Source organism: Brassica napus, chromosome A8, assembly GCF_020379485.1.
Source record: "Brassica napus cultivar Da-Ae chromosome A8, Da-Ae, whole genome shotgun sequence".
NCBI lineage: Eukaryota > Viridiplantae > Streptophyta > Magnoliopsida > Brassicales > Brassicaceae > Brassica > Brassica napus.
In genome coordinates this window covers 752,867-890,329 of record NC_063441.1, presented here as the reverse complement: position 1 = coordinate 890,329, position 137,463 = coordinate 752,867, and the positions used below count along the sequence as shown (strand labels likewise).

General features: G+C 34.5%; 19 protein-coding genes, 3 long non-coding RNA genes, 2 other non-coding genes and 3 pseudogenes across 31 annotated transcripts; 15 read left to right on the top strand and 12 right to left on the bottom strand.

Annotated features, from left to right (window-relative positions):
* Nucleotides 1-2,677: 2,677 nt before the first annotated feature.
* LOC106359904 lies at nt 2,678-4,875 on the bottom strand (annotated as a pseudogene).
* A 12,237-nt stretch (nt 4,876-17,112) lies between these two features.
* Nucleotides 17,113-18,161, bottom strand: LOC106443219 (17.4 kDa class III heat shock protein). Its single transcript, XM_013884799.3, has 2 exons — nt 17,797-18,161; nt 17,113-17,523 (listed from the first exon to the last, which is right to left on the bottom strand). The coding sequence occupies exons 1-2, from the start codon at nt 17,992-17,994 to the stop codon at nt 17,257-17,259; spliced, it is 465 nt and encodes a 154-aa protein (XP_013740253.2). The 5' UTR covers nt 17,995-18,161; the 3' UTR covers nt 17,113-17,256.
* A 2,655-nt stretch (nt 18,162-20,816) lies between these two features.
* On the top strand, nt 20,817-22,122 carry LOC106443242 (trihelix transcription factor ASIL1). Its single transcript, XM_013884817.3, has one exon. It carries the CDS (start codon nt 20,974-20,976, stop codon nt 21,901-21,903), a length of 930 nt encoding a protein of 309 aa, XP_013740271.2. The 5' UTR covers nt 20,817-20,973; the 3' UTR covers nt 21,904-22,122.
* A 429-nt stretch (nt 22,123-22,551) lies between these two features.
* Nucleotides 22,552-25,518, bottom strand: LOC106443230 (oligouridylate-binding protein 1A-like). The gene is made up of 11 exons (XM_048738428.1): nt 25,213-25,518; nt 24,856-24,917; nt 24,676-24,778; nt 24,509-24,585; nt 24,354-24,415; nt 24,180-24,267; nt 24,018-24,093; nt 23,897-23,927; nt 23,492-23,700; nt 23,215-23,391; nt 22,552-23,137 (listed from the first exon to the last, which is right to left on the bottom strand). Exons 1-11 carry the CDS (start codon nt 25,333-25,335, stop codon nt 22,883-22,885), a joined length of 1,263 nt encoding a protein of 420 aa, XP_048594385.1. The 5' UTR covers nt 25,336-25,518; the 3' UTR covers nt 22,552-22,882.
* Nucleotides 25,519-26,426: 908 nt separating this feature from the next.
* On the top strand, nt 26,427-28,940 carry LOC106443277 (exocyst complex component EXO70A1). The gene has a single exon (XM_013884866.3). It carries the CDS (start codon nt 26,867-26,869, stop codon nt 28,766-28,768), a length of 1,902 nt encoding a protein of 633 aa, XP_013740320.2. The 5' UTR covers nt 26,427-26,866; the 3' UTR covers nt 28,769-28,940.
* Nucleotides 28,941-30,846: 1,906 nt separating this feature from the next.
* Nucleotides 30,847-32,822, bottom strand: LOC106446695. 3 transcript variants are annotated; one of them, XR_001288825.3, is made up of 5 exons: nt 32,563-32,822; nt 32,364-32,461; nt 32,050-32,290; nt 31,699-31,930; nt 30,847-31,426 (listed from the first exon to the last, which is right to left on the bottom strand). It is a non-coding gene; the product is annotated as an uncharacterized LOC106446695 (long non-coding RNA). The 3 variants fall into 3 exon arrangements; XR_001288823.3 differs by having other exon boundaries at nt 32,364-32,815; XR_007315588.1 differs by having other exon boundaries at nt 31,742-31,930; nt 32,364-32,815.
* Nucleotides 32,823-33,215: 393 nt separating this feature from the next.
* LOC106443300 (aldehyde dehydrogenase family 7 member A1) lies at nt 33,216-36,604 on the bottom strand. Of its 2 annotated transcripts, XM_013884876.3 has the most exons (15): nt 36,414-36,604; nt 36,160-36,299; nt 35,993-36,079; nt 35,782-35,913; nt 35,634-35,706; nt 35,481-35,503; nt 35,339-35,402; nt 35,053-35,098; nt 34,627-34,807; nt 34,366-34,542; nt 34,118-34,282; nt 33,904-34,044; nt 33,732-33,829; nt 33,512-33,661; nt 33,216-33,422 (listed from the first exon to the last, which is right to left on the bottom strand). In XM_013884876.3, the coding sequence occupies exons 2-15, from the start codon at nt 36,295-36,297 to the stop codon at nt 33,368-33,370; spliced, it is 1,530 nt and encodes a 509-aa protein (XP_013740330.2). In that variant the 5' UTR covers nt 36,298-36,299; nt 36,414-36,604; the 3' UTR covers nt 33,216-33,367. The 2 variants fall into 2 exon arrangements, with proteins under 2 accessions (XP_013740330.2, XP_048594384.1); XM_048738427.1 differs by lacking the exon at nt 36,414-36,604 and having other exon boundaries at nt 36,160-36,322.
* A 765-nt stretch (nt 36,605-37,369) lies between these two features.
* Nucleotides 37,370-39,670, top strand: LOC106359956 (cation/calcium exchanger 4). The gene has a single exon (XM_048738426.1). The coding sequence runs from the start codon at nt 37,608-37,610 to the stop codon at nt 39,429-39,431; it is 1,824 nt and encodes a 607-aa protein (XP_048594383.1). The 5' UTR covers nt 37,370-37,607; the 3' UTR covers nt 39,432-39,670.
* Nucleotides 39,671-46,073: 6,403 nt separating this feature from the next.
* LOC106434652 lies at nt 46,074-51,463 on the top strand. Its single transcript, XM_013875514.3, has 2 exons — nt 46,074-46,657; nt 50,851-51,463. Exons 1-2 carry the CDS (start codon nt 46,299-46,301, stop codon nt 51,098-51,100), a joined length of 609 nt encoding a protein of 202 aa, XP_013730968.1. The 5' UTR covers nt 46,074-46,298; the 3' UTR covers nt 51,101-51,463.
* A 954-nt stretch (nt 51,464-52,417) lies between these two features.
* On the bottom strand, nt 52,418-53,772 carry LOC106434659 (transcription initiation factor TFIID subunit 9). Its single transcript, XM_013875521.3, has 3 exons — nt 53,561-53,772; nt 53,146-53,420; nt 52,418-52,821 (listed from the first exon to the last, which is right to left on the bottom strand). Exons 2-3 carry the CDS (start codon nt 53,404-53,406, stop codon nt 52,543-52,545), a joined length of 540 nt encoding a protein of 179 aa, XP_013730975.2. The 5' UTR covers nt 53,407-53,420; nt 53,561-53,772; the 3' UTR covers nt 52,418-52,542.
* A 2,140-nt stretch (nt 53,773-55,912) lies between these two features.
* On the top strand, nt 55,913-58,024 carry LOC106434648 (E3 ubiquitin-protein ligase SPL2-like). Its single transcript, XM_013875505.3, has 6 exons — nt 55,913-56,318; nt 56,775-56,876; nt 56,949-57,119; nt 57,195-57,316; nt 57,395-57,514; nt 57,596-58,024. The coding sequence occupies exons 1-6, from the start codon at nt 55,965-55,967 to the stop codon at nt 57,867-57,869; spliced, it is 1,143 nt and encodes a 380-aa protein (XP_013730959.2). The 5' UTR covers nt 55,913-55,964; the 3' UTR covers nt 57,870-58,024.
* LOC106434649 (nuclear transcription factor Y subunit A-5-like) lies at nt 57,918-61,652 on the bottom strand. 3 transcript variants are annotated; one of them, XM_013875509.3, is made up of 5 exons: nt 59,434-61,652; nt 58,811-59,063; nt 58,610-58,686; nt 58,353-58,529; nt 57,918-58,283 (listed from the first exon to the last, which is right to left on the bottom strand). In XM_013875509.3, the coding sequence occupies exons 2-5, from the start codon at nt 59,046-59,048 to the stop codon at nt 58,053-58,055; spliced, it is 723 nt and encodes a 240-aa protein (XP_013730963.2). In that variant the 5' UTR covers nt 59,049-59,063; nt 59,434-61,652; the 3' UTR covers nt 57,918-58,052. The 3 variants fall into 3 exon arrangements, with proteins under 3 accessions (XP_013730963.2, XP_013730962.2, XP_013730961.2); XM_013875508.3 differs by having other exon boundaries at nt 58,610-58,719; nt 59,375-61,636; XM_013875507.3 differs by having other exon boundaries at nt 58,610-58,719; nt 59,434-60,512.
* A 17,264-nt stretch (nt 61,653-78,916) lies between these two features.
* LOC106375348 (protein BIG GRAIN 1-like B) lies at nt 78,917-80,449 on the top strand. Its single transcript, XM_013815230.3, has one exon. It carries the CDS (start codon nt 79,403-79,405, stop codon nt 80,315-80,317), a length of 915 nt encoding a protein of 304 aa, XP_013670684.2. The 5' UTR covers nt 78,917-79,402; the 3' UTR covers nt 80,318-80,449.
* A 2,619-nt stretch (nt 80,450-83,068) lies between these two features.
* LOC125577423 lies at nt 83,069-83,476 on the bottom strand. The gene has a single exon (XM_048738933.1). It carries the CDS (start codon nt 83,474-83,476, stop codon nt 83,069-83,071), a length of 408 nt encoding a protein of 135 aa, XP_048594890.1.
* A 6,267-nt stretch (nt 83,477-89,743) lies between these two features.
* On the bottom strand, nt 89,744-91,805 carry LOC125577238 (B3 domain-containing protein REM9-like). Its single transcript, XM_048738425.1, has 4 exons — nt 91,478-91,805; nt 90,716-91,120; nt 90,351-90,645; nt 89,744-90,259 (listed from the first exon to the last, which is right to left on the bottom strand). The coding sequence occupies exons 2-4, from the start codon at nt 91,118-91,120 to the stop codon at nt 90,231-90,233; spliced, it is 729 nt and encodes a 242-aa protein (XP_048594382.1). The 5' UTR covers nt 91,478-91,805; the 3' UTR covers nt 89,744-90,230.
* Nucleotides 91,806-97,277: 5,472 nt separating this feature from the next.
* On the top strand, nt 97,278-98,357 carry LOC125577237. The gene is made up of 2 exons (XR_007315587.1): nt 97,278-97,568; nt 97,917-98,357. It is a non-coding gene; the product is annotated as an uncharacterized LOC125577237 (long non-coding RNA).
* Nucleotides 98,358-100,061: 1,704 nt separating this feature from the next.
* Nucleotides 100,062-113,382, top strand: LOC106443388 (proteasome adapter and scaffold protein ECM29-like). Of its 2 annotated transcripts, XM_013884955.3 has the most exons (35): nt 100,062-100,323; nt 100,417-100,584; nt 100,682-100,771; nt 101,370-101,506; nt 101,586-101,676; nt 101,779-101,861; nt 102,009-102,115; nt 102,438-102,590; nt 103,005-103,069; nt 103,338-103,422; nt 103,500-103,578; nt 103,654-103,762; nt 103,910-103,969; nt 104,086-104,204; nt 104,697-105,075; nt 105,177-105,364; nt 105,465-105,537; nt 106,277-106,427; nt 106,498-106,670; nt 106,766-107,110; nt 107,404-107,571; nt 107,652-107,945; nt 108,415-108,591; nt 108,844-109,107; nt 109,504-109,602; nt 109,684-109,868; nt 110,165-110,500; nt 110,852-111,005; nt 111,089-111,199; nt 111,412-111,579; nt 111,698-111,824; nt 112,105-112,263; nt 112,343-112,455; nt 112,526-112,585; nt 113,021-113,382. In XM_013884955.3, the coding sequence occupies exons 1-35, from the start codon at nt 100,141-100,143 to the stop codon at nt 113,201-113,203; spliced, it is 5,436 nt and encodes a 1,811-aa protein (XP_013740409.1). In that variant the 5' UTR covers nt 100,062-100,140; the 3' UTR covers nt 113,204-113,382. The 2 variants fall into 2 exon arrangements, with proteins under 2 accessions (XP_013740409.1, XP_048594381.1); XM_048738424.1 differs by lacking the exons at nt 100,062-100,323; nt 100,417-100,584; nt 100,682-100,771 and having other exon boundaries at nt 102,014-102,115.
* A 483-nt stretch (nt 113,383-113,865) lies between these two features.
* On the top strand, nt 113,866-115,020 carry LOC106443411 (leucine-rich repeat extensin-like protein 3). Its single transcript, XM_013884982.3, has one exon. It carries the CDS (start codon nt 114,299-114,301, stop codon nt 114,812-114,814), a length of 516 nt encoding a protein of 171 aa, XP_013740436.1. The 5' UTR covers nt 113,866-114,298; the 3' UTR covers nt 114,815-115,020.
* Nucleotides 115,021-115,043: 23 nt separating this feature from the next.
* LOC106443422 (60S ribosomal protein L18a-like protein) lies at nt 115,044-116,382 on the bottom strand. 2 transcript variants are annotated; one of them, XM_013884996.3, is made up of 5 exons: nt 116,221-116,382; nt 115,850-115,913; nt 115,654-115,771; nt 115,446-115,563; nt 115,044-115,356 (listed from the first exon to the last, which is right to left on the bottom strand). In XM_013884996.3, exons 2-5 carry the CDS (start codon nt 115,857-115,859, stop codon nt 115,294-115,296), a joined length of 309 nt encoding a protein of 102 aa, XP_013740450.1. In that variant the 5' UTR covers nt 115,860-115,913; nt 116,221-116,382; the 3' UTR covers nt 115,044-115,293. The 2 variants fall into 2 exon arrangements, with proteins under 2 accessions (XP_013740450.1, XP_048594380.1); XM_048738423.1 differs by having other exon boundaries at nt 115,850-116,032; nt 116,221-116,360.
* Nucleotides 116,383-120,113: 3,731 nt separating this feature from the next.
* On the top strand, nt 120,114-123,059 carry LOC106443439 (eukaryotic initiation factor 4A-1-like). Its single transcript, XM_013885005.3, has 4 exons — nt 120,114-120,309; nt 121,447-121,516; nt 121,601-121,704; nt 121,805-123,059. The coding sequence occupies exons 2-4, from the start codon at nt 121,449-121,451 to the stop codon at nt 122,869-122,871; spliced, it is 1,239 nt and encodes a 412-aa protein (XP_013740459.1). The 5' UTR covers nt 120,114-120,309; nt 121,447-121,448; the 3' UTR covers nt 122,872-123,059.
* On the top strand, nt 120,617-120,690 carry LOC125577481 (annotated as a pseudogene).
* On the top strand, nt 120,843-120,949 carry LOC125577479 (annotated as a pseudogene).
* On the top strand, nt 121,050-121,164 carry LOC125577480. The gene has a single exon (XR_007315893.1). It is a non-coding gene; the product is annotated as a small nucleolar RNA snoR98 (small nucleolar RNA).
* On the top strand, nt 121,242-121,352 carry LOC125577478. The gene has a single exon (XR_007315892.1). It is a non-coding gene; the product is annotated as a small nucleolar RNA snoR98 (small nucleolar RNA).
* Nucleotides 123,060-128,171: 5,112 nt separating the features above from the next.
* LOC125577236 lies at nt 128,172-129,567 on the bottom strand. The gene is made up of 2 exons (XR_007315586.1): nt 128,988-129,567; nt 128,172-128,392 (listed from the first exon to the last, which is right to left on the bottom strand). It is a non-coding gene; the product is annotated as an uncharacterized LOC125577236 (long non-coding RNA).
* Nucleotides 129,568-131,741: 2,174 nt separating this feature from the next.
* LOC125577234 (phospholipid-transporting ATPase 6-like) lies at nt 131,742-134,058 on the bottom strand. The gene is made up of 8 exons (XM_048738421.1): nt 133,991-134,058; nt 133,809-133,897; nt 133,605-133,692; nt 133,300-133,509; nt 133,093-133,218; nt 132,903-133,001; nt 132,627-132,818; nt 131,742-132,547 (listed from the first exon to the last, which is right to left on the bottom strand). Exons 1-8 carry the CDS (start codon nt 134,051-134,053, stop codon nt 131,849-131,851), a joined length of 1,566 nt encoding a protein of 521 aa, XP_048594378.1. The 5' UTR covers nt 134,054-134,058; the 3' UTR covers nt 131,742-131,848.
* Nucleotides 134,059-134,065: 7 nt separating this feature from the next.
* Nucleotides 134,066-134,676, top strand: LOC125577235 (eukaryotic initiation factor 4A-6-like). Its single transcript, XM_048738422.1, has one exon. The coding sequence runs from the start codon at nt 134,141-134,143 to the stop codon at nt 134,486-134,488; it is 348 nt and encodes a 115-aa protein (XP_048594379.1). The 5' UTR covers nt 134,066-134,140; the 3' UTR covers nt 134,489-134,676.
* Nucleotides 134,677-137,463: the final 2,787 nt, after the last annotated feature.

The following is a 137,463-nucleotide window of genomic DNA, read 5'->3' as shown; positions in this document are numbered from 1 at the left end:
TGACTTAAGTTTTAATTTTCATCTACAACCTTAAATACTACCAATCATGTTTTATCTTAGTTTTTAAAATTACAACAAAAAAACTGAAGTTACAGCAAAAACATACAAAAAATAGTTGTAAAAATCTTATTTTCTAAAGTCTCATCTTTTTAACTGTAGGAAATTTTAAAACTACATCCCTTAAAGCTAAATCAAAAATTCTACAGACTAAATTCTAAAGTAAATTTTCTACACTTACAGCCCAACCAATCACCTCCAAGATTCATTTGTGTGTAGGTATTAACTGTTAGAGGTTGGTTTGCTTTTTTTATGGTGACAAAATGTGTGTTCCCATAAAAACATTTCTTACTCAATTATTAATTAAATATTATAAAGGAAATTTAAAATACGAGAGATGAATGAAAAAGTATCCCAAATGAGATATGTTCACGAGAAAATTTCATAACAAATATCATTCTTTAAGTAATTTAACTTTCGAAAATATTGAAATTTACTTAAATATTTAAATTATATTCAATTCTAATATAAATTAGTCTACAATCTCAATTCAGAAAAAGCACCTACATCAGAAACATCTTAACATAAATTTATGATCAACTATAATAATATTTAATTGGAAGTTTTTAACAAAATAATTATGGGAAATTTTATCAATTTCTTGAGAGACTATCTAACTAAATATTAATATACTTGGTGAAAAATTCATGGTGAAATACTATCAATACGGATTGGTTGCTCTAATACATTTAACAAAAAATTAAGAATGCACTTAATTAAAAACAGAGGAAAACATTTTATTTAAAGTCTCAACAACAGTCATAACGCTCAGAAAAAAAAAAAAATAACGCTCAGTTCGCGCCTGATCATAAAGAGTACAGACTACAGTACATATTAAGCTCGAAACTAGACGAGCTACATAGATCCACTCACCTTGACATCAATGCCATCATCTAACAATAAAATATCCCCCACTGGTTCTTTCCAGAACTCAGACATATCCTAATGTTGTAGGCACAGGGGGGTAATCCACGAATTGATAGAGGTTGGATCCAAGCTACAACCTGAGAACAATGAGAACCGATTTTTATGAGTTTTTAGAGTTTGATAATGCAAACAGAAACAAATATGAATATGAATCAAAATGATAATATGAATAAAACAAATAGAAAAGGGATAGATTGATGGAGATGGGATCTTTGTTGCTGGATGTGTATCACTCTCAACAAGGATCAATGGATGGGAGATGAATGAAGATTAAACCGGTCTTGCTGGATGTGTATCACTCTCAAGATCGATTAATGGATGGAGATGGGATGATGGACGCCACAAAGCTCTGTGAAAGGAGGCTTTGATAAGTCAAGTTGCTCCAGAGTTGTTTCTCACACACTCAAAAGACTTAGAACAATAGTTTTGACAAAACTAGAAAAACTGAATAATTCATAATACTTTCAAAGATGGGTTTGAGAAGTTGGATGTTGATTGATCCTTGAAGGATCTGGTGGCTTGGGCTCGACATATACAGCCTCTGGTGCATCTCCAAATCTCCTTTCTCCTTGCTGTGGACGTTGGACTCGTGCCTTGTTTCTTTTCCTCAACTGAGCAATCCGATCATTGATCTCTTGCAAAGCTGTCAACTGTTGGTTCTGTTTGGCCATCTGACTTTGGCCGTGTGTTTTTCCTACCATGGCTTCCTGAAAACACTCTCAAAGATCAAGTGAAGGTATGGAAAAATCCTGGTCGAATCAAAATAAGAACCAAAAATGCAAGCTAATTAAAATTAAACCGGAAAATTGCAATTATGAACCGAAATGAAATAAACTATGCTAAAATAATTTTTCTTTTGGTTTTCTCAATGCAAAAACGAAATGAATCAATATGGAATGACAATTAACACAAGTGAAAAGAAAATATGGAAAGAAAACTAACACTTATTTTTTTTTGAATTTTCTTATGCAAGAAACAAATATGGAAAGGCAGATTTGTTTTTTTTAAATGAATGCACAAAATCTAAATATGGCAAGTGGAGCTGGGGGGAATGAATGCAAACAACTAGACAAGTATTTCAAAAGAATTTCGTGGATCAAACTAGACAACTCCTTCTTCTTTAGTTTTCTTTTCTTAAGAACAACAATAACAATGCACAAACTGTTTTTTTTTTTTATATGAAAACAAATGCAAACAAATATGAATGATGCAAGGATAGAGTGACCTGATTCAGGAGCTTCAGCTCTGATACCAAAATGTTGTAGGCACAGGGGGGGTAACCCACGAATTGGTTGAATGGTGGAACCAAGGTTTAAACCTGAAAACAAAGAGAACCGATTTTTATGAGTTTAGAGTTTTTATGATGCAAACAGAAACAAATATGAAAACAAATGAGATGATGATGATAATGATAATAAAACAAGATAAATAAACAAAGGATAGAATGGAATCAAGCTGCTGGATGTGTATCACTCTCAGCTTGATTAAAGGATGAACTGAAGTGGATTTGCGGAGGAAGGTTTGATTGAATCTCTCAATCTGATGGAATGATGGATCGAAGTGATTGACTCTCTCAATCTGTGTACTGAGCTTGTTTGATTTGCACAAACAAACTAGACTCACGAAATCAATAAGACAACAAAGAATCTCTCTTTGAATCCTAAAGACCGATATTTTATACAAAGAACAACTTTGATAAAACTGAATAAACTTTTTATTAACTTGGTGATTAAGGGTGCTCTTTACAATGGACGTCTAGGAGCTTATATAAGGCTCAGAGACAAAGGTCCTAACGTTCTAAAACAAATAGAAAAGAAAACAAATCAAGCAAAGTAACAAAATCGGAAACTAGCCGTTGGAGCCTTTTATGGGATTTTGGCTCCAAGTGAGAAACTTGATTCTTCTTGAACCTGGACGGTTTTAATGGATAAGAGAGCTTCCTTGGAACCTTCCTGGGTGCTTGATAGGTTCTGATCTCGTGCCTGATCTGAAAAGAAAAGAGCTGTTGGACATTAATGTCGGTTTGCTCCAAATAAGGCAGGTTTGAGTAAATGAGGATCCTCCTGATCCAATGGTTGCTGGTGCATGGTATGAACTTGCAGAACTCCTCCTGGACTCCTAGAGTATCTCCTGATTGGTTGAAATGATCTCCTGGTCGCCAATGTCTGGTTTGAAGCTGATTGAACCGGTTAGCTTCCAATTGAGGCAAGTGTAGAACTGGTTTGACCGGTTTTGGAGATTGGATCATAACTTCATAATTCCGTGGCCATTTCTCATGATCTTGGGCTTTCTGGAAAGATGATAAACTACTCTTGACTCCTATGATGGGCTTTGCTTCAGGCCGCTCCTTCCTTGGGCTGGAATCTCCTTCTAAAATCGGGTACTCGCAGATGGACGGGCTGGAAAACCTCTGACTTGTAAAATTCATAACTTCTTTCTCCGCGAATATTTTGGCTTGATTCCAATTGGACTGGACTCCTTCTTGAGTGTAGAATCCAATAAAATTGGTTTCATATTGAAAGTCATTCTGGTTGTGGGGATATACGCCTTGGACTGAACTTCGGTCGCTGGTACCTCCTAGATGGCCGGTTTGGACGGTTTGGTGAGACTCTGGTTGAACCATGGATTTCGTGACCACAACACCTAACAGGATAGGTAATTAGCTCACGAATGTTAATGGGTTGGACAACGTTTGGGTCGGCTCCAAAAAGAAGATGTGCGAATGATTCTTGTGCCTTCTCTGTGTTGTGACGTGCGTCGAAGTAAAGATAAGATCTTTGATACTCGCATAGCTTCGAGTGCACGTTAGGAAAACCGCACCATACACGTTGTGCGACCCAATACCGCAACACGATATATTCGTAAAGGAGTACCCTAATTAATCACAAGAAAAAAATATCACACACATACTTATGGTAATTCATGTTTAATAAGTAGTTGTCTATATTTTTAACGCTTAATTATAAATACTCCTTTCGTTTCTAAAAAAATAAATTTTTACAATTTTCACACATATTAAAAATATAAGAAATATTTATAATTAAAATTATTATTATTTCATTATATATTTTTCAATAAATATGAAATATTAACATTTAATCAATCAAATATTCTAAATTCATATTTTTTTAAAAATATATAGCTTATTAAATTAATTAAGGAAAGTACCTTAAAAATCTTTTAAAAAATATTTTGTAGAACAATAAAAATGTTTAAAGTAGTACTTACGGTAATTCATGTTTCATTGTGTCCTGCGAAGAATGACATTGTAAAAATCAAATAAGGTGAACTGAAAACCCGGTTTGGCTTTGGCTAATTCGTTCAGCATCGGTCCGAGCCTAGCGTTGTGTTGTTTGGCTAAATCGTTAAATTTCTCGTAACACTCGTTACCAGTATTAAACTCTTGTCTCACGATAGGTAAGGAACCTAACGGCGCTACATTATGTACGACAAACTTACTAGCTCCTGATGAATACAACATCTGCGATTAATATTAATTATTTTTAGTAACAAATATCATCTATACTCACTAATTAATATAGTAATAAGGTTGAAAGGACTTACCTCGATATTGTATTTTAGTCGGTTAATGACTGAAATGACGAAAGCTTGTTGAGCAGATGCATCGGCTTCAGGAGTGGTTTTGGTGAAGTTGTATTAATCTTCCATACCAATGGATATCATAAACAATGATTTGGCAATGTAATCTTCTTTCCAATTTGATATCATCTGACTGAATTTCCTCACTTGTTGATTTAGAGTCAGCTACAAAAAATGTGGGAAATTTACTTATATTTAATTAACATAATAATGATAATGCTATTATATATGTAAGTGATTAAGTAAGCTTACAGAATCTTTAGGAGTCCCATTTCCAAGTATAGAAGCGTAGTCTACAATCGAGTATTATATGCTATCATACTCGAGTCGTGATATACTCCCCCCCCTTGCAATCGGATCATGGAAAATTGTAAATGCTTGACAAGGACATATTCAGGACTATCTTTGTAAGAGAAAAATGTTTCTAGATCCAAAATACGCTCTCGCCTCTCTCCTCCTTATCTCTTCGTTGAAAAGCTTGCGACTGTCTTGCCTCCGGCTCGGACGGTGACGGCACGTACCGGCATCCGGAGGGCTCTCCTCCTAGATTAGTCTCTTTTGCTTTGCTGTCGCCGCGTCACCGGTCTTCCTCCCCTCCGATATGCACGGTGTCGTGGGCTAGGGTTTGATGCCGGAGAGAGCTCTGCTGCAGAGGCGTTTCTTCTCCGGTGGTCTCTCCGTTTCTCTGTGACTTTGGCGAGGAGGGCGAGAGGCTGGTGGAGGTCGCAGTCGGATTTTTGGGTGTGGATCGAGTTCGATTTTCATCTTTAGATCTCGTCCGGTTCCCTTCATCTTCGAACGGGAGGTACGACATGGCTTCTCTGGACGTCGGAGGTTCTCTGCTTCTCGTCCATGGGGTCACTTGGCTCGGGATGGAGATTCACGGCTCATGGTTCGTCGAGCTCGGGTTCTCTTCCTCCTTGGCATGGTGTGTGCTGGTGGATCTTTTTACCACAGCGGTGGGTTGTGAGTTCGAGTACGCAGTCGGGTTGGTGCTCGAACTCTGTGGCTGGCTCGCGTAAGGTCTTGCTTGCGGTTGAAAGGGTGGTCGTCTATGCCGCCTCAGTGGCCGCGTGCTTTGCTTCCTCACCTTCGGACCTCCTTTCGCGGTTCTGATTCTGTGTTCCTGTTTGTTTCTCCCTGAAGTCGACGGCTATCGTTGGTTGTCGTAGTAAGGGGGTTTCGGTCTGGGACTTCGCCCTTGTTCTTCATTTCGTCCTTGCGGTGGCAAGTGATAGTCTAGCAGCACCAGTTTCTGTCTGTCGGTTCTCGGCGGCAACGGACGTGTGGTGGTTCTCTTGTCTTTGACCGCTACTCTTAGCGTTCGGTCTTCGCTCACATCCCAGCGCTACTTGGGTTTGCTTGAGCCTATTGTGGCGGTGTGCGTGGCAATTGTGTGCAGGTTGTGAAGAACCCTAAGATAGGGAGGATCACTTTAGCTGGGTGTTGGATATGAACCGAGAAGGCAATTGGCACTTCTGGAACTGAAATGGATTGAAAGGATCGTCAAGAGATGCGGAATGGCTCTTGATATACCCACGATCTAAGGCTAACCACCAAAGAAATAATGAATGTGTTGGCTAACCACCAAACAACACACAAAGATGAATTGGCTGACCACCAAATCAACAAGCCGGTTCAAACCGATGAACTAACTAAGAACTCTCTCTCTCTCACTCAGAGAAGAAACGAAATAAACAACCAAAACTGAACTGCTTTTATTCATCAAAGGGACTACATATTTATAGTGTTTTGTAGTCAAAGACAATAAAAGAAAATGTGGGAAAACAATGCATAGGAAATATAAATTTGACTAGATCTAGTCAAGGCACGGAAAATGGAGAAGACTAGATCTGGTCAAGGCACGGAAAATAGAGAAGACTAAATCTGGTCAAGGCACGGAAAACGGAGAAGACCAGTCAAGATGTCTAGATTCATCCGAACCAGATGGATGCACGGGGTAAAGATGAGGACGCTTGCGGGACTGTCCGGATGGTCCGCCGGATGAGAATGCATGTCCGTCTTTGGTTTCTTCACCATCCAAGCTAAGTTTGGCTCGACCCAAGTCAAGTATGGTACGGTGAAAAACATGAACCTCGGTTGAAATGTTCAGAACGTCCTGAACTCCATGCTGAGCTGGTTCCATGTAATGATCCGTGGTCTGCGGCACATCATTCCCTTCCTCTTCAAAAAGATTTGTCCTCAAATCTGAAATATTAAAAGGAAAAGGATTATAAGCAAAAGAACCATAATCAGAACGTTGCTCACCTTGAGTTAGGTCCGGTTTGTGAATGGAACAAAATCCTTCTCTATAACCACAATTTTGCTCTCCACCTGGCCCTTCCTTCGGTTCATGTGCATAGTCATCGAAAATTGGTAAAAGGTCTTCTTTTTCTGGCTCGGTTTCAACTTTCTCCAAAGTCACCAACGTTTTCTGTTTTTGACACTTGTTGGCATAATGACCGACCTTATGACATTTGAAACACCTGGTAGAAAGAACCTTGCTTGTGGTTTTCACAGCCTTGCTTTTATCAGAAGACAACACATTAGTTTTCAAATCAGAATTTGAAATAGAAGAAGAATTACTTTGTTGTTTTGGTGCAGAAGAAGTGTTGTTGTTTCCCTTCTTTTTGAGTTGCCGGACAACATGAATCGCCTTATGCAACATCTTTTCCAAGCTGGCATAAGTCTGAAGCTCGTTCTGATCAGGCACAACACGGTTGCTTCTCTTGGCTTTGGTGAAGGGGTGATCACCACTTCTGACCCACTTCTCATCATCGCACATGTCTTGTCTCTTCTTTTGTTTCTGCACAAAGTCAAACCCATTAGAAGCAAACTGTTTCTTATCAAAAATCAATTGCTCTTTTTCAAAAACAGTTTTAAAAGGAAAGTAGACGTCTTGTTGTGGTTTTGATTTTTTGAGAAGTCCAAACATCCTGAAAACACTTAACAAAAGAGTTTGCAAATAAAAATCCTCACGCTCTCAAAGTGTTTAGCTCACGATTTTTAGGTGATCACTCAGCGTTCTTTCCACTGGTTCAAAGGATGGTAGGCAGTCAAAATTCAGCAATCAAAACCCAAAACAAACTTTTGTGGGAAAAAGAAAAGAGAAAGAAAGATGAAGAGAATTTGATATGGATCCGCCTTAACTGTCCTAAGGCTGGGTTTCTCTTCAGCCAGCAGGGTTTCTCTTCCACCACTCCCCCTGGATTTCTCTTCAGAAGTGATTCAAGCCAAAACTTTCACTCTTTTTTTTTTTGATCGATTTTTTTTATTTCTCTTTTTTTTTCTTTTTTTTTTAATAACTGGCGATCACAAGGGAGTAAAGGAACAGCCCGGATCCAAAAAGAAATAAGAAAAGAAAATCGTGGAGAGATGAGAAGATGAAAGATGAAAGAAAACAAACCAGCCAAAGTGGCTCTGATACCAACTGAAAGAACCCTAAGATAGGGAGGATCACTTTAGCTGGGTGTTGGATATGAACCGAGAAGGCAATTGGCACTTCTGGAACTGAAATGGATTGAAAGGATCGTCAAGAGATGCGGAATGGCTCTTGATATACCCACGATCTAAGGCTAACCACCAAAGAAAGAATGAATGTGTTGGCTAACCACCAAACAACACACAAAGATGAATTGGCTGACCACCAAATCAACAAGCCGGTTCAAACCGATGAACTAGCTAAGAACTCTCTCTCTCTCACTCAGAGAAGAAACGAAATAAACAACCAAAACTGAACTGCTTTTATTCATCAAAGGGACTACATATTTATAGTGTTTTGTAGTCAAAGACAATAAAAGAAAATGTGGGAAAACAATGCATAGGAAATATAAATTTGACTAGATCTAGTCAAGGCACGGAAAATAGAGAAGACTAGATCTGGTCAAGGCACGGAAAATAGAGAAGACTAAATCTGGTCAAGGCACGGAAAACGGAGAAGACCAGTCAAGATGTCTAGATTCATCCAAACCAGATGGATGCACGGGGTAAAGATGAGGACGCTTGTGGGACTGTCCGGATGGTCCGCCGGATGAGAATGCATGTCCGTCTTTGGTTTCTTCACCATCCAAGCTAAGTCTGGCTCGACCCAAGTCAAGTATGGTACGGTGAAAAATATGAACCTCGGTTGAAATGTTCAGAACGTCCTGAACTCCATGCTGAGCTGGTTCCATGTAATGATCCGTGGTCTGCGGCACATCATTTTGATAGAACCAAAATAAGGATCACTCTTTCGGTAAGGTTGATATGAACTCAGATCCAAGAGGATTGAGAACTGATGGTATGAACGGTGACACTAAGGGTTGCGGAATAGCCCAAAGATACTACCAGACTTCGATCGTTGCCGGATGTGACGCACCGGTCCAACAAAAGAAGGATCGAAACTTGGAGATAACCTCACCAAGAAACTAAGAAATGTTCTAACAAAGAACAAAGAGAGTAAAAACTCAAAAGAATGAAAGCAAAACGAAATTATCTTATTCAGATCTGATGGTTACATTATATAGAAGTTCTAGTCAAAAGACTTAAAGAAAAATGTGGGAAATCTAAACATAGAAAATGATAAAATTGACCAGATCTGGTCAAGGCACGAAATCACACTTTGACTAGCGAAAACCCCTTCAAATTCCGTCAAGGTTCATTGCTTCCTGAAGCATGTCCTGCGGACTGGGCCAGTACACAAGCAGGACAGTCCAAAGTAGCCAGTTTTGAAGTGTCACGGCCTATCTTGAGTTCCACTCGTCCGAATCCAAATCTGTCTCGACCATTGCTCTTAAAATGCCAATCAGTACGGGAAATACGAGCTCCAGTTCGGTGAATTCGATCGTCTGGACATGGGTATTGATGAAGCCTCAAACTGGACATCCGGGCGGTACATGTGGTACTGTCCAGAAATGTATAGCAATGACCTAACTCAGGATCCGTGCGTCCGAATGCGATTCCGTCTCGACTGTTCTTCATCAAATGGAAAACAGGACGGTGAAGACAAAGTCTAGTACAGTGAAATCGATCATCTGGCCATGGTTCCAGCCAAAGCTCCCATCCGGATGCATTTGGGACAGTCCGGTCAGTCTGGCCAGTATGGTGAAAATCATGAACCTCGGTTGAAAACTTCAGAACGTTCTGAACTTCATGCTGGTTCGGCTCCATGTACTGATCCGTGGACCGCGGTCTATCATTCCCTCTTTCTTCAAAAGGATTTGTCCTCAAATCCAATGTACCTATATCAAAAAGAGATAAATCAGATACAAAGGAATTAAAATTCAAGGGAAATTCAGTAAATGAATAGAATGGACAGAAACTTCCTTGGAGTTTTGAAGTCATTTTTATCAAGGAATTCCAAGTACTTTGGCGTCCATTGGTGCTTGCTCTCCTTAGAAACTGATCATGCTTATCCTGTTTATTCAACGCAACTAGAGAAACCACATCAAATCTTCCAAAGAAATAATCAAAGGGTTTTTCTATCCTTAAGACATCAAAATCAGGATCCAAGCCCTTAGGATAATCATCAAGGACGTGGGCAAGCATTAAGCAAGTAAGCTGGTTGCCAAAAATTGATTTATCAATCTCAAAATCAGGCGAAGGTGAGAAACTGTTATGGAAAGAAAGAGACAATGCCAAATTTGAAAAATTATTATCATGAACGAAATCAAAAGAATTCTTTGGCCTAAGCAATTTTAGTTCATGCTTTTTCCTACACCAAATCTCTTTCCAAGCACAGCTCAATGAAATCAATTCATGAAAAGGTTTGAGCAAAACGTTTTTCAACCAAGTAAGAATATGTTTTCTTTTTGAAATTCTCGGTTTCAAAACATTTTCATGAAGAGTAGAGGCAATTAACTCATGATCCTTACAGTGCTTTTGGTTTAGACAGGAGAATGACCGAGGAAACAGCTTTGGTTCATGGAGGATCGGTTTTGGCTCAGGTCGATTCTTTCTGGGGCATGCATCTCCTTTAGAAATCTGGTACTCGCGGATAGATGGACTGAAGAACCTCCGGTTTGGAAAATTCATAACTTCTTCATCCGTGAAGATTTTCATGCGTTTCCAAGCCTCAGTGAATCCTTGATGAGTTGGCTTTCTTATAAAATTGGATTCAAGACAAAAGACCTTCGGACTGTTGAGATATCCTTCTTGGGCTGAACCTCTGTCGCTGGCACCAAGGTAGCCGGTTTGAACAACAAAGCTTCTCCAAATATGAGGTTGTTGGGCACGGCCAATGCTTCCATTCAGAGGCTGAACCTGTCTTTCCTGGATAATCAAAACAAACACTAAAAGACCAGGATCAAATGTGCAAGATAAATATTTGTTCAAATCACAAATCAAGATATCTTTTCCAAGAACAAATTGCACATTTTTCAGCCTTTCAAGGTGCTCATCAAAGTAAATATTACAGACAAGAATTTTATCAAGATATGCAACAACAGTATTCATTTTCAAAATGGGCATATCCTTCCCAACATCTGAACACACAAGCTTAAGTTCAGTTTGAGAATTATTTATCAAAAGTTCAAGACATTTCTCAAAGAATGTGTTGAAAACCAAAATATCATCAGAACACAAGACAACACCATTATCAAGAAATGATCTCAGAAAATGCCAAGTATTATCAGTTTCAAAACTCAAGAGATCAGGCTGCAAAACAGAACCACAAAATTCAAGATCACGAAAATCATTTTCAGTTTCAAGTGATTTCTGTTCCAGCAACTTCTGAATCAAAATTTCGTCCAAGGCATAAGAGGATGCAAACAATTCATCAGTGATCAGTACATGTCTAGAAGAACTCAGATCAAAGCTATTTCCTTTGCAAACTAACGAATCAAGAGATTTTTCAGCACAAAAATCAGTTTGTTGCAAATCAAGATCAAATGGCCTTCCAAGAAGATGAAAACCTTTGTTATGTTCCAAGAACTGATCAGAGCTCAAAATAATTCCAGAAGTAATGCCATTGACATTTTGAAAACGTGATTGATCAAGACATTTATCAGGTTCAAAGATTTTTAAAGAATTAATCATGTTATCAAAAACAGATTTTGAAACACAAAAATCTTTCATCTTGTCAAGACCAAAACGAATGACATCATCAGTACTGACTTTCACAACCATGTCAGGCAGAGAATTAAGAGAAGAAGGTTCCTCACAGTGCTCTTGAAGATCATGAAGCAAAGGGGCAGGAGTTGTGCCGGGATCAAAGCATAGATAGTTCTCCATAGCAATGGATGTGATGCTTGTTGCTTCTTCATCAAAGACTGGACCAGGTTCGTCCTCTTCATCAAAGATAGGACCTAGATCATCATCCAAACATATCCTAGTGTCAAGACATGGGCACTGATGTGGAAAATCCAGTGGCTCTTCCTCAAAAACCTGTGGAGACAAAACAAGACTACTCGGAAGCTCCGGTTGCAAAACAGTTAGTTCTACAATAGCTTGTTCATTATCAAGATTAAAATCAGTTTCAAGAGAAGGAAGATCACAATCTTTTTCACAAAACATCAAGCTTTCAATTAGCTCTTCATCAGATTCATCAAAAATGGGTAGAGAATCTGAAAAATCTTTAAGTTCTTCAAAATGGTTTTCAGATTCACCTTGGGCTTTCTTACTGATGAACAAGGATGGCTCAGCTACTGGGGCACGTGTGGATGTGCTCTTCTTTTGGCTCTTGCTGACGTCCTTGAGGGCTTTGTCCACACCCTTCACAAAGTTATCACAAAATTGTTGGACATCAAACTGAAAATGTTGCCTTTTTGGATCAGCCACATCTTTGGAGGTATTGACATGCTCTTTGCTCCACCAAATTGGTTTTTCCTGCACATCAACAAACTCATCAAAATTATTCAAAACATATTTAAAGGAGGTTTGAGAGACAGAAAGTCGTGGGTGCTTCTCCTTGTTACTTTTCCTTTGGAGACCAAACATCGTAAACCTGAAAAATCTCAACACAAAAGTTAGTAGATAAAAACCTCACACTCTCAAGTGTTTGATCCTCACCCACACAAGTGTTTCTCTCAGATTTAGGTGATCACACACAAGTTTCTACTCAATGTTCTGAGAGAACAAATCAAAGAATCCCAATGGGCAAATCCAAGCTAACAAGGGAATTTTTTCAAGATAGATAGATAAGAGATTTTTGATTTTTTTGAAATCAGTTTTAACCACCTCAAAGGCTGGATTTCTCCTCAGCCAGCAGGCTTTCTCTTCCACCACCAATCCCAAATGAAACTTTCGATTTCTATTTTTTTTTTATGTAGATCTTTCTTTTTTTTTTTTGATTAGATCTTTTTTTTTTTTGATATGGTGGATGGTAATGAGGGGCCCGGATTTAAGAAAGGTAGAAGAAGAAATGTTTGAAGAAGATGGAAGATGAGAAATATGAATGAAATAGACAATACCGGAAGAGTGGCTCTGATACCACTTGATAGAACCAAAATAAGGATCACTCTTTCGGTAAGGTTGATATGAACTCAGATCCGAGAGGATTGAGAACTGATGGTATGAACGGTGACACTAAGGGTTGCGGAATAGCCCAAAGATACTACCAGACTTCGATCGTTGCCGGATGTGACGCACCGGTCCAACAAAAGAAGGATCGAAACTTGGAGATAACCTCACCAAGAAACTAAAAATGTTCTAACAAAGAACAAAGAGAGTAAAAACTCAAAAGAATGAAAGCAAAACGAAATTATCTTATTCAGATCTGATGGTTACATTATATAGAAGTTCTAGTCAAAAGACTTAAAGAAAAATGTGGGAAATCTAAACATAGAAAATGATAAAATTGACCAGATCTGGTCAAGGCACGAAATCACACTTTGACTAGCGAAAACCCCTTCAAATTCCGTCAAGGTTCATTGCTTCCTGAAGCATGTCCTGCGGACTGGGCCAGTACACAAGCAGGACAGTCCAAAGTAGCCAGTTTTGAAGTGTCACGGCCTATCTTGAGTTCCACTCGTCCGAATCCAAATCTGTCTCGACCATTGCTCTTAAAATGCCAATCAGTACGGGAAATACGAGCTCCAGTTCGGTGAATTCGATCGTCTGGACATGGGTATTGATGAAGCCTCAAACTGGACATCCGGGCGGTACATGTGGTACTGTCCAGAAATGTATAGCAATGACCTAACTCAGGATCCGTGCGTCCGAATGCGATTCCGTCTCGACTGTTCTTCATCAAATGGAAAACAGGACGGTGAAGACAAAGTCCAGTACAGTGAAATCGATCATCTGGCCATGGTTCCAGCCAAAGCTCCCATCCGGATGCATTTGGGACAGTCCGGTCAGTCTGGCCAGTATGGTGAAAATCATGAACCTCGGTTGAAAACTTCAGAACGTTCTGAACTTCATGCTGGTTCGGCTCCATGTACTGATCCGTGGACCGCGGTCTATCAGGTTGGGTTCAGATTAAGGAGTACGAAGGTTACAGCCCGTTTTTGCTCGGTTCGACATCCTGTTCAGGTCGATCCAGGCCAAATAATTGCTCGGTTGGTTGTTGAAGGTGTGGTAGGTCGATGCTATTGCTGTGTGTTTGTGTGGGCAGGTGCTTGATGTTCTCGGTGAGCTGTTCTCAGGTGGACCATTATCTTTAATAGCGGATTCATCGGGAAGGCCAAAATTACCGGATTCCGACTCTCGGTTGAACTTGGTTCATCTTTTTGCGGCAACTGTTGTTACGGATTTAGTCGAGTCCCGGGACTGCGGTTGTGGTTGTATCTGTCTTGCTTTCGTAACTTGATTGAGTGTGTGTTTAGGTTTTTTCTGTTTCTCTGCGTCGTGTTTTCCTCTGTCATTCTGTCAAAAACGAAAAAGCTTGGTAATAATATCTTAACATTTTTACCAAAAAAATAAAAAATAAAAAAAATGTTTCTCAAAAATATTTTTGAATAAAAAAATTCAAAAATTAGATGAAATTTGGAAAAAATATTTGAAAAAGGTAGATTTTATTATTTTAAATATTTATTTATTTATCTATATATATTAATAAATAATTAAGTAAAATTACAAATAGATATATAATTGCTATTTATCATTTAATGAAGTTTTATGTGGTCACTTTGACCTTTAAAAATATTTAGAGAACAACAAAAAATTTAAAAAATATTTATAAGATTTGTCAGAGTTTTTCAAAAACACTATTTTGTAAAAACAAAAACAAAACTATAGCAGTGATGACTTGATCCACAAGAGCTTGCTTCTGATCATCTGAAGGATCTGACACAAGAAGGGAACCTTCAGGTTCGGCATTTGATGTGGGGATAAAATTCGGCAGTGGTTGGATCGAACAATCTTAGAGAGCTTCTTTTCCTTCCTTTGAACACTACAGTGATGTTAGCTGACATACAAGAAGCTATGGCTGCCATGAGCCCGAAGCAGATCAAAAGAGAGTCTCTTTATGATATCAAGATGATGGAATCGGAGGTGGAGAATCAGTGGCTTTGTCGAGTTGGTAAAACTGTCTACCTTCTGATCTAAGATTTGTGTTGCGTTATGTGATCAACGCCAGGAGCTACTGTAATAACAAACTAGACAAGAAACTGAAAAATCTTCGTTTGGTCTTGACAATAAATCAATCAAGCTTCGAGGCTAGGAAAGTTCATATTGTGTTACACTATGTGATCAAAGCTTAAAAAGGAGCTATTGTACTAAGAATAAACAAGACAAGAAAACTGAGACATCTGTTTTGGTTTTGCAATAAATTACATGGATGTTCGGACGTATATTTCGGTTCTGTTTGAGTTTATTCAGATTTAGAGTTTTTGGGAGTTCTTTGAGCTCTGTATTTATACATAATAATTAAATTTTATTTAGATATTTGTGAGCCCAGCTCAGGTCAAATATAGTATATTATCTATAATATTATTAGTTCTTAACTTATAGATAAATTATAAATCATATATATATATATATGAAAACATAATTCAATTCCATAATTATACACAAAACTAAAAGGGGTATATTCACTTTATATTTTATAGTCATTTGATTGTTAGTGAATTACTAATTTAAAATGATATTAGTTAACCCACCTGTAAAATTCATCTAAAATTATGATATTTTATTTTTCAACTAAAAACACCACCCAAAACTTTTTAATTAATAATTTTAGTAATTAAACTCCTCAACTAAAGATGAATCATAAAAAAAAACCATCAACTAAAAATTATGTGAAATAAATCTTCAACTTTAATTCCATTAACATATGTTACCATCCATCTAAAAAACTGTGACGAGGGTGATATACATTAACGGTTTATAAGTTGAGGGATTATAATTTTGAAAACTTAATTGAAGGACTTTTTTTACGATTCAAAAATAGTTGAGAGTTTTATCACTAAAAGTCATCAAATGTTTTAGAATATTTATTATCATTTATACATTGTATTATATTGATATAAGCCTTTAAACCTAATTTATAAATTTTAATACAATTAATCTATTATAAAATTAATTTATAAGTCTTAAATCAATAATTTTCAATGCTACTTACAACTTAATATAACTTCAAAATATTAAATTATTTGATATTTGGCAATAGTAATATAAGAAAATTTGTAAGTTATATTAAGTCTTAAGTAGTGTCGATCATAATTCATCAATGAAGTCAATTTTTCTATCTAGAGTATAACATACTTTTTTATATTTTTATGATTTTCGTCCTCCTGCTCATACTTTTCCCATATCCCCCAAATGTAATGCATAATTATTTTTATTTTCATTGATTTTTAAACAAATACGTTATATTTTTTTTCTTGATCAATAAAATAATATATTTGATATATTTTTTTGATTTATTGTATTATGTTATGTTTTAGTAATATCACGAATAATATTAGATTATTCATCCTAACAAGTAGCATAAATTATAATAACTTATAATAAAACTGTATTAATTATATGTAAAAGTATTAAAATATTTGTGAAGCTTTATAAATCGGTTATAAAATAATGTATTAAAATTTATAAATTATTTTTAAAAGCTTATATCAATCTAAAACAATGTATAAATGATAATAACGATTTTAAAACATTTAATGACTATAAAATCTCTCAAGATTCATAAAACAAACTTTTAATTAAGTTTTCAACATTATAAACCCTTAACGTATGAACCTCTCTCATAAACTACCTCTCTTACATCACGATTTTTTAGACAAATGATAACATGTATTAACAATTTTTTTTATTCATCTTTGATAGGTTTAATTACTAAAAACTCTTAATTAACAATTTCAAAATAGTTCTTTTATCAAATTTAATAATACTGAATTGAAAAAAAAACTCATATTCAAATAACAGCTAGCTTTAGTTTTAATTTACTCGCAGATTAGACTAGACTTGGAATGTTTTTGTTTTCCCTGTTTGAATTTTTAAATACAGATACATTTGGATTGTTCCCACCCCTAAATAGAACAGTACCCTCCAGTCTAAGGAAGCCCAATATGACTTATTGATCAATCATCCTCCTTACCATCGTTATCACATTAGCCCATTCATGAAATCATCTTTTAGATACTTCAAACCCATAAGTCACTATTATGGCGCTCGAATCTTTTTTTTTAATTACCCTTCCATCTTAATTTAATACAGCACGACCGTGAAATCCATTAGGCTTTTACCACACAAAAACAGTTTTACAAACTACAAAACACGTACACAAACCGGTCTGCTTTCTAAACCGGTTCAAGAAACCGCGATCTGAACCGTCTTAGACTTCGGTGGCTGCGGCGGTACTTTCCCAACGGTAACAGTCAAAACTCCATCTTGATACTTAGCGGCCACAGCCTCCACGTCAGCATCTTCAGGCAACCGAAACTTCTTCACGAGATTCTGAGGAAGTCTCCTCTCGAGCCTTATGTACTTGCATCCTTCTTCGCTCTCGTCATGATCCTCTCTCTTCCTCTTCCCGTTACTCTTTATCACCAGCGTCCTCTCTTCCTCTACAGTCACCTATTCAAAAAAAATCATAGGAGTTGTAACAAACTAATAAACCAATAACAGAATTTCGAACCGGTCGGTTCAACATACTAAACCGACTAATCTATTCTACACCCTCTATTTTACAATACCTTAATTTCTGATTAAAATAAACGGTTACAATGATCACTCTTCTTAAACTTATACTGAAGAAAAGAGTGGTAACAAACTAACAAACCAATAACAGAATATTAAACCGGTCGGTTTAGCATATTAAACCGACTAATCTATTCTGTTTTACAATACCTGGATGTCTGATTTGGAGATTCCGGGGATGTCGACGTAGAAGATGTACTCTTTGGGAGATTCAAGAATGTCGATTGGGATGTTGTTGTTGCCTCCTCCTCGAGTCTCGTTACCTTCACCGGAGCGGGAAGTCGGGAAGATCAGCTTCTCGATGGTCTCCGGCAAACCGAACAAGTGGTTGATCGCGACAGCACTCATTTCTCAGACTGCGGATTGAATCTTCTTGTGATTGTTGGCTTCTGCTTCGTTTCGAATGAGAGTGATGCTTAGCTCCAAACTTATAAAGAGAGATGAACCAGTAAGCTGGAAAGTTCCAGATGGATAAATCTAGAATGTGCGAGTGGTTACGCGTGTCAATAATGGTAGACACTGACCTGACACTATAAGATGCTTCAACCTCATCAGTCCCGTTTTCTTGGGCTGTAAAGGTTATGACTTATGAGGCTATATAGCTCATTGGATCTGAATTATTTCTTCTATCTGTTCATTTTTGGGCCAGCATTTTAGCTTTTTCTATACACAAATTAGTCAATTTCACCTCACTGTTATTTTAGTTGAGTCTTGAGAGAGACTTCAGACAACCTACCTAACTAAAGAATAGCTACATCATCACTTACGTATGAATCATATAAATAAACACTAAAGGATAGTTGATCAAGCCGTTTTAACGGTTAACTTTTCGTATATATGAAACTAGATTTTAACCCGCACGAACATTTCATTTATAAATATAAAATTTTATATTATTTTGTATATGATAATATATTACTGTCATTTTAAAAATAACTAAATAGTTGATATATAATTCTAAATATTAAAATTTAACATATGTTAACAATTTTATTTTTTTTGTAAAAATTATTACATAATTTATGAATATTAATCATTTTAAACGGTAAATGATATTTTATTTATTTATCTTAATGAAAGTATTTTTTCAAAATATATTGGTTTACCAATTCAATATAATTTTAATATGTTTGCACAAAAAAATAATTTTAATATGTAATTTATTAATTACTTATATTTTAATATAATGTAGAATATACTTATAAAATTTATAAAATTATCAAATAATTTCATTATTTTATTTATATTAAAAAATGTAATTAAAATTAATTTATAATAACATTATACTATTAATTGCGAAATTAATCACTGCATTAATTAAAAGAATATTTAAAATTTTAAAAAGATTTTGTTAGATTTTGTCTCAACAGATTTTATTATTCCTAAAACTAAAATTTAAATTTATAGTTAAAATGAATTTGTTATTAATATTCTTATAATTAATTAGAAATGTTATACATTAAATAAACTAATGTAAACAATAAAAATGTTATTTGAATATATGGACTTAGATTTCTAGTATGACTATTTTTTAGTAGATAAAAATGGTACTTCTCTTTTAATAGAGAAGATGGTTTATTCAAAAAAAAAAAGTTTTAAATGGACAACATTTAAAAGTTAGAGATTAAATTGCTTAAATGAAAGTTATGTTTTTCCCATTTTGAAAGATCTAAATTTTAAACGAATTTCTCCATTTTAGACTGAAATTTTTTTATTATGTTTTACTTAGTTATCTTCAAGAAAACCACTAAATTTTAGGTCTGGGCATTTTAATCTAGATCCGAAAACCCAAATCGGAACCAACCTGAAAATACCTAATCCGAAACCGAATCAAAAATTTATAAGTATTTTTTGGTTTAAATTTGTTTTTATCCGAAAAAATAGAACTGATCCGAATAGATCCGGACCCGAAAAAAACCGACCCGAATAGATCCGATCTGATAAGAACTGATTTGTTCCTGACTTAAAAACATATATATCCAAAACTAAGATTTTTTTGTGTTCTATTTTATATATATTATTTTATAATTTAGTTGAAATATCTTTTGTTAACAATACTTGCTATTATTTTGTAACATTTTTTAAGTAATATGAAGCTTTAAATTATAAAATTTAGAGTTTAAAATAATTTATTTTAATTATTAATAGTTTTATTTAAGTAGTTTTGTAAAATTTTAGATATATATGACAAATAACGTCTGATGGAGTTCAGTATGTCATGTACTTTTCAGATCCTAAATATCCAAACTCGACTCGGATCCAATATGGACCAAAAAATTACATGTATTTTATAGGTATTTTAATTATAGATTCAAACCGATCCGGACCCGAAAAGAACAAATCCGAACTCGAACCGAAAATTGCTAAGTACCTATTGAATTCAAATGTTTAGGATCCGAAGAATACGGACCCGAAAGAAACCGGTCCGAACCCGACCAGATACATAAACTCCCAGGCCTACTAAATTTAGTTTAGTGCATTTTCTTTCTTTCGTTTTATGTTTATGCTTCGTTTTAAAATAAAATTAAGAAAACATTTATCATAACGATGAATAAAATTAAGAAACCGGTTTCATTTGTATTATATCTACGACTAATATGTTAGCTGCAAAACCAAAGGTAAAATCACTTCAAAATCTTCTTAATTTAAAGACTTCTACTGATATATGTATACTAACTGTAACAAGATCCGACAAGATGAATTTTTCTCGTACCAATTCAATAGTCTTGACTCGATATATCTATCTTTATTGTTTCGTCTCGATAACATGTGCATGGCTAATTAGATGACTATATTTAGCTATACTGATTACATAAATGGATATTTATTTTAATTATGTTTATGTATTTTTGGCTTAAAATGTTTATTTATTTTTACTAATTTATTGACAAAAAGTAATATCAATATTTTGAATAGATAGAAAACAAAATGCTAATTATAAAAAAGTACGAATTATTAGATCCAATCTGGCTATATAACCGATTTATGGTCAAATCCGGTTCAATCATTAGGTCGGTTCGATTTTAAAAACAATGGAAAACAGCATAAAATACATTTGTAGCAAAAAAAAAAAAAGTTAACTTACCATTTTTTTTTTGTCACATAGTTAACTTACCATTAACAATGCGAATATTCACGTCTCAATTATTTGTTTTCTTGTTGTTAATAAAGGAAAGAATAATGGGCCTTTTCGTCAATTAAGAAAAAAACAATCGGGTCAATAACGGAGAATAATCATCCGGTGACCTTATCTCTTCGCCGGTGAGAAAATCTCAGATCTACAAAACATTCCAATTTCACATCTTTCACCTTCTCCGATCTTAAGTTATGGAGGAAGAAGACGAGACTCAGTCATCTCCAGTAGATTCCTCGTCACCACCAGCTCCTTCCTCTCCCCCAGTTTTACCCGCAAGCAACGTCACGGTGGCTTCCGCGACGAAACCGCCTCCCTCCTCTCAGTCTCCGTCGAGGAACGCGTTGGCTTTATCTGTCCACACTCCCGCCGTCACCGTGAACAAAAACGGACGAAGCGGAGGAGGAGGAGGAGGAAGAGACGACTGTTGGAGCGAGGAAGCGACGAGAGTTCTAATCAACGCGTGGGGAGATCGGTTCGCTGAGCCGGGGAAAGGAACGTTGAAGCAGCAACAGTGGCACGAAGTGGCTGAGATCGTGAACGGGAGCGGTCAGTGCAAGTACACCAAGACAGATGTTCAGTGTAAGAACAGGATCGATACGGTTAAGAAGAAGTATAAGCAAGAGAAGGCCAAGAATGGGCCTAGCAAATGGGCCTTCTTCAAAAAGCTCGAGTCTTTGATCGGTGGAGGTGGTGGTGGGAAGGCTCCGGTGGTGGGAGCACGTAGCTCGGGTCCGATGCGGTGGCATTTTAGGAAACGGAGTGCTTCCGAGACTGAGTCTGAGTCTGAACCTGAGCACTCAGCTGAGAGTCTTCCTCCACCGTTACAACCTTTGCCGAAGCGGTTGAAGATGGGTGAGTCTGGAGTTGGAGAAGTGGCGAAGGCGATTCTTGGGTTTACTGAGGCGTATGAGAAGGCGGAGAGTGGGAAGATTAAGCTGATGTTGGAGTTGGAGAAGGAGAGGATGAAGTTTGTTAAAGAGATGGAGTTGCAGAGGATGCAGTTCTTGAGAACTCAGATGGAGATTACGCAGAAGAATCAAGAGGAAGAGAGGGGGAAGCTAAGGATCAATGATGATGATGATGATCGCAATGTCAAGAATAATGGCGATGTAAGTAGCTGACAACTTGAAACAAATTATGATATTGATATGATTAAAAGACGTCTCTAGATTGCTGGATTAGGATTTAACGTTATTGTTGTTGTTGTGCCTTGTGGGTTATGTAAATGTAGAAGCTTATGATGGGTTTAGAGAACTGTGATCATCATCTATCATGTTGTTGTTATGTTATCTTGTCTGAAACAAGGGCAAATTAAAGAATCGAACTTTTCTTAGTATAAACCTGAAATCTCCAGCTTGTGATAATAAGTTAAGACAGTAGGATATTCCCACATGGGTCATGTCTTAACAGTCAGAGATTAAAGTAACCTTAGGAATAAACTGTTGATTAGTCAGCATCTTTATCCATAATTAAAATCTCCTTAATTAAACTAAATCTAATAATTAACCTCACAATGCTTTTCTCTGTCCCTTACCTCTCTTTCCCTCGCAGAAGAAAAGGAAGACACGAGGCAATAAATGAGTTTTTAAAGGAAGATAGTTTTAGTATAATGCGATTATCTCTCTGTCAGACATGAATCACAAGCTTTGCAAGGACCTTCCTTAACTATTTACTATGCTGCATGATAAGAGTAACGGAATTAAAAATTCAATTTAACCAATTATAATTTTAAGTATATGCTTCAAACTAGAAAACCTTTCTAGCTACTGTAAGCGACAAAAATACTTTGATTAAGTATACTATTACAGAACCACAATACAATACTACTCTCTCAAACACCATGTCTAGACCCCAGCACATTTGGAACCCAAACAAACATCCTTTTTATTACATGTCATTTTTATTGCTTGGCTTGCAAACCACGTACACACATAGGTTACAAACTAAGCATACATATAGAATCAATGACTTCAAACGAGAGGAGACACACATACATAAGACTCTGACCAAGGTCTAGAAAAAAAAGCAAGAAAGTGATAAATTAAGTAGAAAAAAAAGAAGAAAAAAGCATCTCAAATCCAAGAGACCAGAGTGAGTTTATTACTGATAGTACATGAGCTGCTGATGCGCCGCAGCTACATTCTGAAACCCACCATCGTACATAGCTGCACTTGCTCCAGCTGCATTTACATGCCTTAGAGAATGCTGAGCCTGAGGATGCATCTTGGCTAGAGCCAGTTGCCTCTCATAGGCCAACAGGTCCATTGGGGATAAACCAGGGACTGGAACCGGCGCTGGTGGGGGAAGTGGGTTTGAGGGTGTTCCTGTTGGAGTTGGTTTGTTTCCCCATGAGCACTGCAAATTTTATCACAGAGTTGGGCTTAGGACCTAAGTAGGGTCAGTTCTAAGTAAATCATAACTGAAGTTAGTACCTTTATGGGTCTGCTAAAGAGGAAAGGCTGAGAGTTGCCCATTTGAATAGCAAGAGCAGCCTCGTCGTGAGTGTTATATCTCACAAAACCAAAGCCCTTGTCTCGCTGGACACGGACCTCCTCAATCACTCCAGCGCCAAGTGTATGGAACAGACGGTGTAGATCAAGCTGAGTTACCTGCAAGATTGACTAACTGTCACGACATGCCAAAAAGACCACCAAGAGCTGTCTCTCTGTGTTTGATATAGAGAAACTATGAAAGGGTTTGAGAACTTACTTCTGGAGCGAGGTTTCCTACATAGACAGTGGTATACTGAGGATTGTTTTCAGGAGCTTCTTCGTTTGAGATTGAGATCTCTCTACCGTCCTCTGAGCCGTTTGTAAGTTCAACGACACTTTTTCCATCAGAGCTATGTTTGTCCTCACCAAAAGTAGCACCTTTTGTCGCCCAGTTGCATCTGATTTGTCTGCTACTTATCCATTTACCTGAAACGAGGTGACAGAAACATAGATTACACTGCTGACATATCTTATATTAAGATAAAAATAACTCAATTCTAGACGCAGAACACCACAAAAGCTAAGCTTCTCTAGCCATGCTATCATTACACTTAAATGCATCCTTACAAAAGTGAACATTTAAAGCTCTAAACCCAAAAGCTGTTATCATAATCATTCTTACCATTCATCTCATTTATGGCAGTTTGAGCATCCTGCAGATTACATATAACAATTAAAAATCAATAAAATATCATGAATGGAGGTTAAACTAACTGTCACCCATGATTTGAAGATTATAAAACCTGCTGATTGCGGAAGGAAACAAACCCAAAGCCTCTCGAGCGTCCAGTTTTCTGATCCCACATCACTCTTGCATCGCTACATAAGAATTAACAGATCTTAGTTCCAAACAAACAAGCTTAAATCAATCAGTAACAGCAGCTGATATAAGGACCGGAACTTACGAGCAAGTGTTGAAGGCAGAAAAGCTCTCAAACAGTGCTGCATCAGTGACCTCTGGACTGAGATCTCCAACAAAAATGTTGAAATGGCCTGTGCATTTCATGAAAGCAAACTCATTCAGCAACACACAAAATGTGACTCTTTGTGTAATCAAATCTGTCCTAATAAGAACTTACTTGATGTATCTTCCCTTTGACCGGTGGCATACGCCCAATTAACTTTGATAGGCTGTCCAAACCTGTTAAAATCCATTATTATTATAATAAACCTAATAGAACGAATCAACAGATTAAACAAGAGGAAACATGAAGTATCAAAGCCAGATGCTTACAGATGCCTTCCGTTAAGAGACATGATAGCCAAACCAGCAGATCTCCGATCAAAGTAGTGAACAAATCCATATGAAGACTGTGAAGAGTGAAAAAAAAAACAACATTTAGAAGATAGCTCGAGATAGAAGTTTTAGAGCAAAATAGAAAGAAGAGTGACTCCTCCAACCTTATCCTTTCTGATGAGCTTACAGCTTTCAACAGGGCCGGTGCTAGCAAAAATCTCTTGAAGAAGAACCTCAGTGACCTGCGTATGGATGTTGCCTGCATACCTGCAAACCCCCACAAAACTCAGCATTTTGCAAATCATCTTGAAACTAAAAATGCTTTGTTCAAACAAAATACTCACACACTACGGCAAGTGCTGGGATCAAAACCAGGAGGAAGGTTTCCACTTGGCAAAGGCTCCATCTGAAGAAAGAAAAAAATGCAGAGAGCATAAACCAATAGTGTCTACGGTAATTGCAAAATCAAATCTTTTCTACGAGAAACTCTACATTACCAACTTAATCGAAGACCCAGAAGAATTAAATTAAAAAAACACACAAAGAAATTAAGAATCGCTAACACGAAACCCTAACCCACAATAGAAAGCTCTAAACTTTTCAAGGTAGAGAGAGAGAGAGAGAGAGAGAGATTCAAAGCTACCCACGAATCGGGACTTTGAGAACAAACCCTAATTTAGAATCAAAGCCGATTCACAAACCTGAGGAGGAGGAGGAGGAGGAGCCATAAGACTAGGATGATAGAGAGAGTGATGCTGCTGTTGCATCATCGCTTGCTGCATCATTGCTTGTTGTTGTTGCTGTTTCAGCCTCTGGTTCTGCATCTTTTTTTCCCCTCACTGTTTATCTGTTTTGTTTCCCGAGAAAAGACGTCTATTTTCCCTTTAGCTTAGGGTTCGAAATCAACTAAAAGAAATGGAAAAAAAAAAGAAAAAGGAAAAATAAGAGAGGAAAGAGAAAAACAAAATTGCACGCTCTGTGAAAGGGCCGTACGAAACTAGTGACCATATATAGAAGTAGGACGATTTCTCTGAGACAGAGAGAGTATATATTAGTCTCACGCAGCTGTTACTGTTCGATTCCGTCACTGACCAATCACTTAATGTTTCTTTCCGGCCCAGCCCAAGGCCCAGAGTGCGTACACAAGTGCAATATAGTTGCGCATAGACAATTAATTAACTGATGTCACAGAGCAGTAAATATTTGGTTTCCGTCGTGCCAGACCAATAACTAATAGTAGTGACGGTCCCGCCCAACTCCCAAACTTGCTAAATTTTGCATTAGACAAGCACAGTCGATTTAAATTCATGTATAATTTTGTTTTAGTACAAGATCGTTACTCGTTAGAAAGTTTATCTCAGACCAATTTTGAACTAAAAATTTTATATGTAAAAAAACTTGACAAGTATCACACCAGTCTGCACTTTATTTTATTTATTTTTTTACTTTTGGTTATGACTGAATTTAATTTTTTTTCTTTTCATAATGATTAAATTGCATGGATGATTACTTATTTATCTACGGATAATTCTTTTAAATAATCTTTTTAAGTTTTTGATATAATAATAGTCTTCAAAAAAAATTGACTAAAATAATCTTTTTTTTTATTTTGAAATTTTTAATAATTATTTTTATTTTTTAAAATTTGAAACTTTTTTTTCTATATTCCATCTTTTAGCTCTAAATTTTAGATTAACTAATCATTTTTTAAAAAAAAACTTATTTTTGTCATTTTCTTTATTAAAAAATATTTCGGTGACAAAAGATCATTACTTAAGTGTTTTATCTTCTTACACAACCATCAGTGTTCGTTTATCCTTTATGTTTGTTCCTTCCTTAATGTCGGCAGGGTTCTTTTAACGTTATTCTACAAAATCAATAAACAAATACAAATCACACAACCCACGAGCAGACCGTTGAAAATTCTGTTGACTATTTCCCTGCGAGAATACGATGTCGTTTAAAACGACTTTCCAATTATGCTCCTGATTCGTTTGTCCTACGATCGTTTTTTATTCATTTGACGAGAATACGAATTAGATACGGCACCGTTTAAATCATTTTACATGTTTACCCCTGAGTTTCATAACCTAGAACCTTCTCCCTCTTCGCGACCACGGTCATCTGGTCAGGCTCAGCTTTCCCCTTTCGTCTTCTTGAACCACCTCCGCTAGATCCGCTTGCGACCATCTTCTTCTCCAAAATCAAACTTACTGAATCGCCGACGGTTCCGTCTCTTCCTCCAGCTTCTCCGTGTTAATCGCCGGCACCGCCGTCGAATTCATCCACCGTCTGAGCGGCGACGGTCTTCAGATCGCGAAGCTCTTGGCTCTTTGACTTCGTTTTGATTGGATTATGGAATCACCGGATATTCGCGGCGGCGACGGTTCGGATTTCGCGACGCTCGAGACGGCGGAGAAGATAATACTCCGGTGGGACTCAACGACCTCCGAGGAAGCGAAAGAGAATCTCATCTTCCAAAGCGACCGCGAGGAAGTGGATCGCTACTTGCAAGCAGTCGACGAAGTCCAGCGCCTCGTCTCCTCCATCTCCATCTCCGATAGCCGCCACGAAGTCAAAGCTAGGTCAACGATACAAATCGCCATGGCGAGGCTCGAGGACGAGCTCAGAAACATCCTCCTCTCGCAGACCTCGACCTTCGAACCCGACTCTCTCCTCCTCGATTCCTCAGCTTCCTCCTTCGCTACACGCGCCGATCTCGAAGACACCGAAGCGGTTGCTGCTGATGAAGGTGAAGGTGAGGGAGAGGAGCAGGAGGAAATGAATCTGGTTCTACCGGACGGTTCAGATTCAAATTCCGGTTCAGACCCCGGTTCGAGCCGGTTATCGAGCCGAAGAAGCAGTTGCAAATCCACAAGCAGTATACGCGAGATCGATCTCGTCTCTTCCGAAGCCGTTTCCGATCTGAGATCGATCGTTCACCGCATGATCGGAGCTGGATACTCCCGCGAGTGCCTCCAGGTATACGGGAACGTTCGCAAATCCGCCATGGAGACGATCTTCAAGCAGCTGGGGATCGTGAAGCTAGGGATCGGCGACGTCCAGCGCCTTGACTGGGAGGTCGTCGAAGTGAAGATCAGGAGATGGATACGCGCGGCGAAGGCTTGCGTTAGGGTTGTGTTCGCGAGCGAGAAGCGTCTCTGCGAACAGATATTCGACGGCGGAGAGGTGGAGGAGACTTGCTTCATGGAGATAGTGAAATCCTCTGCTCTGCAGCTATTCACTTTCCCTGAAGCGATAAGTATAAGCAGAAGATCGCCCGAGAAGCTTTTCAAGATTCTTGATTTACACGATGCGTTGGCTGATTTGTTGCCGGATATGGAAGAGATCTTTAACTCGGAGTCCTCCGAGACGATTCTTGTTCAGGCAACTGAGATTCAATCTAGATTAGCGGAAGCGGCGAGAGGGACTCTTGTGGAGTTTGAGAACGCGATTTTTCGCGAGCCTTCGGTTGTTCCCGTCCCTGGTGGGACTATACATCCGTTGACGAGGTATGTGATGAACTATCTGAACTTGATTGCAGATTACAAGCAGACTCTGGTCGAGCTCATTATGTCGAAGCCCTGCGCGGGTTTGAAGTGTACTAATGATCCGGTAAAGCCAGATATGGATATAAGTCAGCTTGAAGGATGTTCACCATTAGCTCTGCATTGTATATGGACCATGGTGATGTTACAATTCAATCTAGAAGGGAAGTCTTTGCACTACAAAGACGAGGCGTTGTCGCATATCTTCATCATGAACAATGTGCATTACATAGTTCAGAAGGTTAAAAGCTCGACTGAGTTGAGAGAGATTATAGGAGACCTTTATTTGAGAAGGCTTACGGGGATATTTAGACACGCAGCGACTAAGTATCAGAGAGCCACATGGGTGAGAGTGTTGAATAGCTTGAGAGATGAAGGGTTGCATGTGAGTGGAAGCTTCTCTTCAGGTGTGTCGAAAAGTGCTTTGAGAGAGAGGTTTAAAGCTTTTAATACAATGTTTGAAGAGGTTCATAGGGTTCAGTCGACGTGGTCGGTTCCAGATGTTCAGCTTAGAGAAGAGTTAAGGATATCTTTGTCGGAGCATTTGATTCCGGCTTATAGATCGTTTCTTGGGAGATTCAGGGGACATATAGAGAGCGGAAGACATCCAGAGAACTACTTGAAGTACTCTGTTGAGAATCTTGAAACCGCAGTGTTGGATTTCTTTGAAGGATATACCACGGCGCCACATTTGAGACGGTCTCAGTGAAGTGAAGACGGTATCACACTCTTGTACTTTGTAATCATATTTGTTGAGTGTGTTGTTTGCTTGTTACCAAAATTTCAATACTCCATTTGTTGATAAATGTTTGCTTTTGTTGTATCTTTGTCACACGTGTGTGCTTACAAACATCTTAATGCATTTTTTTATTATGGCCAAATCAACTATAGCTTAAACCTTACTGAGGCAATCTGCAATCTACAGAGTCTGACAACAATTAATCGGCGGCTGGTTCGCCTGAACATATGCTGAGCTGGAATATTAAGGAACAAATCCAGTGTTGTTTCTTTTTTTTTGATCGTTTAAAATGTTATAGTTATGAAGAGTGTGGAAGAGTCTCTGAACAAATGTATCAGTAATAACTAGGGTCGGCCCGCCCTGCGGGCGGGGAGTTGGAAAAAAAACTATTTATATGAATTTACATTAATTTTATGAAGCATTTAAAAAAAAAAAATTGTAGATTGAAACAATATTGTAAACAAAAAAAATAAATAGAATTAAGAGATTATGTTATTATTTTTAATAAATATTCTTGGACTGAATTAAAATGACAATAACTTTCATTATTCTATGAAGGACAATCTAATATAATAGGATTAATGATGTCCTTCATGTGCATATAATTATGCAATGATCATGCGAGAAAAAATATGTTAAGGAAAAGCTTATATTATCTAAGTCAAAACAACATTTTGTTAGTGTATAAATAGCTTGGTCTATGTATATTTTAATTAAAATATGATAGTTTTCTCCTAATGAAAGTCATACTTCAACTTGACTGCCACTCAATTGAAAACAGTCTGTCGTTATTAAATAAGTTTAAAATTTATTAGATAGGTTTTACTATTAATATAGAAGTTATTAATACTATGGAAACTTGCGGTATGAATTAACAATATATTTAAACTAAATGATAATATTGCATGGATGTTTTTATAGAATCCATGATTGTATGTAATAAAGATCTTATGTTGCAATGCATGTAATTATCTTGCAAAATATATTTTTGCATTGGTGTATTAATACTTTGAAATAAAACCTTTTACCGTACAAAAGAAATCGTTCAAAATTTTCAAATATCAAAGTGTTCATTTATTCAAATAGCTAATTAGGAGTAATATATAATAATATGTCATGTGCGTTATTGTATGAAAAAAAAAAGTTAGGAGCACTATTTATCAAGAAATCATGGACCTTAAAAAATAAATCGATGTAAATGGGTAAAGAAAATAATGGTTCCAATGTTTTTTTTTTTTGCTAAAACATTATTCATATGTTAAATGCTCAGTATATGTATATCAAATTACTAAATTCAATTTTTCATTCACTATATAATATTATACTTTTATATGTATGTTCACTAATATAATATAAACCTATTGGTTCATCTAGTTTTTTTGGTTTTTACGGGCTATTTTACATATTAAAATAAATAAAAAATATTGTATTGTATTTTCGATACATATAAATGCAATTAAAATCATCGTACTCGGTTCTGGTGATTTATATTAATTTTTCATACCGGAATGATGGGAATGAATATCAACAATATCATAAGAACTGTTTTATGACGTATTCGTAAGACGAAGAACACAACAATATTTGTTTACTAAATATAAGCGTACAAATGTTTATATTTGAAACTCCTTCAAAAATATAATATTAATTATCTTAATTTTGGATTAATACTTTAAACTATTTCAAATAAAATAAAAACCTTGTAATAGTTTATGTTGTACATACTTTCGAGTGTATATTATTATTTCTAACAAAAGAATAACGTCGACAAAAATTATAAGCGTTACATTTTTGAATTTTGACTGGGCTCCTAATTTCTAACAAAAAATAATGATGAATATTAATGTTACTTTTAACTCAAACTAACCTATTATTTGAAATGTTAATCAAAATTTACAATATAATTTGTAAGTAAATAAAATCGTTTTCCGCTCTACACCATAACTTTTATTTAAGAATAACATTTTAGCTTTCAATTATTTGATGAAATTAAACATGTATTTTATACAAAGGTTTTTTTTTTAGTATTTATTCACCCGCCGTAAATATGTAGATGAGCAATCGATCATACTCAAAGTGGGTTTCCAAAGTTACAACATAATATTTTAAAAGATATTTACAGGTGAAAAGGAAATAAGCAAATAATTTGAAATGGCTAGTGGAAAGCTATACTACGTTGTTCATATGAGTACAAATGTACAATCACAAATCATCATCAACCAACCTTATCTCAAAGCCACCCTCCATAAGCTTTGTAAAACCCTGCATTTCTCACAAACAAACGTACGATGCTGATTCTGTAGAATCCCACCAGTGTTTCAGAGCATTTTAAACTAACTTTTTGTGAGAGAATCATTGATCACCAAAGTGCCTTGTAACCAGATAAACTGGTATTTTAAGAACACAGGCTTTTCCTTTTTTTTTGGTTCCAGCCTCTTGTTTTGCTCTCTCCCTCATGCCTTAGAACGAAATCATTTGTTGTTCCTGAAGCCGCAGGTGTTTACTGAGTGCATGACCAATTTGTTTCCGCTCTTCTGGAGACAATGCCGCTATACGCTCAGCTAGCTCTACGATCTTGCTCGAAGGCTGGGGCCTAGGACCATATGAATATTGCTGCAAGAAACACACCTGCACAGACCATTTTACTTGGGTTACATTGGCATAATGAACATTCATGAAAAGTGATACTTCATGACGTACAACTCTGCTACCATACAAAAGTCAACCCAAGATTATTTCAAGTGACACAAAAAGAATTCTACGATTCTAAAAATCTACAAATCTAAACAACTCTCCTATGTTACATAAAGAGGACAACTTTAGATTTGTGGATTACTAAATGTTGTTGTTGATCAATGCAAAGAGAGCTAAAATCACAGAATGAGAATGATTATGCTTACATGATGAACAATATATGGTGGAAGAGTAAGCCTTTCACCTAACTGATATGGCGGAGTGCACTCAACTTAGTAAGGTAAGTCGATTATCTCATCCAAAGTGGTTGAATCGTTGAAACGAATCAATAGAGGAGACTCGGGCAGTATAAAATTCTGATTGCGCCGAGTCACATAAGTGGTGAGACGGTGGACGTTGACGGTGGTTAGCATGAGCAGGCCTGAGCATGAGTGTTGCCTGAAAACAGAAAAAAAAACGAAACTATAATGAACATGAGTTAACCATAATACTGAGAAGAGGTTTCTCTTGTAAGATTAGTAAGAGGGGGAGTATGATGTTCAGGGATTGAGACTGACCTTTTTGGAGCAAAAGCGAACAACACATCATCAGAGTCTACGTGATCTAAGACTTTCCACTTTCTAACAGAGTTTTTAGAACCAGACATATAGTTCAAGAAGCCAGAGAAGCTAGGAACTTTTCAGGGGAGGTAGAACAATAGCGAAACCAAACTCATGATGCCTGTCTCAAGTCTATCTTTCAAACCATTGTCGTAGCTATATGCAACCGCTCGTTGGAACTCATCTAACTACATAGAAACTATACGATGAATCAATAAACGATTGTTGTTTTCATGGATTGAGAGGATGGTTTTCAAGGGAGGAAGGCTAACCTTTTATAGTTGCGGGTACACCGCCTTACAGAAGAGAAACTTGCATTCAATGTCAGATCTTGGTGGATGGAGTTAAGAAGGCCATAAAGGCAATGAATCTATAACTCGAAACGTTTTGGTCAATTAGAAAAGAAGATTAACCGAACAAAGCCCATGACACCATCGATTAAATGAAACAGTGAGTATAGAAGAGATGTACACGATTGAAACCCCAATGAACGGAATTGTCACGCTGACCTCTGTCTGCATCTCAGCCTCTCTAATGGCGGAGATCGAAGATTGTGATGAACCCTAAACTCCAGAACGGTGCGGATGAAGGGTCTTGCTTTTCACGATAGCGACATGGGTCCTCGAGGACATTATTGGGCCCAAACAACACACAGCGAAGCCCACATAAATCACGGAAGAAAGTTAATGAAACGCAGCGCGTAGTCTTAGTGGACACGCGTCGCCCCTATATTGAAAGACTTTCTGACGTGTCCTCAGCAGGAGAGACTCCAACATTTTTATATATAATTAGATTTGTTATCATTATTTGTTGAGATCAGTGTATGTGTTGAGTGGATTCTTACTATCCTGCATGTGCGAACGCCAAATGGATTATTGCTAAGATTATTCGTACAGACAGAACAAGATTAAGTGGGGACCTTTCTAATCTTGTCTTGATCTTCACTCTTCAGTAAACAAAGATTAATGTCGTATCACCATAACGAATAATGCTTCGTAATATGCGGTACAAATATTCAAAATGATTATAATTCTTGCACGTATTCTATGATTATAAAAAGGATCATAAGCATAACTTTGGTTCAAAGGTCGCCATACCAACATAGAGCCAAATACAGCTTTAGATCATTGTTTTAAAACTTTATTCAAATTAAACTTTAAAGTAACATTATATTGTTTATTATTACTAATTTTAGCGTTGTTATGTTTTACAAGTCCAACCCATAGAAACATACAGCCAAATACAACATTGAACCGGTACGTAAATCTCTGGAGGATTAACCGAAGTTGATTCCTTGCGCTAGAGGTAACTCGTTCCCGTAGTTAATCGTGCTGTCAAAAATATAAACCGGTTCAGAAAATCAAAAACTTAAAACCGGAAATTTATTTTTAAAAACAAGAGAGAAACTCAAGCAACTTACCAAGTGGAACGGCGCATATACTGCTTCCAAGAGTCACTACCAGCTTCACGACCACCACCAGTCGCTTTCTCACCTCCAAAAGCTCCTCCTATCTCAGCTCCATTCGTCGGTATGTTCACATTCACTATCCCACAGTCACTTCCCATTGGTCTGTAGAGTTTTCAAAACCCATCACAGTCAAACTCAGTTCCAGTCAAATAAACTTGTTAGTAGTACTTACCCTATCCACTTGAAGATGTTCTCGGGGCTACGAGTGAATATAGAGCTGCTTAGACCTTGAGGAACCGAGTTATTTATCGCAACAGCTTCTTCAAATGTCTGTCCAGAAGAAGTACATGGTTTATATACTTGTCTCAAAAAAAAAAAACTTGCTGGTTTTAGAGACTCTTCACCTTAAACTTGAGAGCATATAAAACCGGAGCAAAGAGCTCTTCTTTAACAACAGCAGCATCTGATGATATCTCTATTATCGTAGGCTCCACAAAGTTTCCTTCACCTTCAACTGCTTTACCTCCCGTTAGTACTTTGCCACCCTGCAAATGCAAAAGGTCTTTAAACGGTTCTTGATTACACAGTAAAAGCCATAGAAACTGAGGTACTACTTGCCTGTGATTTGATGACTTCAATCCCCTTCTCAAAGTTTTTCTTTGATTCAGGAGTATGTAGAGGTCCTAACAAAGTCCCTTTCTCAAGAGGATCACCGATCTTGACTTGTTTGTATGAAGTAAGGAGTTGCTCAAGTACTTTGTCATACACACTCTCATGCAAAAGCTTCACCAGAAAAAAAACAAAAAAAGCTTTAACCAAAAGGAACAGTATAAGAAGCATCAAAATGGGATTAGATTCTTCCGTACCAGCCTACGGCAAGTTGTGCAGCGTTGACCAGCTGTTCCAACCGCAGCAAACAGAACAGAACGTGCAGCTAACTGAATGTCAGCATCGTCCATGACTATGATCGCATTGTTTCCACTCAACTCAAGAAGAGTTTTGCCAGATCTCGCACTCACTGTTTGTTGCACCGCTAAGCCCACCTATGAATGAGAGCAAGTAAGTAAGCTCAGTGTGTTTGGTTTGGTTTGGATGAGTGGTGGATTATTAGTAGAGAGGACGTGTACCTTGGAGCTACCAGTAAAGGACACTAGAGGAATGCGCGTGTCCTTGGCTATTGCTTCGCCAATCTCAGCACCACCACACATGGCAGTGAAGATGGCACCGGGTAAATGATTCTTCTCTAGAACTTCAGCCACTAGTTTGGTCATTGCGATAGTTATCAATGGTGTAGTTGGAGCACCTTTCCTGTGGAACCACACGTATTAACGCCACAAGTTAGGCCAAGAGGAACGTTAATAAATGCCAGTGTACTTGTCATGGTCAAGACTAGTATGCAGTCTCTCAGCAATATATATTTTTCATCATTAGAACAACATATATACTTACTTAGAGAATCAACTAAATAGCAATTTTAGAGGTTAAATATTGTTAAGACAGCTTCTTAAAGTAAGGGATTCCTAAATTATCGTCGAGTCAGGTTCATTACTTACCAGACTACACAGTTTCCGCAGACGAGTGCAATGCAAGCATTCCAGCCTGCAATACCACAACATTGTCCTTAAATATGGTAAGGGAAAGCAGAAGCACAAACTTCCATATTATCAGTTCTTATACTTGTCAGTGATAGTTAGATTCATGGCACAAATCTAGTTGCCAAAATATGAGGAGCTTAATCTATCTATACTGTATCCACTCTCATGTGGGAATCAGAAAATGAGCCATCACATTAAAAGAGAAACTTTCCAAGATTTAGAATTGGACACAAGCAAGACTTACCAAGAACTGCACAAGGGAAGTTAAACGCTGTGATGACACCGACAATGCCAAGAGGATTCCACATCTGCGTTACAGTGTCCAATTAGAATGTTAACAAACATGTTGTAAGAAGAGTATTATGCTAAAGTTCAATGAAAGGAACCTCCAACATCATATGGTTTGGGCCTGCAACAAAGAGATGAAGATGAGTGTTAAGAGATGCATCTTTTTAAGTAAATATTCGAAAACAGGAAAACAAGCATCTCCAAATAATCAAGAGACTAAATGTGAATGTTATTCGAAAGACAGAACTCACGTTCTGAAGGTATGACTGAACCATTGAGTTGTCGGCTCAAACCAACAGCAAAATCACACATGTCAATCACTTCCTGCAAAAGTTGCACACAATGTGTTATCTAAGTTATACGAAGAATCAGACTCTTATATTATGTCACAGAGCTTACCTGAACTTCACCAATGCCTTCAGCAAGGATCTTTCCCATTTCAAGAGAAAGAAGACGGCCAAGATAGTCAAGTTTGGATCTTAGCGCATCTCCAATTTGTCTCACAATATCACCTCTCTTGGGAGCAGGAACCTGATCAAATCAAAGATACACCTTGTTAGCTATTTTTCTTTAGAAATATTCCAAAGCTTTACAATTTAGTCAATTTTACCTGCATCCATGTCTTAGCTGCTTCCTCACAAGCTTTGAGACCTATCTCGTAGTCTTCAAGAGAAGCTTCAACCACTTGAGCAATTGGCTGCATCCATAGTTAAAGCATTTCAACACAAAAGAAAGAGTGATTCTTTCCCTAATTTAAGATGCACATCAAACAAGAACCTGATTGTTAGCAGGGTTCAGAGTAGAAACAAGAGGTCCGTTTCCTAGCCATTTGCCACCAACGTAGTTTCCAAGGTTGTGAGAGCTGCTTAACCCAATCTCACTCAGAAACTCATACTCTTTGCTTGCTGAACCCATCTCTACAAAATGATTGAACAGAGTAAATGGATCAAAATTAAGGATTTCAAACAGTGATTAAAGAATTAAGCACAGCTCCAAAAGGCGAAAAGGAGCAGAGAAGGAGAAACAATCACCTCTCTTAGTATTATCGATGGTATCGAAGAATGGAGTTTTCCGATTAAACGTTTGATCAGAGAGTCTTTATAAGAGGAAGTGAGTGAGAGAGAGAGACGTGTACGACTTGTAAGTAAAGTTGTAACAGTGATTGGACCGAAAACGAAAGCTGAGCTGTTGTGTCGATCCCCCTTTTGGCTTGATTCACTCGAATCATTATGTTAACACTTATGAAGTTTTGTCACGTGTCCTACGTTTCTTTTTCCGGGTCGGGATATACCCCGATTAGGATCCGCGTTAAAAGCAGGCCTCATATGGCCAATTAGGCCCAAATTATATAAAATTTTAGCCGGTATTAAACTATGGGCAATTCTTTCGAATATACTATTTTAAAATTTTGTCACAAAAATAAACTCTAAAAACTAAAATGACCAAAATAATATTTTTTATTTTAAAATTTTAATTTATTTATTAATTTTAAAATTTGAAATCTTATCTCTAAAACCCCACTTCTCAACTCTAAACACTAAATTTTAAACCCTAAACTTCACCACTTGACTCTAAATCCTAATGTTTAGATTAACTAACTCTAGAAGTATAAGTGTATATTTACTTCTTTTGATAAAATATTTACATCTATTTTAGTCTTTTTTTATTTTTAAAATCTATATTTGCGACAAAAAAAATTATAAGTCTATCCTAAAGAATTTCTCTTAAACCATACCCAAAAACTTTGATTAATTTTTGGTTGAATATATCAACCGAATGCAAATCGAATTTTTATTTAGTTCAGTTCAGTTCATCACAATTTATGCCATCCAAAGACCAAACAACTCGAACAGAACTAACCATCATCCCCTTCCGGTTCTCCATAGGCTATGTTTCTTTAGCAGGCCTCATATTGCCCATTCTAGGCCTTCCGGCCCATTAAAGATAAGAAACAACATGGTGCTTGCTTACTAATACTGTCTGGTCAAACAAACCCGAACAAGATCCGAATGAAGCAAGTAAAGAATCCGACACAAGCCATAATCATCACCGATCTCTCCTTTCTCTTTTCCCTGTGAATTCCAGAGAAACAAAAAAAGCCTTCCTGATCACACAGATCACGTTGATTAAACTCCGGTAAGCACCTCCAATCTCCTCTGATCACAATCAGATTCGTTTAGGTGATCTATGGCGATTTATTAGAATATAACCCTCAGATTTCGAGAATGAGAGCTGTGAATTATCTCTATACCTCGAGCAATCCCAGATTCCGAGGGATCTTCAATGCCCTTTGTGCTCTAACCCTCTTCCTCTTCTTCTTTAACAAGAACCCTTTGCTAAAGAATCAATCTTTCGTTGATGGGTCTCCTCCTCCTCGTAGGAGGCACATGATTGAAACTTACTCTGGTGACACAACTGCGATATGCTCTGGTTTACACCAACACATAGGCTACACCGACCAATGCCAGTTCTTGAAATCGAACCCTCTTTGTTATCCGGACAGCTTCTTTGACTACCTCAGCTTCTTCTACTGCACGTGTCAAGACTTCAAGATCTTGGGTTATATTGCATTAGGTGTTTGGCTCGTTGCTTTGTTTTATCTACTAGGTAACACCGCTGCTGATTACTTTTGTCCTTCGCTAGAGAAGCTCTCCAAGCTTCTCAGGCTGCCTCCTACTGTCGCTGGCGTCACTCTGCTTCCCCTTGGTAACGGAGCGCCTGATGTGTTTGCTAGTATAGCTGCTTTCGTTGGTTCGGATAAAGGAGAGGTTGGTCTTAATAGTGTTCTAGGTGGTGCTGTGTTTGTTACTTGCGTTGTTGCTGGTGTTGTTTCGCTCTGTGTTGCGGATAAAGAGGTTAAGATCGATAAGAAGTGTTTTATCAGAGACTTGTGTTTCTTCCTTTTCACTCTGGTGGCTTTGTTGGTGATTTTGACTGTGGGGAGAGTGAGTGTAGGTATCGCCGCAGCGTTTGTTTCCATCTATGTTCTGTATGCTTCTCTTGTGGCGGCGAATGAGATTATCAGGAAGCATTCAAAGAGGTTGAAGCTGGACTCTTTCACACCTTTGCTTCCCATTCAAGGAAGTGTGTTCTCACCACCGAGTGGTGGCGAAGAGGATGTGTACAGCCCTTTGCTAGAGCTTGACACTGAGGAAGGTCCACCTAAGCTGCACGACTCTCTCCCGCAGTGGATGTGGGCTACTAATGTAGCCATCTACTCCGCGAAAGCTAATGTGCACGATGAAGAAAGACCTCCATGGGGATGGAGTGAAGACGGCGGAGAGGTCGAGACTTCGTTGTGTTATAAGATTACATACTTCTTGGAGACTCCCCTGACTGTTCCTAGACGGTTAACAATCCCGTTGATCGAGGAAGATAGCTGGTCAAAGACATATGCTGTAGCTAGCGTCTCGCTAGCTCCTCTCCTTCTTGCTTTCCTCTGGAGCAGTCTTCAAGCCTACTTTATCGGTATTGCAGTAGGATCTATCCTCGGCTTTCTTGCGTATAGAAACACAGAACACGACCGTCCACCTCAAAGATACTTAATCCCTTGGGTGCTCGGTGGATTCATCATGAGCATTGTATGGTTCTACATGATAGCAAACGAGCTCGTTGCTCTTCTTGTGACATTCGGTGGGATCTACGGAATCAACCCGTCGATACTTGGTCTAACCGTACTCGCTTGGGGGAACTCAATGGGTGACTTGGTCTCTAACATAGCCTTGTCGATGAACGGTGGAGATGGGGTGCAGATCGCGTTGTCTGGTTGCTACGCAGGTCCTATGTTCAACACACTTGTTGGGTTAGGTGTGTCGATGCTTCTTGGTGCTTGGTCCAAGCGTCCAGAGAGTTATATGATCCCTGAGGATAATAGCTTGTTCTACACGCTAGGGTTTCTGATATTAGGGTTGCTTTGGGCTCTTGTGATGCTCCCAAGGAATGAGATGCGACCGAACAAGGTGATGGGGATTGGTCTGATCGCACTGTATCTAATATTCGTCACTTTCAGACTTAGCTCTGCTATGGGGTTCATTCCTTGGGCTGCTTAAAAGACGCCATTGTAACGAGCTTCGAAATTTGTAAGGTATGATTGAAATTATAATCAGAGCTTATTGTATACAGATCATTTAGTTAGAGAAGCCACACTGGTTCTGAATAAAATCTTGTTTGTTGTATTATGTTGATGTAACTGATAATGAATCTGATATATTGGACTTGTCTTATTGGGTCGACTTTATGGACTCAATAACGTTGAACCACTTGTTTTGTTATCAGTCACTTTGTACTACTTTAGAGCATCTGCATCAGTTCACAAAGTATTTTTTTATTTTTATTTTTTCTGTTTGATTTTTGATTTTTGTTTTTAAAAAAAAATAATTAATTAATCGGACTAATCGCGGACCGTCATGTGTCGTGGGGCCTGCGTTATAGTGATGAATCTGGGTTCAGTGCAGTGAACTCCTAAGAGCATCTCCAATGTATTACTCCATTTTTTACTCCAAAATAGTACAACACCAAAATAAAGTAAGGTTTTACTCTAATGTATTACTCCATTTTCTACTCCAAAAATAATATTTCTTAAATGATTTCATTTTTATTTTATTAATAATTGTAAATAAAATCTTATACTTATAAAAATTTACCAATTAACCCCAACTATTTTATGTTTACGATAAATAATTAAAATATAAATTATTTGAATTAAATATTTATTATTAAAAAGTACAAGAAATCATTAAAAAAGACATAATATATGTGGGTTCAACAATGAGCATTACAATATTGTTTCCACAAATGATCAACTAATGCATTTCGTAATGAAAAATGAGTTTCTTTATCTTTGATATTCCTAAATCGAGCAAGAAAATTTTGAAATCGAACTTTTCATCTTCTGCAATTTCGATATCCGGAGGTGGAGCTTTATCTTTAATTATTTATGTTTTCTGTTATTTTATGCATTTATTTAAAATTATTAAATAATTCTTTGTGGAATATACTATTTTCATGTTATTGTATCATTTTAAATCTCTTATATACTAAAGCACAAGTCATATTGCCAATAAAATTTTGACACATGGTATTAATTTACAAAAACCAAAAAAATAATCGATAATTTTTTTTTCTTCATCTCCTATTTTTCTACAATTCAAACTGTCTATCCTAATTTTTCTCAGAATTTAATCCCACGTTTTAGTCCACTTATCTATTACCAAACTGCTTTTTGTCAAACTGCTTTCTTTTCTATATAACTTGAAATCATCGTCAAGTTATTATCAATAAATTTTTAATGCATTTCCTTTGTGTTCATTTTTTCAGAGTCTCACTTCACCGTACTTAGCCTACGTTGTATGAGAACCCAAATACCAATTATACTCTGGTGGTGTTCGAGACTATAAAAGAAATTATCAGCAAAGAAGGTAAACAAAGTATTTCTAAACTTCTTTTCTCTATAAATTGTTTTTCATAGTTGGTTTTATTTTTTGGTATGAGTTTTCATATATGTTCTTATGACTTATTTTTAGGAAATCTCTATTCCCTATTTGTTACAGATGGAGAAAACGTATTTGAAACAAGATATTGTAATCACTAATAAGAAACAAACACAGAAATGGAAAAAAAGGAATAAAAGAAGTAGCCACTAAAAATATATAAGGGTTTTTGGAGTTTAGAAGATGATGAACGTGTTTGAGAAAAAGGTAAAGAAAAATGGGAAAATTGTTTTTTTAGAGCAAAAAAATAGTAATTATGTCCATTTATACTAATCTATACTACTTTATGTCCCATTAGACTAATTTTTTTTCAAAATGGCAGTAATGCCTTTAAAATTATAATTTTTTATTCCTTTTTCGTTTTTTTTTGTTTTTTTGTTCCTTTTTCGTTTTTTTATTTTTTTTTTAAAAAATCAATTTTTTTTTTCAAAATATAAAAGTGAATATTCCCAAATATTTTGTTTCCATATTTTTAGGAACTGATTTCTTATCCGTAGAATACAACTAATATGTAGAAATCGGTTTCTACAGTTTTTTAAAACTATAGTAATGTTTAGATTTTGATTTCTACATGTTTTAGATTTATAGTAAATCTGTAGAAGTCGGTTTCTACGTGTTTTAGATTTATATTAATGTGTAGATTTTGATTTCTAAAGATTTTAGAACGATAGGTTAAGCGCGGAATGTGTATTCTAAATATTTTTAGAATACTCCTATTTACGTAGATCACGTATTCTAAACATTGTAGATTCAATGAAAAAAGTGGATTTCGTTTTCTACTTCGTAGAATGTCATTTCTACTTTATTTAGAACATAATATGAAATTTATAATTTTAACTTTTTTATAACTGGAAAAAATATCACCAAGTTCATATAGGTATTTTATCAAAAGTTCTTATTTTTCCAAATTTTTTTTGTTTGTAAAACTATTTATTAAATTTATTTTCAAAAATATTAAAGGGTGTTATAGGAAAATATGACACAAAATATAGATTAGTCTAAAGGGACATAGTTACCATTTTTTTGCTCTAAAAAAACAGTTTTCCCAAGAAAAATCTCAAATGTGTTTTTTTGTAACATCAGAATATGGATATTCTTTTTCATAATTGTTTCTTTCTGTTGGGTTTCTAATAACTCTCAAACTATCAACAAAGTAGGTATAAATTTTAGGGAAAATTGTTTTTTTAGAGCAAAAAAATAGTAATTATGTCCATTTATACTAATCTATACTACTTTATGTCCCATTAGACTAATTTTTTTCAAAATGGCAGTAATGCCCTTAAAATTATAATTTTTTATTCCTTTTTCGTTTTTTTTTGTTTTTTTGTTCCTTTTTCGTTTTTTTATTTTTTTTTTAAAAAATCAATTTTTTTTTTCAAAATATAAAAGTGAATATTCCCAAATATTTTGTTTCCATATTTTTAGGAACTGATTTCTTATCCGTAGAATACAACTAATATGTAGAAATCGGTTTCTACAGTTTTTTAAAACTATAGTAATGTTTAGATTTTGATTTCTACATGTTTTAGATTTATAGTAAATCTGTAGAAGTCGGTTTCTACGTGTTTTAGATTTATATTAATGTGTAGATTTTGATTTCTAAAGATTTTAGAACGATAGGTTAAGCGCGGAATGTGTATTCTAAATATTTTTAGAATACTCCTATTTACGTAGATCACGTATTCTAAACATTGTAGATTCAATGAAAAAAGTGGATTTCGTTTTCTACTTCGTAGAATGTCATTTCTACTTTATTTAGAACATAATATGAAATTTATAATTTTAACTTTTTTATAACTGGAAAAAATATCACCAAGTTCATATAGGTATTTTATCAAAAGTTCTTATTTTTCCAAATTTTTTTTGTTTGTAAAACTATTTATTAAATTTATTTTCAAAAATATTAAAGGGTGTTATAGAAAAATATGACACAAAATATAGATTAGTCTAAAGGGACATAGTTACCATTTTTTTGCTCTAAAAAAACAGTTTTCCCTAAATTTTAATAATGTTTTGTTATAGCTTATAATTATATCATTGTTCTATGATCAAAAATACAAATTTATGCTTTATATGGAAGATTTATCTACATGAAAAATACAAAGAATAACGAATGAATCACATAGAGTACTTTAAACTATAATTATATATGTTGGTATATATCTTAAATTTTTAACATAAAATGTTCGCTAGCTATATATATATATATATATATTTCTCAAAAATACAAGATATATTGTTTTACCGTTTCCAAAAAATTTTAGGGTGAATGCAACCACCTCACATGCCATTCATATCTATATTTATATAGTATTAAATTAAAATATACAATACTTTAATTTATTAATTATAAAATTACAAATTTATTATTTAATAATTTGAAGTATAATTATTTTGCTCCATGCGTAGCATGGGAATAACACTAGTATTATTTAAGTAAGAAATAAAAACATTAAAGATTCAAATGACCATTTTATAAATAAAAAAAGTTCAACTCCAAAATGGAGTAATGAGTAAGATTACTCCATAAATGGAGTAACCCTAACCATTACTCCATTTTGGAATTGAAAATGAAGTGGGGTTGGAGAAGATTTTACTCCATAATGATGTTTGGAGTTGAAAATAGAGTAGGGTTGGAGATGTCCTAAGAGACAGGTTTACTTCTTTTATTTATTTTAATATTTTTTTTTCGAAAATTGTGTGAATTTTCCATGGAATTCACTGATGCAGATGTTCTTAGATAGTGGTACCTTACATAATCTAGAGAAGATACTTTTTCTTGGAATAAAAAAGTACCATAGCATTCAAATAAATTATTGTTGTTTCATTGGTAAGTTTTAGATCGTGGATCAGTACATTCCTTGAAACTATATCCAAATCATGTAATTTCATTATATTTTGGAGAATAAGCGTCTCTCAACGTGATTTATGTATGTGACTTTCAAAATCTTTATTAGATTATTTAGGAGTTTGAACTTCTAAACCAACTCACTGTTACTAATTACAGTGTATTTTTCATTTGATGACGAAAAAGATCCCAAATCAAGATGTATATATACAGATATAGGCTAATCGTTAAGATATACCTAAAAGATTCAGACATTTTTATCAATTTTAGGCTGGACGAATTACGAAATATGTATCCACTTTTATAACAGAAAATAAAAAGAAGTTGATGATAAAAATAAAAGAAAAAGAAGTCAAATATATCATTTTCTTGGTGACTGACCACATATTATATTATATTGTCTCATATAGATAATGTGAAATATAGACATTAACTTTGTTTCCAAAGTACATATTGCATTAATTATCATGTAATATATCATATTCTCTCGCAAATAGCTAACAAAATGGGTCCATAGAGCTATCATGGAGACCAAGGCGTAAGGTTAGTCATGTCGTAAAACCCTTATCTAACTTTATATCTTTTGCAAATGAAGTAAACATATTGGGTCATAGGCTCATATCTTTTGTCACTAGTCCCTCTTACAAGTACTATAATATTTAAGAATTTTGATACCATATATCAATCACCATCTCGTAACATTTTATATATAGATAGATACTGTACAATTATATGAATATGCTCAACTCAGGACACGACATCCAAGAACATGTTATATCTTATTGATCTGTACTCGCAAAATGACAACTCTGACACTCATATGGTTGTGTTTAATTATTTTCTGATTTCATATATGCCTTTTTGTTGTTTTAAGTTTTAACTGATCAGGTTAATGTTTAGTTTATATATGTATGCATAATAATTATTTTTACGTGAAACAGATCCAAAAACATTCGTAGAATAAATATTTTTCTCTTTTGGTTTTAATTGTATTCAAATATAGTATTAGTATATCAATCGAAACTTTTAATCAACCGAGTTAAAAATGCGATTTTTATAAGCAATTGATAATGACATATAATACTACCATATAGAAAAAGTATCCGTCCCTGTATTATACTATCCAAGTTATGTGGACCGAAATAGAAGATGCGTATAATTAACTCAGGCCACTCTACAGTCAATCATTGAAACTTTTCTTTTATCATAACAATATTGTATAAAACATATGAATAACCCAGGTATATCTCTGAAGTGTTTAAAATAAGAAATATTGTTTGATTGATTCATAAAGAGACGACATAAAAACAACTTCATGCTCTCTACATGAGCTTTCTAAACTAAACCCTCCCTTCCTTTACTGTATTATTGGAAACAGGGAAGACATAAATGTCCTGGCCATTTCAAATGTAGATGATCATATACCTCAACTCTAACTCACTTTAACAAAACAAAAGGAAAACTCAGACAATTCCTTAAGAGGTTGATACCGACGAATAATCCAACCGTAATTTTCTAATCGAGATCTAAACCATAACCCATGTTGTATGACCAAGCAAATAACAACTTAGTTCCTGACAAAATCAAACCTATAATTATCAAATTTACGCTTTGCCCTGAGATTTTTTTTACAACAAGATTATCACCGTTTAGTTTTTTTTCCTATTTTTACAAATGACATTTTACATCATGTATATCATGCATATATAACTGTTTTCCTTTTGTTTTTTGTCATCATGTATATCATGCATATATAGCTGTTTGGACACGGTGTTTAAAGGCACGTTCGCCCATGTCAAACAGATGAACTTCCAAATGGAGTCCCTTCCGGGCACGTATCATACACATGTTGATATACATATAAGGTTGGTCCCAAAAATAGCTTTACGTATGTACTAACATTTCAATGAATGTCTATTTATATGTTTCAATTAAGGTTAGCTCATATTAATAAAACCCGAGGTTTCAAGTCAGACTAAACCGATGATGCATGCCTACGTAAACATAAAGTTGATTATACTGTTTGAGCAACGATGAATAAATGAAGGATTATTTTTTGAGAACAGTAGATAAAGAAGAATCAATCTTACGAAAAAATCACACGTCCGAGCAATCCAATCTTAAGAATAACATAATAACACAAGTTAATGCAAAGTATGGCCCAAAGCAGCTTCTGAGCTTTAATGTCTTTATTCAACATATATATATATATATATATATATATATATATATATATATATATATATAACTGATTAATTTTGGAATCTGAAACAAACAGTTTGATGTGTGGTCCAGTTGATATTAGTGTCGTGGTATATAGACCATACCCCTTGTACCAAAACTGCATATACAAACAAAAAGCATTGTAATTGGTATTGTATCATTCAGACCATGAAAATGTTATTTTACATAAAATTTCACATGTCACATGAAAGGTCACTGACCTCAAAACTAAAACATATGTACACACACAATATCTATATGTGTATAATATATATAAGTTTCTCAATGTGTCTCTCCAAACATTACTAATTATATCTCTCTTTCTTCTTCATCTCTCACGATTAATTATTAACCGTATGGATCCACGCGTCCCCGCAACCTCCGTGTTCCGGTGGTCTCGGAGTCGCCGGAAGATTCATATCCGCCGTCGTAAGACACAGGTGGTGCGTCTTGGTGGGAAGAACAATGTGGTGTCACGTGGTGGATTCTCGTTGAAGAAGATGGTGAGGAGGATGAAGCTGAAATGGTTGAGACTACACTACGTGAGACTTGTGAAGAAGATGAAAGGGTTTTATTGTAATCTGGTGAAAGAGTTCGTAGACGCAGGAGTTGAGCTCGAAGCGATTCAGACGCAAATGGCGGTTGAAGCTGCTGCGTTCGCGGTTCCGGGTTTAGGTCTCTCTTTCTCCTCTCTGTCAGCTCATGACCGAGCACGGTATTTTCTTGTATAGTCATATATTATCAAATTCCTTAAATAATTACTCTTCGTAACATTTATTACGTTTGTTGTTGTATCTTATAAAATATATATATATTTTTTTTTTGAAAAAAGGAGAAACTTATAAATATTTTATTTTGTTGTGATTTCGTTATTTTTGGGAATCATGAGACTGAGAAGTCAAGTTGGTAATAGATAAATATAGGGCTGGATAAAAAAATCCGGATCCGAAGAACCGAACCCAAAATCCGAAAAAGTAGTACCAAACCCGAACCGAAATTGATTAAATATCTGAATGGGTTCAAAATTTCGGTATCTAGAGAACCAAAACCGAATTCGATCCGAACCAAAGTATTTCGGGTACCTGAATGTATCTGAAATAGATTTATATACCTAAATATATTAATTTTTATAGGTTTAATGTATATTATAACATCCAAAATATATAAGATACTTTTAAGTTGTCCAAAATATTTGAAATATATACAAATAGTCAAAATAAATGTCTAAGATAGCTAAAATATACTCAAAACATCAAAAATACTTGAAATATCTATTGATTCTCTATCCAAATATTCAAACAAAACTAGTTTATATGTTAAGTTTAAGTATTTTGACATATGTTATTCAAATTTTTATGTAATATATTATTTTGTTTATAGATTTTGAGTTATTTAAAGTATATAATGAATTTAAAATTTTAAAAATAATTTAAATGGGTTATCCGAATCCGAACCGAACTGAACCCGAACCAAAATTTAGAAATACCCGAATGAAGCTGAAATCCTTGACCTCGAAAACCCGAAACCCGGATAGACCTGAACCCGAATGGGTATCCGAACGCTTACCCCTAGATAAATATAATATATATATAAGTTGTTGATTTGTATAAACAAAAAGTTGACAAAAAAAAGTATAAACAAAAATAAATAAGTATACTATACAGAAGTTCTCCAATTAATTTATCTTTCCCTATCTACTAGACTACTACAACGTATTTACTGTTCAGTGTGGTACAAATGAATTCGGTTTGTCACAAATTTGACACAAAGGTATTATAAAGATTACATACCGACATCCGATCCATAAATAAAATCTTTAATAATGAAACTATGAGATGTTACAACTTACAACCTTGTTCAAAAACGCGGGCCCCTTAAAGCTTTGTCTTGTTTAGTTGATTAGTTAGTGTTTAACTGTTTATATTAGAGTTCAATTTGTGTTGTTATCTGCTTGTTGGTGAGCTGCCTACGCATGTTATATTGTTTTCTCTTTTTGTAAACGTGATTGTTAGATGTTGGCGTCCATATATTAAAGTATTCAATATTATAAGGAAAATTGCCAAGTATGACTTAAAACTTCGGGACAGACCATTAACGCCTCCAAATCATCCATTACATTCTCAAGAAAGGCGCCGGCGTCGTTGAAAGAAAGCATGAAGAACTGTCTACAGATACAACGGAAAGGAGGATTAGAAAAGTACCTCGGGCTGCCCGGGCATTTTGGAAGAAGGAAAAGAGATATATTCTCATCTATTGTGGACAAGATTAAGGTCAAGGCTAGTGGCTGGTCTAATAGACACCTATCTTCGGCTGGGAAAATGGTGATGCTACAGAGTGTTTTAACACCGGTTCCGTCCTACGCGATGACGTGCTTCAAGTTACCAGTCTCACTTTGCAATCGGATTCAGTCAGCAGTGACAAGGTTCTGATGGGACAACAACACTGGCAGTAGGAAAATGGCATGGGTGTCTTGGACGAAAATGACTCAACCAAAAGGAGAGGGAGGGTTGGGTTTCCGCGACTTCCAAAGCTACAACGACGCCTTCCTGGCTAAGCTTGGCTGGAGAATAATCCACAACCCAAACTCTCTGATGAGTAGAGTCTTGACCGGGAAATACTGCACGAGTTCAAACTTCTTGAATGTACAACATCGAGCTGTGGAATCACATGGAATGGAGAAGCGTATTGATAGGAAGAGACCTCATCCTGAGTAATGCGGGATGGGCAGTGGGAAATGGTCAATCAATCAAGGCTTGGTCTGACCCCTGGCTCAGTCTTACGGAACAACAACGTCCAATGGGACCAGTCCCCGAGCACCAGACGGAACTTACAGTCGCAAGCTTACTCCTGGCCGATGGTTCCGACTGGAACAGAGAAGCGATTCAACAGTATTTCCCTCAGGAAGAAGAAAGGATTCTGATGATCAAACCTAGTAAAGTTGGAGCAGCGGACAAACTGATTTGGCTAGGCAATGAAACAGGAGAGTATACTACCAAATCAGGATATCAAATGGCCCTTAAGAACAGCACACCACCAGCAGCACCTCAGCAAGAACCCTTTGACTGGTATGGTGGAATCTGGAAGATGAACGTAGCACCAAAGATAAGAGTATTTTTATGGAAGATCTTTCAAAATGCCTTACCAGTGGGAGAGCGCCTAGCAACAAGAAATATCCCATCGGCCCTAGAATGTAAACGCTGCAATCAACCGGAATCTATTACTCATCTATTCCTCCACTGTGACTTCGCACAAAAGGTATGGGAGATCGCCCCTTTTAGTGAAAGCGTGGATAGTAGAGGAATGGTAGATTTGGCTTCTGCATAGCCTACCCTATATAGTTTGCGTTGTCTCCCACCTTCTGGAATTGGTGCAGGACCACTGGCCCCGTGGATCATTTGGTCTATATGGACGGCTAGGAACAAGCTGACCTTTGAAAATAAGGCAAGCACACCTGAGGATGTAATCTCCAATGCTGTTGCAACGGCACGAGAATGGTTAAACGAGAAGCTAAGGGACTCCTCTGCAAAAAAAGCTACAACGCCTAAGACTCTCCCAAACCCACCTAACACAGTGGTGATTAAAACGGATGCGGCATGGAGAGGCGACCTACGGATCGCGGGTCTGGCGTGGAGCATTGAAGGAAACGAGCAACAGAATACTAGAATGGCTCACTGCCATTATGTAGCTTCCCCGCTAGTAGCAGAGGGTCTCGCCCTTCGGGAAGCTCTGGTCTTCAGCGTCTCACAAGGCATACAACGAGTGCAAGTGTTCTCAGACTCCCTCCAACTGATTAACGCTCTGACAAAAGCAAAGCCAAATACAGAATTGCATGGAATCACCTCAGATATTTCCTCCCTATCTCTTAACTTCGAGTTTATTTCATTTTCGTGGATTCATCGTAGCCAAAACAAAAAGACTGATGCTTTAGCTAAGCAAGCTTTGTTTATGGCATCTGCTGTAATGAACAATGGGGTTTAATCCCCCTCTTAATGAAAGTTTGTGTTACAAAAAAAAAAATCATGAACATATATATTTCAAATTTAATCAGATGCAAAAGTAACTCAAAAGCCTAGTGAAATTATAACAACTACCTTATGAACAAACAAAAAATATGTATTGAGTTTTACCACTATCATTCCCGTAAGAAAACTTCTACGAGTCTTCTCGTACAACATATCTTAAAAATAAGTTATAAATTTTATAAAAAATATTTATTTGGAAGAAAATTTTAAATCATATAATTACAAACATTTATAAATGATGAAAATATAGATTTAATAAAACTGAATTGTTTTCAACATAGATGAGTGAATGTAGATTGAGTCATTATAACTTGGGTTTAGGGTTTGGTACATATGTTATAGTATTGTTTGTATTTCTAGGATTAGATTTGGGAATCATAACTTTAGAAAAAAAAACAAATTTAAACTACTTTTGTTTAGTTTTGTATATATTAAATACTTTATAAGTTGATTTTAAATTTAGTGAATTGTCTTTTTTTTTTGCTATTTAGTTAGTTATTTGATTAGGGGTTAGGGTTTGTAAGACTTCCAGAAGACTTCGGTCATATTTCCGTCTAAATTTTAATAGAATTTAAGTTTTCCACCTAAATTTCAGTAGAATTTAGGTTGCACGATTAAATCGAAATCTTTCGGCCATCTTCCAAACAAAATATTTTGAAAGAGAAAAAATCAAAATTATGTAATAATAAACATTTATAATGATGTAAATTTAGTTTAACTTAAAACTCGGTAAGACCGTACTCAGATCCAATCGCAGTTGATCACCTCATCTATATATATTCTCTAGAGTCCCGGCAGAATCTATAGCTAGGTTTCATTGCGTATCTAAATTATGGAGATCTATACTTCGGCACCGTCATGACTTCACTGAGTTGTTCATGGCTAGGTCTATAACTCGTCCACGGCTCTTGTTCACCTTCAAAGTAGAGGACAAGTTACTCATCTTCTCTTCAACTCAACCTCAAAACGTAGGCGGTGACAACTGTTCTCTTGTGGCTACACGGTATAAAGATTTTCCCAAACATTTTCCAACCGAAAACCGTGACGACTTGTCCAATGGATTGGCATGTCTGCATGGACCGGGAAGAGGAAGAAGGGTTCCGATAGTTGTAACCCCGTCACGGGAGAGTTCATAGACTTGGCCAAAGTGAAAGCTGCGGGTACTGAAAGGAGCTACATTGGTTACGATCCGATAAAAAAAAGTGTAAACTGTTGTTTCTAACCAGTTATGGAAGACACAGCCATGTTGTGACATTTGGGGCTAAAAAAACAGAGATCCACGATTGAATGCAAACGCCATACTGGTCAATATGGTGAAATATGCATCAATGCTGTTTTGTAATATGGAACTTATTTCAGAAAATCAAAATTTGACCGAAAAGAATATATAGCTTGCTATGATTTTAGGTTTGAAAAGTTCAGTTTTATTGAGAGAGATTCGGAAATGTATAGTCTCTTTATTCAACTACAAAGGTAAATTAGGTGCATATAAGTTTGACAACAACTGGGCTAAAAAAAAAACTTGTGTTGTGGGTTCTAGAAGATGCTGAAAAACATAAATGGTCCAAAAGTATATTTGTGTTGTCTCATTTATACAATGAGAAGATCGGCCACAAGTGTTATATTGTTGGAATCACTAGTGCAGGTGAGATTGTGTTTATGCCGGTTGGTCACGTAAACCCTAACTTTCACCTTTTCTTTTACAATATGGAGAGGGACACTTGTACAACAGTCAATATTAAGGGGTTTGAAGAGTTTAAGCATCATAGTTTGCATATTACTACCTATCTGGACTATGTAGAGAATATGATGCCTTTGTGAGTGTGTTCAATGCTTCATAACTTGGACTTTTATTTTTTTTGTTGACATTGGAGACTGGAAAATGATTTAATGCAAAAAAAAAACATTTTTCCTAAATCCGTTGGAAATTGGGGGTTTTTGTATCAAATCATATCTAGCTGGCGGCGATATATCTATAAAGACCTTGATAATATGCTTTGATGTTGGATATGATAAGTTTCATAAACATAGAGGAAGTATATGATATACCGTTCTAACCTTTTTATTGTATTTTTATCAACTACAAGTTAGACATAGTTCGAATGACTGGTAAAGGTGAATTTGTGTTGTCACCGTGCTTTGCATAAAAAGACGCATTCTACGTTATTTTACTACAATGTTGAGAGAAACATTTTCACAAGATCCGTCCTCTACTACGCCCTTTCTCTGTCTCAAGTATCCACCGTAGACCTTTTCTTATTTGAAACCTCGAATTTAGTAGTTGCTGCTAAATGGAATGGTCTTGAGTTTCTCGGCCTTATAACTTAAGATTAGTCAGTTCAACTTTTTTTCAGGATAAGGGATATATCTCAGCAGTAGAGTGTTACTTTGTGTGGTGGAAGTCATCCTAAATTCTGTTTGTATAAGAATCAAACTTTGTTAAGATTTTAAAAAAATTGTAGAAGATGCGCTTATATAAGTGTTGAAGGCTCCACAACTTGAGATAAATGACTCGTTAACATTCTCTACAATCTTGATACATAACAGTTTTTTTCAGTGTTCTCTCTCTCTCTTTAACTTATTTAGGTCGCCTAGAGAGAGGGAAAGACACCCTTTGAGGAGTTTGGCTCGGAAGCTCTGATGTTTGCTGTTCCTGAGATGATGATTGTGCAGGATCCGCCATTTCTTCGTCGTCCTCTGTTTCTTCAGGTTCTGTTGAAGCTGACTTCTTCGGAATGACGAGCTGGTAGTTTGGGCTAAGCAACGTGTCCTGTTCAGGCGGGAGCGGAATGCCTGGTCCTGCTATCGATTTCGGCAAAGGAATCTTGTTCCTGCTCGCAGCTAGCTCTAGCAGTACCTAAAAAACAAACATCAACAGAAGTTTCATAAACCGAATTGAATTTTCTTCATCTGCAACATTATGTTCGGACCAAAATAACCCAAATTCTCCAAACCGAACTAAACTAACAGTCTAAACCGAACCAGCAGGCCTAGTAACAAGGTCATTGTGACTTCACAAATCAAAATCAAGAGGGGCAATAACCATCTAACATAGTAAAAATGTCAAATCATTCACATTGCCATTACCAAACACTAGTCAGGTCTACTTTTCAGACAAGAATCTCAATATCTTGAAACACTACACCAACAAGGAATCATCAAGAGTGTATAGTTTAGTTACCTCTCTTGGAGGAGGCTGCGAGAAGCTGAAACTAACTTTGGACTGAATAGCGAGCTTCACATCGTCACAGTCAATGGTGGATTTGCTAGCATGCTCCGAGTAAACCTGAGCATCGGTCAACACTTCGACAACATAACGGTACCATAGTTCAAGAAACTGGTGGACCACGCGAGGCTCGTAGTCCTCCACGCCCATCGACTTAAGCAGAGACTTGACAATCTTGGCGTCTCTGGGCACATCTTCTTCACCCTCTCCAGCCATTGTTTTTATTTTCACTAACACAGAGAAACGATAACGATTTTTTGATTCGAGAATCTAAGAAAACGAAGACGGAGATTTAACCATAGTAGAGAAGATTCTATGCCATAGATCGAAGAAAATATCGAAATCAAGCCATAGCGAGGGCAGTAGATACCTAATACGAGTGGAGAGCGGCGACAGATGCACGACGGAGAACGGCCGGCGAGTTAATTTCTCTCTTCACTAGAAGTAGATCTTATTTTTGGTATAGTTTGTAAATACCTGTAACACTGAGGGTAAAACTACAATTTAGTAGAACGCGATACGCTCTCTCTTGCGTTTAGCGGTTAGAAACGATAGGCCAAAAGCTTAGCCATTCGATCTTCTGGGTCGGATTTAGATTTCTTGGGTACAGGAGTTTTATATATAAACACCAAAGGTTTGGTTATAGTAGATGGAATTTTTTTTTTTTTTACAAGTAGATGGAATTTTTTTTCTTTTTTTTTCTGAAACACCATCTATTAAATTATATTAGGTCGATTGCAACATAATTCAAGAGAGAACCACATTTATCAGCAGGTTCTCGTTAAGATTTCCACGTGCTTGAGCTCTTTTTGCAAGGCAATCCGCACATTTGGAATTGAAAAATAAACACTACAGAAATAACCTCAAATTAATTCCTAAAATTATGAAAATGCTGCATTTTGATCATCTACCATCTTCACAAGATCAGCACTTTCAAACTTCATATGTTACGGTCACTTATGCATGACATAGCCAACAACAACCCATCTACCACCGCGTGGAAGGCCGAAAGACTTCTCCTACAACCCATTTCACCATGCATCTTACCTCCAATATCATTCCAAAGGTACCACCCGAGCAGGACCGGTTTAACAATATAAAAAGTCTTTGGGCAAAAGAAAATTTGGGCCCCTATAATTTATTTCTTTATCAAACTATAAAAAAATATATAACAACTTATCTAAATTTATTCATTTGTTTGCATTTTGTAAATATAAAAAAATTATACAGTTAGATATTTTTTTATTATTGTGTAAATATGAAACTGAAAGTGCAAAATTTGAGTTTAGGCAGGCCCCGGGCGGGTGCGCTGCTTGCCCTACCACGTGAACCTGCACTGCACCCGAGACCATTATGTTGCTCACAATCGATCCACGAGGCATCAATCTGGCTTATAAAGACACAGTGCTCCATGGGGGGAGGAAGGTGGACCAGCACTTCTAGTTTGCAATCCTCCAGGCTCCAGCTTTCCGCTTTTAAAATCGTCAATCCTCCATGATGCAATTCTATTTGAGTTTGTTTTTTAGTAAAATTTTAAACGTTTTCAAATGTTTTTTAATTTTTACCTAAAATACGTAAAATTGTGCAAAACAAAAAAAAATAAAAACATAGGAATTAATATTTAAATTTAGTGATACTAAGATGTCTTAAAACGATAAGTTTACAATACAAATTTACTATAACTAAATCATAAATGAAAACAGAAAATAAAACACACCATGAATATTTGAATTTTCAAACCGAGTTTAGAGTGATTTTTGTCAAATTTAAGTTTTTTTTAAATTAGTTTTTTTATTGATTTCTGGAATAGAAAAGTTTTAAACATATAAAGTTGTAGACCGTTTTTTTTTTTTTTTTTTGTGGGGGAGTCAGTTTCAGTCTGAATATTTGGGATCCGGATGAAATGTAGGCATGTACTGTGAGGGATGGACGTTCGGGTACCCATTCGGGTTTGGTTCGGATCTAATCGGATTTTGGGTTTCGGGTTTAAAGATTCCAGCCCCATTCGGGTATTTCTAAATTTCGGTTCGGGTTCAGATAACCTATTTAAATTATTTTAAATTTTTTAATATTCATTATATGCTTAAATTTCTCAAAATCTATAAAACAAAATAATATATTACATATAAATTTGTATAATATATGTCAAAATACCTAAAATAACATATAAATTGGTTTGATTTGAATATTTGGATAGAAAATCAATAGATATTTCAAGCATTTTGGTGTTTTGAATATATTTTAGCTATTTTAGACATTTACTTTTGACTATTTATGTATATTTTCAAGTATTTTAGACAACTTAAAAATATCTTATATATTTTGTATGTTTGTAATATATATTAAATCTAAAAATAAGTAATATATTTAGGTATATAAATCTATTTCGGTTACATTCGGGTATCCGAGATACTTCGGTTTGGATCGGGTTCGGTTTTTTAGATACCAAAATTTTAAACCCGTTCGGATATTTAATCAATTTTGATTCGTGTTTGATACTACTTTTTCGGATCAGATTCGGTTTGGTTCTTCGGGTCCTGATTTTTTGCCCAGCCGTATGTGAGATATGTAATGTTCTGCTGTCGAATAACCGGGAGTAATTAACCTTTATTTCTTTCTTCAAAATTATCTAATTATGGGCCACTATACTCTTCTTCTATTGCCCATTAAAGGCCCAACTAGAATGACCGCCATATGTGCATCTTAATTGCCGATAATAGCCTCCTCACTTTCCTCCTGCCTTGTACAAGTTTACTTTCATAAAAATTACCGTAATGTCCTCGCCGGATCGTGCCGTCCTTTCCCTGTTGACCGACATCTTTCTATCCTTCGACGGAGCCATCCTCGGCGTAACCCTAGCTTTCGGCGCCGTTCGCGCTGCTTCCAAGTACGCCTCCACCTCCGCCGCCTTGAATAAGATCAAAGACTCCCCCGAAGTCTCCGTCTGCGACCTCCGATCACTGATTCCGCCGTCTGATGGCGAGAGTAGCCATGCTAATCAGCGTATCGTCGTGGTTCGCGGTACCGTCGAACCTAAAGTCACCGGCGATGGAAGTCACAAGAACAATAACGTGCTAATCTCTCAAGAGACTGGAGAGAAAGCTCTTATCATCCACAGAACTCAAACTGTACGTTTTACATATATAAAGGCTTAATCTTTGTTGCTGCTTAGAACAGAAACTGTAGAAAGAAATGTAGAGGAAGCATTCTAATGTCATTATGATCTCTTTACAGTATAGTGGATGGAAGAGTTCAAACTTTACTATACATAGAACATCACATTATCTAACTCTATAAAGGCTTAACCTTTGGTGCGGCTTAGAAGAAAGACTAACGAATTGTATATCTGATAGTGGAAGCATTGTAATGTGTATCTGTTTTTCAATTTGATCTCTTTACCGTATATGTATAGTGGATGGAAGAGCTCTAAATGTACATATAAATATAATATCCACATAGATATAACTTTGCATTATGTTACTCTATAAAGGCTTAACCTTTGGTGCTTGCTTAGAACAGAGAACGAAGTGTATCTCATAGAGTTAGCATTCTAAATTTCTAATGTCATTTTGATGTCTTTACAGTATATGTATAGTGGATGGAAGACTCTGTTTCATTTGTCAAGTGGTCACCGGTTTCTTTTGGAAAGATCTTTGCCCAAACAAGGAGCTGGCTTTATGAGAATGGTAAAGTCTTATGAGCTTTTGGCTCTATCTATGATCATCAAACTAGTTTTGACATCGTGAGCATGTGTGCAGGTCCCGTTTGTTATTGTGGATAAGAACCAACGGTCGCAGTCTAGTTTCCTCGTTGTTAACATGGATGGTGCAAGGCAGCCTCTTCCTCTCACCACTGTGTATAATCGTTTGCAGCCTATTAATTCATCTCCCTATTCCTTTCTTCAAGCATTATTCTTCCCTGAGTTTCCTGTGAGTAATGTATATTCGAAGAAGTTTCTGTTTCTTGAAGATTTTTCTCCCTAACTTTGTGTTCTTTCTTCCAAGGTTGGTATGCTTGATGTAGAGAAGATCTTACCACCTGGGAGAGACTTAACAGCTGTTGGTATCTGTAGTCTTAACAATGGAGTTCCTGAAATCAAGTCTTGCCAAGATCTTCCCTATTTCTTGTGAGATTACTACTTCTTTCTCAATCTGTTGAGCTCTCTTGCTGTTCATCTATTAATCTTTTTGAATGATCTTTGCAGATCAGATATGACTAAGGACAAGATGATAATGGACCTTACGGAGACTACCAGTGTATTATTCTGGGGAGGTGTTATCTTGGGATGTTTGTCTGTAGGCATCCTTGGCTTTGCTGCTGTCAGGTACTTGGCTAATGAGACACAGATAGTTTTTGGGTTTAGACAGTGTTTTGATTCTAAATCTGTTTACTGTCTTACCTTCAGGGCCTGGAATAGATGGAAACTAAGGAGAGAACTGCTACAGAGACGACCAGATCAACACATGGTCGATGATGAGACAGAAGAAGATGCAGATGAGATTCCAGATGGAGAATTGTGTGTGATCTGTGTGACGAGAAGGAGAATCCCTGCTTTCATTCCTTGTGGACATGTAGTATGTTGCAGATACTGCGCCTTAACAGTGGAACGTGGGCTGAACCCTAAGTGTCCTGTTTGTCTCCAGAGCATTAGAGGATCTATGCGCATATACTACTCTTGATGAATGCTGCTAATCTTTACCTCATTTGTGTATATGTAAATCTCAGAGAATCAGAAAATGTTGAAAATAACAAAATAGTTTGACAAAGTTCTTCAATTTAGAGTGAGATTGCAGATGATGTAAACAGAGTTTTGCAATAACAATTTTATAGCCAAGGATGACTTCCCTTCTTCTCAGATGTCTTCAAGTCCCTGACATGAGAGCTGAGACATGGTGTGTTGATGGATACCCTGAGAATCTGAACGGTGTGTTCTGGAACATGTTATGGTCTGAACTGGAGCTAGACCCGTTTATGTTTCCACCACCACAGAGTGAGTTTGATGGTTCTTGAAGCTTCTTTGTATTGAGGAAACGCCCACCTGAGCCTCGAGCTCTCTTCAATGCATGAAGATGGCGAGACTCATGAAGGTAAGGCTGCAAAAAGAAAATATTTTTGAAGATCTTTGGTGTTTTAAGCAAAGGGGAAAGTGTAAAGGTTCATACTTTACGGCTTTTGATGAGTTTGTTCTGAGCTTCAAGCTTAGCACGATGCTTCCTGTGGCGAAGAATGGCATGGTACTGTTTGGCATTGACGAATATTGGTTCATTCTCTTGAATGTTATGAGGCAATGGCACTCTTGAAGAAGCCAAACCCATCATTTCTAAATGCGACGACAGCGCCTGCAAGCAAAAAACTTTTCCAATATAAACCCAACCAACGCCACTACTTTGTCTAAGGACAAGGCTTTACAGTGAATTACCGTTGGTTGAGATGCATATTCAGGAGCCAAGAAACCATTGAAATGTGGTGTTTCAGGACATGGAGGAGGCCAAGATGCTAGATCAGAAGTAGGAAGAGGAAATACAGAATCTTGAGACAAAACAAGAATTGAACCCACAAAACAGTTTACAGGTTTTTTCCTTGTAATTGAATCTCTACAAATAAAGTTCATTTGTTTAACCTGGAAGATTGGTATTAACAATGCTGCTGCATCCATAACGGTTATGTTCTACAAAGCTTGCAGCTTCACCACCGCCACCTGATTCTCCAGAAGATTGCGTTGATGATGAATTTTGATCTTGCAGCTGCAAACCTGATTGTGTAGACATCATCATCATGTCCTTTGTCAAGCTGAAAGATAGAGATCCTTGAATGTTTGGGTTTTTTGGCATTGAATCTTTCCTTTGGAACACTTGCATTGTCTTCTTGATAAGCTAGTGTGTCCAAACCAAGCAAAAGTCTAGTCAAGAGTCATTTTTGTCATGTTCCACATAACTTAACAAATCTATACTAAAGTCCAGATTCCAATTGGTCAATGATATAAAAGATTCAAACTTTTTGAAACCCCAATTTTGGTTAAACAGAATGATTCACTAAAACTTACATAGAAAGCATAACATGCAAACCCCAAATCTCTGAGGGTGAATATATAAGAAGAGCTTTTTAAAGAGAGTGAACAGAGAAACTATATAGAAAGATTTTTAACTCAATCATATCTCTGAGTATAAAATATCTTTGAACTTACTGATCCAATCAAACAGAGACCAAAATGGGCATGGATATAGCAAAGGGAGAGAGAGAGACCTTTGGTGTTTGGATTTGGTAAGAGATGAAGAGATAGAGAAGTTAAGTAACAAGTTTCAGATGATGATGATGATGATGCATGTCTCCTTCCTCAAAACATGGCTGTTTCTTCTCTTTCTCTCTTCCTCTGTCTCTGCACATATGTGTTTTATTGGCTATGGCTTAAAAGACTAAACCTGACTCTTTTCACCTTTTTATGTGTCTATTCTTTTTTCTTTTTTAATCTCCCCCACATATACCATTTTATAGACAAAAGCTTAGATATATATTAATTTGTTGTTTCCAATTCAATTTTTTTGTAAAATTAACAACTTCATCTGTGGTAAACTTTGCTTATCTAATGTTCAGAAAAAATAAATTTGCTTCTCTTTTTATTTATTTATTTTGTCAATAATTTAAATTTTAGTGTTTTGAATTTAAACACATCATACATCACTATTTCATTTAATTAATTTGTGACAATTTTAATTTTAAAACTATATAGGATTATATTAATAATAGTAATAAAATATAACAGATGTCGATCTAATTATTTTTATGACTAGGAGATTTTATATAACTTTACGATGCATATATTTAGACAAAAAAAAATAAAATAACAGGTGATAATATAGCTAGTATAATGTCAAATGAAAAAAATAATTGAAAAGCATATATGAAACCATTTTACATTATTCACCATAATTTTATTCATTATTATATCTTAACTAATGTTTTTTACCAGCGGTTAGAAATATATCTTAGCTAAACATACTTGAAATTCAAGATTATAATGCCTAAATTATAGTTCAATATTTATTTATTTATTTTATATAAAAGTTCAATTTTAATGAAAACAATTTAAGCATGTCAGACAACATTTCTTACAATATATTAAGTTGACATGCATATATAGTTTTAGTTACAGAAATATATATAAAGATATATATGTAACAGAAAAAAAATCTAGTAAATGTAGATATAATTTAGTTATACAATGTATATATAATTATATATGACAAAAATTATATAAAAATTTATAGGTGATTATACAATGAAGATAATGTTAAGAAAAAATGATTTTCGGTTTTGGGTAAAAGGGTTCTAAGGTCCACAAAGGAAAATATGAGTTTTTATTCAAAGACTCTCTGGTGCGTACGTTAAGATTGTTCAACTGAGAGTTAAACATTCAAGAAGCAAATGGGATTGAGTGGGACAGACGACCCTGTATTCTATATATTGTTGAATGTTTAGTTACAGTAAATCAATTGGGTAACACATCAAAAGGAATGTAAATGTTGAATGTTTAGTTACGGTAAATCAGTTGGGTAACACAGCAAAAGGAATGTAGTTGTGACTCTCCTTTTTACCTTATCTAACTGAATAGATGAATTACATATCTTCCTCTCTTCGGCCAACCTCTTTTGGATTCTCTATTTTAAAAGAGTTTTTTCTTCTGTAGTCTTATTCCGGCAGTTTTCCGCACCTCACTGCAACGTTGGGATATCCATGTATCTTCAGAGACGGTTTTCAATTGTTCTCAAAATCCATCGGTTGGATTTTTCAACGTTGATTTCGACTTCTTTGTGTTCTTTCGAACACAGATTTTATGACTACAAGTGAAGATTTTCTACGTGTTTCCTTTTTTTCTTAGCCATTTCTGTCTTTCATTATGGTTTAGTTATGTTAACTTATCATTTTACCGTCGAGTATCTCTCGGGTTGTAACCGACTTAGTCTATTGGGCGTTTAATTTTAATATTTCTTCATGATTTTTTCATAAATTTAGCTTTCATGCTTAAGCTTTCCGAATTTTGTGATGGTTGTATTTTGGGAATTTTAGGATCTTTCTATGATAGTCTCACAGTACCTTCAACAATCAGGTTATAGGACATGTCTATCCATATCTAGTTGACTGTCATTTTCTTGTAAATTTGACAGCTCTTAATTGAAATCCGCTTTTGACCATACAAAATTAATCCTAACACTAGATCACGTAAATTATATACAAATTTTGTATGACAACTACCCCGTATTACTAGTCTACAGCATGTTGGTCTTATGTAATTTCTATGAGAAATATCCAGTTCAAAAAAAAAAATTCTATGAGAAATATTTCGTCCATTTCATTAAAGTAATGTTTTATATTTTATTCATGTTATGTTTTCTGCAATTTCTATGAGAAATGCTTCTTCCACTTCAATAAAGCAATATTTTACATTTTTCTTATGTTTCATATTCGTGCTGAAGTTACAAATATTAATTTCAGTATGGAAAATAATTTAAGTATTCTTAAACATAGTTCATAGTGAAATATAGGTAGTATTATTGTATGCATAACTTTTTTTTCTTTTCCTTATGTTTTCCTTCAGAAAACTTGTTTTATATTTATTCCACCACAACTCTAAATAGTAATTACAACATAAAAAAAAAACATAAAATATATCAAAAAGGAAATAAAATTTAATTTAGAAACATTTCTAATTGAGATGCTTCCCTAAACATTTCGTATTGTAATGTGACATTTAAAAAAATAAGTATTGTAATGTGACATATAAAACTTTTTGTTAAGTACCATTTTAGATGGTTTAAAAAATACTTTAGAGAAAAGTTTTTTTTTTTTTGAGAAAACTTTAGAGAAAGGTTAAGTGTAAGTGTGTAACATAACCATCATGCTTCCTAAAAAAGTGTAACAGGTGCTAACATAAATGTTATAATATCATCGTTGAGGGAATCTAGAAGTTCTTAAACTCAATTATTTGATTTTAACCTTATTTAATAACTTTAAAATAATACTGTTTTCAATAATAATAATAGTAATATTCTAAACACGACAGCTATTAATATGCCAACTCTCCTACCCTCGATCTGAAACTCATCACGAGAAGATTAAAAATTTATACAAAAATACAAAGCAGGCACGACAAAAGAAGAAAAGACTAAAACCACTGTTCTAAATCTAATAATTCCAAATTAACTATTACGTTTTCAAACCCAATCATAGACACTAGTTTATTACGTACTTTACGTATATGGATTGAACAACATCGTTGATTTGGAAAAGCCAATAAACATGTAGAAAAAGACATGTTTGCCTAACTAATTTTATATAAAAAGACTAAAAACTTAGAATGTCATACATCTGATGCTTAACGTTAAAGATTAAACATAGATACGAGTGAATAAAGAAGTGAGATCAGGACGAACCATCTAAACCAACTAAATCAACATCACATGTGTTAAAAATTTTAAAGTCATGGCTCTAATAGCAACAAACCTGTGGACCATTTGAAGAATAATATGTTTAATTTGGACCAAGCTGTGTTGTATTATTATACATCATTGGTTGTTATCCAGGAAATGCTGCTCCCATCTGCCAATGTCATATTTTATATGAATGAGAAACATGATAACAGATTCAGAGGTTGATCATAAGAGGAAATTGAAGAGTAAAGAGAGTTACTCCGTATCCAATGTGTATACCGGGCATCTGTGGAACTGGAGGGTAATAATCTGGAGACTGAGGACGTGAAGCTGTTGGAGATGGTTTGAAACTCTTTCCTATCAGTAGCTCTCCATTGTAGACAAGCCAGAACAGAGGTGGCTGCGTCTTCATTAGTATCTTGAGTGCACATTCAAAGAGTCAGTTGGAAGTCAAAGTTTAAAAGGTTGGGAGTAGATAGATATGATTAAGAAAAAGTGAAGTTGTACATACCTTCAAGACCAGACACTGATTCCACCCACGGACCGACGGACGGCTGCGTTAATACAGGCTGAAGGCAACAAAACATGTGGCCAATCCCCAGGGCCGTGCCTGAAAAATTTTGACCCACAAAGAAATTTTTTTTTTTGGCTCTTTATAATTAAAAAAACAAAGAAAATGGTTACAGCTGCAGATTAAAGAATTGAACTCAGCACCTCGACTATGCATCTTGAGGTCCTCACCAATAGAACTATGTAAACTTTTTGTTATAATTGGCCCCCTAAATATATAAATCTTGGCCCCAAAACACATATTTTATCTGCCTCCATTCGGACACGGTCCTGGCAATCCCTGATTGGTAAGGTTGTAACTTTAAATTTTTTACCATAGAACTAAAGTTGTAGTTTTTTTTTGTAGCTGTAGATTTTTTTTGCTGTAGAATTTTGACTGTAAAATTTGAGCTGTAGTTTTGTTTTTTAAAAACATGATTTGTATAAATCAGTTGTAAAATATTACACACATTCATTAAACAATATATTAATAAATGATAAATTAAATTTATTATAATTTTTATCAGGTTGAACTAAAAACATGTTTATAAATGTTTGAGAAGTTTCATATATTCAATTTATAATATTCTATAATAGAAAGATAAATATGAATAAGAATTTTATTTTTCTAAATTAAATAAAACTTTACGTCTCTCTAAGATAATGATGCCACATCTCGTTGTTTGTCACACTATTATTTGCACCATCATTTATTTTCTATTTCTTATAAATATTATAAAAATATATCTTAAATTTGAATAATATGAAACCATAATTAATAATAATGAATTCATATTAATTCATATTTCAAAAATAATGAATTCATATTCGAATTGTATATGATATTGCAATAAGATAGTTAACTATTAGGAAAGGGAATCCTATAGTTTAGGATTGCCTTTATATTTAACATAGTCGGTTGTTTAGATATGTTAAGATTCCTAATTCATCTAGGGTTGTTATAATGCGTTGCGTATATATACGTTTGTATCTTGTCACGATGAACACAAGTCAGAGTTTACAATCTACTCTCTAGTTTCCATGGTATCAGAGCCAGGTTATTTCTGTGACCTAAACATCTACTCTCTAGTTTACAATCTACTCTCTGCTTTCTTGTTTACATTAACCAAAATGTTATTGACTACTGAATTAGTTAATATCAATATATATATTCAGAACTAGCGTTTGGTAATTATTATATTCTTTAAATAAAAATTAAGTGGAATGTTTTTTTTTTGGAAAGCTTACAAAGATTTATAAAGCATTTGTCTCTACGTTTTTTAACCAAATTGCTGTGAGCAGAATTTTTTTCATAAAGCTTGATTGCTTTATAATCAGAACTGTAGACTCAAATAGTGCTGTCGACAGCACTCACATCAGCAACCATTCACCCTCGATATTACAAAGTCATGGAACGTGCGTATGATTTATCTATTGGGCCTTTTAATATAATCCGTTTATACATTTTTGGCTTATTGGGCCTGGCTTGTGGCTCCCAATTATATAATCCTTGGCAAACTTTTTTCCAACTAGCTAGCTTATACTTTTCTGTTAATGCAATTGTTACAATATCACCACAAATTTAATTTGTTCCATACACTTGTTAAGAAATATATGTTAAGATATAAATTAAAATTTTAGATATATACACATATATATATGTGCGAATAAGTTTAGCATTAAACAAAAATAAACTTTAGTTCTTTAGATGAACACTTTCAAAGTATAAATTATACTCTCTCTGTTTTAAATTATATAATATTTTACTTTAATGCACAAATACTTTTTAAAAATATATTTTTTTTTGAAAAAATATCATCAGGGGCATTCCTGCAGATATAGTGATATAAAAAATAGAGGACCTATGTAATTGTGGATCAATTTTATTTTTTTTATTTTTCTTTCTTTTTTTTGTTTCTTTTTTTGTCATTGACATATTAATAGTGGGCAGCTGGGGATGATTTTATTTTAAATACATTGTTATTCTATTTTTTATTTTATCTAAGAGTAAATATTAAAGTTAACTAAAAATTATATTAAATTTTTAAAATGGGAGCCTTTGAAGACTCTTGCTTCATTTAGCTCTGTCGAGGAATCCCTCTGAGTATCATTAAATATAATTTAAAATTAATTAATTTAATTATAAATAAAGTAGTAAAAAGATAATTAGCTACATAATTTTTGATAAAACTAAAATTACCTAAATATGTAAAAACATCTTATATTATAAAACAATAAAATTCATTTAAACATCATACATATTGAAATGGAAGGAGTATATAGATACCTCTTACATTTTTACATCAAATATAAAATTCAATTTTTATTAGTAAATTCTAAACATACACTCTTTTCCAACTTTAAACTTGTGATTTATCTTATCTATGGGTTGGGTGATATCATTGGGCTCGAGTTGCTTCATCTCCTTCTCTGGTTCAAGTAGGTGCCTATCAGCATCCACAGCTTGGTCATCTTAACTGGCCAGTATACTTATGAACAAAATCTAACGTGTTTATTTGTTAAATAAATCAAAGTAACAGTCCACGGAAAATATTTGTTAATTTTGTGAAACTTTGCTTATTTCTTTATTCAGTGCATAAAAGTCTCAGTTCTCACAGCTCTCTATGAATCGTTGTTTGCTTCTGTAACGCGTCCAGTCTCTACTTATACCATCAATGTGTGTTTGTTTTGGCTCAAGTCAAAATCATTTTGCAAAGGAGGAAGAGAATCATATATTGCCATGTGCGTGGTCGTTTTAGTGTTGTGCTTCTTTTGGAATACCTGTTCTTTTTCTCTTTTCTTGATGAGAGTGGTTTGGGGATTTGAAATGAGAGAGACTGTTGTTTTTGAGTGACGTTTCAAGGAAAAGATTGTGTTGTCATTGTTCTTCTTTGAGTTCTGTGTCATTCTTTTCTTTTCTTGGGATCCCCAAACATTTCTTTCATATACTCTCCCGGATTTTCATAAAGAACCATTGGTTCCTGAGCTTGACCCAGCTTTCGTCTACATCAAGAAAATGGACCGCTTTTTAGCTAAACATTAATACGTTCATAAGTTCGATTATCTTCTTGATTTCTTTGTTTATAGTTGTCTTTTTTTGTATAAAATTTTACACTAAAATCATTATGACGACATGCCAAGAAGAATCTAGTTGATGGTGTTATTGACATTATCGAAAATTTTGGAGTTAGTTTAAGAAGATGGTCTAGACTCTTAATCAAGTGCCTATTTGTTTCCTCTCTCACTTACCCTTTTGAGAAATGATTGCTCTCTGTGGAATTCTAAGTTCTAACTACTGCCCGTTAGTGATTTGGAGTAACTAATACTCTTTTTGTTTCATCTTTCACCACGTTCATCAATGGTTTCCTTGTCTTTAATGATACGTGTTAAGATCGTAGTAGTCTTATTACCATGTCTTAAAAGCAATGACTGGCTAGGGATTATATTAGAGAATCCTAAAGATTTGTTGAGTCTACCAATTATATTTTACTTAGAAATGTTTGAGATGGTTATAGACTAGGTGTTCATGTCAAGAATTAGATTAGTTGACAGTTGACGCCACCTTTTGAATAATTAAGTATTTATAGGGGAAAATGATAGGCAATTAGGCTCTTCTTGACCCCATCTTCATTAGAGAATTTTAAGCTTTGATGTAATGGAATATTAAGTCTAAGTCACTTCTATGTATTAAAAACAAGTTATTGAGGTAGAAAGTATCATGATTGATTTTTGGATTAAAAGACCCTAACTCCTACGTCCTTAAATCCTAAACCCTAGTTTGAACCTTTTTTTTAAACAAAAAAAAATGTTTAAACTTGTTGAAATTTTCTTATGATTTTTTTTTATAAACTATGTCTCTTGATGAGTTGATTAAATATTGGAATCTCCTTTAATTGCATGCACAAGCTCGTATGATTTTGGAGAAGGTGTCATTTTATAATAACTGCAGTCCACACATGCGTGCAATATCTGCAACAGAGTGATTATATATTTCCAATATAAGGATATTTTCTTGTAATTGGAGTATATTGTGATAGTAGATGGAAGATGTCGTTTTCTTTTGGTTTTATCAAAATGTTTGTAATTTTCAAAAAAAAAATATAGATAGTAAATGTGCTTAATATATTTCCTTTTGTATTGTGAATGGTATTTGAACTAGGAAAACGTATTCTTAACTGAAATTTAAAACCAAATTTATTTTACTGTATGTGTTTTATAAGCCTGTTTGTGTAATTGTACACGCTAAGCACATATGAGATATCTTATTATAATATGATACGAACAGAAAGGCCGGTTTTCAGAAGAAAAAAAATGATATGAACAGAATTAATATCGTTCTACAAAAAAAAAAAATTAATATAGTTCGACAGATTAAACTGTATAAGCAAAGCAAATACTGTTTTGTAGAAAATGGAAAAACAGTAGCAAAAGTGTAACGAGGATGGGTCCGGCTAGAAAGAGAATGTTATGAGTGTGAATGTTATCAAATCGATTCCTCCAAGACTCAACTCTATCACTCTCACTTTCACTCTCTTCTAATCGCTCGTTCGTGTGATGAAAGAAAGATAACAGAAAGTAAATGACACGATGATTTGGTTACCCAGTTCGGGATCCAATATGGATCCGGTACATCTGGGGCTTGACGGCACAAGCAACAATCTTCACTAATCACTCCAAGAAGAAATACAAGACCTATCGATCAAGAGACTTATACAACCATAAGCTCAAGAACTCTCTATCTCTTTCTCTCTCTGATTCTATGTAAAGTGTTAGCTCAAATGATAGCTTTCACGTAACAGACTTCTTCTTCTCTCATCAGCTATATAGATGAAACCGGTACGCTCTGATCAGAAGCCGACTCTGATAACCAACCCGGTTATCGTCTTCTTCTTTTCTTGTACCAAATGAGTTACTAAACCAACTCCGGTTTAGCTCACTCCTATTGTTAGATGACACAAACCATAACAGTCTCCACCTTGTCACTAACAATATAAGTCTACCTCCTTATGCCGTCAAGCGTAGCTAGCTCCTTAGCACTTAGCTACTCCAAGCTCAGCCAATGCTAGCTCAAACATGGAACTCGGAATTACCTTAGTCAACATATCCACCGGGTTTGTCGAGGTATGGACCTTCTGTACATCTACCTCCCCTGTTTCGATCATCTCCCTTACAAAGCTCATCTTCAATGCAACATGTTTAGATACTGCAACATGTTTGGTTCTATCATGAAATGCATTATTCTTAGCCAGACAAATCGCACTCTGAGAATCACATCCAATGTAGACTTCTGACTGCTTGTAACCTAACTCATATGTTAAACCTCTCAGCCACAACCCTTCTTTGATAGCTTCTACTAATGAGATGTACTCAGCCTCCGTCGTAGACAAGCCAACCACAGGTTGTAGCCCTGACTTCCAACTAACTGTATTTCCTCCAACCATAAACACGTAGCCTGTAGTCGATCTTCTTCTATCCAAGTCACCACCAAAGTCTGAATCTGAAAAACCTTTCACCACAAACTTTCCCGGACCTTTCTTGAATACCAATCCCACATCTTGAGTTGCAACCAAGTAGCGTAGTATCCATTGAACTGCTTGCCAATGCTCCTTACTTGGATTACTCATGAATCTACTGACCAACCCTACTGCAAATGCAAGATCAGGACGAGTGCTGATCATCGCATACATGATGCTGCCAACTGCATTTGAGTAAGGGACCTCATCATCAGAACCTGCGGAGCCTTGCTCTCCATCTTCTAATGACTTGAGTTTAAACTGAGCACCAATAGGTATTGAGACTGGTTTAGCCTCAATCATCCTGAAAATTTGAAGTACTTTCTTCAAGTAACCCGACTGTGACAGTTTCAGAACTCCACCTGTTCTGTTACGCTCAATATCCATTCCAAGGATTCTCTTTGCTGGTCCAAGATCCTTCATATCGAACTGTGTCTTAAGCATCTTCTTTACTTCATTGATATCTTCAATCTTCCTTGATACTAGCAGCATATCATCCACGTATAGTAATAAGTAAATATACTCATCGTCTTGTGTCTTCTTGAAGTAAACACACAGATCATATTCACTCTTCTCAAAGCCATTCTTGATCATGAATTGATCAAAACACTTGTTCCACTGCCGTGGAGCCTGCTTAAGACCGTACAGCGACTTCACCAGTTTGCATACTTTATCCTCTTGTCCCTTCACAACGTACCCTTCCGGTTGATCCATATAGATGTCTTCATCTATCTTTCTATGGAGAAAGGCTGTCTTCACGTCTAGTTGCTCTAACTCCAAGTCTTTATCTACTACAATAGATAGCATCAGTCTGATAGAAACGTGCTTGACCACCGGTGCAAAAATCTCTTGGTAGTCTACACCTTCACGTTGAGAATAACCTTTGGCTACCAGTCTCGCTTTATGTCTCAGATCTTCTACTCCTGGTATACCCGGTTTTAGTTTATATAACCACCTGCATCCAATTGCCTTTTGTCCTTCAGGCAAATCACACAGGTACCACGTCTTGTTCTTATCCAACGATCCCATCTCTTCATCCATACCACCATTCCACTTCTTCCAGTCTCTGCACTTCACAGCTTCACTGTAGCTTCTAGGTTCCTCGATCTCAAGTTCCTCAGCGACAGACAATGCGAAAGCTGTCGCAGAATCTTCCGAATATCTTGCAGGCTTGACAATCTCTCTTCTGATCCTGTCTCTAGCAAGCTGATAGTCTCTCAAGTCCATAGAGCTTTCTGTATCAGCATTATCAGATTCTGACCCTTGTTGACTGACTCCACCTGCTCCCTGAACCTCTGAGCTTTCTTGAGCCACTTCTTCAATTTCAACGGAACTCTTAGTCAGACCCTGAGTTGATGAACTTGCTCCACCTGCTTCTGAAGATTCATCCTTGAGATGCTCTTTATAGAGCAAATCTTCTCTGAACATTGCATTCCTGCTGATGATGCACTTCTGGTCTTGCAAAAGCCAAACCTTGTATCCTTTAACTCCAGTAGGATATCCAATGAACACTCCTTTAAGTGCTCGCGGCTTCAATTTTCCTTGATCTATGTGAACATAAACCAACGACCCAAATCTTCTGAGATGTCGGTAACCTGGGACCTTTCCCATCCACAATTCTTCAGGGATGTTAAGATCATTTGCAGATGATGGGGTGCGGTTGATGACATAAACTGCTGTTGCCACAGCTTCAGCCCAGAACTTCTCTTCCATACCTGACTCATCCAACAAACACCTCACCTTTTCTATGATGGTCCGATTCATGCGCTCCGCAACTCCGTTTTGCTGGGGCGTGTAAGCGCATGTCCTGTGTCTCACAATACCATTTTTCTTACAAAAAACGTTAAAAGCATTATTGCAAAATTCAAGACCATTGTCAGTTCTAAGACACCTAACTTTCTTATCCACTTGGTTCTCAACTAAGCATTTCCACTCACAGAACTTATCAAAAGCCTCATCCTTAGTTGCTAGAAAATAAACCCACACCTTCCTAGAATAGTCATCTATCAAGGACAGAAAATACTGCTTCCTAGAGATAGATAAGTGAACATGGGGAGAACCCCAAAGAACAGAATGGATATACCTGAGAACCTCTGAGCTATTGTGCTTACCGACATTAAAACTCAGGCGCTTGTTCTTACCCATAACACAACTTTCGCAGAACTCCAGGTTGCTTATACTCTTCTTGTCGAGGATTCCTTTTTCCACCAATACCTTTAGGTTCTTGATACTAGTGTGAGCTAGGCGACTATGCCAAAGAGCTGTATCGTCCTTTGATACTACTGCATTTGCACTTGGCTTCACCGTGTCACCATCCAGGAGATAGAGACTGCCACAGAGAGTACCCTGTAGTGCAAGCCTCCCATTTTTGTAGAAACTTGTCTTGCCATTTCCACCTTCTTGTTTGAATCCCTGCACATCAAGTGAACTCACAGAAATCAAGTTTCTCTTGAGATCAGGGACATACCTGACATTTGTTAGCTTCTTGACTGTTCCTCCTTTTGCGTTGATCAAGATGGAACCAGTCCCTTGTACAGTGACTGCCCGATCATCAGCAAGTAATACACGTCCTCCAGTTGCTTCTATGAACTCACAGAACCATTCTCTCCTTGAGGTCATATGATACGAACAGCCAGAATCTATGACCCAGTTTTCCCTTGGATCCTGGTCAGAGATAGTCAAAGCATCTATCTCCTGCATCTTATCAACCATCACAGCAGCCTCTCCATCATCTTCATTCTCCATTTTCCTTTTCCTAGCATAACAATCCTTCTTTACATGACCCTCCTTTTTGCAGTACCAACAGGTCACTTTCGACCTTGACCTTGACCTCGATCGAGATTTGTTCTGAGGTCCTCTTCCTCTCGAGTTTTTTCTACGTTCTGGTCTTCCACGGGTTACATAAGCTTCTCCTGACTTGTGTGTTGTACTTGATTCACGAACATCTTTCAGCTCAATCTCCTTTGATTTGGCTGCATTCGTGACATCCTCCAATGTAAGCGTGTCTCTGCCATACTTCAGTGTTTCCTTGAGTTGATTGTATTGCACCGGGAGTGAACTCAGAAGCAGAATAGCTTGAACTTCTTCTGAAACAGAAACATTCACACTGCTTAACCCAGAGACTAACTTCAAGAACTCATCAATATTTTCATCAATTGATTTTGACTCTATCATCTTAAATGTGTAAAACTTGTGTTGAAGATGAATCTTATTAGGAAGAGTTTTGGAATTATACAACCTTTCAAGCGCTGACCACATCGTTGCAGCCGTTGTATATTCCTCAAGCTTCCGCAACACATGATCTCCAAGGTTTCAGGATGATCATGTTCATCGCCTTCTCAGCTTTTTCAGATCTCTCCTCTTCAAGCTTCTTGACCCGCTCCTTGAAGTCTTCTTGATCCTCATCTTTCTTTATCTCGACCTCAGATCCAGAAGTTGCCGGAGCTTCGACTAACGCATCCTTGAGCCCAAGGATCGATAGGTGTGCCGTCATACGTTTCTTCCACATCGAGAAGTCTCCTTGACCGTCGAAGCACGCGATCTTGACCTTCGCCATCGATTCCGTCATTGCTGATCGCACTCAACCTGGCTCTGATACCACTTGTTATCAAATCGATTCCTCCAAGACTCAACTCTATCACTCTCACTTTCACTCTCTTCTAATCGCTCGTTCGTGTGATGAAAGAAAGATAACAGAAAGTAAATGACACGATGATTTGGTTACCCAGTTCGGGATCCAATATGGATCCGGTACATCTGGGGCTTGACGGCACAAGCAACAATCTTCACTAATCACTCCAAGAAGAAATACAAGATCTATCGATCAAGAGACTTATACAACCATAAGCTCAAGAACTCTCTATCTCTTTCTCTCTCTGATTCTATGTAAAGTGTTAGCTCAAATGATAGCTTTCACGTAACAGACTTCTTCTTCTCTCATCAGCTATATAGATGAAACCGGTACGCTTTGATCAGAAGCCGACTCTGATAACCAACCCGGTTATCGTCTTCTTCTTTTCTTGTACCAAATGAGTTACTAAACCAACTCCGGTTTAGCTCACTCCTATTGTTAGATGACACAAACCATAACAGTGAAGTTTCGTGGATTCGAAGGGACGATCATTTTTACACTTGTTTAAAAGTTTTGAACTAATTTTTTTTTTAACTGTCAAGTTTTGAACTAATTTATCTGACTGAGTTTTTGAATCTGTCAGGGAATTGTTCTTTTGTTTTGAACTTATTTGTTTTCTAATATGTATGTATAATACTTGGATGTGTGTCTAATCTCCGAGACCGGTTCTGGTTTTACCCTTTTGCCGGAAATCCTCATTGTAAATAGTCTATTTTAACGTGAATTGAACTCAAGTGATGGTAGTTACAGCCGCAGCCCTTTTACCATTAGACTAACTCAACGTTGGTAAACCACTTTAGAACTTTCATTTGGTATTTAAATTTTAGAAAATTACTATAAAAAATGTTAATATTACATTAAAATGTTTTTACTTCTGTTAATATATTTTATTTTCCAAAACTTTTCAATACATCTATTAGTGTCTTCTTTTGAATACCCTTTTTGATAAAATGTTAGTACATTTACTTTTCAATACATCTATTAGTGTCTTCTTTTTAATACCTTTTTTTTGATAAAATGTTAGTACATTTTCTTATAACACCATTAAATCATTCGAAGCTTTCTAGCTAGGTTGTCTACGTACAAGAGTGTAGAATTATTTGTGCATTGTTTTTAGTACGCACCGCCTAATATATTTTATTTTTTATGATTAATTTATCCTTGTTTCTCATTTTGTGTACTCACTGAAAAAAAATCCAATCTTAAAACTTAGCCCACGAGAGTAATCATTTAACAAATGATCATAATTAACTTTTTGAACATGCTTATATAATCTCATTAACCCTTAATTACTCTTATTTGAATTTTGGGAGAATTCCTTTAAAATACACGGACTAATTTTTATTTACTAATAAAATACATGAACTATTTTAGATCCCCATTTAATACACGAACTAATTTTTGTTATCTATTAAATACACAAATTTTTGAAATTCGCAGGTTTTACACATAGTTTTAGACGGCGTTAACTATATTTAATGGCAGTTAGTGTTTAATTAACACGTGTTTAAATTTTGAAAATATTTTTTTTTAAATATACAAACTATTTTTTATTTGCTAATAAAATATACTAACTATTTTTGGATCTCCGTTTAATACACAAACTAATTTTTGTTTTCTATTAAATACACACTTTAAAAATTTGCAGATTTTACATATCGATTTAGACGATGTCAACTATGTTTAGCAGAAGTGAAGACAATGTTTAAATTAAACAAATGGTTTAACTGTGAAAGCACGCTCTCTGTTCCAACCTCTTTTATTCTCCAAACTATGTTTATTTTCTTTTTCTTTACTTTGATTTCCCTTTTTATCGATTTAAAGTGAAGTCGATTTCCATGTCGTGAAAAAAGACGAATAAAACTACGTAATTTTTAACGAGTTTCTGATTTTAGAATTAGTTTAGTGTTATGCATTTCTAATTCTTGTTCTTCGCTTTGGTAGTAGTGATTATGATTCAAGGTTAATTAAGTTCTACATATATTCTTTATACTATGATAAAAAAAAATTGAAATTTCATCAAAAAAAATTACACTACGGAAGCGTAATGGAGAAAAAAGCTAACAATATAATCTATCGGAGGACATTTAAGAACTTTTTTCTTCACAGTTTAACCACATGCTCAATTAAACATTAACATTATCTTTATTTCTGCTAAACATAGTTGACATCGTCTAAATCGATGTGTAAAATCTGCAATTTCAAAAGTTTGTGTATTTAATAGAAAACAAAATTTAGTTTGTGTATTAAACGGGGATCTAAAAATAGTTAGTGTATTTTATTAGTAAATGAAAAAATAGTTTGTGTATTTAAAAAATATATTTTTAAAATTTACACGTTTTAGTTAAAAACTAACGCCGTTGTCGCTGCTGTTAAATATAGTTAATGTCGTCTAAAACGATATGTAAAACCTGCGAATTTCAAAAGTTTGTGTATTTAATAGATAACAAAAATTAGTTCGTGTATTAAACGAGATGTAAAATAATTAGTATATTTTATTAGCAAATAAAAATTAGTCTGTGTATTTTTAAAGAATTTTCTGTTAAATTTTCTACTTATTTTAATCAGAAAAGGTATCTCAACCACAACGCACAAATTTACGACTATATTATTATAACTGAATAGTACGAATACGCGTAACGCATGCAAGGTGTACCATTGGTGTTATTATGATTCCCCATTACAAATTGTTATCTAATAAGATTAAGCTAATTGTTAATAGGTCAGCAGGGTCAGGCACGCTAAATTTACAAAAATATTGCGGCTAAAAGTTATAAGAAATGTTTTTAATAGAGAAAGTTCCTGTTAACTAACTGTATTTTTAATACATGTAGGGAGAATCACATGCGGAAGACTGACTAGATTAAATACTTCTCTATCACAGATTCACAGCCTTATTAAAAATTTCCACATGATTTTTAACCGAACACATTACGTGTATTTAATTGTTTAGAAATGTTATATTTTTTTTGGTCAAAGAAATGTTAGATAGATGTACAAATATATGTGTATAAAATAAATTTATTAACATGTATAGTTGACTAGATTAAATACTTCTCTATCACAGCCTTATTAAAAATTTCTACATGATTTCTAGATTAAATACTTCTCTATCACAGCCTTACTCTTCTCGGAGAGTCATTAGGCTTCTCCATACATCAAGAAAGAGTTAGTGTTGTAAATTCAATTATTATAAATTAAGATGAGCCAAATAACAATTAATTTATTTAGCTTATGAAAAGGGAATAATGGAGGTGAAAGAAATTGGGGAACATAGAATGATTTCAAAAGCATGATCGTGTGGTGAGAATTAATAATTACTTTTGGGGAAATAAAAGGCAAGATATAGATTTTAATTAATCAAAGTAGGTAACTCATTTATATGTTGTACTTGAAAAGTTATGGGTCCGATTGGTAATGGCTGTAGCTTTAAATATTTTGCTGTAGAAAAAAATTTGTAGATTTTTTGCTGTGGCTTTAGATTTTATTGCTGTAGAATTTTATTGAAGCACTAAAAAATTGCTTTGGATATTTGGCTCTGCAGAGCACTTGTACAGCTGTAGGATATTTTAAGAGCTGTGGTTTCAAAAAAAAATTTAAAGCTTGATTGCTCTGAATTTGGTGCTGTGGAAATAAATAGGGCTGTGGACAGCACCTACAGCAACTACCAATCACCCTAATACTCAACCTTCAAATTTTCGATTGTTCATAGTTTTCTAATACTCGCATGAAATAATCTACTAAGTAGGGTTAAGTTGCATATGTCATATCTCATTTGACATATATTTAAATTGGACCTTCTTATATTGCAAATTTTAAACAAATCATGGTATTTATCATTTGATAAATGCCTATATGTCTTGTAATTCCATTCCGGTTTACGTACCAATTTTCCACCATTATTTTGTTGGCTCGCTGTTGTTTTGTCGTACTAGTTAACATTTATTGGTAAGTTAATGCCTTTTTGTCCAAAATATATACATGGAATTAAATACCCTATATATTAGGTTGGCAGAAAAAAATCATGAACATAACATATTATAAGGTTAAAATTTGTAATGTCATTTTCTATTTTAGTACTTTCTCTTTTTGATATGGCAAATGAGGATAGAATAACAACATGCAACATACATTATAACTGAATTATTAAACTCTTCAATAACCATTTCCACTTTTATTAAACGTAACCCTAAGTAAAAACTAAAAAGTGACAAATTTCACATCAGCTGAAACTACGTTTTTTTTTTTTGAAACTACGTATTTCGCCGCTGCACTATGGAGATATAAATTCAAGACAATTGTGAAACCTAAAAGAGTAATTAACAATTTCCTAATTTTATTGGTAAAGATACAAAATATTTTAAAATGTATACTAAACCAGCAGGGTTGACATAAAAAAATACTAAACCAAAAAACACTACGACATCCAGGTTGAGTATATAGCGAATCAGTTGGACTAACATCGTTTCTGAAAACATTCAATTATTCAAAATAAAATAAAGTAATTAGTGTATATGAATTAGTCCATGGTTGCCAAGTACGTGGTCACTGTAGGCGTTTAAAAGCATAACTAAGAATCACTCAGCATTTATCGAACTCATAATCTGAATTTCGATGCTAAACAAAGTATATCACATGGAATAAACGGTGTATCTAGGTAGTGGCTTGCAACATAATTTCTTTTTAGAAGTGTCCGAGTGTTGGTGTTGGGTTAAAATATGTACGATCGAGCATCCCAGCCGCATTGCTTGACTATTCATGCTCTAAAGTCTTTCTTTTAGCCATTTTGATTCACATCACACCATTTCTTGCTTCTTTTCATCCCCCCACCCAAAAGCAAAATCCTATATATGTTACTTTGTATTCCTATTTCCTAGGTTTTCTAAATATTCTTCAATACTTTTTTTGTATCTTTGCTCTAGCTATCTTTTTCTTCAAAGTTTGACAAATTGTGCTTCCGTTTTGAATCTAGGAGGGTTACACTGACTACTTTATCAATTCTGAGACGGCCTTGCATTTATACGCTTCTTTTTTCTTCTAAGAATGTAAATATCATTAAACAAAATGAAGGTTGAGGTTACAAAATGGGAAACTTCTATCATATATGCATACAAATTATGATCATATAGATTATTGCAGCTTCAAGTCTTCGACTACACTAGTTTACACAAAAAAAAAGTCTTCGACTAAACTAAGCCATAAACAAAATAAAAATTACGGGAAAATGTTGGAGAACTAAATGTGTTTTTAAGAAAAAAACTTTATGAATGTGTTTTGCTATAGAAACCTAAGCTTCTTAAAGAATGTAAAGAAATTGGCTAAACTACGTCATTTCCGATACCATTTTTATGTTTACTTACTTTCAGTTTTAAAGAAACATTTATAATCTTAAAGTTAATTAACTCAGACTTAGAGTTTAGATTTGATAGTGAAGTTTTGGAAAGTGGATTTTAGGATTTTAATAAATACATATATAAATACTTAAAAATTTTAAAATAATTTTAAAAATAATTTTTGAATTACAAAAAAAAATTAAAAAAATAAATGCGAAGAAATTAAACAAAAAGAAAATTAATAATAAAAATTTGAATTTGAAAATGTATAATTAGAAAACTATATAAAAACTTTTTATTATTTATTATTTATTATTATTTATATTATATATCTATAAAGCAAGAGTATAAGTGTATTTTTCTTATTTAATGAAAAGGATATTTGTAGAAATGTCTATTTAATAAAAATAAACATGAATTATGGTACAAAAAAAAAGATAAAAGTGAAATTTCTCTGAGAATATAAATGACAACTTTTATGTCTGAGAGATTAAAAAGATATATATATATATATATATATATATATATATATATATATATATTATGTATATATGTATCTCTTTTTCAGAATACTAAAATGAACCGTAATTGTCAATTCCAGTTAAAATAGTTTAGTGTGTAGTATTTAATATAGCTAACAGTACTCACGAATATATAAACGTAAGAAAAGGAAAAGCTGTAATGGACCCAAGGATCAATACTGGATTTGCTGTAATGATTCAAGTGAGTTTTTTTATATGTAATGAAATTACAAGTACAACTTTGATTTACAAAGAAAATTAAGAAAAACGTGTCATTGGTTTATAAACACAAAAATAAAAATAAAGAAGCAAGCAAGTATGTGGTTAATTTATTAAAGCCAGCAGTGAGCAACTAAACTTCAACTACGGCTAAGTAATGTAACAATTCGAGTTATTTTTTTCCATTTAGAATTCATAAAACATAAGGAGAAGTTTGTGTGAATTTTATATGATTTAAACAAAAATAAGTAATGAGGATCTGACTAATACTTCCTCCGTTTTTTAATATAAATCGTTTTAAAGAAACTTTTTTATTCTAAATTATATGTTTTTCTATGTAAAATTTATTAATAATTAATGATGTCTAACCAATGATAATATATCTTGTATTTTTCTATTGGTTGAATTGTGGTTAGGTAAATAATTAATGATGTTTTTCTTTAAAAAATATAAAAAATTAATGATTTTCTTAATCTATGTGCATAGCTGTAAAACGACTTATATTAAAAAATAGAGGGAATATAATTAAAATTAGCAACTAGCAAATAGGAAAAAAACAAAATAAAATACGAAATGATAATTAAAAATAGCTTTCCACTTAAGTCCACATCTAAAAACTGGTTACAAATTCTATCTTTGTTTTATTTTAGTGCTTTGATACTCTCACTCATTTTCCACCAAACCCTATTGAAAAAAAAACCTACAATAAAAACTGGTGAAAGTAAAATTAATTAATTAATCATTTACAAAAGATTTAAATATACATTGCTCCCAACAACTATTTTCCAGTCTGGCACCCATTTCCACCTAAGTAAATACAAAATATTTTTTATAAGAAAAACAAATAAGACACGTGGCATTAATACCATTTGGCTGATAAAGACCCTTCACTTCTTCTTCCTCATATTACATACACACTCACACTGCTCTCAACTCTCAAGCAAACAGAAGAAGAAACAAAGCGTGCCCCTCTCTCTCTTAATCATTCTCCTCCTCCTCTATAAAAAAAAAATCAATACTCATGGATCCTTGGGATAAAACTAACTCATTAGACCACCACCACCACCGTCGCCAAGATCATCGCCATCCTTCCTTCTCCTCCACTCTCCTCGACCAAATCTACAACTCCATCGACTCCTCCTCCGCCGTTAACCGCCGCGCAGTCGCCGGAGATTCCGTTAGATCAAGGAATCTCAAGACCGCTGAGCCAGTTTTCTTCAAGCATTGGAGCTCCTCCAGCTCCTCAGACTCAAGCGGATTCTCCTCTTCCGAGTCCGACTCCTTCTACAGGCGATCTCGTTCTTCGCGTTCTCCGCCGGAGATTTGTCATCCCAAGCCGATTCGAACCACCGTCGAGAGACTCGAACGACCTAATAATAATAATAATAATAATAAAGTGAAATCGAAGGCGTTGAAGATGTATAGCGATTTGAAGAGAGTGAAACAGCCGATTTCTCCAGGCGGACGTCTCGCCACTTTCATAAACTCTATCTTCACCGGAAACACTAAGAAACCGAATAAAACCGCCACGTCATCATCCACCACTTGCTCATCCGCGTCTTCCTTCTCCAAATCTTGCTTGAGTAAAACGCCGTCGTCTAGTGAAAAATCGAAACGGTCTGTGCGTTTCTGTGAGTCCACGCGCCAACGTCAAAACTTTGATACTCTTGAGAGCCGAGTGATGGAGGAGAATCGTCGCGTGATTGAAGCAGCCAAGGAACTTATCAGAACTTACCAGAAGAATAAAGACGTCGTTAACATCATCGGCAAAGAAGAAGAAGATGATGAAGAGGACGATGACGATGGTGCGAGCTGCGCGAGCTCCGATCTGTTCGAATTGGATCATCTATCGGTGATTGGAATCGATAGTTATCGAGAAGAGCTTCCCGTCTACGAGACGACTCGTTTTCACACGAACCGTATAATCTCCAGATGAATAATTAATTATTCTCGAATTACGTATAACTAATTGCTTAGTTTCCTAATGTAGTAACTACTTACTGGTTTACGGGTGGATTAATTGGTTTTGGATTATGCAGTTTTCTGAGTGATGTTACCTATTTGCATGCCGTGTTGTTTGATCGCGTTAAATTGCCAAGCCGAACATTCTACTTAAGTTAACACCGTTAACACTGAAAAAGTTTCTATGGATTTAAAACGGAAACAACCATAAAAACCTTAAACTTTCTAATGAAAAGCAAAAAACCTTGAACTCATGTTTAAACTAAAAAATACTCAGAACTTTCAAATATTGGTCATTTTAACTCTTATTTTTTTGTGATCAGGCCATTTTAAAAACTTAAAAAGTCAATTCTTAAACCCGTGAACATCTCTTAAATTGCTAAACGACATCGTTTTAAAAACTAATCAAATATTAATAAAATAATATCGTTTTACATCTTTAAACATTTAAATTATCTCCTCTTTTGCGAAACCTAAATTTTCTAATTTTCTAATCTCTCGATCTTCTAATCTTCAAAACCGAGAACCACTAATAATGCAAAGGATGACTAGGACAATAGAGTCATTTCGGGTTCGTCGTAGTGAGAGATCTTAATTGAAATTAATTCTTAAAGAATCTACGATTGAACAACAAATCAAGTCGGTGAAGAAGGTGATAGTGAAAATAATAGTGAAACTATTGGGAATAATAATGAGGCTAAGAATAATGGTATTGGTGTCAAAGAAATTTTTTTAAATAGTATTTAAAACGATGTCGTTTAGTAAGCTAACAGACATTTATGGTTTAATAGTTGATTTTCGAATGGCCAATCAACAAAAATTGAGAGTTAAAATGGCTAACATTTAAAAGTTGGAAATATTTTTTAGCTCAAACACAAATTGGAGTTTGTTTGCTTTAATTTGAAATTTCATGGTTTTATTTGTAGTTTTCTCGATGTAAAACTAAAATTTACTTGTAAGTTATGTATTACTAATACTTTAGCTTTATTAGGCCAAGTGCAACCTGACGCTATAACATTAAAATAGTGTACGATTTTATGTTTTCACTTTCCAACCGAACGGTAAAAACAATTGTATTATAGTGTGATGCACTGTAGCGATGACAAATCTTTTTTTTTTCAAAACTGTTTTTTTGTCAAATCAAAACTGTTTATTTAAATATTATTTACCTAAAAATTATATTTGATTTATATTATTATTTTATAAGTAGATCAGATAATCTAAATAAAACTATATAATGAAGTTTAGTTTACACACTGAAAATTAAATTATAAAACAAAACTATTTATTATAACTGTTAATATAAAAAAAATTATATTTGAAATAGAAATATATTTTTATTATAGTTTTAATGTTAGTTAATAGCTTTTAGTCATAAAATAATTAGTATTTATGAAAACAAAAAAAAAATCTTAATTAATAATATTATAATAAATAATATTCATTTTAGTGTAATATTTAGTGTTGTGGTTGGAGAGTCAAAAAAATTTAATGTTAAAATTACACTAAAATGGTGTGATTTTGACATTAAAATAATGTCAAGGACTGGAGATATCCTTAGCTCCTAATTGTTATTTGGATGTGTTAATGACAATTAAACAAACTTCGAAATTAAGAGGCGCATGCGACGAAGAACGTAGAATTTTTAAGTTGAGTTGAAAAAAAAGATGCAAAAGACGGTTTTTCTACTATTTGACATTTGTCATTAATTTAGATAGCAAAAGGAGGTTGAAATTTTTTTCTTACTGACACCTGATGGGATCCACTCATAAAATAAAATAAATATTATGGCTTTTAATGGGTTTTTTTTTGAACACTGCTTTTAATGGTTTCTATTTTCAATATTTGGTACAAATAATTAACTACACCATTTATACATAGTTTTAGTGAATTAGCAACCAATCAATAATGATGTCTTGTTATATAGATTTTGAATTGTGACATGTCTTCACCTATCTCACTAGCAAAACTTCTAAGTTCTAAATAATACTAATGTATGTCAAAATAATATTATTAATTTTTCAAATTTAAACCATATCATTTAAACTTCACAAAACCTGTAGCACATGGGTTTTGTTCATTTCTCCAACTGCAAGCGATGAAGTATTATCCGTTTTGTCATCTCGCGATCTTAATTGTGATTTGTGACTAACTATTGTTCATTAACTTACGACCCTTGCGACCAGCGACCAACGACCAACGATACATAAACGATCATGGCCTTCCTCAATCTAGACTCCCTCCCACCTAATGTAATTCACTTACCAATGTTTCTGTTGTTTTACTTTCATTGGAACTACTTTAAATTTAAAAATAGGTAAAAATATTTGACTTGATGATACTAAATACTAGTAATCATGATAAATAAGCCAAGACAAGAGTGAAAGAGACATGGTCTCAGCTGTCAAATGTCATAGACAAGAGTATCCAATAATTTACTCTCTTTTACTGTTTTCTATTTATTTGATTTTAATTGACTTGATTTAGTCCGAAGTGCGACTTTAAGCTTAAAATTGGATTATACCATATAATATAAGAAAGTCATTTATACACATACTAACTCTTGTATATATATATTTTTTTTTCTTTGATAAAATGTGAATATTATACCAAAAAGGAACAAGAGTAGATTTACAAAGGCTTTAAAGCAAGAAGTTACATATGGTTCAAAAAAAATAAAAAACCAAGATGGAACTAGAGCAACCTAAAAATTAGTCAACATGATCTAGGCGAACCTAAACCACTGAGATAAGAGTCCTTGACAACGCTTATGGGGTAAGCGAGCAAGGAGGGTGTCCCTCAAAGTCCTGTCGATCCTACTAAACAAAACAGATGTGGATGCAGAAGAACCATTGTGGAGTCTGCTGTTCCTTTCTCCCCACAGGAGGAAAACTAACGCCTGAACAAGAAGCTTCTTTACCGTTGCTGAGAGGCCTGGCGTGTCAGTGAGCATCCAAGCGATAAGAGAATCCCAGTTATGGAGAGTGAGGTTCTGTTGGCCAAGGCGAGGGAGAATGGCTGCCCATATCTGAGCAGCAACGCTACAATGCAGGAACACATGGTCACGAGATTCCAGCCCAGATCCACACAGACAGCCAACTCTCGTATATATAGAAAAACCGTTTGATGTCATAAGAAAAAAACTGTTTTATATATAGAAGTTACAGTCGTTTTCCATATAAAACTGTATTTGAAGACTAACCTACCATGATCCAAGAATGTTAAAATTCAACAAATGATTTTTGTACTATGCATCTTAAATAATTCTAACTCACGTAAGTTGAACTCCAAATATGTTTTTTTTTGTCAGCAGTTGAACTCGAAATATGAATTCATCGTATATGCATATAAATAAAGAAGGTTTAATATTAGCCTAATCATAGCCTTATGATACGATACACTAGTAAAGCAAACTAAAACATTTTTAATTTGTTAAGTACAGTTTTGTTAAGGTACAAAGAAAAAAAGGATGATAATCTGTAGCACAGCCAGATCTTAGTTAACATAACTAATCAGTTGTAAAAAAAAAAAAAAAAAAAAAAAACAGTTGTAGTTTTCACAATACAAAATAGTTTTCTTTAAATCATGCATCCTTATAGTTGGACCGACACCACTCAACATACCAAACTAGTTAAATATTTTAGACCAAAAAAAACTAGTTAAATATTCAATAACTCAAGCGTATTTAGTTTTGATTGATAGAATCCACATACTTCTACATCAAATTCATGTTTATTAAGAGTGGCATCCATACATAAAAACTGCTAATGCTAAACATGTCGAACAGTATTTGTGATCTCTCATATCAAGAAATTTTAGAGAACTAACCCTAAACAATGAAATATATTATAGGGGTTTTTGGCAAAACTAACCCACAACTTGATTTTAATCCCAAACCTATACCCAAACTTGAATCAAATGCAAAACTAACCTAAAAACCTAGTGAAATTACAGCTCAGCCCCTTGTGACCAAACAAAAAAACAGAAGCCATTTTTACGAATATAGCCCCAGTAAATCGTCAGAGTCGTCTGAGATGTTGGAAGTTGTCTGGACGACTGAAGTGTAAGTCGTCTGGTACCAGTTTATTTTAAAAATAATTTATAAATCTTGTAAAAAAATATTTTGATGCGTGAAAAATAAAAATCAAGTAATTATAAACAATTTTAAGTGATATAAATTAAGATATGATAAAATTGATTTGTTTTGAAGATAGATGAGTGGAAGTAGTGAATCATGAAATACTTTGGTTTAGGAGTTTGGCAAACATATGTTGTAGTATTGTATGTATTGTTAGGGTTAGATTTTGGAAAACTAAAATGTTTTTTTCAAAAATTATTTTTCACCTATATGTATTTATTTCTGTGTATAGTAAACACTTTTCAAGTTTGATTTAGTTTTATGAAGTGTTTAATTAGATAATTAAGTTTAGGGGTTATGTTTAGGGTGTGGACGACTTATATTTCAGTCGTCTGTTGAATAATTTACCCGGACGACGTATATTTTAGTCGTCAACATCGTACCAAACCTTTAATTTTACCAATGTACGTTTTAACCTAACCGGATCATTTTACTCGGACGACTTACATTTCAGTCGTCTGGTGAAGAAATTAAAACAGACGACTTACATGTAAGTCGTCCAAATATTCCCGCCTAAAAGTTTTTTAAAAAATTATTTTCCCGCTTAAATAATTTAAACCAGACGATTTACTTGTAAGTCGTCTGGAAAGTTTTCTATTTTAGTTTCCCGCTAAAAATATTTAATTTCCCGCTAAAAATATTAAACTCTTCTGGACGACTTACATGTAAGTCGTCTGTTTTAATTCCTTCACCAGACGACTGAAATGTAAGTCGTCCAGGAAGTCGTCTGAGTCAAAAATAATTAACCTAATTGGATTTTTTGTCTCCCTATATAAAGAAAAATTTACACATTCTCTCTCCTCCACTCAAATGGCTGCAACAAAAATGTAATGTTCATCATTCTAAAACTCTCCAACCTCTCTCTAATCTCTTTGACTTGAAAACACCAAACTTTATATGAATTTTTCAGTTTTGTCTCATGTATTTCTTACTAATCTATCTCTTTTGCAGGTTTTTAATCAAATGGTACTCATCTTCCACTAATTTAAAGGTAGATCTATTAATTTTAGATATCTATTTTTGTGTGTTCTATAAATGTAGATTTATCTAATCTTCCACTCATTTTCTCTATTTTTAAGTCATTTGAACGTTTTTGGATATGCAGATTTTTCAGATCTGGATTTGATATGCAGGTTTTTCAGATCTGGAAGACTTCTGGGACGACTTACCTGTTAGTCGTCTGGAAGTCGTCTGGACTTCTTGGAAGTCTTCTGACAAAGTCGTCTGGACTTCCAGGAAGTCGTCTGGACTTCCAGGAAGTCGTCTGGACTTCCAGGAAGTCGTCTGGACTTCCAGGAAGTCGTCTGGATTTTTCTGAGCGTTTTGGTAAGTTCTTATGTCTCATTTTTCTTCATTTGATAATTTCTTGTTGTATAAAGTTCTTACTTTTTTCCCAAACTAAAACTCTCCAAACCCACTCTAATCTCTTTGACTTGAAAACACCAAACTTTATATGAATTTTTCAATTTTGTCTCATGTCTTTCTTACTAATCTATCTTTTTTGCAGGTTTTTAATTAGATGGTACTCATCTTCCACTAATTTAAAGATAGATCTATTATTTTTAGATATGCATTTTTGTGTATTCTGTAAAGGTAGATTTATCTAATCTTCCACTTATTTTTTCTGTTTTAAAGCCATTTGAACGTTTTTGAATATGCAGGTTTTTCAGATCTGGATTTAATATGCAGGTTTTTCAGATCTGGAAGACTTCTGGGACGACTTACCTGTTAGTCGTCTGGACTTCCTGTAAAGTCGTCTGGAAGTCGTCTGAACTTCTTAAAAGTCTTCTGACAAAGTCGTCTGAATTTCCTGGAAGTCGTCTGGACTTCTTAGAAGTCGTCTGGACTTCTTAAAAGTCATCTGGTCTTGTCTACTCAAGTGGAATCCAAGCTTGTCTTTGTAGAGGAATGATCTATAATAGTTTTGTTTGTGGTCTGTTTTGTGAATTGCATGTCTACTCTTTTAGTTGTAAATTTTTTGTAAAATCAATAATAATATTTTCCAAGATGTATTAAATGTGCTAACAATGTGTTTACACAATTACAAATCAATGAAATAATAGACTTCAGTAGCCTTTTTCTTATCTTTGGATCTCTCATATGCAATAATAAACTCCAATGGCCTTTTTCTCATCTTAATAAACAAGAATGTTGGTAGCTTCATATTGATACAACATTTTAAGAAGCATTTAACCCTTCTTCCAACTCATAACAATAGTCATCATTATTGTCTATAACAATATTACTTAAGAGATGGAAACAAACAATAGTAACTAGTCAAAGCATATCATATTTTTTATAAGTTTGCGTTGAAAAACTTAGTCAAATTTAGTAAAACTAAGGGAGAGAACATATTTTGTAAATATGAGTTTTACATATCTTGAAGTTACTTATCACTCTTAAAAATACAAGTTATTCAAAAACTAACGTAGAAGACTTAAAAACTAGCGGAGAAGACGCAGACGACTTAAATCAAAGTTGTCCAGACGACTAAACTATACGTCGTCTGGTCAACGCAGAAGTTATTTTTGCAATTGACATTGAAATCTATTATTTCGGACGACTGAAAAATAAGTCGTCTACTATTGTTTGGTTAAAAAAAACTCAAAAAAAGCTAGACGACTTACATTTCAGTCGTCATAGGTTAGTTTTGCATTTGACTGGATTATTTCAGAAGTTTGACTTTTCTGGACGACTTACATTTCAGTCGTCTAGTGAAAATTAAAATAATAATTTTTTAAAAAAGTAGACGACTTACAGTTAAGTCGTCATAGGTTAGTTTTGCAATTGAAAAGAAAAACTTCAAGATTTAATTATATACAGACGACTTATAATTCAGTCGTCCACGAGACGACTGAAATGTAAGTCGTCCAGGATTTACCAGGTTTGACCAGAATCTCGGAAAAAAATCTTGGACGACTTATAATTAAGTTGTCTGGTGGACGACTGAATTATAAGTCGTCTGTGTATAATTAAATCTTGAAGTTTTTTTTTTCAATTGCAAAACTAACCTATGACTACTTAATTGTAAGTCGTTTACTTTAAAAAAAATATTATTATTTTAATTTTCGCCAGACGACTGAAATGTAAGTCGTCTGGGGAAGTCAAACTTCTGAAATTATCCAGTCAAATGCAAAACTAACCTATGACGACTGAAATGTAAGTCGTCTAGGTTCTTTGGAAATATTTTTGAAACCAAACAATAGTAGACGACTTAACTTTCAGTCGTCTCAGGTTACAGATTTCAAAGTCAATTACAAAAATAACCTCTGCGTTGACCAGACGACTTCCCAAGTAAGTCGTCTGACGAACAGATCTGGAAAAAAACTCGATGTCATACCTTAAATTGGTGAGATAAGTTCCTTAGTATACATAAGGCTTCTCTAAGCACACAGAATCACAAACGAAAGTCACCCACCCAGAATCGTTAGCTTCTATGACTCTATGAACCATAAAAATTTTATAATCAAAATCTTGGGTTTTTTTAGCTCATTGTGGAGAGAAAGTGAGAGATATGTTGTGTTTAGTTCACAAGAATGGAAAAAGAAGAAGGGTAAATCGATTTTGGGAGCATTAAGAGCTTCAAATTGGTTGTTCATGGTGGTTGTGGTATTGATATCAATGGCAATCTTGTAATTACTTGAAGATGATGAGGGTGACAGAGTAAAGATGTCATTTTCGAAAAAAAAAAAAAAATTTGATGGTATTTTCGTAAATTATATGAATTTGTGGGGTGAATAGGGCAAAACCAATTTTCAAAAAAAAAGGAAGTTAGTTTTGTGTTTGACTTTAAGTTGTAGGTCAATTTTGCAAAAAGCCCTATATTATATAAATTAAATGAAAGTTGTTCGGTCTTTCTACATATAGCAGGTGGACGACAATAACGTAATAGGCAATAAGTTGGTGAACATATCAATCATTAAAAGCAACTGGACAAATTACACGTACGCATCATAGTTTTATATTTACGTGTATCTAATAATAGAGTCAAGGGGCAAACCATGTCCCATAACAACCATGCATGAGCATGACTCGTCATTCTCGCGCTCTCACTGTGCCTTCATCATTCAGAACGCAGACGGAGATTGCTCAGGATTTCGTATGAATCTTGTCGACTTGTTCAGACGTCAGAAAATAAAACAATATAGCGGATTTTAACTTCGCATATACACGGATCATATACCTTAACATTTTGTTAGGATTCATGTATGTATCAGACCAATAAACCCTGTTTTACGTATATTATGAACAAAACACTAAGCTTCTCAGATATCCAAATTAGATGTGCTTAAATATAGTTAAAGAATAGTGCACCGCTACAACTAATAGCTAGTTTTTTTTGAGAAAGGGGGTTTAGGTCCATAATCTCTCATTGAAATTAATTTATAAGAATCTGATTTAGAAAATAATTTTATATACATTTAATGATTTGAACCAAGAGCAGAACCAGATTTCTTGCTACCAACACTTTAATGAATTCATCACTAATTTTTTTAAAAATTAATTAAATTGGTAAGTTTGGTTTGCTTTTGTAGTACGTATTGACTTTGGTGTTATTAATTTGCTTTGTTTTTTAAAGCTTATTAATTTGCTTTGTTACGCAGAAGATGTGTGTTTTTGCTGATAATCTTATTGCATGTGTTGAGTTTGGATGGTGACGCAACAATAACAGTAGCACGTACCAATAGAGTTAATAAGAAACACTAAACAAACAATATTAATGGTGAGCTAAACGAAAAACAACTTATCTGTGTAACGTGTCTGTCAGGCTATTTTCAATTTCAATTGCGTCTTAAATGAGATGGTCCGTGTGTAATACGATTTACGAACATAACATATCTGATATAGCCATGTGTTTCTGATTGGAGAAAAATGAAAGACACCGAAGGGCATCGTTCAAAAAATAAATGAAAGAGACAGAGGAGAGGAAGAGATTTCAATTTAAAGGGGCACGTGGATGGTCAGGTACACACCAAAACAAGTGGATATGACTTCAGCCTGCACGTGAAGGGTGGGCTCTTATGTTTACTGGTTGTCGCGCATGCACACGTGTGAACCCTTCTTTAAAAAAAAATTCTGATCCCTATGACATTTTCTTTTTCTTCACGTCACCTGTGGCCCCAGTTATAGACTGGGAAATTTTGAAAAGGATCAAAAGTATATAGTTTCATGTGTATTATATTGGTAGTTTCTGCATTAGTTAGAGGTTCTTAGAGCATGAGCATTGGTGAACTCCACTTTGGGGTTCACCAAATTTTTTTAATATTTTTTTGTGGACCCATGAACAGTTATGAACCCGAATTTGTAGTTTTCTGCATTAGTGAACCCGAAGAAAAAGTTCATAGGAATAAAATAATAATATTTTTTTTAAAAAAAAAAATTAAAATTATTCAGAATACATGAATAAAATATTAAAATATATTATAAAATTTATGAAAACATTTTATTTAACCTATGTTTTAGTTTTAGAGTTTAAGTTTTGGTTTGTGTTTTCAAATGTAGAAAAGCTATGTTTTAAAATTTTATGTTGTTTCTTAACTTAAATTCAATTCATAGATACATTTTGTTCGATGATCAGTCTACGCATTCAACAAAGGAATTAAGTTCGAGAATGTTTAACTTAGGATAAAAGTTCACATAGAAAAACCATTCAAGTTTTACAAACCGAAATACATAAGTTGATAAGTTGCTAATGAAACAAAAAGAAACAAGTTAAGATGATAGAGAGGAAAGACCGCAAAAGAGCCATCTAATTTCGTGAGGTAGAAGCAATGCTACCTGTAGAAGAAGAGAACACAAGTTAAAGCATAAGCAAAGTAGTAACATTGAAGATATAGACAACACAAACAAGTCAAATGAGAAGACATACCATCGATTCTGCTGAAGTGCTTGATCAGTAGTTCAGTACACTCCTTCCTTTCCGGACATACACACAGTAATGGAGTTGTCGTCCCGTCTCCAACCACGTTGAACACAAACAAATCTCCGTTGGTGCATCTGTTATCACGACAGAACTTTCTCCACCCTCTGCTGATGTAATATGCGCCGTCTGATTCGCTAAATCCGAAGCGCGCAGTCCATGACTTTCCCTCCTTGTTGACAAGTTTGACCTCTTTGCATTGTTGGTTCAAAGCACCACACCTCATAGCTTCCACAGGAAGAAACTACAAACACATACATAACATCAGCCAAGAAGCAGTACTAGAAACAAACAAATAACTAAATTTTACGAACCATTTTGTCGTCCTTTTGATTTGTAGGAGTAACCTCAGCCAAGAAGCAGTAGTCGTATGAGAAAGTAGGAGCATCATCCGCGTGAGGATGTGTATACTGAATCTCACAACAGCTAGGACCAAAAGGAGTCACATGAAAGACCATGTCTCCTTCGTGTTTGAAGATGACAATGTCACCGATTCGAAGATCATGTGCTTCGGTGAACTCTTTCCAACCTTTCGTGAGTGTCCTGCCTTCTCGGATCACCTCCCAAATTTGATCTGAAGCGTCCGCTCTTAGCTTCCACGGTTTATTGATCTCAGCCCCTTGTATGTGTTTTGAGTAGAAGTCAAGTGGTATTGCGACGCCACTTTGAAAACCAGGAAGAAGAGGCTTGAAGAAATGAGGTTCTCGGGGAGTTTCCATCTGCAACAATCGAGTTTTAAACAAACCGTGAACCCTCAATCGCAATTATTAGCACACATTAACGACAGATTATTAGCACACATTACCACAATTGAACTCCCATATCGATTAAGAACCCTAAATAAAAAACCCCAAATCGATTTTAAATCACACAAATCGCAAATCCCTTTCGAACATTCAGAGAAACGAACCCTACATGAAACGACCATGACGATTTACAGCAATTATTCGAAACCCAGACTTCGATTTACATCCCTAACGCGAAAGCCCCAATTTTGAATTGAAATCCGAGAAAACGGTTTCGAGTTTCCACCACAAAATCGAACCAATTCAACCCTCAATCTACTCGATACTCACCTGAGCAAGTGGAGAAGACACTCCGTCGTCGATTAGAACGAGAAAACCTCCGGGAGACGAAGTCGCACGAAATATCGCCTCTCAGAAAAAAACCCTAGCTTTTTGGTGGAGAAGAACAAATGAGGCGATACACGTCGAACCCCAACTTTCCTCCTCCTCTACGCGCTTTCGTTCAGCAAATCAACACCCGACGCGTGGCTTGAACCCGCTTCATACGGTATCACTCGCAAGGCCCGGTTCATCAAAACGAACCCATTTTTTATTTTCTTTTATTCATCGGTCCCTTAGAACTCGAGCCCATGAACCTAACTAAAACCCCTACTGCGCATGGTCTTAAAACGTTGGAATGAAAAAAAAAACAAACGTTGTAATAACAATTAAATTTAGTGTAAATACTTATATTTATATTTCTTACTTTTCTATTAATAATAAAAACTCAAAAATAAAATTTATAGAAAATTATTTGAGAAGTCTTTTTTACACATTGCTCATGATCATTTACAAAAATAATCTTAATAAATTATAATCATACAAAATTGTAAATATTAAAATTATTTTTTTCCTTTCTACTTAATAAAATTCTAATTGGATATTAATTTTAATTTTAATTTTGAAAAAACTAACACGAATAGAAAAAATAAATATCTATAATATATATAAAATTTAAATATATATAACAAATTTAAGCGTGTTTTTATTTTTGTAAACCAACATAAATAAAAAAGAAAATATATATAAGGTATAATATATACAGATTCTACACATAAAACGTAGTTTTTCAAAAGTAATGTAGGTATTAATATTTAAAATAAAATAATATATTTTCAAATATAAAACTTAAAACTACATAACTGCAACAAAATTAATCAAATTTAATCTATTTAGACAGTGTTTCAAAAAAAAAAATCTATTTAGACCAAAAATTGCATTTATTTTAAACTTGTATATACAAAGCAATATATCCAAACAACAAGTAAGTGAATTGATCTTGATTTTTATACTCAAATCAAATGTCTAAATAGCCAGCTACATATTATTACTTAAAATAGTCATTTGTTATAATTCTATATATCCAAAAATAGTTGAATGATCTAATAATTTATAAACAGAATCAAATGTCTGTTTTTTTTAAAAAAATCTTCTTTTGTCATATATACAAGTTACAAAACTATTTAAAACTCATTAAAATAAAACAAAATATTAATCAACTATTTGAATTATATATTTTATAAATATTTATATTTGCGTGTGAATAAGAGATCGTTACCTAGTATAACTTAAAACATTATATACAATATAAAATACTAACTAATCTAATTTAATTACATATAATTTTTTTCCAAATTAGAAAATTGTTAAGCAAGAAAAACCACTTTATAAAACTAATTTTTATAAATTTGTTTTGTTTTGTTTTAGTTACAATTTATATTAGATACAATTTACAAAATATTATTTATTAAACTGTATGTACCATATACACATGAATGAACTTATATATTAATCTTTAATTAGAATTTAACTTACAGATAAACCCTCTTTCAAAGATACAAATGGGTTGAAAGTGAGGACTTATATATTTTTGAATGTTTAAAAATAATATAACTTAGTTTCGCGCAACTGTTAGATCGAACTTAAAACTTGTTGGCATCCCAAAGCGTCCTCTTATCATTCGACCACAAGATCCAAAATAAATATTTTTAAATATAAACTAATCTAATTTATCATATAAATATTAAAAATACACAATTTAAACTAAAAAGATGTAAAAATTATATGAAATTTTAAAATATTCGTAACTAAAAATTGTTTCAAGTATATCTAAAATTATAAAATATGTTCATATAGCTAGTAAATTTTAATAACTATTAAATTTAGATAAATATTTTTACTGGTTTTTTAAACATTTAAATATGTATTATTATTTTATTGTTTCATATTAAGTTACTCACAATAATTAGTATTTTTGGGTTTGAAATAGTTTTGTTAAAGTTTTTATTTATTTTACATTTCTTAAACTGGTTAGATATGCATGTATATTTAACTGAAATAAAAATTAAAAAAATTAAACTTTCTTTTGAACAGCTAAAGTACATGAAAAATAAAAGATAAAATAAACTATTTTTTGAAATTAACTGAAAAATTAATTTAATCAATAAAATAAGAATCAGAAGTTTTTTGTCGTGGTTAAATAGTTTGGAGTTTGAATATTTGATGCAAATGCTGCTGTATTGGAAGAAAAAAGACAAAACAAAACAAAAACTTGCCATCAAAAATCTTGCCATTAAAATTGCGATAAGAATAGAAATATCGGTGGTAAAAGGGTTGCGGCTGTAATTTCTGTCACTTGGATTCAATTCACGGTGGAAGAGATTATTTATAATGTTTGGGTTCCCGGCAAAGAAGTGAAAACACCTTTTTTCTTAGAAAAAAAAAAGAAATATCGATATTTGTAAAAGAAAAAGGTTAAAATGTGACATATGCTAAACCCGAGAAAAACAAAGTAAAAAGTAGAATGTTTTGTTGGATGCCCAAGAAGATGATTGCCACTGACTTGCAGCTTTTGACTGAAAGACGACACGGCGTCGTATCAATGTCCCTATCGTCTCACATTCTTCTCATCTTTTTGTTCATATCGGAGAAAGATTCTTACATTGATCCCAACATTTGTTATTTAACTTTCCCACGATTAAAAGTTAAAACGTTACATTACATAGATCGAACGTTAGAAGTTAGAACCAAACTTCCACGACAAAAGAAAGTTGAACCTAAATTAACTATGTTATATCATATTTAAAAGATAGTTTTGAGATAGATTAGTTTTCTATAGTTTTAAAAAATTAATAATATGTTATGAGTATTTTCGTATTTCAGGCAAGATTGTTTGTGTTAGACGAGCAGTCCAAATTAATCCTTTCTGATAAATCAGTACAAATTCATCTTTATCTATATAATTATTAATTTTGTCGCCAAAGAAGAAAACGAAGTTTCAAGTACACACAAATATTAATATTATTTTCTCTTAATATTCGTTGTGGTTGTAATTTGTCGACAGCAATTCTAAAGAAAAAGAAACTAACAATAATAGAGACTTTAGCAGTAACCAACCAACTTTACCATAAAGATTAGAAACGTCTTGATCATTGTTTGTTAGAAAGATTAATCAACTAGTAAAAAACGTGTTTAACTCTATGTATCCCTTAGGCCATAGCTCAAGAATACCGTTTCCCAAAAAGTAACTTAATGTTTTATTCTTATTTTTGTTTGTTATTTTTTTTTCTTCTTAATAACCTAATTTTTTCTTATTTAGAAAAACTCAAGACATTCACCCCCTTTTCGTACAATTTTTTTTTGTGCAACATGCAACGTAAATCATTCTTCTTGGAACACGAATTTAAATTTTGAAAATCAAGTTCAAAGGCTAAAAAAATCCCATGCATGCGAAGCCTGTCTTGTGTGAACGATGGCTATTTTTTTTTGTCAAATCAAATTTGTCTTTCAGATATAGGTGCCATATAGCGTTGCAAAAAGAGTCTGCGACGGTGACCGAGACTTCTTTCTCTCCTCTGTGAGATGAGATGAAGCTTTCACGGGACTCTATCGATGGTTCCTGTTTTTTGGGTTTCAAATCTGGGAAGCCGTTGCTTTTTATGTAGGTTTCGTCGGCTCTGTTTCCGGGAGAAGGAAGCTTCTCTGGCTCCGTTTCTCGCCGACTTATGACTCCGAGGTGTGGAAGCTCTACGCCTTACGCCGTTGGCTTTGATTGTCACCCCTTTCCTTAAGGGTGTGACTTTAGCTTTACTCATGATTTATGTGTTCTTGGTTTGGTCCCCTCTAAAGAAATCTCGAATTGATCGAGTGATTCTCTCCGATGGTGTTGACGACAAATAAGAGGAGATGTGGGATTTCTTTAATCCCGTGATTAGCGGCTTGGAGGCTGAGGATGAGATCTCGACGTGGTTCGATGGAAGCTCTCCGTGAAAGGAGCTCGGCCGTAGGTGGTGATGGTGAGATCGGGTACGGTTTCTGGTGTTGGGTTGCATGTTTCCTCCGGCAATGGAGGTTGGAGAAGGGATTTAGCGACACGTGTGCCTCGCAGTTGAGGTCTCAACACGTGCGCCGTTGCGTTGGCGTTTGGGGTGGATCGAATCGAGATTTAATACTATATTAAAATTCAAAAATATATATACAAAATCGGAGTTAAACAGAAACACGAAGTTGCTTAATTTGACTAGAATCAAAATAAACAAAATTATTTTGTTAAAGTCTGACGAGGATCAAGTTGACCATGCGGGGATAAACTAGAGTGGTTTATCTCACCAAACCTTGATTAATCACAGTAAGCGACAATTTAAGTGTTTTCCTTTTGCATTTGTGTTTCAAAAATCTAGGTTACTGTTATTATTACCTTTGAGATGTCTTCCTATTGCTTACCAGTGCCGGCTTAAAACTATATCAGACCACTGGACAAATTGGTTAAACATAATATTTTAGACCTTTGTTATAAAAAACAAACATAAATATGGATTTTTTTGGATAAGCTACTTTTTTGGGATAAGCTATAAAAAACAAACATAAATATTTTGGACCTTTGATATTCGTGAATTTAAAATCTAGATACGCCTTTACTGGTTTCTTCTAATTTATAAATTTATAAAAAGTTCCTTTATTATAGATTATATATCTATTTAAATAAAAAGTTAAATTAAATAGTTATAAAATAAAATAAATATTAATCAAAGATGGTATGATTCATTAATTTTTGGATAAGCTATTTTCAGAAAATAGTCAATTCAGGTCCGATCAATGGTGGATTATAATTAAGAATTCACATACTGGATACTTACTTGATTCAGAATCATTTTGAAGATAAAGTATGTAATCAATATGTCTACAATGAAGCCCCTAACAAATACCACATCCATGACATTGACAAAGTATACGAGGATTGTTACAATTTTAAGAGGATGAACGAATTTATTATCTTCATTCGAACTAGATAATCACAAAACAAACACATGCATTTACATGTTCCTTTTGAAACATCAACTTTCCTTTATGTTTTAAGTTTAATTATATTTAATTTGGTGCAATTATCAACTATTTGTTATATTTTTATTGAATCGATCAATGAAAACCACTTACATTACTATCACTAACCACTATCCAATGGATAAAAAACAATAACAATTTTGAACTCAATAAAAAATAAAACATACGAACCCGGCGCCACTAGTATATATATATATATATATATATATATATATATATATATATATATATGGTGTGGAGGTGGAGGAATCTCAAGAGCTGCATGCTTCTCAGTTTCTTGAAGTAATGAATGGGTAATTAGGAGCCATATCTATGAGGCTCAGCTGTTGAAGATGAAAAACAGAGAATACGTAAGTGTCCGAGGAAGAGTCAATCCAAGCTTCTAGAAGTGGTCTTGATTTGAGCCAGTACATTATTCTCTGGTTTTAAAATCGATTTGAGCCCACATCAAGAAGTCTAATATTGTAAGATTATCGACTGAGGATTAAATGACGTGTCAAGAAAGAAACTTCTGATTGACTGATTTTTAATCTGATGTAGATACCTTCTCCTTTGAATAATAGCAACTTCTAGTATTGTAAAATTAATTAGAAAATTATCGAGAACCGAATCAAACATAGTCCGAATTATCCAAGGATTTTTACCATAAACTATCCAATATTTTTTTTATAAATTAGCGAACTGAATACGAACCAAACTTTTTGTGTAGTTTTATTACTCAAGCCAAACCTCTCTTTCTTTCCCTGTTCACAGACTCATATCTTTCACAGGCAGGGCCGGTCCAAAAGGGAGGGCGAGCAGTGCAATGGTCCAGGGCTCATCCCAAAATCATACAAATTTAACTATAGAAAAGGGCCCAATTTTTTTGTTTGTTTTCTATCACAGGGAGTAAGAGATCAGCCTTATGTTTTGATGTAAAATACCTATCTTCGATCGAAAGATCGATTTGTTTTGTTCGCTTAGGCGATTTTATCTTCCGAGTTAGCGGATTAATCTTCGCTTTGGCGATTTTTTGATGTGTTTTTCTTCAACCGAAACAGAGGTTTTCTTCATGATTCTCTTTTATCTCTGTTTTTTTGGTTGAGTTTTCGTAAAAGCTTCATCTCTCCTTCTTAAACGTATATCCCGAGTGTTTTCTTAGAAATTTGTCTGTTCGTTAGTCATCCTTGATCTTCATTTTCTTGAGATATCAATCTTTGCATTTAATAATCTTTGTAAAGTTTTCGCAAGAAGTGAAGATTAGAGCTTTGCTTGTTTGCTTAACGATTTATTCCAGTTTAAGAAAAGTCAGAGCTTGTTCTATAGACAAGTGTTTTGACAAAGGCTGGTGTTGAATCGATTAAAGCAACTTGGTGATTTAACATCTGACGAAGAGTATGAATTTTTCAAGGGAAACATAGGTGATCTGGGAGATTGAAGCGTACAAATGGAATCAATGTTGGGCTGCTCTGTAAATTCAAGTTTTAGGTTCATCGGATGTTCTTGCTTACGGCGGCTCCAGTGAAAAAGCAGCACCGCCCTTTGCGTATCACGTAATCCCATCTATGCTCAGTAGAAGACACGTGGAGACAGATGTAATGTCAAGAGACATCCTTATCTTTAATGTTGGGCTTGTTTTGGGTCAATATTGTAATGAGGTTAAATTTGAGTTCCATTTGTATTAACTTAGCCCTCGGGCTTTATAATAATAACTAGATTTTGACCCGCTCTTCAAAGGGCGGGTATACTTTTTGTTTTAATTTTTTTTTAGAAATTTAATTTTTATATTTGTGTATTTTTTTGTAATTATATTTATGTATAAATCTTAATCAAAATCTATTTTATAAAATAATAGCAATTTAAAAATTGATCCAACATACATTTGGTTCTTTGTTATTATATGTCTATGTACATGTTTATTTGTGATCATATTGTATGTCCTAGATTTTGATCCGCATGATGGTAGATTTATCCAAAATGATGGTAGATTTATCCACCATATATCTCAAATATAAAAATTAAATTTCTAAAAAAATTAAAACAAAAAATATACCCGTCCTTATCAGAATTTAATAATTACTTAGTTTCCTAAAAAGTGATTAATTTTTTTTTAAAAAAATAAAGTATAGTTACAATTTTGTTTAGTAATCAAGTAGTAATTAAATAGATAAATTATATGTTTTTCTTTAATTTTTTATGATTTTATTTTATGTAATGATTTAGATAACATTTGAATAGCAAATAGAATGATAAGAGCAAATAATCATACAGATTTGCATAACACCAAAAGCAGCACCGCCCTTTGCGTATCACGTAATCCCATCTATGCTCAGTAGAAGACACGTGGAGACAGATGTAATGTCAAGAGACATCCTTATCTTTAATGTTGGGCTTGTTTTGGGTCAATATTGTAATGAGGTTAAATTTGAGTTCCATTTGTATTAACTTAGCCCTCGGGCTTTATAATAATAACTAGATTTTGACCCGCTCTTCAAAGGGCGGGTATACTTTTTGTTTTAATTTTTTTTTAGAAATTTAATTTTTATATTTGTGTATTTTTTTGTAATTATATTTATGTATAAATCTTAATCAAAATCTATTTTATAAAATAATAGCAATTTAAAAATTGATCCAACATACATTTGGTTCTTTGTTATTATATGTCTATGTACATGTTTATTTGTGATCATATTGTATGTCCTAGATTTTGATCCGCATGATGGTAGATTTATCCAAAATGATGGTAGATTTATCCACCATATATCTCAAATATAAAAATTAAATTTCTAAAAAAATTAAAACAAAAAATATACCCGTCCTTATCAGAATTTAATAATTACTTAGTTTCCTAAAAAGTGATTAATTTTTTTTTTAAAAAAATAAAGTATAGTTACAATTTTGTTTAGTAATCAAGTAGTAATTAAATAGATAAATTATATGTTTTTCTTTAATTTTTTATGATTTTATTTTATGTAATGATTTAGATAACATTTGAATAGCAAATAGAATGATAAGAGCAAATAATCATACAGATTTGCATAACACCAAAAGGAATGAGCGATTTTTATGAAGCATAACCGTTGCTTTGTTAAAAAAAATAATTCATAACCATTGCCATATATAAAAAGGTTTAGCGAAGTGGATCCGTTAATTGAGGAGTTAAAGTAGAAATATTATTAAGACATATATAGATTGTAAAATGATGGACATAACATTTTATCAATCGGCCACACTGCTGTTTTAATAGAATAGATATCAGGTTGACAAAAAAAAATTATTACTCAAGCCAAACCAAATTGAAAGACTACTACCTAAATCGAACAATATTTTTGGTCCTTGAATAGATTCAAAATATCCGTAAAATATAACCGATCTGAGCCGACGCCCATTTAAGAACCTCAGTCTAAAGATCCGACTGGTAGTTTTGCTTCGGATAAGATATTGGGCCTTTCTATACCTTGGCCCATTAAAATTACAAGCCTTCTTGTACGACACCGTTTTGCCTCACTCTTCTTCTCTTGTCCTACAAGACAGGGAGGAAGACTGAGGAAAAAGCATAAGAAGAGAAGAAGAACCCAGGAAGAAGCGAAGAAATTGAAATCGAATCAAAGATACAGAATCTCGGGAGAATAGATATGGAAGGTTCATCGTCTTCGTCACTGGCCTCCAAATCGGACGGCGAGCTGGAGGAAATGCTCGATCGGATGCTGACTAGGCTCGCCCTCTGCGACGACTCCAAGCTCGAAGCTCTAGTCTCGAAGCTCCTCCCTCTCACCATCTCATCTCTCTCCTCCCAGTCTCCCGCCGTTCGCAACAAGGTAAATTCAATCCCCCGACTCAATTCAGTATCTCATGAATTTCGAAATCGAATTTATGTTTTGAGATTAATCGTGAAACCCTAATTTTGACAGGTTCTTGAGATACTGAGTCACGTTAACAAGAGAGTGAAGCACCATCATGAGATTGGTTTGCCGTTGCTGGAGTTGTGGAAGCTGTACACAGACCCTGCTGCGTCTCCTATGGTTAGGAACTTTGCTATTGTGTATGTTGAGATGGCTTTTGAACGAGCTCCTGCTAAGGTTCGATCATCACTTTGTTGGAATTTAGATTTGCTTGTGGAGAGTGGGTATGTTTGCTAACCAAATGAGAGTAATGGTTCTTGTTTCATTTTTATAGGAAAGGGAGGATATTGCACCAAAGACACTGGAGAATGTTTCAAAGTTTCCTCAGCAGCACCAAGAGATTATTTTGAGAATTGCCATTAAGGTGGCCTCTCAATCCTCCTTTCTTAACTGTAAATTTGAATATCTGTTTGCTTTTCGTTGTTCAAATTGTTATGCATTACTTAGATGACAAAGACATTTTACTTTATTTTGTCTTGTTGATTACAGAGACAGTTCCTTTTGCATTTTGTTTGTCTATTTGATGGGTTTCTATCTGTTTGTATTTAGTTGTTGAAATTGTTATGCATTACTTAGATGACAGAGACATTTTGTTTGCTTTATTTTGTCTTGTTGATTATAGTGGTAGTTCCTTTTGCATTTTTTTGTGTGTGAATTTGTTGCTGGTTAGTGCTGCATATAGTGGAACGATATCAAGTGATTCCTAGAGTGTTATAAAATTTGATGGTTTTCTATCATTTATGGTGGTTAGTGCTGCATATAGTGGTGGTACATAAGGTTTTATGTGGGGAACGACATCAGGTGATTCCTATAGTGTTATAAAATTTGAAATGTAGGAGAAGACTATTTGGCAAATTAATTGGTGGTGTCTCATCTGGATAGATGATAGTTTTAAAAAGTCTTTTTTTCACTAAACAAAATTATTTGTCTTCAGTATCCTCAAGTTCTAGGTTTCATTTCAGGTTATTGGAGAGTGTCATGCAAGCCGGATCAGTGATGATGTCTCTGTAAAGTATAGTACTCTGATTGCATCTCAGGATAAAGAAATATTTCTGGATTTTTGCCTTCATATGCTTTTGTATCAACCACCTCCTCAAGGGTACGAAATCCATTTGAAGTGTTTTTTTTATATCAGTTATATCTGCATCTAATATGAGTTGCTCGACCTTCTAATTCAGAGGAGGATGTCCTCCTGGGCTTTCAGTTTTTCAAGTTAATCGTATAACGGGAAAGCAAGAATTGAAAGGGGACATGCTTACCAAAAGAAAGGTCTGTTAAGTAACCTGAAACGTATCTCTTTCTGTTGCTGCCAAGCTATACATTGGTCACTAAGGATTTTCTGATAAATAAATCTATCATTCTCTTACGCAGTTGGGGATCTTGAATGTCATTGGAACCATGGATTTGCCTGGTGAATCCGTATATCCGTTGTACATTGCTGCATCAGTGGATAGGTATGCTTTCCGTTTTTACAGGCATTATATGCTTTGTTTCTGTTATATGACATGAAATACTATTTTATCACTGTCTTTTTTGCACTGCATTTATACTCTTCGTGCCTCTGAGAGTTTGTGTGAATTTGTTGGTAAAAATCATTCAAGTCAAGAACCCGTAGCTAAAAGAGGGGAAGAGCTTCTTAAAAAGAAAGCTTCTGTAACGAATTTGGATGATCCCAAGTTGATAAAGAGACTCTTCTTACTATTCAATGGTACGTGGTCCTTTTCTCCAACAATTTAATTAGTTTTTTTTTGCACACTGAAATCACACTCGAAGAAAGCATAAAAATGAGATTTATTTAATCCGGTCCTAGCATCTAGGATCAGGTCTATGTCTACCCTAAGGTTCGTGGATGACATGCCTAGGGCTCATCCTCGACTATACAGACTCTATTGCAAATTTATCGTGTCTGATGTAATACAAATTCGTATAAATTTTGGGAGATCTGGAGTGTTGAGGGTTTTCTTCCCGTGTTTGGGTATTTTTTCGGTGACCATGCTAAGTTCACATTCATCAATTTGATATGTATGCAGGCACTACTGCCACTGAACATGCTACTCCAGAGCATAGTGTAGCTCCAGGAAACATAGCCTTGAAAATGAAGCTCATGTCTGGTTTCTGTCGTTCTATCGCAGCCGCAAATAGTTTTCCTGCCACATTGCAGTGCATATTTGGTTGTATGTATGGTATGTTGTTTAATATATGTCATACTTACAAAATTGGACTGTCTAGTGGTAAAAGATTTCTGTGACCATGGTCTGTATATACATCTGTTTAGTTAGATAGGGAATATATTGTTTGTTCATAAATAGTCTATATAGTCAGTCGAATTAAAACAAAACAGGTTGAACTACAGCCGCTACAAGCTTCTTAGAAAAAAAATCAATGATCTGCATTTTGACTATTGTAAGAATAATTTAGTTGGTTCCTGACGCTAGTTTATCGTTGAAGAGGATTCAATTATTACTGATCAGGAATTATTTAGTCTCTTGGTGCAGTTAAAAGAGTTACATGTTCTCTATGAATTGGGTTTTTCATTTTTTGTTTTTTCATGTTGATTACTGAGTACTTTTGCTATCTGCCTTGCTTTCATGGGACAGGAAGTGGAACGACCTTAAGGCTAAAGCAAATGGGAATGGAGTTCACCGTGTGGGTTTTTAAGCATGTAAAGTCATTCTTTTAAATGCTTCAGCTTGCTATTATGTTTGTTTTGTGCAATAGTAGGGAGTATGAAATACATATTCACACTTTTTGTGAAGAAATAACTCAATATCTTCTTCTTAACTCAATGTTAGATGTTATTATAGAAAATGCCATGAAGGACCATACTAATATCTGACGATGTCCCCTTCTCTTTTTCACTTTGGGTTTTCGAGTCTTTCTTTCTGAATTTGCTAATACTTGTGTCATTGGACTTTTTTATTGAAATGCAGGGAAAAATAGATCAACTGAAACTTATGGGCCCTGTTATACTGAATGCTATTCTGAAAATGCTTGACGGAACAGGCTCAGAAGCAGGTCAGCTTTTTAGGAAAAAGTCCTTAGTTTCCTTGTTCAAAAGTGGATTTAAATAAATATGTTATGCTTTCCTTCAGATGCTCTATCAAGGGAGACCAAAACATTTTCTTTTCAAGCTATTGGTTTGATTGCACAACGTTTGCCTCAGCTTTTTAGGTAAGGAATTCATTCTATTGCCCTACATTGCTGTCATTTAACTGACATTTTATTTGTTGTGAACTTAACTTACAGGGAAAAGACTGAAATGGCAGTTCGTCTTTTTAACGCATTGAAGTTAGAAACCCAATCTCTTCGTTCAACTATCCAGGAGGCAATCATATCTCTTGCTGCTGCATACAAGGTTTGCTAGTTTAAAGTTATGTCCACGATTAATCTTCTCATTTTCCGTTTTGATCTTCTGGCATCAAAAGCTTATGCTATGTTATCCTTTTCTGTTTTGTATTCTTTTGGAAACTAACCATGTCAGTTTTGGTAATCATCTCTTTAGGACTCCCCAGAGAAAATTCTCAAGGATTTGGAGGTGCTTCTGTTAGAAAATTCTTTGGCGGTATGGATACTTTTCAGATATAATTTATTTAGCTAATTGCGCCACTGAGTTCGATTTTGTTACCAAGTTTTCTCGATTATATAAAATCTGTTATCTTTGTGGCTTATATTGGACAGGAACAAAATGAAGCAAGGTTTTGTGCGTTGCGATGGGCAACTTCTTTGTATGATTCACAACATTGTCCAAGTCTGTATATTTGCATGCTCAGTGCAGCAGATATGAAGCTAGATATAAGGTACTGGATTTTATCTTATGTCATTGCGTACTGTTGTGATTGTTGCATGTTGAATTGCGAAAAATGAGTTTATGAATGTTTACGGAGAAAGCTCTCCAGGTCTGTTTTTCTTAACCTCCTAATAGGTTCTTCTTACTGGTACACACATATTTTATAACAATTCAAATCTGAAATAAAATTCGGCTTATTAGGAAGGTCTCCTAATTGAGCGTTAAAGTGTTTGAAATTTGATGTAAAAAAAAAGTGCTTGAACGTTTTATAGTGGAGGGTATACAATCTTTTTAGTCTGCTCTTTTCATTCCAGTGTTGTAGTAAATTTGTGAGTTCTGTATACCTTAAGATTAGGCATTTGACGGACTGACAGAATGACTTTCATGCTGAAACAAATCCTCTTCCGTGGATCCACCATGACATAATCGACAATGCTTCATTTGTTTCTGGTTCTTGATAATTATTGAATTGATGTGTATTATTCCATTTTTCTACGTTCAGGGAACTAGCACTTGAAGGACTCTTTCTGAAAGAAGAAGGTCGCAGTATAGTCTCTAATCATGACCACAAATACCCAAAGTTCGTTGAGATGCTGGAGTACATTCTCAAGCAACAGCCCAAACTGTTGGATTCATCAGAAATGAGAAGCCAGAAACTTCTCTTTCCGTCGCAAGTATATGTGGTCATGATTAAGTTTCTAGTGAAGTGTTTTGAGATACAGATGGAGGAGATCAATACCCAGGCAGTTGGGACTGAATTTTTGTCTTCGGCGCAAAGAATGTGTTTGTTATTGGAACATTCCCTGGCATTCGAAGGCTCGGCTGAGTTGCATGCTTGCGCTTCCAAAGCTTTGGTTTCAGTTGGCTCTTACCTTCCGGAGGTCTGCTTTCTGATTATTCTTTCCTTTTCCTCTTTTTTTCCTCTTTTCGCAGATCAAATCTATTCTAAACTAACCGTCCATCTTTTTTTCTTCACATGAAGATGGTTGAAGTTTACTGTTCTCAAAAAGTTGTATGGCTAAGGCGTCTGCTTAGTCATACAGACTTGAGTACTCGTGAATCTGCATCACGATTACTCGGAATGGCATCCTGTGCTCTTTCTGATGCCGAATCATGTTCCTTGCTTTCTGAATTGATAGCTTCGGTTTCTCAACCGCCGCAGAAGTTAAGGTGTTGTTCTTTTTTTTTGGAATCTATGTTGCAACTAAGCTTGTGGCTGCAGGAAGTAGACACTTCATCATATTTTAAAGCTAACCTTTTGATTTCTTAGGTTCGAGGCACACCATGGGGGGTTATGCGCTGTAGGATATGTTTCAGCACACTGCTTATATAGAATACCCGCTGTAAGTGATTTTGATTTTCTTATACCCACCTATATGATTGTTGTGGCATAAGTTTGGTGATATCCCTGGTACTATGAATCTGAATCCTATATGTCTTTCTTTTGTTGCATCCTAATTAGCCTGTGGTGTGACATCCAGATACTGTTACTGCCCATCCTTGACTATTTAGTTGCTTGGACATGCTAAGTCACAAATTTAGCCGTAACATCGAGCTCTCTTGTTTAGGAACCGTTTCCATTTACGAGGTGGTTTGCTTCACGTAGAAATAACCCATTGGCAAAGAAACTTATTGTCTTATTCGCAATTCGGAAAAATAAAATGAGAATACATTGACATGGCTTGGTGGTTCTAATGAATATACTAGTCCCTCTGGCAATTCTTACCATTGAATTACTAAAACAGTTAAGAAGATGCTGTTCCTCTTTCTTCTCATTTGTTCTCTTCATGTCCATTCTTCAAAGTTTTGCTTCAGATAAATAAAATAGCTAATGCAGAAGTCTGATCTGTCACTCTTCAGATCTCTTGGTTTATCTTTCCTTTCTCTTTTAGGAAATGTCTGTCCGATGTAGTAGTTTTTGATACGCTGTACTACAATTATTAGACACCAATCACGGGCTAAATCTTGTGCGTTAGTGCTAAATCACGTTTGCCAGCTTAATAAGTCTCAACATCTGTTTTTGAAATGGCTACATACTTTCAATGTTTTGATAGTATCATGATAAGAATTTCCGCTAAACAGGTTTCTGAAGCGGTTGTTCAAAATGCGGTTAAATGCTTGGTGGATGTTGTTAACTCGGAGACTGCACCACTGGCTTCTGTTGCTATGGAAGCTCTGGGTCATATTGGAATCTGTGGCCCATTACCTCTTCTTGTTAATGATTCTAGTCCAGGTCAGTTTATACCAATAGCCTGTCTGTATCTTGTATGTCCGAGTTTCAGTTGATTGACTTGCTCTATCAGGGACTCAAGTGCTGGAAGTTCTGCAAGAAAAATTGAGCAAGCTACTCTCTGGTGATGATATAAAATCAGTTCAGAAAATTGCCCTTTCTCTTGGACATATCTGTTCAAATGAAATGTCATCTTCGCACTTGAAGATAGCGCTTGATCTTTTATTTAGCCTTTCACGCTCTAAGGTGGGATTGTTAGCCACTACCCTCTGTCCTTTTTATTCGATTAAAGAGAGAACTTACTAAGCCTCTATATTTTGTCATTTGTTTTTGTTGGCCAGGCTGAAGAAATTTTGTTTGCCGCGGGTGAGGCGTTATCTTTCCTCTGGGGTGGTGTACCAGTTACTGCTGATATGATTCTGAAAACGAATTATACATCTCTTTCTACGGACTCAAATTTTCTGATGCGAGAAGTTAAATCTTTGTCAAAGAAATTGTCTGATGCCAAAACTGGTGATGAAGATAGCCGTGTCACGACCAGAGAAACAATTTCTGGAAAGCTCTTTGATACTCTTCTATACAGTAGCAGGAAGGATGAACGATGTGCTGGAACCGTATGGATGCTGTCTTTGATCATGTACTGTGGGCAACATCCATCAATACAACTAATGCTTCCTAAAATTCAGGTTAGCAAGCGGCAACTTAATCTTCTTTTTGTAGTTGCAACCTTATTCTCTTACTGCACTCATGGGCATTTGTTAACTTCCCCTGTACCATCACAACCAAAAAGAAAATCAAGACCTTGTCATTCCAATTTGTTTAGATGCATTACCCATTTGGATACTGGAATTGTTATGCCCATTACTATTTTAACATGAAACGCGGTATCATCTTTTGCTGCCAAGTAACTGCTGTGAACACCATTCTGGGTAGAAGAAGCTTGTACAAACTGCTGTTTAACATAAATATTTTTTTGCAGGAGGCTTTCTCACACTTGTTAGGTGACCAGAATGAACTTACACAGGAGCTGGCATCCCAGGGCATGAGCATTGTCTATGAACTTGGTGATTCATCAATGAAGCAAAGTCTGGTAGATGCTCTGGTTAATACCCTAACTGGCACAAGCAAAAGAAAACGAGCTATAAAGGTATAATCTATTCATCGAGGCCCTTCCTATGGTACTCCAGGTTTTGTATTTGGTCCTCAAAGTATTTTTTTTTTATCCAGCTTGATGAAGAGACTGAAGTGTTTCAAGAGGGCACTATCGGTGAGAGTCCCAGTGGAGGGAAGATTAGCACGTACAAGGAGCTTTGTAATCTTGCAAATGAAATGGGGCAACCAGATTTGATTTACAAATTTATGGACTTAGCCAATCACCAAGCATCTCTTAATTCGAAGAGAGGAGCTGCTTTTGGGTTCTCCAAGATAGCCAAACAAGCAGGAGATGCTCTTCGACCACATTTGCGATTGTTGATTCCGAGGTTGATCCGATACCAGTATGATCCTGACAAAAACGTGCAGGTTAGATTACTACGTTTCCAGAATATGACTTGTTATTAGCGGGCGTTATTCAAATAGGGGCCCTATTGATTCTGAAATGCTCATAATATTATTGTTCAGTCTATGCTGTTAATTTATTTGCATACTGATAATATTTCATCGTACCCATTGTATATTCATCCTTGGTCTAACGACTAGAAATTGGCTTGTTTAAATTGAACGGAGTGGCACCTCATAGCCTTTATAATCACATTTTCGTTGCTATTTTAATTAGTGGCTTGTTCAATTTTACAAAAGAAATATTTGAGCTGTTGCTATTTTACAAGCCGCAAGAATCACTTAGGTCCTGTAGACATTCTTTTGATTTGTTGAATCAAGTCTTTCTTTTTTCTATACGAAGAGCAATGAAAGTTGGTTTACTAAAAGGTGGCCAAAAGGGTGTTTTTATTTCTTTTTTTTATAACTGCTAACTTTCATGTAATCTTGGCAGGATGCTATGGCACACATCTGGAAAGCACTTATACAAGACCCTAAGAAAGCTGTTGATGAACATTTGAATCACATCTTTGATGATCTGCTAGTACAATGTGGTTCACGGCTTTGGCGCTCCCGTGAGGCATCTTGTCTTGCCCTTGCTGATATTATTCAAGGTCGGAAATTTGACCAGGTAAGATCTTCTTTCTGTAATAGATAATTAAAATTAAGCTTATCGTTGCTTCGCGTCTGCATACTGCATTGGTATATGAAGTTAGTCTCCATATATTTAGCACGGTTCTGGTTTTATAGACAATAATATATGCATTGGAGTATATGATACATATACACCCAGCTTCATGGTTGTTTCTTGTTTTGTACATTAACATTACTGTTCCATTAAATTATCTTAGTGGTTTTTGTTTTCACACTTATGTTATTAAAGGTTGGGGAGCATTTGAAAAGACTTTGGATAGCTGCTTTCCGTGCTATGGATGACATCAAAGAGACTGTGAGAAATGCTGGTGATAAGTTATGTCGTAGCGTGACATCCTTAACAATAAGGATTTGTGATATCACGCTCACCGAAATATCAGATGCAAGACAGGCAATGGGTATTGTTCTCCCGTTTTTGCTTTCAGAAGGGATAATGAGTAAAGTCAGCAGTGTTCGGAAGGCTTCAATTGCAGTTGTTATGAAGCTTGCAAAGGTTAGCCCTAACTTTGATAGATTGATGATCTAGGAGAGTTGTGCTCATATCATTTGTTTCTGTTGCATTTCGGTATGTTTCCGTATCATGTCTGTATCTCAAAGATATTATTGTGACATTAATAGTAGCATATTTATTTCAATACAGATGAGTTATCAGTAGTCCCAGATAGCAGAAATTAATAGTAGATAATAGGTATGTTTAATTTTAGTGCTTTTGGTTGGGAGGACATATATAAGATGGATGTTAGTAAAACAAACGAGCATCTTAGACTTTTTACGTATGTGTGTTCTTTCAGTTTGACTCCTAACATGAAAAATTAATCAAATTTGACTTGTATATCGTTGCATGTTCTGTACTTCAGAAATGATTTATGCTGTTTGTTTTCGTTTGCAGGGTGCAGGAGTTGCCCTCCGTCCACATCTATCAGACTTAGTTTGCTGTATGTTGGAAAGTTTGTCTAGTCTTGAAGACCAAGGACTTAACTATGTTGAGGTATCATTTAATGTCGGCAGCTCCAGTTTGAATTTTTGCTTGCCCTGACATCGTATTAAGTTTAAACTTTTCGTGTTTCAGTTGCATGCTGCTAATATTGGCATAGAAACCGAGAAACTTGAAAATCTACGAATTTCAATCTCGAAAGGCTCTCCAATGTGGGAAACTCTTGATCTCTGTATTAATATAGTGGATACTGAGTCACTTGAGCAGTTGATCCCTCGTCTCACTCAACTTGTTCGAAGTGGTGTTGGCCTCAATACGAGGTCAGTTATTCAAAACATTCTAGCAGTAAAGAATTCATTCTTCTACAACCTTTACTTGGGACTTGTAAAGAGTTCCCGAGAGAGTACTGAATTCACATAAGGTAGACTTAAGTAACTTTAGCCATTCACTTAGTTTGTATAAGTGACGTAATTCCATACCTTCTTACCCATCCTAAATTCCTAATGGACTCGGTTAACTGCTTCAGTGTAGTGTATGATTTTTGTCTCTACTATTAGATTTCATATATTTAATTGTAGATGTTGATATTTCGTGGAATTTTTATTTTCTTCAACAGGGTTGGTGTTGCCAGCTTTATCTCATTACTAGTGCAGAAAGTAGGTACCGAGATAAAGCCGTTCACTGGAATGCTGCTAAGACTTTTGTTTCCTGTCGCCAAGGAGGAGAAAAGTTCTGCTGCAAAACGTGCCTTTTCGAGTGCTTGTGGCGTTGTATTGAAGTATTCTAGTCCCTCTCAAGCTCAAAGCTTAATCGAAGAAACTGCAGCTCTTCACTCTGGTGATAGAAGCTCCCAGATCGCATGTGCGAGTCTTTTTAAAAGCTTCTCATCTACAGCTTCTGATATTATGAGCGGTCATCAGTCGGCTATTGTTCCAGTCATATTTCTTTCCAGGTAAACGGCAGGAACTGCATATTCTATATTTATTTTTAGGTAAACCATATGAACTGCATATCACTGAGTCTGATGCATGTGGGATATTGCACAACGATCTTCTAACCTGATTATAACTGATATTAGTTTTAAACTACGGTAAAAAAACTACAGCTGTAAATCGGAATTCATGTGTTTAATACCATCGTCTAGTAAGATCCACACATTATTTTGAAATTTGGGCAGATAGTATCTTTTCTCTCTTACAAAGATTTGACAGATTTGTCTAGACGCAGATTCTTCATTATAGAATAAACTTATTTTCGCTATTTTCGCAAAATTAGAGAAGCTTATAGTTATTATAAATTTCAGATTTGAGGATGACAAACAGATTTCAAGCCTCTTTGAGGAGGTGTGGGAAGACATCACAAGTGGTGAAAGGGTCACGTTGCAGTTGTTTCTGCAAGAAATTGTGAATCATATTTGTGAGAGCATTACATCATCCTCGTGGGCAAGCAAAAAGAAGGCAATTCTCTCTCTTTTTTTACTAATTGATATTTTACCGCTGGCGCTGTGTTGTACTCATAGAAGATTTAAACTTGCTTTCAGGCTGGTAAGGCAATTTCCAAGCTAACTGAAGTCTTGGGTGAATCACTATCGCCGCAACATAACAAATTGCTGCAGTGTCTTATCAATGAAATGCCTGGACGCTTATGGGAGGTAGGACCAGTTCTTTCATTCTAATATTTACCTTCCTTTTTCTTTTCCGTGGTGGTTCATAAAAAAGTGGAATATGAAATTTATAACAGAAGGATTAAATTTGAGACGATAAATATTTTGTTTCTCCAGTAAAAAGTTAGAGCTCTGCTCTACTTGTCCTATAGAGGCACATTTTCTGCACTAGTTTTTAAAAGTAATACTTGTATTCACAGGGAAAGGATGCTCTTTTAGATGCCCTTGGTGCTCTTTCAGTCTCTTGCCACGAGGCAATAACCAAGGAGGATCCAAAAACTCCCACTGTCATATTGGATCTGATATGTTCTGCATGTAGAAAGAAAGTCAAGAAATATCGCGAGTCAGCCTTTTCTTGCCTGGAGAAGGTAAGTAAAGTTGCGGCTTGTTATGCAAAAATGAAGAGATGTGATAATGCAGTTCTTGCACAACGTTATTTGGTTAGTGTGTCCTTTGAATAATTTGATTTTTTTTAAATGTTATCAGGTCATAATAGCTTTTGGCGATCCAGAGTTCTTCAGTGCCGTTTTCCCAATGTTATATGAGATGTGTAATACTGCCTCCGTCAAAACGAATTCTCAAGTCCAGTCTGCAAGTGATGCTGTCAAAACAGGTTTTTACATAACCAGTGGACAATCCCATTGTTCCTATACTTTGATTGATAGCACTTTTACATCATTTTCCTGGCACATTGGATATTATGTTTAGTAAAAATTGTTGAAACTTTTAACTGGGTGAGTACTTAAGATTAGGAAATTTGTGAAATAGTTAGTTTAACGTCAGTGTTGCCTCCTGAAGATTAGAGTTTAACCATAATGATACATCCCTTAGCTCAATGTAAAGCTCATACTTGTCTTTGTAACCTGAACAGTTCGTCCACCCTTTGTTTTCAGAATCAGAAAAAGGAGAAGACGGACAAGTCCCACTTGAGAAAATTATGGAGTGCGTCAAGTCATGCATCCAAGTAGCAACCATAGATGACATTATCAGCCGGAAAGCTGATTTGATTCATGTCCTTCTAATTTCCTTATCACCTGGTTTTCTATGGAATGGTACTGGTTTCTTCTCTCACTTTATTTTCCATAAAACGGTTTATTACGGGGTTTACCAAATCTAAATTTCCTTTGGCAGTAAAAATGTCTGGGATTTCATGTCTGGGAAAGCTTTGTTCAAGGTTTCAGAGTCTATGGAATGACTCTATGGATGGCCCTTTACCTAGTGATGCCACAAAATTCGCTCATGAGGTAACCAATCACATCTACCACACGTGTATACTTTAGCCTTCTTTCTAAGTATTCTGCTTGCTTTTTTCAGTTATTTCACTCGCTGGTTCCTAAACTACTGGAATGCATAAACACAGTGAAGATAGCACAGGTATGTTCTTGTCTGCGTTGTGTTGGATTTTCTCTAATAAATTGCACCAAATGAGACCTATGGACGAATATGCAAGCATACGTTTCATGCTTGTTTGAGTAATAGCAATGAGATTCCCCAAAGATTTGGTGTTTTTTTCTTTCACGGCAAGAACTCGTATCATTAGGGCATAGATAAAGTTAATACTTGGAAGTTGATGTTCTTATTAGGTTATAGGAGTGTGTTCAACTAAGGCCGGTTTATTCCTCTCGATAAGCAGAACATTTAAGAACAAGAACCGATAGAATACATTGTTAGCAATGGTTTGGTTTGCATATGTAAATGATATTTGATTGATCTTCATATATTATCATTTGCATGCACTTGAGAAAACCAAAATAAATGTAGTGTAATAATATCTCGTCTTTTGAACTAAATCTTAATTGAAATTATCAGGTTCATGTGGCTACTTCGCAATGCATGCTTGAGCTCATCGAAGTGTATAGCAAGGTGTCGACATTGCATCCTGTGGAAGTAGATTTCAAGGGTGAGATTAACTCTTTGATTGAACTAGAAAAGAGTGAAGAAGCTAAGTCGTTGTTGAGAAAATCCAGAGATGCGCTTGCAATTCTCTCCTAAGTAAAACTCAGAGAAGAGTTTAGTTTCCATGCCTTGACATTATGTGATACAAGTTCCATTTTTTTTTCTTTTAAGTTAAACTTGTCGTCTAAAGCCGACGTGTAATAAAATATGTTGTATTACAAGATATGTAGACAAGTTAGTTTTCCAAAATTCAAATATTTTTTTCTTTTGGCTTTTATGGAATCAGTCATTCAGACAAGAAGATAACTAAATAGCCTATTGTTGTGTTTCGAATATGTATGAAGTCGCTGTCGCTCTCCCCCCCCCTCTCAATCTTTTTCAGCAGCCTCTAATCCTTTATCCCACTAATACATTTACCAAACACAAAGTCTCATCAGTGAGCTCAGATAACAAACATGCTCATCTATGACCCATTTGGAGAAGGCCGCTTTTCCGTCACAGTTTCGAGATTTATATACAAACTTTTGTTTTGGTTAACCGGAGTTGTTCATTGCTGGCTTTGGTTTCTCTTAAATTTTATCCCAAAAAATTATGGGCGTGGCTCTGTTTTTGGTTAAATTTTAACAGGTTTTGGATTAAGAAAAACGATCCAAACGAGAAACAATTTTTGTAGATATCAAATATTTGTAACAGAACCGAGAGAAATTATCCGAAACCGAACCGGAAAATTATAAAAATCTTGATGGGCCAAATCTCTAAATTCCGAAGGAATCAGACCTATAAAATCCAACCTGAACCCGAACCGAATATTTTGAATGCCCATGCCTTGTCTTTTTTGTGCACAAAGTTAAACAAAAATTGAACTGAACTTGTTACCAACCATATTTAGCTCAAATAAGTAAGTCTGTTATTTTCTCTCTCTATAATTCCCGGGAAATAATGTTTACCATTTCTCTCTCTCTCTCTGAATGTTGTCTTAGTTGTATTTTCTCTCACCTTGATTCCTCAGAATTTAATTTTGTCACAGACTTCACGATTGGTTACTGGATTAATTATTCTTTCTGAATCCAGCCCACTTCCTCCATTTCTCTGTTTCTGTTGTTCCTTTTTTTTCTTCTTCATCTCCAGATGTCACATTTGGTTTGCGGTAAAGAAGAAAAGGAAAACGTTTTTGATTCATTCTCTTGATAAATGGCTTTTCTTGATTCTGTGTTGAGACATTGGAGCCTCCTCCACATTTTGTTTCTCTCCCTATCTTTATGTTTCCTCCTCGTCAGATCACAAGAACCACCTTTCTTTACACAATCTCCACCTCCACCACCACCTCCTCCACCTCCACCTCCACCACCACCACCACCACCTCCTCCGCCACCACCACCTCCACCACCACCACCGCCTTCTTCTGCACCTCCACCACTTGTTAATGTGACAGACATTTTTCCACCACCTCCAGTAGCAGAGACAATTGCGCCTCTGCCTTCACCTACTCCTCAACAGCAGCCTCCGCAGCCCAGGTCAGAATCCCTTCCACCGCCTCCTGAGCCACGGAGGTTTGGATCACCAGATGAACCAAAGAGAGGTGGATTAAACAAAGGGGAGACGGTGGGACTAGTCTTTGCAGGGTTAGCAGCAATGTTGCAGGTCTTGGTTGTTGTCTTCTTGGTTCTCAAGAGAAGGCAACTTCTCCAGCTGAAAGAAACTCAATGACATATGCTAACAATGTCTGAATTGACACACAGCTTACTTTGTTAGTTTCAGATGTCATTTAAGAAATGTTGATTAGAGTGATGAAGATCAGAGAGAGGAGAAACTGCAAAGTGTTAACTAACAATGTAACAATCTTTTCTCAAGGATTCTTTAATGATTTGCACAAATGGTTTCTTCTTTCAAGATGAATCTGATTATGTTACAACCACTGTTATCTTGGTGCAATATATGGATTCCAAGGTGCATTCTTATGAAATGATGATTGGTTCAAACAACATTTCTATATAGATATCCTCCAATAGTATATGTACAAAAGACAAACCAAACTTTAAATCTAAAAGGACTACGCAAAAGTAGCTTCTCTTTGAAACCTCACATTCTCTCCATCATCAAATATAAAACTCTTACTTGTTCTGGAAACAGTCTTGAAGTTGTTTTCTTTAGAAACCCACCCCAGAAAGAATATACAACAGAGGACTCTAGCGACCAGAGAAAAGAAGAACAAGAACGGTGATCAACAGTGCAACGGTGAATATCAAAGCCTGTGAAAAATGCACACTTTTGTAACCAATACCCTTTATTACAGCTGATCAAGAAAGGATGTGTGTGAGAAAGAGAGAGAGAGACTCACAGCAATGGCAGAGGCAGCAAGACCAGATCTCTCGCGTGGATCTCTACGGTAATAGTTAGTGAGGTATAGAAATGTGGCAAAGTACCAAGCAAACGGGAAGAAGAACCCAAGAAGAAACCTAACATCAAAGAGGTTGGTCAAATGAATCTTCTACTGCTGCTTCAAGCAAAAGACAAGACAATAATAGTAGAAGAAGAAAGAGACTCACGAGAGCCATCCGATTCCAAAACCAAAGCAAGGAAGAGGCTTATAGAAGAGTCCTCCTAACTCATTGCCCTCACCATCACGGATTAGTACATACTTTCCTTTCTTTTGTTCCTCTATATCTGATTTTGATTATTTCAACAGTTACCAACCAATCCAATCATACTGAAATAAATAAAAATGCTCTGAACATTACTTACTCTCATTCATGGTGAAAGAATATATGTATATATATATATTTATCTTCCCCTGTCGCCAAGAAACCTGAACATCAATCAAACAGACATTTCTCATGTAATAAAAGACAAAGCTGAGTCCTTTACAATACAGATTTTTTTCTAAAGAAGCACCAAGCTGATTGATTCCTTTTGGATACTGAACATCTGAAGAAGAACGAGAAATCTCAGGAAAGATACATTCCCAAATTTATATTGTGATAATCCAATTACAAAATAGAGAGTAGAAAAACAACGAATAAACCCTTCAATTCTCAGGGGAATAAAAAGGACGAATCTTTTTGTTTTTTTTCTGAGTAAAATTTGCAAGAAAAAGAGATGAAAAGAGAAAGTACCTGGAAAATTGCAGAAAGAAGATGGATTGATCGAGAGAGAGAGAGAGACTGCCTGAGAGATTCGGGGACCGTCACCTACGGGGAAAGAGAGATTCTTGCCTTTCTTTCTCTTTCGTTGCCTTCTTCTCTATTTTGTTTTTTTTTTCTTTTCTCCACGTAGCTCGAGATTTTTTCTCAACATAACAAAACGGCAGTAAAGGAAGAGTTATAAAAAAAAAGTACGAAGTTATAAAAAAAAAAACAAAATGGCAGTAAAAAAAACAATTTTTACAAAAACTCAATATTATTTCAATCAACAAAAATAAATAATACTTCGTCCATTTTTTCTAAAAAAAAATCAATATTTAAAAAAATAGTTTCCAAAAATTTATTTTTATATTTCTGAGGTATTAATTAATGGTAAATTGTAAATTTCAAAAATAATAATTTTATTTATTAAAATTTTATTGGTTAAAATTGTTGGAAATAGTTAATTACAAAAAAAATACATTATAATCAAAATTTGATATGTTTTTGTGTGTGAAAATTTCTAAAACATACTTTTTGAAACGGATGGTCTCCAAATATATTTCTAAAACCCAAAAAAATGTGTCCAAGAAAAAACCCAAAAAGTCAAAATGGTACAGAGTGTTTGTTAAACCAGATAAATGTGAGAACAGAGACTCTTATGAGCTTTGATGTGTTGTTTTGTCATTGGTGTTGGTTCTTTCTCTGATTGTATCGAACTCGTATGCAGAAACAAAATAAGCTCTTATAGTTAGGATGTAGAGATACAAGCAAGAAGGGAGGGCTATAATGCACATCTGCAACATGAGTAAGAGTAAAAGACTAAGCGATACTAAACCATGAAAAATCTTTCCCAAGTTTTGGCTTTCCCATTGTACTGGTTTTCGTAGTTGAAAAACTAATAGACACTGGCTGGCACCTATATAACAGAAGTAACTGACAAGAAGACCACATATAATTATATACAGGTTTGTATTTGTAACACGGACTCAGTAACATAGTAAGAAGAAACACTACTACAGAAAACAACAAGGACTTACAGAGTCACTGGTGAAAAACCAAGACGGGCACTGAAAGCATCTGCAGACCATTAAAGAAAAAAACATGTCGAAGCTACAAGCAGAGGGTACTTGTGAGGTTTGGTCAAGCCCATCAGCTTTTTCAACCATGGGCCGGCTTGCACAAGTTACAAGCATACCAAACCCTTTAGATCGAATGCTAATATAACATGTGGGTTAAGTCACGTGCCGATAGAACGGTTCTTTTTCTTCAGCAACAAGGGATCACACAACATGGTTATTCAAGCTGCACAAGAGAGAGACAAAGACAAATTAGTATTCAGAGAAGCATAAAGAATATAGTTGAGCTCATATTGTTCTACCTTAGAGGCTTTGACACTAATTGTATTCGCTTGGTGGTTTAATCATCGTGGTTCTATAAGTGATTGGTTCTTGTAACACTTTATTGATCTAGTGGAGTTTGGAAGCAAAAGTTATCCCACGAGACGTATGAATTGGAGGCCGGAAACTCATTAAAGTTGTTTGTGTTCATTAGCTTAACATATTCCTTAACATACAAGTAATATGTTGGTCGCTTAGGTTTGAAATAATACAAGGCTGAAAATGTTACAGTACTAACAAATGGACAAGACTTCTATCAATGTTCTTGTAACTCTTTATTAACATTGTTCAAAGAGAAAATTCAGAATATCTTACGGTCGAGATGAAAGTTGACTAATATTTTGACTTTCTATAAGGGCCATACTCTCAGCCCATTAATAGCTTATGATTAGGCTTTCTGAATGCTATGTTGTGTATATTGTATATATACTGGAATTAGGTTTTCTCCCGTGATTGATGAGTAACCCATAGACCAAAGGAAAACACGACCGAAGCGTTACTAAGCGAAGGAGACATTTGATCCAAGAGATACGACGACAAAGCTGGTATAGTGATGATGTACGCACAGAGGAGGAAGTGGTCGGCGGAAGAAGAGGAGGCGCTTCTCGCCGGAATATGCAAGTACGGTCCGGGAAAGTGGTCTTATATTATCAACGATCCTGAGTTCAGGGCTCAACTTTCTAATCGCACTAACATTGACCTCAAGGTACATACACATTCAACTACCGTTCTTTAATTTCTATACACATTGAAACTATATAACTTGTGTTTTAAGAAAAAAAAACTATATAACTTATGTGTATATTTATGCTTTGTTGTTTACTCTTTTCTCTTGTGCAATTTGAAGGATAAATGGCGTAATATGACTATCAAGGAGGAAGCAAAGACTTTAGTTAATAAGATATGAGCAATGAATTTAGGTTTGTTAGACTTGGCCGAGGTTTGATTCTTTTGCAACATTTTATTCTTCTAAGAAAATAATGTTCTTTGGTTTCTTTATTTTAATTATTGTTTTCTAGCAGCTTGTGCTGATGGTTTATCTGACATCTTTCCCTTCATCAGCAATCAATAATGATTTTGGTATCAGTGGGTTTGGGAGGACATTCCTCCATTTCATCTTTCTAGAGTTCTTGGTCGTTTCTATGGATACTACAGCTAAGTTTTGACCTGAACAGTGAGTTTAATTGCTGAGTCAATAGTACTGATCAAAACGGATGGAAACAAATGGTTATCTAAGATTAGCTCTATCTGACAATGAGTTCGGTACCTTCTAAACGGACGAGGTTGTATAGACTAGCACAACTACGATGACTTAAAAACATTCTGATTACTTAACATTTACTAACCGCCTTTGTTGCAACTTCATGTGTTGAGCTCAGACATTCTGCAAACTTTACAAAATGGTCAAGAAATTCTTTCACCCTGGAAAAGAATGTACATAATTGCTTCAATTTCACTTATTCCTAACGTTTGACTCCAAGCATGAACATCCAGGAATATGATTAATTTACTCATATCAAGTATTTAATTAATTACACTGGATCGATCCAGTTACAAGTTTTTATTTGTGAAGATTTTTCAAGATATATGAAACAACTTTGAGACAAAGAACACGGGTGTATATCAAATTATGAATACTGATCATTCTTATTATGAGGCACAACAATATATCCATCTATAAAACTGATTTTGTTCTTTGCCTCTAAGCTAGTCGTCAGTTATAAATTTGATTGAATAATTCGTTCCATCTAGAGGCTCAGAGGTTAAATACTAATCCACGATGATCAGAGCGATGATAATGTATGAATCGAAATGTAATTTCATTGAAGAATAAATAATACAAAGCTGAGCTGAACTCATTGCTCTAATACCTCATAATATATAGAAGAGCCGATTGTAACAAACTACTTTTTTTCATTATAATTATAAAGTTTAACTATGAATAATATTCAAGTATGAGCTATCTAATAGCTTCTTAATGTTTTAACTCTTAACCGGTGTTTTTAAAACCGGACCGGAAGCTGAACTGGATAATTTTTGGGTCACGATTCAATATGGTTCGACCGGGTCAAACCTGATTCAATAAATCTGGTTTAATATATTTCTGTTGAATAAATTTAAAAGTACTGTTAGTAAATATGGTACACAATTAAAATATAAATGGATTTTAGACATCAAACTTATAAATATAAATTAATTTTATGTTTATATGGATGATTTATAGATTTTGAATAATTCTATTGGTTTTTATCAGTTTAGTAACTATGAAGTTCAGTCCAGCTATATAACCGGTTTATGGTCGAACCAATTATTAGATCCAACCCGACTATGTAACCGATTCATGGTCGAATCCGGTTCAACCGTCGGGTCGGTTCGGTTTTTGTAAGCAAATTTGCCACCAATCTTACTCTGCAATAAAGAGGAAAACAAAGGGTAAAAGTGGAAAATCCTAAACTGAATAGAAAAACAATTTCCTAAGAGAAAACCCTAAACACCACGAGAAATAAAAGGGGACTATATAAATACACGTTTTACTCTCTCTCTCTACCTCTATCAATTGATATTGCACTTTCTCTCTCTATAAACTCTTTGTTCTATCTCTTCACATTCGGGTTCAGATCCAAAGTCTTTCACTTTTGCTCTTAAAAGCTTTCATCTCTCTCCTACACAACTCAAACTCAAGGTTCGGATATATCTCTTTTTCATTATACTTTCTCTGTGTTGGTTTGGATCTTATCTGATTTAATGTCTTTGCGATTGATTTGCTTCGGACTCCTTCTGGGTCGAATTAAGTGTTTTTTTTTTTCAAATCTGTGATCGTTACAGGGATCAATTAGTGGCTTGATTTGATTTTAAGCTGGTTGATAATAACAGAGTTTAAATATTAATATAATTAACCTCGTTATATGGTTTCATGGAGAGACAAGTATATATTTGAATGGTATCTATTTATATTGGATGAACCATTAGGCTTGTTACTCTCCTGATATGAATATATATTCAGATATTAATGCTTGCTTTCCCATATAGATGGAATCTCAAGTTTGGCTATTCTGTTACATTCATTATAATTTGATAATGCTATTGTTTATTATCTTATAAGTTACTGTGTCATGTGATAATCTTTTGCTTATTAGCTTTGATTATCAACAGTTTTTTAAAAAAAGTTATTATATGGTTTCATGGAGAGAATATATATATTTGAATGGTATCTTTGATATTAGATGAACCATTAGATTGTTTCTCTCCTGACATCAATAATATTCAGATATTAATGCTTGTTTTCTTCATGGAATTTCAAGTTTGGCTATTCTGTTACATTCTGAGATTAAGCTCATGATGTTAACATATGAGTTTCAATATTAATATAACTACTAACCCATAGGATTTTTGGAGAGACTATATATATTTGGATGGTATCTAAAATATTGGATGAACCATAGGCTTGTTTCTCTCCTAACATTATTTTATTATTCAGATATTAATGCTTGCTTTCCTCTGTTCATGGAATTTTAAGTTTGGCTATTCTGTTACATTGATGATTTTTTTTTTCCAAACAAATTATGTTATTATATACTTTTATGGAGATAAATACATTTTTTGAATGGTATTTATGATATTGGATGAACCATAGTCTTGTTTCTCTCCTAACATTATATTAATCAGATATTAATGCTTGTTTTCCTCTCTTCATGGAACTTCAAGTTTGGCTATTCTGTTACATTCATATTTGATGTGTTTCGTTTACAATCTTCAAGCTATTTTTTTTTGGTGTGTTTTTAATCTAAAGCTGTTATCTTTTTGTGTGTGTTTGTTATAGTCATGGCAGGATCAGCACCAGAAGGTACACAGTTTGATACTCGTCAGTTTGACCAGAAGCTCAATGAAGTGTAAGTCTTTTAGGATCTCTACTTTCAATACTACTTGTCTCCTCTCGTGTGATTTAGCTAACTGTTGTTTCTATTTGGGTGCAGCCTCGAGGGACAAGATGAGTTCTTCACCTCGTATGATGAGGTCCATGAGAGCTTTGATGCCATGGGTCTTCAAGAGAACCTTCTTAGGGGCATCTATGCCTATGGTAAGTCAAAAAGAAGATGAATCATAGTAACATTTTTTGTATCTTTTTTCCTTTTAGCTTAGTCTCATGTGTGCTCTCCCTTATTGGTTCATTTTTATAGGTTTTGAAAAGCCATCTGCTATTCAGCAAAGAGGAATCGTACCCTTTTGCAACGGTCTCGACGTGATCCAGCAGGCACAGTCTGGTACCGGCAAAACCGCCACTTTCTGCTCTGGGGTCTTGCAGCAGCTCGACTTCACCCTTGTCCAGTGCCAGGCTCTCGTCTTGGCTCCAACCAGGGAGCTTGCTCAGCAGATTGAGAAGGTCATGCGCGCTCTAGGAGACTATCTTGGCGTCAAGGTCCACGCCTGTGTCGGTGGAACCAGTGTCCGTGAGGATCAGCGTATCCTCCAAGCCGGTGTCCACGTCGTGGTGGGAACTCCAGGTCGTGTGTTCGACATGCTCAGAAGACAGTCTCTCCGCGCTGACTCCATCAAGATGTTTGTCCTCGACGAAGCCGACGAGATGCTCTCACGCGGGTTCAAGGACCAGATCTACGACATCTTCCAGCTCCTCCCACCGAAGATCCAAGTCGGTGTGTTCTCAGCCACAATGCCGCCGGAGGCTCTCGAGATCACGAGGAAGTTTATGAGCAAACCGGTGAGGATCTTGGTGAAGCGCGACGAGCTGACTCTCGAAGGTATCAAGCAGTTTTACGTGAACGTGGAGAAGGAAGACTGGAAGCTGGAGACTCTCTGTGACCTCTACGAGACGTTGGCCATCACTCAGAGCGTCATCTTCGTCAACACTCGTCGCAAGGTGGACTGGCTCACGGATAAAATGAGGAGCCGTGACCATACGGTGTCGGCGACTCACGGAGACATGGACCAGAACACTAGAGACATTATCATGAGAGAGTTCAGGTCTGGCTCTTCGCGTGTGCTGATCACGACCGATCTCTTGGCTCGTGGGATTGATGTGCAGCAAGTGTCTTTGGTTATTAACTTTGATCTGCCGACTCAGCCTGAGAACTACCTTCACCGTATTGGTAGGAGTGGGAGGTTTGGGAGGAAAGGTGTGGCGATTAACTTTGTGACCAAGGACGATGAGAGGATGCTTTTTGATATTCAGAAGTTTTACAATGTGGTTGTTGAGGAGCTTCCATCAAACGTAGCCGATCTTCTTTGAAGAAGAGGAAGAAAAGGTTACTTGGTTTGCAAGTTTCGTATTTGATTTTTGACCCCTCTCTCTCTCTTTCTGAATCATCTCGAGACCAGTTTTTCATTTTTTTTTTCTAGTATTCAACCAACTCTTTCGAACATATGTTGTTTCTTTTTACCATTTTTCTTTTTTAATATCATGCAATGTTTACCTAATTTTCTAATCATTCGTGATTGTTAGAAGGTTTATGGATTTAGAAAACCGTCGACATAATAAATGGCCGTAATTAACAATAAGTGATATGTGCAACAAACAAATCTTAATTTTTCTTTTTTTTTAAATAAAAGAATTTGGATTGATCGACTTACGCATATTCCTTCAAATTAAAGTACAACTATTTTTAATCTAATTCAGCCAAATCAAACTAATTGTATTCATTGCATTAATTTGGTTTTTCATCTTAGGTAAGTATATTTTGATTTTTTAATAATATGGTTTTCGTTAATTTAGGAAAAATAAAATTAGAAAAAATAAAGTGATGATCTAGAACGAAATAGTATAAATACACAATGATAAATTTTAAAAGATAAGATTATTTCTTTACTTTAATGCCAAGATTATTTTTGTAAACTCTTTTTTTTATGAAATCACATTACATATAAAAATATTTTCGCTTTAAATTTTATAAATGTATTATAGTATAAATGTTATTTGGAAAATATAAAACATAAATTTAAATTTAAATTAAAAAGAAAAAGAAAAAGAAAAATCTTTTGTATTCATTAAATATACCTTAATTTCTTTTATTTAAATTAATTTTTAATAATTTGAGAAAAAAATATTTAATCAAAATTATATTGTTTAAAATATAAATTATATTATTTAAAATTATCTTTTTAATCAAAGATCGGTAAGTTGCAATGTCTGATTTTTCTTCATTTAACAACTATGAGAAGATTTCTGAAAAGACTTCTCGAAAGTTTAAGCGAAAAATAAAAACTATGAGAAGTCTTCTCCGAAGACTTAAATTTTAAGCGGAAAATTAAAAATTATGCGGGAAACTTAAATTTAAATCTTAAAAAGTATATCCTATGATCTAAGAAAACACATTAAAGCCACATGAGTTGATATTCTTGAAGTTACTTAACACTGTTGAAAGCTAAAAAACATATGTTGAAGTTGAAAATACAAGTTTTACAAAAACTAACATAGAAGATTCCCCCAAAAGTCTTCTCTCATTAGGTAGAAACATTAATAAACATGAAAATTACTAACTTCATAATTATCACTAATTATGTTATAAATTTCATTCCGGAGTCCAAACATTGACTAATATACATGAATTAATAAGAAAACATTATAAAGTTTTTTTTTAATTTTAGAGAAAATAAAAATTTATTAAACATTGACTTAGAGACTTCTTCTCTAAGAAGACTTCTAGAAGTCTTCCGACATAAAACTTCTTGGAAGTCTACCATTTAAGTCATTTTCCCAATTGCAAATTTACAAACTGAAAGTCTTCTTTTTTTGTAAATATATTGGCTTACCTTTGGTTTTGAAAAAAAAAATCTCAAAGATGTTAGAAAAGACTCTCGTGGAAGTCTTCTTATTTCTTTGTTGTTAACAAAATAAGTTTGAAGACTTCAAGAGAAATCGTCTTTAAAAAACACAGAGAAAGTCAACTGTAAAACTAACATATCCATTGATCAGGAGACTTTTGTACTCTTAGCGAACAGATCTGTAAAAATTCAAAAATCAGTCTTAGATCTAATGAGGTTCATGTTTACTTTCTTCAAGCACACATCATTTCTTAGTGAAATTTATCCACTAGTTCTTGACCAAAAATCATGAATTTGAGTAATTCTAATAAGCTTATAAATTGTGAAATAAAAAGTTGGATGAAATAAGAGAGAATCTGAAAGGGAAATGGTTTGTGTTTGTAAGAAATAAGAATATAAAAATAGAGATGTTGATTTTATGTGCATTTAAAGCTTGAAATTGGTTTTTCATGGTTGTTGGTGTATTGATGATAATAGCAATGTTGTAAATAAAAGAGGAAAGGGAAATGGTTTGTGTGTGTAAGAAATAAGAATATAAAAATGGAGATGTTGATTTTATGTGCATTTAAAGCTTGAAATTGGTTTTTCATGGTTGTTGGTGTATTGATGATAATAACAATATTGTAAATAAAAGAGGAATATAAGCATGATTGAGTAAATCAAGCAATTTCAACAAAAAAAAGCATTTTCATGAATAATTCAAACTTTTAAGGTGAATAGAAAAAAATGAAAGTTCCAAAAAAAATCATGGGTTCATTTTGCATTTAATGTTTTGTTTTGAGTCATTTTTGCAAAACCCCCAAAAATTTATCCATCGGCTTAATAGTTCTTGTTTTGTATTTTCGAATGTGCAACTTAATGGAAATTGGTTGGTTTTATGTATATCAAGAAATATTTTAAATTTAACCAAGTCAAAATATTTTTTATCTATCAAACAAATAAAAACTAGAAATTTTGAAAAAGATTTTTGGTCAAATTAGATCCTTTTATATCGAAATTTTAGAAGATACATAGCTTACTTAAATTAGATATGTTTCAATTTTGATTCATCTATAAATATGATTATCTGTGTTTGTAATTTTAAAACACATTTATTTAATTATCAAAGATGAAAAATGCTTTTCAACCTCCGCTTATTGGTCGTGTTATGCTCACAATTCTTCTTTTCGGTATGTATTTGTATTTGTATTTTCATTTAAAATTTTATTATTATATTTTACAATTATTTAAAATTAAATTTATTCTTATATCATATTATTTTATATACTTATATAATTTGTATATTGAATTCTATAATCTTGAGTTTAGCAATGTTCCCAAAATAATCAATGATAAGAAAGATATGTTCATAGTTTAAGTTTTTATTTTACTATAAAAAAACTCTTTCAACCAAAAACACTAATTTTCTGTTTTAAATAAGAAAACTGAAGTTATATTTTAACTATTGTAATAACAGGAGTAATGACGATTGCTCTGGAAAGAGGACCACCATCAAAACCAAAAACTTGTTACGACATATACCCAATCAAAACAGGAGAATGTGATATTACTCAATGTAGAACTGAATGTACCAAAAAAAGGAAAGGAGATGGTTTTTGCACTAAACAAAGCCAAGGAAAGAGTGACTGCAGATGCCTTTATAGTTGTTAACCCTGATTTCTTATCTACATTAAAACTCAAATAATATTTATAATAATACATGCCTTTATCAAAGAAAAAAAATAACAATATTATTAATTGTTGTTAGTTTTGTAGCATAATAAAGTGTATTAAGTTGCCGAATATAAATAAAAATAACAAATATTGATATGTTGGTTGTCTTTTGCCTTTTTCTTCACTAAAGTGAATTGATAAAATATTATATTAGAATTAGTACCAAAAAATCATGTAAAATTTGAAAATAAAAATAATTAAAACTTAATTGTTTACCGTGTAGCAATCTTATGGATAAAATGATATTTATTTATTTATTTATATAATTAATATTTTAGTTCTTAGTGAAATTTAAAATTAAAAGTGCTGGTGAATACCCAACACGGAACTAATGAAATATAAATGGAAGTACACAATCATATTTCATGGGAAGGCGAGTAAAATTTTGAGAAATTGCTTGCATAATATATTAAATTGGATACAAAATTTCAAAAATACACTCAATCAAAAAGATTATAATATTTACGTTTTAAAGTTTAGTGCTTATTATTGTTTAGAATTTAGTAATTAGTGGGTGAGGTTGAGTTTATAATTTTTTATTAATAATTTTTAAACATTTATAAATAATTTACGAGAGTTAATTTTGTTTTTTTTTTGTTTTTCATAAAAAAATAAGGTATTTATTAAAATGGTAACCATTTAAATGTAATAAAAATTAGAATTCCTTCTAAGTTTTTAAAGAGTGTATATATGATAATGTGACCTTTTGCAAAATTAAAGGAAAATAATGATTTATAAAGTGCTACTATATCATACATTATTTTTGAATTTCTAAATATCTAACACATATACATTATTATTTGCGAAATGATATTTTGCATTTGAGATCTCACGTTAAATACTAGAATGATACGCTTAATGAATAATAAAATGATTAAATTTTTATTAGCTAATAGAAATTTAAAACATATTTATATATAATTGAGAGAAAGTCTAAATAAATTATCAAGGAGTATTCCAACTATCTCCCATCTTCTTTTTCGGATGACAATTTTTTTTCCTTCTAAAACAATTAAGAGGAATAATGTCAAGTAATTTTTATTAGCTAATAAAAATTTAAAAAATATTTATATATAAATGAGAGAAAGTCTAAATTATCAAGGAGTAATCCAACTATCTCCCATCTTTTTTTTCGGATGACAAATTTTTTTCCTTCTAAAACCAATCAAGAGGAAAAAATGTCAAGTAATTTTTCGGATTTTAAAACTATACGAGGAAGTTCACAGACAGCATATTAATTATTCTCGTGCTCATGCATGGATATAAGTATTAAAAATATATATGATAAAAGTTACTAATATTCCAATTATATTTAAATTATTTTGTATTATATATATGATTTATTTAAATAATATTGTAATATTTTACTTTAGATATATGTAATTTAGATATATAATATTTATTCGATTGAGTTTGTAATTAGATTGTATTTACTTCTCCAAATTTAACCCTAGTATTTTTTTTTTCAATACCATAGTATTTTTTGTGCTGAAATAGAACAAAATTATAATTAATTTTGATTTTGCATTTAGATTTTTGATTTTGGTATAGAAATTTGTTAAGATCACTTAAAGCATACCAATGAAATGACCCAACAACTTTTTTTTAAAAAAGCTTCGGTAAGATCACACTGGAAATGAAATGAAAGTTGTTTTCAAACTTTTCTTTTTGACAAAGGTTGTTTTCAAACTTTTGTTATATATATTATAAATTTAGATGATTGTGTAAGTCCAAATAAATACTCTAAAAATAATAAAAAGTCTATTTTTGTAATTTCTATAGTCTTTACTTTTTAGTTTTTTTTCTTACCTCATCGTATCATCAAAATCACACGTGTTATTTATGGCAGGAATTCTTCAGATAATAAAATTAATAACATGTCATTTTAACTTTCAAACTTTTTTTGACAAAAGGTTGTTTTCAAACTATTGTTAGTATAATTTTAGATGATTGTGTAAGTCTAAATAAATAGTTTTAAAATAATAATAAGTCTATTTTACGTTATTTGTAGTCTTTACTTTTTAGTTCTTTTCTTGTCAATCTAAAAGAGACATATAGTATCATCAAGATCACACATATCATTTACGGCAGGAGTTCTTCAGATAATAAAATTAATAACACATCATGTATTGGCAACATTACATGTTCATTGGCCACGGTGAGCATCAAATGAAGTCCTAATTTCAGCGCAATATAAGTCTGTAACATAACTTGTATGATATGCAGAAGAGAGGTCGACAACAGCTTCTTCTTTAAAAACCCATATCCAGATAAGCCTTCAACGTCAAGTTCCAAAACACAGCATCACTGATTTCTAACTCGACAAACAAGCAAACACAAAAAAACAAGAAACACACAACACAACAAACAAGCAAAAGATTTGAAAAGAAAACCATGAAAATACGAATGGGGAAACTCTTAATTGCCGAACTGATTTTGAGTGACTAAAATGACCATAAGTATAAAGGCAAAATGAAATTAATGATCTCTAACGGACAAATAAATGACTGGACACGACATTCTATTTGTTTACACATTATGAATTTAGTGTCTGTCAGTCCAGTAATATAGAATTTCCCAAAAAAAATAAAGCTTTTGACAAAAAAAACATTTTTAAAACAGAGAGAAAGAAGTCGATTAAAATTACCGGACTGATTATTTATGAGTGGACTAAGTAAATCATAAGTATAAAAAGACAAATGAAACGATCAATGACTGGACGATGTTCTACTTGTTTTCACATTATGAATTTATAAAGTGTCTTATAATCAATCCGGGCAATATAGAATCTCCCTCTTCCCCCCAAAAAAGAAGCTTTTGAGAAAACAAAAAGCATTTTAAAAAACAGAGAAAGAAAGAGGATTTTGATACCTTACGGCTGAGAGAAAGGGTTACGGCGTTTACTTTGGGAATCAGAATCACGGCCGATAGCTTCGTCGTCGTGGTACATGATGTAGCTCCCGATTACAAACATGATCTTGTTTTCTATGGGTTGTATTAGGATATGAGCGACGGAGAAGAAGGGGACGGGAAGTTGCTCTCCGGCTCCATGGTTCGGAAACTGATTATTATTATTATTATTATTATTTTCTTGATGGAAAGGAGAATGGGATTATCTGATGTGAGATAGTTGGAAGTGGACTTTTTATAGATAAAAAGGAAATCTAACAACGACTACTTCCCGAAAACCAAAACAGAAACGGCTACTTTTCAAACGGCTAACACGAATTTTTTTTTTTCACTTTTAATTAAAAAAACGGCTACCTTTCAAAAAAAACAAAAATATATAATTTTTTATATAATTTTCGCTTTAATTAAAGAAAGAGGGTTATTTTCCGAAACCCAAAAAAATTAACAAAGGAAAAATTAACATTTTTAAATTTGAATGTTAATTTTTGATATATTTTTTAAAAAAAAAGTTTGCATAAGAGATATTAAATTGCATTTGGGATTTGAAATATATACCTTTTCATGTAGTAGTTCCACAATTCGTGTGTTGGTAAGGTTAGGCAGCAAATGTTTGCAATTCCAAAAAAGCCGTTATGGTTGTAGCAATAATGTAGTTTGTAATGTATTTCTTTTTCATTTTCATTAATATTAGTGTACACATACGTAAACGCAGTTCAGTACCCTCTTTCTTTTGTCTAATATCTAGTTATATAAACGATTTGAATAGTGAGAAAAAAGAATATAATTTTTGTTTTCTTTATCTATCTTCAATACACTTACATAAAACAAGAGCGATTTGCAAGAAAAATATACAATAACTGAAAAATTTGCAAAAATAGAAAAACTCTAGAAAACATGGTTGTCAGACTATTTGTCTAGGAGTATTTTACCATATACTCCTTCTTTAATTAAGTAGTTTAAATTTTAATATAAAAAAACCAACATAATAAAAAAAGTTTGTCTCCGTTCCACTGGTGTCGCCGCATCTCCGCCGCACCAGAACGTTGCCGTGCCTGCGTCTTCTCTTCTTGCTGTCGTGTTTGCGTCTTCTCTTCTCGCTGCCGTGTCTGTGTCTTTTCTTCTCGCCACTGTCACAACTCCGTCGTTCGATTGTGGGCACATGAGATGAAGCTTATGCCGAGAGGATTTAATCGAGTAGAACGGTGTTCAGTATGCGATCAATTTGTATATTTTAGGCTGGATCAAGTACTGCAGTTGGAGCATCGAGCGGTTGGATCTTCTCAGTTCGATCGATGCAAGTTGAGGATCCATTTTTGTTGTTTTTTTAAAACTAGTCCCGGTTATTTTGCATATTTTTTATTTGTTTTTTTAATTTAATTTTGAATACTGCTAGTTTCTTTTTTTTTTATTGAAACAATGTAGAGCTTCTCAACGGTGTAAGCTTAATTTATATTGTTGATATGTAAGTTAGCCGGTTATAATGTGATTTTTTAGATAATTTATAAATTAGCATGTCTATATTATTATTTAACTGGATATATTATATGTTAGCTGGTATTTAGATTTTAATTACCAGTTATACATATAGCTTATATGTCTCATTTTTAAATTAGCATTCTTATATTCTGATTTATCCGGGTACTTTACATTTTAGCTGGTATTTAATTCATATTTACCGGCTATTTTGATCGGTTAATGATTGTTATTTTGTATCAGTTCAGATAAACAAAAAATTAACTCTCTAATAAATCACAAAACATATGATTAAATTTACATGTTCGGGTAAACATAAAATTAACTCATTAACAAATCACAATACAAATGATTAAATGGTTGTTTAGCCGGTTAACATTGTACTTGAATTTTTTTGTTATTGTTAACCGGTAATATATACTAATTATCTCTACATTTTTATAGTTAGCCGGTAATATTAATGATATAATTTGTGAAATAGTCGGTTAAAAATTTTACTTGGCTTTTATGGTTATATTTAGCTGGTAATATACACTAATTATCTCAAGATTGTCATTTGAATTTTAACATTGAAAACATCTAAGACTCCGAGGACTATTCGGGGAGTTTTTAAAGGGTTTGAAATGTAGAATCTAAAAGTCTGGAGCCGATTTGTGAAACTATTTGTACACTTGAAAATATTGGAGCCACCTTGAGAATATCTAAAGGTTGGAGGGCTTGTGTTGCAAAACATAAGAAATCGCCAATATTGTTCGATATCTTCTGTAACGAGACAGAGACGGCGAGGATGAACACTATGGCTAGGCTTGAATCCGAGCATGACGACATCGGCAGAGAAAGATGAGGGAGATGGTCCGGTGAACCGAGACAAACACGACGATTTGCGGCGAAGAAGAAGAAACTTGAGGCGGAGACGTTCGTGGTGGCTCTGTTTTTAGTCGATGGCGTAGATGAACAAGGAAGATGAAGCAAGTCAACTGCGTGGACGACAGCCACGACGGAGCAAGACAGAGATGAAGGAGTGAAGAAAGGTTCGACGGAATAAACAATGAAATTGGGACAGATGAGAGATGAACATGTTTGATTTTTAGACAATGCATGTATCGATTATAGTGCTTTCTCTAGACAAAATCTTTCACACGTGGTATATCAATATAGGAACTTTGTAAATGCGTAATATTTTTAGAATGTGTTAATACTTGAAATAAGGGCATAACTGACATTAAAAAAAAAACACATCAGTAAGAAAAGCAAACTTCCATCCATGCAAATTATAGAGTTATGTTTGTATAGGGAGTGCAATATCTCATAAAACAATGGAGTTAAAACAAAATTTACTTGATCTTAAATTAAGTCTGTTGTGAGTTTGAAGTTGTATCATTAGAAGAAGTCCCACTCATGACACTCAACACCGAATGTTTCCTCTGAAGCTTCACTCTTAGCTGTCTGATCTTAGCATCAACTCTAGCCGTGAAACCAATCTTTGTCTTCTCTCTAGCCTTGGACTTCTCTCGTTTCCACATTCTCTCATCCTCTAAATCAATCTTGAAATGCTTGATCTCTTGTATAATGTGATGGTCAAGAGGGTTCACCGATCTTTGGTACGAGATGTGAAACAAGTAAGGGAGCGTTGTAGCGGCAATGACCAGGAGTGTGGTAAGCCAGAAGATCGGCGCAGGCGCTAGAACCTCGATGAGCATGTGGAAGATGTTACCAGAGAGTTTTGGTGGTAGCATACCGTAAAGGGCGAGGAAGATGTACCAAGCTCCTATGCTTCCCCAAATCATTACGTGTTGGATCCAAGTGAAGTGGCTCATGGTGAGAGCTATTTGTACATTTACTGCCCATATGATGCAAGTGAACATGGCGGTTCCCATGGCGTTCATGTCTGCGGTTTGGCCATCAGAGCGGAATGATTGGACATGGAAGATTCCGAGGTTGAGTGTGAAGATGACTATGGATGCGTAAACTCCATTCCCCATCCATCCGAGGATCCTGTACCAGTCGAAGAACAGGTTCTTGGGGCCTTGTTGATACAATGCAGGGAACTATAAAAACAGAGGCAAAGATATGAAGTTTAGGAAGTGTTTTGTTTTGTATGTGAAGATGATAAAGGGAGACTATAACCTCTAAGCAGACATCAGAAGGAACATCTTGTTCGAAAACTCCGAGAGAAATGACGGGGAGAGAAGTGAGAACAACGTTGAAGAGTAATAAGTAGGAGTCGTTGAATATTGATTGACCAGAAAATCCGGTGAAGGCTTCGAAGTAGAAGAGAGTTAGGCCAAACGCTATGTTCTTGTAGAAGAAGTAACAGATCTGTGAAAGCAACATTTACCAATGAAGATCAAGTGTATATGCTGTCTGGTGATATATCAAATTATCTGAAACGTATATACTAACCATTTGGGCTATTCTCTTGTAGCACCAATGTCCGTGGACAACAAGTAGTCTCTCCAGAAAGCGAAACTGGGCTATGGAGAAGTCACTTGCCATTACAGCCTGCAAAAAGAAAATAGAAACGTGTTTTGTTAGAAAAATAGGCGAAACTTGACTATGTATGTCTCATTGTGTTGAAGAGAAGTTTAAGCACCTGCATGCCTTCAACGCCGCTGATGCCAACACCAATATCAGCTTCTTGAATCATGCCAACATCATTTGCACCATCACCGATTGCCAAAGTTGTCTTCCCTGTTCCTTCTTTCGCTAGCCTTGTTATCTGACAAAAAAATAATCAAGACAATTGTAATGTTTGGGAAACTAATAAAATTGTTTTGAAGGTTTATGGAATTTTCCATACAAGTGCTTTCTGTTTAGGAGAGACACGACAGCAGATTACTGATGCACAGACAACTGCAAGTGCAAGAAACTGGTACTTGGCATCATCCTTCAAAGCATATGTAAGTGTCTTCCCATCAATGATCAAAGCAAACGCTGCATGTGGATCTTTTTCTATTTTGATCATCTGTGAGGCATTTGTGATCTGCATCAAAATACTCTCCTTTGCAGCCTGAACATTAAAGACATTTTTTTATCTACATCACACGAAATACTCGAATGAAACAGTAATGTACTTTTTTAATAGTTTCGACATAAGATACGTACAGTTTCGGAGTTTTGAGATGATTCCTCTACATTAGCAAATGAAATGGATATCTGCTTCATACCCTGTCGAAGTAAACTGCAGGCGTATCTGCATTTTGGCCAACCAAATCATTTAGTCCATTTAGTCTTAGAGGAGAATAAATCTTGTAAAAAAAAAAAAATCAGTTCCAGGGTCTGTGGTATTCGCAATAAAGAAGAACAAACCCTATGTTTATTGCTGTCTCCATCTTATCTCCTGTCAAAACCCATATCTTGAGACCAGCTTGGGCAAGATTATCTATGCATTGAGGAACCTGATCAAGTGAACTACAAAAAGTAAGCTGAAAAGAAGTTTTTGAAAGAGTGATATTGGGTAATCACAATGAAGTTTGTCCTATATAGCATACCCCCTTTTGCAGTTTGTCCTCTACAGCAGTAGCTCCAACAAGGATCAATTCCTTCTCCATCATATCTGATACCTCTACGAGACGTTGGCCATCACTCAGAGCGTCATCTTCGTCAACACTCGTCGCAAGGTGGACTGGCTCACGGATAAAATGAGGAGCCGTGACCATACGGTGTGGGCGACTCACGGAGACATGGACCAGAACACTAGAGACATTATCATGAGAGAGTTCAGGTCTGGCTCTTCGCGTGTGCTGATCACGACCGATCTCTTGGCTCGTGGGATTGATGTGCAGCAAGTGTCTTTGGTTATTAACTTTGATCTGCCGACTCAGCCTGAGAACTACCTTCACCGTATTGGTAGGAGTGGGAGGTTTGGGAGGAAAGGTGTGGCGATTAACTTTGTGACCAAGGACGATGAGAGGATGCTTTTTGATATTCAGAAGTTTTACAATGTGGTTGTTGAGGAGCTTCCATCAAACGTAGCCGATCTTCTTTGAAGAAGAGGAAGAAAAGGTTACTTGGTTTGCAAGTTTCGTATTTGATTTTTGACCCCTCTCTCTCTCTTTCTGAATCATCTCGAGACCAGTTTTTCATTTTTTTTTTCTAGTATTCAACCAACTCTTTCGAACATATGTTGTTTCTTTTTACCATTTTTCTTTTTTAATATCATGCAATGTTTACCTAATTTTCTTGTTACGATGCACAAATCATTCGTGATTATTGTTACAAGGTTTATGGAATTAGAAAACCGTCGACATAATAAATGGCCGTAATTAACAATAAGTGATATGTGCAACAAACAAATCTTAATTTTTCTTTTTTTTTAAAATAAAAGAATTTGGATTGATCGACTTACGCATATTCCTTCAAATTAAAGTACAACTATTTTTAATCTAATTCAGCCAAATCAAACTAATTGTATTCATTGCATTAATTTGGTTTTTCATCTTAGGTAAGTATATTTTGATTTTTTAATAATATCGTTTTCGTTAATTTACTTTAATGCCAAGATTATTTTTGTAAACTTTTTTTTTTAATGAAATCACATTACGTATAAAAATATTTTCGCTTTAAATTTTATAAATGTATTTTATTATAAATGTTATTTGGAAAATATAAAACAGAAATTTAAATTTAAATTAAAAAGAAAAAGAAAAATCTTTTGTATTCATTAAATATACCTTAATTTATTTTATTTAAATTATTTTTTAATAATTTGAGAAAAAATGATTTAAATAAAATACTTATTATTTTTAAAATATAAATTATATTATTTAAAATTATCTTTTTAAAATGGATTTTTTAAAAACTTTTAATCAAAGATTGGTAAGTCACAATGTCTGTTTTAATAACTTTTTGTTACTTCAACCTCTTATCTTTTTCAAACTAAAATTATCCAACCTCTCTCTAATCTCTTTAATCTTGAAAACACCAAATTTTACATTAATTTCTCATTTTTTGTGTTATGTCTTTCTTACTAATCTATCTTGTTTTTGAACATTTTTTATTACATGGTTCTCATCTTCCACTCATTTAAAAGTAGATCTATAAATTTTGGATATGTATTTTTGTGATTTTTATTAAGGTAATCTAGCTCATCTTCCACTCATTTTCTATGTTTTGAAGTCATTTGAACGTTTTTGGATATGCAGATTTTTTAGAGCTGAGTCAGGTTTTGGAAGACTTGTGAGAAATATTCTCGGAAGTCTTTTAACATATAATGCAGTAGAAGACTTTTCAGATCATTCTTCGAGAAAGTCTTTGTGGAGGAATATTCTCTAACTCTATATGTAATAATTTTGTTTATGATCTGTTTTGTGATTTGTATGTATACTTTTTTTGTTGTAGATTCTTTTGTAAATCTAAAGAGATGTTAATGAAAAGAGATTGGTAAATATGTTCATGTCTACAAAATTATTTTACCAAAAGTACTTGACATTATTGAAGTTATTGATCTAACTTCAATAGCAAAACACAATAACACAAAAATTTAGTCAAATTTACTAAAATTAAGGAGAACACTTCTCAAGAAAACTTAATCATATTCACAAAAAATCAAACATTACATAAGTTCAAACATATAATACTTTGACTAGAAGACTTCTCGAAAGTTTAAGCGAAAAATTAAAACATATGAGAAGTCTTCTCGGAAGACTTAAATTTTAAGCAGAAAATTCAAATATAAGCGGAAAATTAAAATTTATGCGGGAAACTTAAATTTTATTTTAAATCTTAAAAAATATATCTTATGATCTAAGAAAACACATTAAGCCACATGAGTTGATATTCATGAAGTTACTTAACACTATTGAAAGCTAAAAAACATATGTTGAAGTTGAAAATACAAGTTTTACAAAAACTAACATAGAAGACTCCCCCAAAAGTATTCTCTCATTAGCTAGAAACATTAATAAACATGAAAATTACTAACTTCGTAATTATCACTAACTTAAGTTATGAATTTCATTCAGGAGTTCAGACATTGACTAATATACATGAATTAATAAGAAAACATTATAAAGTTTTTTTAATTTTAGAGAAAATGAAAATTTATTAAACATTGACCTAGAGATTTTTAAAGACTTTTAGAAGTCTTCCGACATAAGACTTCTTGGAAGTCTACCATTTAAGTCATTTTCCCAATTGCAAATTTACAAACTGAAAGTCTTTTTTTTTGTAAATATTGGCTTACTTTTGGTTTTGAAAAAAAAAAATCTCAAAGATGTCAGAAAAGACTTGTGGAAGTCTTCTCATTTCTTTGTTGTTAACAAAATAAGTTTTAAGATTTCAAGAGAAATCGTCTTTAAAAAACACAGAGAAAGTCAACTGTAAAACTAACATATTCATTGATGAGGAGACTTTTGTACTCTTAGCGAACAGATCTGTAAAAATTCAAAAATCAGTCTTAGATCTAGTGAGGTTCATGTTTACTTTCTTCAAACACACATCATTTCTTAGTGAAATTTACCCACTAGTTCTTGATAAAAAATCATGAACTTGAGTAATTCTAATAAGCTTATAAATTGTGAAATAAAAAGTTGGGATGAAATAAGAGAGAAACTGAAAGGGAAATGGTTTGTGTGTGTAAGAAATAAGAATATAAAAATGGAGATGTTGATTTTAGGTGCATTTAAAGCTTGACATTGGTTTTTCATGGTTATTGGTGTATTGATAATAATAGCAATGTTGTAAATAAAAGACGAATATAAGGATGACTGAGTAAATCAAGCAATTTCAAAAAAAAAAGGCATTTTCATGAATAATCCAAACTTTTAAAGTGAATAGAGAAAATGAAAGTTCCAAAAAAATCATGGGTTAATTTTGCATTTAACGTTTTGTTTTGAGTCATTTTTGCAAAACCCCCAAAAATTTATCCATCGGCTTAATAGTTCTTGTTTTGTATTTTTTGAATGTGTGACTTAATGGAAATTGGTTGGTTTTTATGTATATCAAGAAATATTTTAAATTTAAC

What these genes read in the sequence shown, in the direction of transcription:
- LOC106443411 (XM_013884982.3), top strand. Translation starts at nt 114,299, where the DNA reads ATGGCTTTTCTTGATTCTGTGTTGAGACATTGGAGCCTCCTCCACATT.
- LOC125577234 (XM_048738421.1), bottom strand. Translation starts at nt 134,053, where the DNA reads ATGATGGAGAAGGAATTGATCCTTGTTGGAGCTACTGCTGTAGAGGAC. An exon ending in CATCTCAAAACTCCGAAACT is followed by an intron (nt 133,510 to 133,604) that starts GTACGTATCTTA and finishes TTTAATGTTCAG; the next exon opens with GCTGCAAAGGAGAGTATTTT. An exon ending in CTTCTGATGTCTGCTTAGAG is followed by an intron (nt 132,548 to 132,626) that starts GTTATAGTCTCC and finishes CTGTTTTTATAG; the next exon opens with TTCCCTGCATTGTATCAACA.
- LOC125577238 (XM_048738425.1), bottom strand. Translation starts at nt 91,120, where the DNA reads ATGGAAACTCCCCGAGAACCTCATTTCTTCAAGCCTCTTCTTCCTGGT. An exon ending in ATCAAAAGGACGACAAAATG is followed by an intron (nt 90,646 to 90,715) that starts GTTCGTAAAATT and finishes ATGTGTTTGTAG; the next exon opens with TTTCTTCCTGTGGAAGCTAT. An exon ending in GCACTTCAGCAGAATCGATG is followed by an intron (nt 90,260 to 90,350) that starts GTATGTCTTCTC and finishes CTTCTTCTACAG; the next exon opens with GTAGCATTGCTTCTACCTCA.
- LOC106434649 (XM_013875508.3), bottom strand. Translation starts at nt 59,048, where the DNA reads ATGCAAGTGTTCCAAAGGAAAGATTCAATGCCAAAAAACCCAAACATT. An exon ending in AATATGCATCTCAACCAACG is followed by an intron (nt 58,530 to 58,609) that starts GTAATTCACTGT and finishes TTTTGCTTGCAG; the next exon opens with GCGCTGTCGTCGCATTTAGA. An exon ending in AACTCATCAAAAGCCGTAAA is followed by an intron (nt 58,284 to 58,352) that starts GTATGAACCTTT and finishes TTCTTTTTGCAG; the next exon opens with CCTTACCTTCATGAGTCTCG.
- LOC106443242 (XM_013884817.3), top strand. Translation starts at nt 20,974, where the DNA reads ATGGAGGAAGAAGACGAGACTCAGTCATCTCCAGTAGATTCCTCGTCA.
- LOC106434648 (XM_013875505.3), top strand. Translation starts at nt 55,965, where the DNA reads ATGTCCTCGCCGGATCGTGCCGTCCTTTCCCTGTTGACCGACATCTTT. An exon ending in TCATCCACAGAACTCAAACT is followed by an intron (nt 56,319 to 56,774) that starts GTACGTTTTACA and finishes ATGTCTTTACAG; the next exon opens with TATATGTATAGTGGATGGAA. An exon ending in TATTCTTCCCTGAGTTTCCT is followed by an intron (nt 57,120 to 57,194) that starts GTGAGTAATGTA and finishes CTTTCTTCCAAG; the next exon opens with GTTGGTATGCTTGATGTAGA.
- LOC106443388 (XM_013884955.3), top strand. Translation starts at nt 100,141, where the DNA reads ATGGAAGGTTCATCGTCTTCGTCACTGGCCTCCAAATCGGACGGCGAG. An exon ending in AAAGAAAACGAGCTATAAAG is followed by an intron (nt 107,572 to 107,651) that starts GTATAATCTATT and finishes TTTTTTATCCAG; the next exon opens with CTTGATGAAGAGACTGAAGT. An exon ending in CCTTTTCTTGCCTGGAGAAG is followed by an intron (nt 111,580 to 111,697) that starts GTAAGTAAAGTT and finishes AAATGTTATCAG; the next exon opens with GTCATAATAGCTTTTGGCGA.
- LOC125577423 (XM_048738933.1), bottom strand. Translation starts at nt 83,476, where the DNA reads ATGACATCAAACGGTTTTTCTATATATACGAGAGTTGGCTGTCTGTGT.
- LOC106443277 (XM_013884866.3), top strand. Translation starts at nt 26,867, where the DNA reads ATGGAATCACCGGATATTCGCGGCGGCGACGGTTCGGATTTCGCGACG.
- LOC106443230 (XM_048738428.1), bottom strand. Translation starts at nt 25,335, where the DNA reads ATGCAGAACCAGAGGCTGAAACAGCAACAACAACAAGCAATGATGCAG. An exon ending in TTTCCTTCCGCAATCAGCAG is followed by an intron (nt 23,928 to 24,017) that starts GTTTTATAATCT and finishes TGTAATCTGCAG; the next exon opens with GATGCTCAAACTGCCATAAA. An exon ending in TAGGAAACCTCGCTCCAGAA is followed by an intron (nt 23,392 to 23,491) that starts GTAAGTTCTCAA and finishes TCAATCTTGCAG; the next exon opens with GTAACTCAGCTTGATCTACA.
- LOC106443439 (XM_013885005.3), top strand. Translation starts at nt 121,449, where the DNA reads ATGGCAGGATCAGCACCAGAAGGTACACAGTTTGATACTCGTCAGTTT. An exon ending in GACCAGAAGCTCAATGAAGT is followed by an intron (nt 121,517 to 121,600) that starts GTAAGTCTTTTA and finishes ATTTGGGTGCAG; the next exon opens with CCTCGAGGGACAAGATGAGT. An exon ending in TAGGGGCATCTATGCCTATG is followed by an intron (nt 121,705 to 121,804) that starts GTAAGTCAAAAA and finishes TCATTTTTATAG; the next exon opens with GTTTTGAAAAGCCATCTGCT.
- LOC106434659 (XM_013875521.3), bottom strand. Translation starts at nt 53,406, where the DNA reads ATGGCTGGAGAGGGTGAAGAAGATGTGCCCAGAGACGCCAAGATTGTC. An exon ending in CGCAGCCTCCTCCAAGAGAG is followed by an intron (nt 52,822 to 53,145) that starts GTAACTAAACTA and finishes TTTGTTTTTTAG; the next exon opens with GTACTGCTAGAGCTAGCTGC.
- LOC106434652 (XM_013875514.3), top strand. Translation starts at nt 46,299, where the DNA reads ATGGATCCACGCGTCCCCGCAACCTCCGTGTTCCGGTGGTCTCGGAGT. An exon ending in TCAGCTCATGACCGAGCACG is followed by an intron (nt 46,658 to 50,850) that starts GTATTTTCTTGT and finishes GTTCATGGCTAG; the next exon opens with GTCTATAACTCGTCCACGGC.
- LOC106375348 (XM_013815230.3), top strand. Translation starts at nt 79,403, where the DNA reads ATGGATCCTTGGGATAAAACTAACTCATTAGACCACCACCACCACCGT.
- LOC106443219 (XM_013884799.3), bottom strand. Translation starts at nt 17,994, where the DNA reads ATGAGTGCTGTCGCGATCAACCACTTGTTCGGTTTGCCGGAGACCATC. An exon ending in TCTCCAAATCAGACATCCAG is followed by an intron (nt 17,524 to 17,796) that starts GTATTGTAAAAC and finishes TTTTTTGAATAG; the next exon opens with GTGACTGTAGAGGAAGAGAG.
- LOC125577235 (XM_048738422.1), top strand. Translation starts at nt 134,141, where the DNA reads ATGAGGAGCCGTGACCATACGGTGTGGGCGACTCACGGAGACATGGAC.
- LOC106443300 (XM_013884876.3), bottom strand. Translation starts at nt 36,297, where the DNA reads ATGGGTTCAGCAAGCAAAGAGTATGAGTTTCTGAGTGAGATTGGGTTA. An exon ending in TGAACCCTGCTAACAATCAG is followed by an intron (nt 36,080 to 36,159) that starts GTTCTTGTTTGA and finishes CTATGGATGCAG; the next exon opens with CCAATTGCTCAAGTGGTTGA. An exon ending in TTGAAGTCATCAAATCACAG is followed by an intron (nt 34,045 to 34,117) that starts GCAAGTAGTACC and finishes TTGCATTTGCAG; the next exon opens with GGTGGCAAAGTACTAACGGG.
- LOC106359956 (XM_048738426.1), top strand. Translation starts at nt 37,608, where the DNA reads ATGAGAGCTGTGAATTATCTCTATACCTCGAGCAATCCCAGATTCCGA.
- LOC106443422 (XM_048738423.1), bottom strand. Translation starts at nt 115,943, where the DNA reads ATGAGAAATGTCTGTTTGATTGATGTTCAGGTTTCTTGGCGACAGGGG. An exon ending in TTTGGAATCGGATGGCTCTC is followed by an intron (nt 115,564 to 115,653) that starts GTGAGTCTCTTT and finishes CTTTGATGTTAG; the next exon opens with GTTTCTTCTTGGGTTCTTCT. An exon ending in TTGCTGCCTCTGCCATTGCT is followed by an intron (nt 115,357 to 115,445) that starts GTGAGTCTCTCT and finishes CATTTTTCACAG; the next exon opens with GCTTTGATATTCACCGTTGC.